We start from the raw sequence: 144,179 nt of genomic DNA, 5'->3' as shown, positions 1-144,179 counted from the left end.
GGACATCATTCTATTAGCTACGAGTGGTATCAAATATCTGCTCTGGAATTACACCCGGAACAACACCTAATCGCTTAATTCAAGATAATTTTAGCCATCATATTTCCAAAAGATTTACTGTGCATATTTTTGGAAATTGATCCTCTCCATTTTTTTTCTCTCCATTTCCTCTCACAATCTCTTTAAATATTAATATCCCCTTTCATTCTCATTTTCCTTTATTTTTATGCGTAAATTTAGCACCGTTAGATATTGTCAAAATGCGATCCGAACCATTGATAGAAACTTGCCTCTCCATTTCTTTTTAGGAAATGGAGAAAAATTGGGCTCCATATTTTTTAGGCTGATGTGCAACTGCACAATAATACATGATTATGCATTTTAACAATTCAACAGAAAATACCAAAACAAATGGCAATTGAAAATTGAAAATTCTCCCTTCTTAAGAGGGACGTCTTAAAGTAAATGGACGTCCGGTGCACCATAAAAAAATGAGGCCCAAAATATTATGAATGTATAAGTGTACTACACGTCTAGATTTGTATTGAATTTTATCAGTAAAACTTATAAATTCAATGGCCAAAACTGAAGGTCCGGTTCTGCCACCCGTAGTCGCCCGAAATATTAGACGCCCCTGCACCTTGCCATACAAAGAAACCCACAAAATAACACATACTCTACGTTAAATATAAAAAAATCCCTTCATTGTTATTCTCAAAGGGCTAATAGCAAAGATCAGACTTTTATATAGATTATACTGTTTTGGAAATTTAAAAAAAAAAAATGCAAGTAGTTATGGAAAATTTAGAAGGACATTGTTACGGGGTGAGGAGTTAATCATTAATTCATTATGGGAAATTGGTGTAGCAATAACTAGAAGAGAGTTAGTATACCAAAGGAGGGATACAATTACGGAGTACTCGTATTAATTATGGTGTAGCAAAACATTAATTTACTCTAATTTTTTCTGGGAATGGTTTAGCATTTGCTACACCATTGGTATACATGGGCCCGCCCCTGCTGGTAGTCTGTATGGTCGTAATAATAGGTGTTGATGGTGGTAATGGGTCTTGATGTGGTGGTAGGTCCACTGCGACGGTGAGTGCCATTATCCGTCACTTGCTCCGACCCGTCTTCAGCAAGACTAATTGTTAGATAATTGGGCTAATATTACTAATTGGACCCGCCGTATGCTATAGAACGGTCCCAAGAATAGCTGATTTTCTATTTATTTATTTTTAAAAAGGGAAATAGCTGAATTCAATACGGTAATTCTTTTGATTTCAAGTAGGAAACAAAGTAAAGAAATCTTATAAAAAGAGAAACAAGGGAACAGCGAACACAAGGAACAAGAGTCTGAGTTTTTCTATCTGTTGTCTCTTCTCTCTGCTGTACACACCATGGTTCATCTCCATAGTACTCCGTATGTTTTTATGTTCTCTTTTTATCTTTTCCTTTTCGCCTTCTTCAATAATTATTTTGATTTCATGTTGGAAATAATTAATTCAATAAATTAATGTTAGATTTGATTATACTCTCTACCTATCTTACTTGTTTGTAAGTTAATTGTTGTATCTTACTTGTTTGTAAGTTAATTGTTGTTTGATAATCACTGCATATGTTTATTTACAAATCCATATTAGATTGATTGTTATAAATTAGTAATCATCTCACGAGTTGTAATAGATTGATTGTTATCTTATAATTACGGAGTAATTAATTTGGCAAGATGCCTTTGTGAAGGTTTAGTAACATCTATTCTGGCTTGTGACACCCTCTCTTGTGAATATTTTTAGGAAAAATTACAAATAACCACTACGTATTTGCATATTTTTACAAATTACCACCATGTATTTTCGTTTTTACAAATAACCCCCAAATTTCAACGTATATTCCCCAATTACCATCGTATTTTTACCCCGAACATCGTTTTTCTTATTTCTCGTCTCGTTAAGTGATGACTTAGGTGAAATACCCAAATTACCCTTCAATACTCATTACAACCACACTAATTACCCCATATACATTTCATTTTTTCCCAATAAAAACCCTAAACCCCCAAATTCCTCCTTTAACCACCAATCCGCAATCCATCAAATGAATGCAATCCTCTCCATATCGATGTTGAAGATAATTATGAAGATGAAAGCTTTGCCATTCCACTACTTTTGCTGGAAAATATTGAAACTTTCAGTCCTTCTGATTTTCCACCACCATTGCAAAAACACCATGATTCACTCAATACCCTCATTTTATTTTGTTCTAAAAGTTTCAAACTTTCACCAAAGTTTGTTAAATTGAGGTTTGGATACTTAGATCCAAGAATTTGTGAACATTTTTAATAAATGGGTTGTTCTTCAAAACATAAATTGTGAAATGGGTTTGAATTAGTTATAAAGGTGAGATTTTTGAATAAAATTTGAAGGTAGGACATACAAAACTATGAAATAGGTTTGAATTAATTATAAAAGGTGAGATTTTTAAATGAAATTGAGAGGGAGAATATCAGAAAATTTTGAAAAGGGGGAATAAATTAAGGAAAAATTAGAATAATAATTGATAATTGATGAGTTTGAAATAAGACATGTTAGTGTTATGGTTCCTTCGTTGAGAAAAGTAGTTTTCTTTGTTGAGAAGGTTTCCTTCACTCAAAGAAAGGACATGGAGAATCTTCAAAGAAAAGGTTTGGAGTGTGAAAGACTGGAAGTGAGTGCGACATCAACAACGTGAGGAGATAATGATGATGACCCAGAAAGAAAATGGGGATTTATGATATGAATTGGGGGATTTAGGGTTATTGAATTGGGGAAAATGAAAATGTATATGGGGTAATTATTTTTTTTGGTGTTGACCAGGAGTATCCCCTACCGACAGCTGGGGCAATCTCCTTCGGGGTACTGAAGGCAATTTAATGGGTTGACCCCTCCCAAGTTTGGCTTTTTCATTCGCAAGAGTCAGGAATCGAACCCCTGACCACTTGTTTAAGAGATGAGACCCCTTACCACTCACACCAGCCAACTTTGGTTATATGGGGTAATTATTGTGGTGGTAAATTGTAATGAGTTTTGGAGGGTAATTTGGGTATTTCACCTAAGTCATCACTTAACGAGACGGAAAATTAGAAAAATGATGCTCGGGGCAAAAATACGGTGGTGATTGAGGAATATACATTGAAGTTTGGGGGTTATTTGTAAAAACGTAAATACGTGGTGGTAATTTGTAAAAATACGCAAATACATGGTGGTTATTTGTAATTTTTCCATATTTTTATTATTATTTGCCTATTGCAAGACATCTGATTATCTCTAGTCTCTATTGTAGGCCAGCGGACATGAATGTTTTAGCGGTAACAAATGATAATAATCTTGTACGATATAGCAGCTTATCTCCTTCTTTTGGAGGTGATATCATCGCAAAAAACGTAGAATCTACCCTCTACACTTCTTGTTCGGTTTCCCAGGTCGTGAAAAATCGTTACGTATTTATGGTGGGTGGGGCAACTCACGGTCTTCCAAGCCGAGATGTCTTTTTTTATGATCTCCATCAAGTTGGGCATGGGGGTTGTAAGCGCACACCCGGTCCTCTACTCCATGTCCCTAAATCTCATCCCACCCTCATCGTAATGGGCTCTAAACTCTTTGCCTTTTCCTATATCCTCGGTGACTCAAACCCTGATCATATTTGGCAATCCCGACCTCCTTATGAGGTATTGGACACTGTTTCTGACTGTTGGCAATGGTGCACACCACAACCTTTCCCCGAGTTTCCCCCTCCATTCGATGATAATGCCTATAATGTTGTTTCGTATGTCGCGGATGAATCTATTGATACTCTTTACCTAAGTTTAGGCAATTTCACTAGACCTAATACCCAAGGGACTCTTTGCATCACTTACAATACTTACCTTGACAAGTGGGATACCGATACCCATCTACCACTCCCCTTTTACGGTGAGGGTAAGGTTTTCGATAATCTTTTTTATGGCTTCCCTTGTGGCATGAGTGCTAGCGATTTCTTTTGTCTAGGCGTATATAAGTTATATACTGATTCCACCAACCACAACTCTTTTTCTTCGTGTTGGGTTGAGCTACGTAGATACTCACTTGATTCCGGTGTCTCTGGACCATTCCATTCATATTTGGAGTCTCTCTATGTCCTAAGAAAGGATGTTGTCGCTATTATTCGAGCTAGAGCCACGGGTTTATTGGAAAAGTTCAAACCACATTTGCTCGAATTTGATGTGGTTAAACTTGTGGACACAGAAAGTGACGTTCAAGCCTCGTTTGGGTCTATCATCATTGATCACCACTCCTCTTACAGGCATAATCAAGGCTTTGATGGTAATTTTCGACAGCGTTTATTTCTTTTGCTGCTTTGAGACTTCTTTTAGGTTTGCAGTTTACATTGATGTTATGTGGCACTTGTTCTTCGTGGACAAAATTTTGCTTGCTATATAAATTTATTTCCAAACCCATGTTTCCAGTTTCTTCCTTTTAAAACTCGAATTTATTAAAAAAATCTACTTTTTTTGTACTTAGTTTCACATTGTCTTTGATAGGCCTCTGTGTTGTATACTATTGTTCTTGTATGTTTCATGTGATTAACATGGATAAACAATTGCAACTAAAAACTCGTGTTTCAATTTTTTTCAGCTATTGTTGGTGTTTGTTGGGGAGCAAGTGAGCAACAAAGGTTATAAAAGAGAGTGGTGGGATTCGAACATGGTAGTTGTTGTCCACAATGCCTAAGTAGATCATTTTGAAAGGCCCATCAAAGATCAAGGAACATCTATGAAGTAAACATTTCTTTTTTGTGTGAAGGGAGCCACAAGGACTTTACCAAGTACCATATCTCATGACTTTATCAAACTAAGGTAGTTGACATTGATGTGCCATAAACAAGTCGAGCGTGGGATCCAGATACCCAAGTGTGCAGAGCTGCAAAGTGTTTCATGGTGATGTGTGAACTTGAATTTGGATAGGTCATCCTGTATAAATTGAGATGTGAATCGGTTGTTGGGAATATATTAATGTTATGAGGTTTTAGAGCGAGACGGTATTTATAATCTATTTCCTGTGTTAGAGGAAGTATGTCCATTCATATTCATCTTTTTGGGTTCAAACTATGTGTGTGCGAAAGTTTTACTTACAGCGGGTCTTAAGCACATTTTTTTTTTGACAACGGAAGGAGAATAACTTACAGTGATCTACGAATTACAATGTAAGCACATTGGGTGTTAGTACTGTATATATTTTATGAGACAGAAAAGCACAAGAAAAAAGAAACAGAAAAGCACAAGAAAAATAAAAAACTGTAAAGCTAATCAAAGCAAAAAAAAAAAAAAAAAAAAAAAAAAAAGAATGTAGCGAGTTGGTTATTAGTGTGGTTAGTTTCTTTAACCATGTATGGCCGTCTCGGATTCGATCCCTGCTTCTTTGCCAGTCATTTAATGGGGCGATGAGATTACCTTATTTTCCTAGTTCTTAGTGTTGTGGAAAATGCACAGAACATAAAATACATGAAAATCGCAAAAGGAAATATATATACTCCGTATTTTTTATATTTTCATAAACGACTTGTAATATGAAACGATAGGACTTGGTGGTTCTCCAAAATGTCTACTTCAACTTTCTTGCTAGTCTTGCTAGTTGCTAGTGCTTAGACATGGCAAATGGGACATTCGGATTGGGTCGAGCCAGGTCATTTTCCTATCAACAGTTTATCGGGTTACTTTTTGACCGGGTCACTTTGGATCAGACTATTTTGAGTCGGGTCGTTCTGGGTCTTGATTTTGCATTAATTTCGTCGTTTAGGGGCATTTTGGAATAATCAGGTCATTTTGGGTCACCCAAGTCGGGTCACTTTTCGGGTTGTAAATTTCGGATTTCAGGTCAACCTTATCTGGTCGGATCAGTTTTACCAACTTACATGCAAAAAGCATTGGATTAGATGCTGGCCAGACTACACGAATGGGCCAATCGGCCGATTATCATAGACTTTGACCCAATACCAACTCAAGGCCTAAATAGGCTTCTTAAAAGTCTGCTTGACACATAAGGTGATACGGAGTACTACGTAGTTAATTTTTGTTTTATCTAATTATTGTATGAGACGATTTTACGATCTTATACTCCATATAACACTAATCAGTAAAAATGATTTTTTTCGATAATTGATAATGGTAAAGAACTAAAAATCAACTCAATCGAAATAAACTTGTTCGGGTCTACGCCCAAATGGAAAACAAAGAGTCCACTTCATAAGTTTAAAAATGTTCTAAATTTCCAATCTAAAACCAATTGACAATAGAAAGGGTATCATGTTAACTTATAACACAAATTCTCTCCTCTTTTATCCTCGTGGACTGTATATAGGGCTGTAAAAAACCGATCTGAGCTCGAGCTCGGCTCAAAATTTTTAGCTCGAGCTTGGGCTAGGCTCGAAGCTCGTCAAACCTAAAAAACGAGCTTGGCTTGAATTCGAATCGAGCTCGTTTTATCATTATATTGTTTTTACTTTCCCACCTTCTAAATCTATCTAAATATAATTACTTTTAAATAACAAATAAAATTATACTCCCTCCTATTCGGAATAACTGTCCCATTTGGACAATGGCACGGAAATTAAGGAATGAAGTTAAATAATGAAAACTATTGTATATGGGTAAGAATATAAGAGAGTTAAATAATGAAAAGTTTACTAATAGGATGGGTTAGGGGTGGTTGGGGTCGTAAATAAAGAAAAGAGCCAAGCGTAGGAAAGTCATTAAATCTGTCCAAATATGGCAAATGGGACAGTTATGTGAATAGACGGAAATGGCAAATGGGACAGTTATTCCGAATAGGAGGGAGTAAAATACTATAAATATTATATTGTAATATACTTATAAATGACTAAATGACATATAATTTGAAATAAAATTAATATTACAGTATAAAAAGTATACAAAGCAAAATATATAGGAGCCCAAAATGAGCTTCCGAGCCGAGCTTTTAGCTCGTATCTGGCCAAGCTCGCTTTCACCGAATCGATTTCAAGGGCTCAAAGAATTAGCTCAGATTATTTACAGCCCAACACGTATAGAAATTCTTATATGGGTTTCCTTACAAAACTATAATGTGAATGTGGATGCCCCTTACCCTGAAATTGTCAATCAATACCTCATGGGTAGGCTTTAGTTAACATTGATGTTATTCTTTGCTTAACAATTTTAAAGTTATAAAAGCAATAATTAGCTTTAAGCTAATTAGGAAAGCATATCACTACCACTAATGTCTACCTATATTCTGGATCACTAATTCTCATTTCAAAATTCAAACGAATTATTCCGTTTTAATTCTTCAGAAAGCTTTGCGTGATCATTTTTACGGTAAAATATGACTATTTAAATTGGGTCACATTTTTATGATAATATATTACCATTTAAATTAAATCACATTTAATTATAAATGGATCACATATAACTCGTCTGCGACCTTCAGACGAAAATGACGTCCGAAGGGAGACCTTCTGATTCTGGATCTGTGGTTGCATTTCACTGACGAATAAAGGCAATAGACAATAGTGAAAATGATATTAGATGGGCCCCAGTCCAGTGGGCCCAAGAAGGCCAGAACCAAAAGACTTGTAGGCCCAAAATTAATAGAAGAAAATTAATGGAAGATAAACATTGGGTTAGGCGCTTAAGTTAGGAGTTCGGTATTAAAGGGTTAAGAATTTGACAACCAACGGTGGCGGAACGAGGAGATGTACATGGATGGTCGATTGATCGCCTACCACATACGAGTAATTAGTTTATATCCCGTGTAATACATGTCCAATATAAAAAGAGCATCTTTAATTAGATAAGCTAAATTAAAGATTTTATTGTATTTAACTTCGAATTTTGGTCCATTACTAAGACAACAAGTGTCTTTAGACTTTAATGTAATATAAATGGACGAGCTAAATTGAATATTTACAATCAGGATGGGTTTGTATTGATCACGAAATTCATGATGCATGAATTATGCACTAATACATACGGAGTATATAATTATGATATTGTTAGATTATGACATGAATCTATCAATTTTGACTACAAGTTTCGGGAGGAGGTATGTGATTGAGGTTCTCCTAATTAGGTATGGTGAGTTTTAGTTAAGCTTTCTAATTAGGTCTTCTAGTATTGGTGTTAGAGAAGGTATGTGATTGAGGTTTTTCTAATTATGTGTGGGTGAGTTTTTGTTTAGGCTTTGTTAGGTCTTCTTGTATCGGTTTTAGAAAGGGTATGGGATTGAGATTTTCCTAATTATGTGTGGTGAGTTTTTGTTTAATTAGGCTTTCTTAATTAGATCCTCTTGTGTTGGTTTTAGAGAGGTATGTGATTTAGGTTTTCCTAATTATGTGTGGGTGAGTTTTTGTTTAGGCTTTTTGAATATAAATTCTGGAATATGTAATTTTACGAAATTAATAAAGCTCCTCCATTTGTACATGTAAATGTAGCTAACACATCTTACACGTAAAATATACTCTCGTATGTATTATTTTACACAAATTCTTGTATTAGACGTAACATTTTCGTCTTTCCAAAAAAGACGGGATTTTGTGACCATTTTATGGTCAAGTGTAACCACAATGGTTCAGATAGTATTACAACTTATGACAACTTATTTTCCAAAAGTGATTACATTTAGCTGTAAAATGGTTTTAAAATCTCGTCTTTTTGTTTCAGAATCAAAATAACTCGTTTGAAGTAGACCAACTGATCATTTTATTAACGGTTCTTTAATGGGTTTTTTGTTAAAAACTACCTTATATTATTTTTTTTTGTTTTCAACTACCTTTGTTTTCTTTATTTTTGGTCAATAACTACCTATGCTAAGAGTGTAGACATATTTGGTCTGTTTTCCGGCTTTAACTTATCTCACATGACTCTTTTATGTTTTAATCTTACTAAGGCCGATTTTGGGAAGTCATGAAGTACTTACGCTTAACTTTAGTAGATGTTGTAGTTATTATTGAAATGTGAAATTCATTAATTTTGCTTATCTGAAGTTAAATTGTGGTTTGGACGCAGTTGATTATTGTTGTTTGATGTTAAGAAAGTCATGTAAGATAGGTTAATGTCACTAAATCGACCAAATCTCGCCATATTTTCAGCGTAGGTAGTTTTTGACCAAAAAAAGAGAAAACAAATGTAGTCTAAAACAAGAAAAATAATATAAGGTAGTTGTTTTACAAATACCCCTAAATATAAGTTAGTTTTTAACAAAAAAAAAAAACCCTTCTTTTATTGATGAATATTTGATGTCCCACCTAGTCCAATAAAGTGGGGTGCAGTATCAATCATGTGGCAAATGTATGCACTACGGAATACTCCGTATCGAACAACTGGAGGTTTTTTCTTGAATGACTGGCTTAGTGGCTTACTACGTATATTTGGAAATTACAAGAGGGGGGTAAATTCAGAGAATCAGAGCACACAGCATGAGAAAAGGATAGATCATGCGCATCCACCCAAAATATACAGGTACTAGTATCAAACATTGTTACACAATTGTGCACATTAATACGTTCTAATTGATGACTTGCTTGCAACATTTAAATTAGTATTCAAGTTATGAATGCATTTGTCCAAGTTCCCAAGAAAGGCACACCCTTGGATGAGCTATTCAATTTGTGCTTTATTAGTCGAGGGTATGATTATTGATAAAACTTATTAAAATTTTAAACTCGACCATATCAGATTTTCACTTAATTTTTATTATTTCTTTATTATTCAGACTCATCTAAGACATTATTTTTCATATTTTTTTGGGTTTTTTGTCAGAAATTACCTTTTATTTAGGGTCATTTCACTCATTTGTGAACAACTACCTTTCATTTTATTTCTGGCTTTCAACTACCTTTCATTTCTTCATTTTGCGAAAGACTACCAAAAATCCACTTCCGGCAAAAAAGTCAACTTTGGCATTGACTTACCATTTCATGTTGAATCTAACTCTTTACTTCATAACCCTAATAATCGATGATAAAGATTCATTAAACCCAATATTAATCACCTCAATTTGTCTATCTCTTACCCGAAGCAAAGTCCTAATCACTGAAACAAAATCATCATTGATATTAATCTTAACATGGTAAATAATTCTTCAACAATAATGATCTATTATGACCTTTGCTTGTTGGCAAAATTAACTCCTAGTGTTAACTATTCGGAAAAAAAAACATGGATTCTTTCTTAGGATCACTTGTGTGCTACTATCTCATTAGTTTTCTTATACCCATCATCTTACCATAAAGAGAGAAAGAAGGTACTTTAATATGACTTAGATGGACAGTAGATTGATGAATCATGAGTAGTCTATAAGGTTGTTGAAATGTAAGGGTGAATGTGAAAGTGGTAGTAAAGGTGACGACGGAGATGGAGATGGAGATGGAGATGGTTGATGCGTTGGTATTGCTTTGAACAAACTTTTGATAAGGTGTTGAGCATGGAGAGGAGCTTTTTCAGATTTTGTTGGGTGAACAAAGGGAGAAATATAGGTTATATGTGTGAAAAAAGGAGAAAAGAGCAAGTCAACGCCGGAAAGTTGACTTTTATTTGCCGGAAGTGGATTTTTGGTAGTCTTTCGCAAAATAAAGAAATGAAAGGTAGTTGAAAGCCAAAAATAAAATGAAAGGTAGTTGTTCACAAATGACCCTAAATAAAAGGTAGTTTCTGACAAAATACCTTATTTTTTTTACAAACTTAAAAAAAGGAACAAAAAGAAATGATACATGTGATTCATTCATTAGATAATTTTGTTTGAAAGTGAGGTCAAGCCTCACTCAAAGTCTTAAGTTGAGTTTTGGATTTCCAAGACTCAACTTTAAGACTTTGGTAGATTATTGCGGTAGTCTTTAGTAAGTCTTGTCTTAAAACTTATCAAAATCTTGTCTCAAGACTCCCAGTAATCTTTCCATCTTTCCATAGAGTATTTCAAAACTTTTTCTTTTTAATATATAAGACTCATTATTAATAATTACGGTCTTACGGAGTACAATTAATGTGATATTTTTTAAAGTATAAACCGATCTTGGTTGAAATGTTTTCTTGACATGGTATTAAAGCCGATGTGATCAAAAGATCACGTCGACGAATCTTACCCCCTCAATTTTAAAGTGGATATAGCACCAGATATGGGGAGGTTTGCAGTTGCATCCACACTCCATGCCCAAAGGAAATTCGTGTAAGAAGGCGTATTAGACTGTTAGAGTATGGAACCGATCTTGGGACTTCAACCACCATCTTAAGCTTTTGCTTGAGAAAGTTTCTTGACATGATTTAAAAAAAAATTGAACATAAAAAGTTTCAAGACATCGGCTTTATTATTAATTATATTTTACATATATGTAGAGTTTTAAAATATTTACTAAGTTTCTCAAAAAAAAAAATATTTACTAAGTACTAACTAATTGGGGAAACCTAACTATTAACAACAGGTAGCAAACTTCCAAAAAAGTAGTTAAGATTATCGATTTTTTACTACCCAGAAATTCTTAACTACGAGACCTTATCATAAGTATAAGCCCCTGCGCCCTTAAACTATTAAAACGAAAAAAAAAGTGTAGGTAACACGATTTGTTTACGTGTTTGTTGTCATATGAAAAAGTGTGAACATAACGCCCACTTTATACGATTTCAACCTAATTTGTAAATCGTCTTTCCCGTACACTTACGGAAAACCGGTCGTAAATGAACTCAGGGCCGCATGTTGTCGTGTGATACACAAGTATAACCTATCTAACGGGAATACTGTTGCAAAATAAGGTATGTAACGGTGACAAGATCCGAACATATAGCTTCATGTGACTGACATTCAACATTTCAACGTAATATTTGATCCTCTTATTATAGACCATGCACCATGACAGTTGACAAACATTAATGGCTTAATGCCTAACGTTTACTGGTAATTTAAGTCACATTGTTGAGTCAATTTGACCATAAACATGATTGATTCCTCAATTAATAAGTCACTTGTTTGTAACAAGCAACCTCCGATGCTAATTGTAGGTAAAACATTATTAGTTACTTTAGCTGATAAAATCATTATAGAGTATTCAGCAGGAGTGATGGATTTATAGGGGGTTAGTAGAAGCGTTCACCCTTATTGACGGTAGAAAATTTCAAAGTTTATAGTTAATTTTTTTTAGCTTTTTCGAATTTTCCTTAAACCATTACCCGTTCGCCCTTACTGAGATTTTTTCTCCGCTGAAGTCAATTCCTGGCTCAGCCCCTAATAATAGAGGGACAATATTTAGGGTAAAATGAAACCGTAAGGTAAACAAGTGTTTTTGTATCGGTAACATTTAGAGTTATTTTTGTTCAGTTAATCTCTTTGAAGATGAAGATATCCGAAGCTTAAACGGATGAAGTATTACAGTTTGCATATAAAATGGATACGTTTAAGCTATAAAACGGGATATGTTCGTTTTAAGATAGACTAAGTCGTTTTGTTGCAGGTAGGAATTTGCATTATTGCCTAAGAAGCGATATATCACATAACTTTAGGCAGGCATTGCCACTTACCTAGAGGACTGGGTTAGCAACTTCCTCTATCACGCAGGAATTGAAATTCAGGGGAAGTGAGGGGAAATGCCGATTCATGTGATTTGGGTAACCAAACAACTAGATAGCACCAAAACGGACACGGAAACAAAATGGACACATGACATGACATCCCATAAAATTGTGGACAAGTGACACGTTATTTATATTTAATAAATATATATTTTATAGTTATAAACGTATGATTTTATTTTTTGTAAAATTATTAGGTATTAGATTTAAATAAGTGAAGGTAAAACATCATCTTGACTATAACTCCTTCTCATGTCCCCACGCAAACCAGTCTTCTAATCAATCTCTTTCGATATCTTATTGCTCGTCTAAAGAACATCATGCACTGTAAATTCAACTCATTTCCGCACCATTAAACAATGCACATTATTCAACTTAAATTCAACTTAATTCCGTTTGAAATTGTGTCTAAAATGTGTCCAAATACCGTGGACACATGTCCGAAACGTCTCCAAATACCATAGACACGGGTTGGACACGTGCATAAATCTCTATAGTATAAAAGATGAGTTCTTTTGAGAGTTTCTATTGGTCCCTTGATTTATGGGAATAAAATGCAATTTTTTGAAGGTGGCCCCCACCACTTACTTAGGGTTGATTTATTTAACCTTAATACAATTCTTTCTATTGAACATATAATAATAATAATAATAATAATAATAATAATTTTAGAAAAATATATATACGAAATATATACATAGAATGTATATAATAAATATGAACATTATATTTCACCAAAAAAAAATATGAACATTATAATTTCAAAAAAAAAAAAAATAGAAATGAAAAAATAAAACTAAAATTTGTATTGCTAAGATAAAATAATAGCGTATACGGATGCTCCGGGTCTTATAACTGATTTAAGCAAATTATACAATCAATCAGTAGCATCTCTAATAGAACGATGCTCTATTTTACTTTCATCATTAAACAAACGGTTTATGATTTCCATCACTTAAAAAATCGAAAAAACGAACATATTTTTAAGAAAAATAAATAATGTAGCCCATAAACATGGGAAAAAAAATAGTGCAAGTAATATTAAAAAAAGAGCCCACAAAATGCATAAAAATTGTATGAATATAGTTTCATCAAACCTCAAAATTGAATGACGTACTTAAATTTTATCTTATAATCAGAACATGAAAATTGTACCAGTAAGGATAAATTGAAATCAATAATTTTTTGGAATTGACCTTACCACAAACTTACAGTAAGTGGATTATACATCCGATGTACTACCACAAGTTTTATACTTTCTGAGCATTATAATAAAGTTTGTGAGCTTTGTTTTAAAAATTATGAGTTTTACTATAAAAATTTTGAGTTCATTCACTAAAATATTAAGCTCAAAAAAATTACAATAAAACTCAAAAACATTACATACAAACTTACTTAAATTTGAGTTTTGACGGAAAAAAATTAAAATCTAACTTATAAACTTTAATAAACTCAGAAAAAAATACACATATGCTCAAAAACAAATAAAGTTTGAGGTAATAAGCTCAGAAAAAAATACAAAAATGCTCAAAAACAAGTAAAATTTGAGGTAATACATCCAATGTATGTTCCTTACATTTATTTAACATCGTTTAATTCAATTATTATTTCAGCATATTACGTATTGTTAGCATACTAATTAAAAGTCAATCCGTGCATTTTTTTGCACGGGATTAAAACTAGTAAAGAAATAAAGTTAAACACGGTTTTATAGGCGTTTGACATGTTTAGGCCCGTGTCCGACGAGTATTAGTGTTGGACACATGACAGCTAGTTAAAAGTCCGTGCTACGTCGCTAAACAATATAACCACTTCGCAATTCACATAAATTCAAATTTCGACGGTTAAGTGAACAAAAGTAAGTTTAATTTTACCGTTACAAAAACACTTTGAAGCATACAATAATAACGGATGACCCATGCTCTCTAGCTAATTGATTCTCTAACAAAATTGACCTCAGCAAACATGATCATTAATTCATTTAATTTAATATCATTACTCACAATTTGTGTAAGAAATTGCTGACATCAATCAATCATCATTATCAACTTACTCTAATTATTATTATTATTATAATAATCACTCTGTAATCTAATCTAATCATCTACAGTAATTATAATTATTCCTGTAATCAAAAACCCACATACGTAAAATGGATTTACATACTCTACACCTAGTATAACTTACTAATAAGCCACAGGACGATTTACATTTCACACATTGTGGCGGAATTAGGGGAGCTAGCAGTAGCGTAGCCCACCTCCTTGGACTAGAAAACCTCAAATCTTGATTCTGCCACTTCTTATAATTGAGACGGAGGGAATAATTAATTAAAGTAATCATCCTCGAAATGATGGTCATCAAGATCAGAGCAAAAATCACGAAGACGAGAAGACAAAAGCCGACGATTAAACTCGGTAACCTTTTCATCCCGTAAAAACGGGGTCCGACAAAGAGGACACGTGTGATGATCAAGGTCCATCCAACGGTCCAAACAATCCTTATGAAATACATGCTTACAATTATCCAACAACCTGATGACGTCATCCTTACGCACATCGGACAAGCACACGGAACATTCACAGCACTCTTCTCTCTCCTCCACGTCGGACAGTTTGACCAGGGTCAACAGCTCCCGGGTTAGGACCGCGGATACGGGAGGTCGGGCCGGGTCGTTTCCGAAGGGGTGGAGCGTGATGAAGGTGGGTGGGGTGGAGGATGGGCTTGGGTTCGGGTTCGGGTCGAGGAAAGCGGGGAGGCCTAAGGTGGAGAAGAGGGTGAAGAGGAGGTTGCGGAAAAGGGTGAAGAAGGTTAGTGTGTGGAGGAAGAGTGGTGGGATGAAGAGATCTGTGTATCCTACTGGAAATCCCATTTTTGTTTAATTAATTTGGATTTGGATTTGGATTTGGATTTTGGAAGGTTAATTATGGGGTTGATGTGGGGTTGTTGTGGTGTATGAATTGTGAAGAATTTGAAGATAGTGGAAAACATGGAGGATGAGTAGGGTGTTATATAGTGTCATAAAGGGAGTATGTGTGGGTCAACTCTCATTAGGAGTTTGGTCTTGGCCTAATGTCGTTATGTGTAACTAGAGATGTCCGGGTCGGGTCGGGCCGGGCTAAGGGGCGGGCCAATTAGAGTCTCAGCAGCCCAAGCACGATACTTAATGAGAACCGGGCTGGTTCGGGGTAGTGCTAGGCCAGTTTTATCTAGCAGTAGCCTGGTCCACTGAAAGCACGATACTTAATGAGAACCGGGCTGGTTCGGGGCAGTGCTAGGCCAGTTTTATCTAGCAGTAGCCTGGTCCACTGAGTGGCGGACCAATGCCGGACCGGACTTAGCCTTTTTATATTTTCTTATTTGTGTTTGGACTGAGCCTGGCCGGGGAAGTCGTGGCACTAGCCCGACACAAGGAGATGATCGGGCCGGGCCATGTGCTGACCAGGTCACCATTTTTCAACCCACGGACGCAGGCTGGGACGTGCTAGCTTGCCACGTTTCACACCTCTATGTGTAGCAGACTAGCAGTGTAGGGGTGTTCATTATTCGGTACAGATCGGAAAACTTCTAGTCTAATCTACGGTCCCATCTTTTTGTTGATTTCGGTTTTCGGTCTATTTTGGTATGGTCTCGGTTATTCCTGGTTCGGACCGGATCCAGAATTGGATTTTGCATTTTAATTTATTTTTTTGCTTGGATTAGTTTTTATAAGATTCTTTATAAATGTTTAAATATGCATAGTTTATCGTTATAGACCTCATTAATAAAAATTAAGGTACGTAGGCGAATACCGATAAATTTCGGTCCACGACAGTTTTATCTGGTTTTGTTCCAATTCAGTTACGTTTCGGTACACAATCCTACTCATAGGTGTTATTATTTATATTCAAGCCAACTTTATACGTTTGTTCAACGTAAGAAAATAACTTGAATAAAGGAAATACTATTTGGTAATAAATGGCCAATTGGGTTGGTGTGATTAGAATCAGTTAATTGATTTGTGCATTTAAAATCGTTGCATTGCATGATACAATTGGGTTGCTGCGGAGTAAAATGTTTTTAAATGAGATATATTTTTTTTATTTTTTTGTAGTAGGCAAAAAATAACTTACAATATTCCAGACGTTACAGAGTAAGTTATTCGACTTAGGCCCTGTTCTTTTGGAATGAAATTGTCTGAACTGAACTGGACTTAATGGAGCTGAACTGAACTGAACTGAACTTAATGGAGCTGAACTGAACTGAACTGAACTGAAATAATAATAAAAAGATTATATTATTATTATTATTAATAATAATAATAATAATAATAATAATAAATATTATAATAAAGATAATACCAATAATATTAACAATAAATATTATTATAATATTATTCATTAATAATAATAATATATTAATATAATCTAATAATAATAATAATCTAATAAGATATATAAAAAATAAAATAGTAATATAATAATAAATATAGTAATAATAATAATAATATATTAGTAATATAAATCATAACATTAATAATAATAATAATAATAATATAATATATTAATAATAATAACTAAAAAATAAATAATAATATAATGATAATAATAGGTCTAATATAATAACTTATTAATATAATAATATTAAATATAATAATATTAAATATAATAATAATAATAATAATAATAATAATAATAAATATGTGATTAATAATGTTAATAATAATGAGTATATTAGTTAAATAATAAATATAAAATAATAACTTATTAATATAATAATATTAAATATAATAATAATAATAATAATAAATATGTTATGAATAATATTAATAATAATGAATATATTAATAAAATAATAAATATAATATAATAATAATAATGACGATAATAATAGTAATAATAAATATATTAAATATAAATATAATAATATAAACAATACGAATTAATTATTAATAAATATAATAGTAATATAATAAATATAATAATAATATAATAATAATAATAATAATATTATTATTAAATACGTTAATATAAAAATAATAATAATGATATCAATAAGAATAATAATAGTAATGTTGAAATGAAATGAAATGAACTGAACTGAACTGAACTGAACTGATCTGAACTGAACTGAAATGAACTGAATGGAGCTGAACTGAACTGAATTGAATTGAACTGAACTGAACTTATTAGAACTGAAATTAAGTCCAAAAGAACAGGGCCTTAGTAACATAGAGAATACATATGAATTGCGGTCATTCTACATTCTACATGAGATATATGTTGTCGGAATTGCGGTCATTCTACATTCTTGAACAACTTATTTAAGTTTCTTTTGTGATTCATTTATATTATAGTTCAACCATTATACTTTAAACTGTTTCCTATTCGTTTTCTATTTGTAGTCATGATACATTGCTACTTGAAATTTTTTCTCACAAATTAGTGGTCATTATATAATTGAGGCCGGAGGATATTTTAAGGTTGTGACTTGCGACTAACCTATTAATTTCTATTAATTTTAATAGTGATATATCATGTAATATAAAATATTGTAAGATCCTCTATAGATAATTCCTAATCACGAGTAAAGAGATGTCGTGATCAATAACAATCGACATGCACATGCCACAATCACTTCAATTATAAATTATATAGTGTCACATACCCCGTAAGTAGATTGATTTTAATTGCTCATTTGCTCTTACTGACCCCAATAACGATGGAGATGTCACACTAATCACAATGAAATTTAGCAGATGTTAATTAACTTTAATCTTTATTAGTAAAGTTATAGGCGGTAATACTCATATCCTTAGTTTATTGCCATTGTAACTCCCTTCACAGCAGAAAAAACAAAACACAATGAAATCTATATAATCAAGAGATGGTAGATTAGTAGAATGCTTAATCATCTTAACTTGTTCGTTAAGTTTCCGGGCAATTGTTATCATTTGCCTTTTGGGAATTATTCATAAGAAAATATAATTTTAAAATAATTTTCAATACATAACATAAAATACAGTCATGATGGATCGTGTATGATTTGTCTTAATGAGTACATTAAGAATATCAAAATTTTACAATTTTAGACTTACGTAAGTAAAGCTATTTACGAAATAAATAAATCCTCGACAAATGTGCTAAAGGCAAATAAATGATAACATTTGGCTGGAACAGAGTGATTATCAAAAAAAATGACAATTACAAAGCTTTAATCTTAATATGTTCTAGGGTCAGCTAACATAAATCATATTATCCTAGTTTATTCGTTAAGTTGTCATAGATCAAAAGTCAAAATTTTAATCACGCTTTCTTTTGGTCATGGTGGATTAGTAGAATGCTTAATCATCGTAGTTTGTTTGTTAAGTTGTCATATATCAACAAAACCAAAAATTATAGAGCTTTAATCCCGACATAATTTGAGATCGGCTGACATAAATCATTATCTTAATTTGTTCGTTAAGTTATCATAAATCAAAAGTCAAAATTAATAATGGTTTCTTTTGGTCCGATTGTTTAATTATAATGCATTGGAATTAATACTCGTATAATTTTAAAGAATGATGATTAATTGAAGGATTAGTTATAATATGAAGATGAGATTAATTGAAGGCTGATCAGATTCTTGGGGACCCTTTGTAGGTGTGTCTCTACGCCATCCACTCACCCACACGTGCTTTTGTTATATGGACTATTGGAGGATTACTCTCATGATTAATTGATTATGACGAAATAGTAAAACGTTTTAATAATTTTAATTTCACACAAATTTGCTAAAAAAACTCAATTTCGTAAATAAGGATGATAAAGGTGAAAAATTTATTAGTAAATATTATTATTGTAAATATCAGTTTGTTAGTATGTTCCATAGTTAGGATATTAATTCCAATGCATCTGTTTACACGATTTCGCTCCAGTCTAAGCGTTCGTTCTCCTCCCGTTTCGACTGCGGGGGTGTATTAGTAAATATTATTATTGTAAATATCAGTTTGTTAGTATGTTCCATAGTTAGTAATAGGAATATTAATAATAGTTGGGCCTCAACCATCACCTTAAGGTTTCTCGTAATATTATTTCCATCTCCAAACTTTGTCGAGACAATAACATCTTCTGTGAATTCACTTCTAATTTTTGTTTTATAAAGGACAAAACTTCGGGCCGCACTCTTCTCCACGGACAGCTTAAGGATGGAGTCTATGAATGCATTCTTGCTGTCCCTCGTCTTCACGCCTGTCAAGCATCTTCAACCCCGGATTGGCATCACAAATTCGGCCATCCGTCTATCCAAATTTTGAAGTTTTTACGTACTCATTTTAATTTACCCATTCCGTCTTCATTCACAAATAATTGTAATTCTTGTGATATACACAAGAGTCATAAGTTAGCTTTTCATCAAAATACAATTCGTTCCAATGCTCCTTTGGATTTAATTTTTTCGGATGTTTGGTCGTCTCCTATTATGCCATATGACGGGTTTAAGTATTACATTATCTTTGTTGATCACTTTACGAAATTTATTTGGCTATATCCCATGAAACTCAAATCTGATTCCACACAAATTTTCAATCGCTTCCGCACTCTCGTTGAAAAACAATTTAATCGACCCATCCTACAACTCTACTCCGACAATGGCGGTGAGTATATAAAATTGTCCCACATTGATAAAAGAGGAGAGGAGTTACCACTTTATAAGGCAAGGGGCTACTCCCTCTATTGCCAATTGGTTTTAGGATGGAACCTCCTTGACCTTATGAAGCGGACTCTCTCTCCTCCATTTGGTGCGGCCCAGGCCCAGGTCCGTTGCATGATCTATCATGGTATCAGAGCCAGTGTGACCGAAGGTCACGGGTTCAAATCCTGGCAACCTCAAAACTCCTCAAAAACTCGAAGTGGAATTCAAAGACACACGGTGACGGGGAGGTGCAGACAACCAACCACTCTTCAAGCCCAATGGGCATTTGAGTGAGGGAGCGTAATAGGAATATTAATAATAGTTGGGCCTCAACCATCACCTTAAGGTTTTGGTTGAGATGGTTCATCTATCAGTTAGGATATTATTTCCTTGTTATTAGGGTATACTGTTGTACATTGTATCTATATAATAGCTAATGAGAACAACTCCCAAATCAGGGAATTATAATATTTACAAAATTAATGATTTGTTAATTTAATTAAAATCTACCAGTAACACAATGAAAAAAAAGTAAAATTCTATATATATCGTGCATGCAATGCACGAGGATGCTGATAAAGTAGAATGGAAAGAAAATCAAAAGTTTACAGCTAAAAATTTCAAATTATTTTAATGTCAAGTAGGCAATCGTCTTCTTCAATCCCCTTGGTCGTCCCCGCGAACCGCCATTGTACCAAACACGTCATGTTAACAGAAATACCATATGAACGGATTGTGTAGGTGTTTATACAAATATAGTTTGATACTTTCACTTTAATGGATATGTAGTAGGGCATATATACTGTATTTTACTAAGACATCCATGTGGCAAATTGAACATTATCGTCCTAACTAAAGATGATTTTTAGCCAAAATTTTGATGCCAACGCGAGATTTGGAGGCATGCACTTGTTATGTGTTAGGGGTGGAGCCAAGAATCGAAAGCACTTAGGGTTCAATTGACAAAGTCGATGATGTTGGTTAGTCGTACGTGATCGTCATTACTGGCATGAGATCACTCTTTTTATTTTTCGGTGTAGGGAGAAAATCATAATATTGTCGTTATTGCCCTAACTAAAGAAGATTACATGAAATATTATACGGAATTACAGAGTACATGCTTTAAACACTCTTTGACCAATTGTTTATGTCAACACAAGATGTGGAGGCATGCACTTGTTATGTGTTCAGGGCGGAGCCAAGAATCAAAAGCACCTAGACAACTAGGGTTAGATTGACAAAGTCGATGATGTTGGTTAGTCGTACGTGACCATTATTACTGGCATGAGATTACTTTTTTCTTTTTCGGTATGGGGTGAAAATTGTAATATTGTTATTATCGTCCAAACTAAAGAAGATTACATGAAATATCATACCAAATTACAAAGTACATGCAATTCAAATACTCTTTAGGCAAATTGTTGATGCCAACACGAGATGTGGAGGCATGCACTTGTATTGTTATGTGTTGAAAGGTCGTGTCAAACAAAACATCTCACATGAAGAACAATCCGTAGGCAACTATTTCAACGCACATATACATCAAAGTAATAAAGCCTAGGTTTATGAAATTTAATTTGCTTTCATTTAAGGTACTATATTTTGAACGTGTGATGGTACTGATTGATGTTATGTACTCCGTGCAATTTTATATGTTGTGATCGGAATTCAATTTGTGTGATTTAAAACGATTTAAAGTACGTTGTAGTACTCCGTATGTAATATGAGTACATTTTGTGAACGGTGGATGTTTTATAACCTCAAAAGGCTAAAATATCAGTTTTAACCTTTTAAGTTTGAGTTTAATTGATAATGTAAGAATTAAGAAGATAAAACTATACTCAAGATACTCTAATATTTAAAGAAAAAAACCGTAACTTAGCGATGTTTGCATTACCTTCTGTATGCAAATGAAATATCAAACTCCCTATATATGTCCGTATGTTAGCACAATTCAAGCGCTCCTATATAACCCAATGATTCGATTTAGCTCAATCTGAAACCGAACTAAATAATCTATTTTCCAGTTTATGTGAAATCATGAGATGCTTGCGATAATCTTAATTTTTCACTTTTCATCACTTTTTATTTTATTTTTTATTTTATAATGAATGTATCTATCTTAAACCAAGTAGGGTCCTAAATTAAGTTTGAAAACATTCCAATATCAAATGTTTAGTAGATGGAAGACCTTATGACTTAAGTATGAGTTATGAATAGTGGATGCTCAATATATAATCAATAGAGCTTCCTTGATATATATCCGTCTTAAGAATAAAACGAGTTAAACAACACCCTGCTTGCATAGATGAAACATGCCTTTTACTAATTAATCTCAATGTTTCTTGTTTTCGTCTCATATGTAATACTTGACCCGTCTTAAGGTTAAAACGGTCCGTCTTAAACGAGAATTTGTAATAATAGTTACAAATAAAGAGTAGTTATTAAGGACAAGATATGGAATGATGCGGAAACTAAGTAAGGAGGTCCATACATATCTAACACCTAATTTATCTTTTATTCGAGGGGCATCATGCGGACAATGAAAGCTTAATAAGGAGACAAGACATGCTAATATCATTGTCAAGTGAAATAAAGTTGAAAATGGCTTCTATTGGGTTAATTCATGCATGTACATTTTTGCATAAACATAGGTTAATAGTAATGTTTTTTTTTAATGGGAAATGATAAATACAGCCATTTAAGGAGCCATAAAAGGAAATAAATCCTTAATATTTGAATTAATTGCATTGAGTAATGTGTAATCTAATTCTTAATTCCTAAGTTAATACCTTCTATAATACAACCCTTAGCGCTGTATTTAACATTACCCTTTTTTAATTGATTACAAAGTAACGTCAACCATTTAATTTCCAAGTCTAGCATCTCGTAAAATAAGTCTCATTTTACTTTTCTCGTAAAATAGGTTTTATTGAACTTTTCTCGTAAAATAGGTCTCATTTTACTTTCCACCAGCCATCACTTTTTCATGAAGAGGGAACAACATCTTTGTATATGACTTTACAATAACTTATTAGAAAATCGCTTTACACGATACTTACACTATATTATATCACAATTTTTTTCTTTCTGAAACTTCTAATATGGTGATGCGGAGATGCACGAGAATAAGAGTAGCAGAGTAGTACGATTGTAGATATCAATTAATTTAGTTGTTAAAGTCATGAGCAATAATATTCATAACCTGAGTTCAAATCCCGTCAGTAAAATCGTCACTGTAAATCCTTTTTAAAAAGAAAAAAAAAAAGTGGCGGGGTAGGCTAACGAAACATATGATAAAATGGTGGGGGATGAGCTTTAAAGAGCCATCTTCCAAGTGTCTGAGAGATACAAGACAATTATGGGCCTATTGCCTTATGTTTCCTCGTTTTAACATGTGGCTCCATCTCTATGGGCTTGTATTTAAGTTGGCTATCACCTCTTTTCACCTTGTCTTTGTCTAATACCATGTAAATACAATTTTGTACGTACTATACTGTCTACATTATTAGTAGACTACAAGTTTGTTGGTATTGAACAAAACAAAGGATTGTATAGGAAGTTTTTATGAAAGAACAATTAATATAAATTAGTGGGGTCTTATATAGTAAAATGGTTAAATTTCATACTCAAAATCGTATTTTATATCGCAAAATTTCAAAAGCTATGAGGTCTTATCCACTTTTATACATATCTCTATCATCTGTCAGTCTGCCACAGTCTATTATGAAAGCAATTTATTAAGTGGGTGACATGCCCACGAGTAGACCTGTCAAACGGGTCGGGTGGGTCGGGTCAGATACGTGTCGGGTTAGGGTCAGAATACGGATCCAGAAATAATTTCTAACGCATTTTTTTACGATTTCTTTTAAGCAAAAAAATATTTCCTACTATTCTAAATAACCTTCTCTATTTCCTTTTTTTGTCTATTTACAATACCTTCCATGTTTTTTTTGGATAAGGTGTTATGCTAATTTTAATCACCTCACCGCACAACAATACCCCACAATACCCATACTTTATACTTCCTCCATTCAACTCCAAACTACCATAGTACACTTTTCACGTTTGCCAACGCATGTTTTGCGCGGTAAATATCATTAGCTACGTATATGCAAAAATTATAAAAGTTAAATATTTTTAATGTACTCGTAAAGACGAATCAAATAAGATCCCACAAGAATATATTTTCACTTATATATTGAGAGAAAATTGCAATTGAAGATTCATTTGTGAATAGTATGCAAAAACCAATATGGTAGTTTGGAGTTGAATGGAGGAAGTACTTATTTTAATCACCTCATCCTACAACAATACACCATAATACATTCTCTCTTTCCAATTACCTCACCCTACAACAAATGCTTATTTAAATCAAACTCTTAAATCTTGTGCCACCCATTAATATTGAAGGTTATTTTTTTTTTTTTTTGACAGCAAATATTGAAGGTTATTAAGACCAGTAGGATGTATTTTTTAAAAATTTAAAACATATTTAAAATTAATATTTTGATCATATTAAATGTTTACGTTAATTATATTGACATAATTATTAAAATAATTTTTTTTAATAATTATTTTATTATTAAATATTTGTTGGTATTGAACAAAACAAAGGATTGTATTGGGAGGTTTTATGAAAGAACAATCAATATAAATTAGTGGGGTCTTATATAGTAAAATGGTCTTATGAAAGAACAATCAATATAAATTTCATACATAAAATCGCATTTCATATCGCAAAATTCCAAAAGCTATGAGGTCTTATCGCACTTATATATACCTTTGTCATTTGGCACAGTTTATTATGAAAGCAATTTATTAAGTGGGCGACATGCCCACGAGTCATCGACTCATCGGCACCCCTTTTCCGGTCCCACCGCTTACCCTCTTGACCCCAACTTGTCCTCATGTGAAGCTTCTTTGAAAATTGGAAAAAGATTCTATCTAAAATATTAGTAATATCCACTAGGACTACCACTAACAAATAACCTAATCCCTCTCGCTCCAACACTAATATTAGTCACGTGTTGAAAATGAACACCGTTTGTTTTCGAATGATCTAATAAAGACAGCCCGTTGTTTTCCTATAATCTATGATCCTATCAAAAAGTGATTATGTTACAATTCACCTAACGTATATATACAATGGTTTGAGTTGTTTGTAAGAATCTTGAGGTAAATAGATTCTTCAATTAACATCTGCACTAAATAATCACCAGGTGAAACTGAGAGATTCAAAATGTAGATTCTCTGCCAAACCGGATCCACATATAGCAGCTACTTCATGCCTCAACGCTGGTGGCCCACAAACTAGTACCCCAACACTAGATTCCCTTTGACCAAACAACATAACTGCAATAATAATATAAATATTACTTTAGCGGAACGTCTCCCTTCATAAGCTCATTTTCGTCAGAAGGTTTCAGACGGGTCATTTATTTACAAAAAATCATTTCATTTTACAAGGTTAATTGTTATTAGACCTATAAAAAAAGGTATTTTTGAGACCGGGTTATTTCGGGTATATAATTATTTGTCTTCGACTCTTTGAGGAATTTTTTTCAAAAATAAGGCTTAAAATTAAAGAAATTAACAAAAAAGGGTTTTGTTGAAAGTTATTACCTGAAATGGGTCCACGTCATACCCGAAGCTAGAGTTGTATTCAAATCGCTTTCCCACTATATCTTGGTTGGCATGAAATTACAATTGTTTTTAAGGACCCTTGATCCTAGCCCAAGTCGGGCCAGCGACTTGAGCCCAAATCGCTTAGGGGCCCGGCGACTTGAGCCCAAATCGCTTAGGGGCCAGCGACTTGAGCCCAAATCGCTTAGGGGCCCGGCGACTTCTCCCTTATTAAAACACTTTTGTAATAAAAAATAAATAAATAATGTTGCTAGCGTGAGTCGAACACCAGACTTCTTCCCCATACTATTCATGAATTAACCACCAGGCAAAGGCAATTATTGTCATATATTTAGGCATGTAAGTTAAATATTTAATGGAAATAACGCAGGGACAAATAATTATGGTAGTTATGTATTTAAGTGCTATAATTTAGCATTGCAATATGCGTGTATCATTGGTAGATTGGTACGGAGTAGTATACATAACATCCCTTACTTGAGCGAAACGTCTGAGGTTCGATTCCAGCTATCCCCATTTTTGATTTTTTTTTGGCGTTCGCTAGGGTCGCTCGGTGGCTGAGCGAGTTAACGTAAAATCGCTCACCGACGAAGCGACTTGAATTCTTAACCTAGCTTCGCCAAATCCGATCCTACGTGGACCCATTTTCGGAAAATACTTTGAAAAACAACCCATTTCGCTAATTTGTTTGTTAGAAAACCCCATTTTGGAAAAAAATTCCTCTTTGAGTGTGTTATTAACGGGTCATTTAAGGAGATGAGAACGTTATTTGGTCGGCTAAACAAAAAATTCCTTAGCATAGTCTTGAGTTCGAATCCTCCTACCTCATATATTATAATGACTCTGTGGCTCATTTAAAACTTGGTCGATTCAAGACGTGTCTATTAAAGTTATTCTTATTTGCTATGCAAATAAATTGGGCCGAGTTTTGATTGAGTTATATTGAGGTTGATTAGTTTTCGATTAAGTCGATTAGGCCGTTGTTAAATGCATTTTGGTTATTTGGATTTGTCGATTTTGCTCAGCTTAACTATTAATCATACTACCTCTGATTCTTTGGAATTGCCCCACTTTTTAAGATTTTTGAGGAGTATTTCAATCAAATGGGAAAATTCCTAAGAATCGGAAGGAATAATGCATAAGAATCAACTCAAACTGAGGATGTAGATTGCTTACGCTTTAGGTCCGGCCGTTCACCATAATGAACATCAGTAAAATCAATAATGGATTGATACGGAAGGCTTTCGAGTTCTCTATCAGCATTATAATACCCTGATTCCGGCGTTACTTGAGGCGTAACTCCTTCCGTGCTAATGATCTGCCTTGTTTCGATGGAATAATTCCTCTTCTTGTTTCCGATCACAACAATACTTGATGTTATGACTATACAAACACATAGTATCAAGAGGTACAAAATTGTCCTTTCCCAAGTCGCGAAGATTTCATTCGTGTTATGATCAATTGGGTAAATGTAGTATCTTGTAAGGATACCAATGATAATAAGAAAACCAATGAAAGACGACGAAATTATAGCACCAAGCCATAAATAACCGTTCTTTCCTAGGCTCGGAAAGATGGGTGTGTCGCTAGCATTGGGTTTGAACCATATGGTTCGAGGTTGGGTTTGGTTCTCTTCTATTTCGGTTTTTTCTCTAGTGACATAGGCCTTGATTTGTAAGTCTAATCTTGAAAGATCATAAGTTGTGCTCGAAAGTGGGAGGAGGAGGTTCAACATGGATAAATCTGAGGAGTTCTTGAATGAGCAAATGAGAAGAATTTTCGGTATTTGTGAGTTTGGAGTCGTGCTAGCGGAGAGAAGCTCTCGAATGATCGAGAAATAGGGTGTTATGCCACTGCCTCCGCTTATCATCACCAATAAGTCATACCTGTAAACAAGTAGAAACACCCTAATTAATTCATACTCTGTATTTGATAGATATGTTACTTCGATACTTCATTTTAGATTAAAAATTCGAAAATTTTGCACAAAATAGTCGTATCAGACACTTGACACGTGTCAGACACAAACACGTAACTCGTGTCAGTCTTAATTTGTGAATACAAATTAATTAAGGTGTCAGAGAGGAGTTTTTTTGGGATATTCTCTCGTGTACCCCTGAACTTTTTCGTTTTCTAAGATGTACTGCTCGTTTTTCACAAAAAACTTTGACCGACAATAATTCTCTGTAAAACGGTAAATTTTTTTTCAAACCAATTATCTCGTCAAGGCCTTGAATTTGAAAAACTTTTTTAACGAATAAACTTTGACCGAACATAATTTTTGACTACGAGTTGAGACGTCGGTGAATTCTTTTTCAAACTGAAAACATCATAAAGACGGTCAATTTGAAAAAAAAAATCATCATATTCTGAACTTGTAGCCAAGAGTTATTGACGGTCATAGTTTTTTTTTTTTTGTAAGAAAAGAGGAACACATCTTAGAAAATGAAAAAGTTAAGGAGTACCCGAGAAAATATTCCTTTTTAACACAACTTTTAATCAAATTTTAAGGTTTCATACTTTCATACCTTAGGAGATGGTTGGAGACAGGTCCATAGGGTCCTTCAACAGAGGCTTCAAGGCGATCAATAGAGGAACTCGAAACCATATCGAAAGCCTTCCTAGTCCAATCGCCATCAACCGAGATAATAACACTTAACCTATCATTCTCAAGGACACTACTTGAGCTAATACTAAAAGGGTGCCATTGAAGCTTAGAAATCTTCGGAATGTTAACGAAGATTATGCTAGTAGGGTTGTAGCTCAAACCAGGGCTCTTACTGAAATTGAGCTCTACAACTTCACAAGTCAAAACTCGAGCAGAAAGCAATCGAACACCTTGTTTTGATTGTAGGAACCTCACGTAACGATCAATCATGAATAGAAGGAAGCCAGGAAGAACGTAGAAAGCATAGGATATGCCCACATGAAAGAAGAAGAATAACATAAAGAGGATGTAGAGGTAATGTGTGTATAAGAAGACCTCAAATATCTTTCGTCGAATGCGAGGAATTGTTGCTACCCATAATATTAATCCAATTAGTAAAGATATTTCACCAGCTATGTTAGAAATACCGGCTTTCTTCCACTTCAGTGCCTGCAGATTGAAAAACATTGTCAAGTTCAATACTCGAGACAAATACATAGTGCTGGCCCCCAGGCGGATGAAATTTTCGAAGTTTTTAGTTAAATTTCTCAAAAAAAATTCAAGTGTACCAGTTCAAATCATGGCTCCGCCACTGCAAATACAGTTTCCATTATGAAACACAAATGTGAAACCGAGGTAGAAAAGATTACCAGGGATAAGTGACCAGAGACGGCCCAATATAAGAGATAGCCAAGGCCGTGAGCGGTGAATAAGGTCATGAGGGTGTGACCGAGCCAAATGTGGTACTTGACACTTGCTTCCGAGGTTAACCCGAACAATGGCAGAATTGTTGATGCTCTTGTTATCGGGTAAAATAAAAATGACAAGCATATGTTGCCTGTCGGTCCGAGCCTAAATACTGTCACTTCCCACTTTGCCATCCATCTGCAATTAAGAAGTATATATATAACATTCCCTCCGTTTCAGTCAATTGTATACATATCTACTTTCTTTTTTGAAGAGAGTTCCACACAAATGTAAATAAATGTTTGAGTTGTTTCTGTAATAAAGATTTCAATACGAAAAGGAAGTAAAAGCGAAGCTTATATGCATACCGTTTCTCTCCGTGTTTGAGAGTGATGTGACCATAACCGACATGTAAGTAGACGGAGAAAGACCAGATGAGAAGAGCTAGAAACATAAGGATAAATGAGAGCTCTATCCATGAAACTACCCCCAAGGGGCCTGTAATTAGCACCGGTCTTCTCCATCTTGCTAACCATTTTACTTTCTCGTCTTTTCTGTATGTTCATTGTTATAACGGATGTAAGAAAGATAATAAATGAACGTAAATAAACACATTAACGATGTAGGAGTAATATAAGTTTTTATCTTCAACTCCGTACCTTATTACGCCAAAACTATGTGATTGTTTTTCGAAATAGGCGTAAATGGATCCCAAAAGAGCGATGAGGATGATGGGTGTTGTGAAAATCAAAATGTTTGGACCTGCAAAATGGAATTAATATGTAAATAAATGAATGAAACGGAAGGGAATAGTATACTAGTTACGCGAATACGGAGTGTAACGCAACTCCCTCAGACTAACACCAAACTTATTAGGCCTTGTTTTTTCCGGCTTAATTTTAGCTCGTTTTATTTATGCTCACCAGTCACCACTATTCAGTTCAGTTCAAAGGAAATTGTATCAATTTTATATGGATGTGGAACACTAAAATAATACGTAAACTATAAAGGTTAAAATATAACGAAAATATTTATATATTAGGTAACCTTATATATTTTAGTTAATAAAACATCTAAATTGAAGTTTCGTGTTACGGCCCATTAGCCCATGGGCCGCCCGACTTTTGACTAAAGAGCAGGCAAGGGCAAGGATAATTGGCCCATAATTAAGGCCCTCCCCGCCCACTAATGTCTTAAAGGGCAACTTTTTTTTTCACAGCCCGACCCATGTCCGGCCCAAGCCCGCATTTAAACAGCGCTACTCTAAACTGCCCAATGAAAACTCGATTAATTTTTGATTCAACCATTGGGTTTATTGGTGGACCGGTTGGTCTAGTACTCTAGTGTGGAAGTTGTCCTAAACTTATACTTCCTCCGTTTTCATATGATCTACCCATTTTATTAAAATACTACATTCATATATTCAACAAATGGGTAGATCATATAAAAACGGAGAAAGTACATGGTATCCAAAGTAGAAGTAATTGAATAAGCTATTTGTTGTAATAATATGTCGAGATATCGACATATTATAATTTAGGAATATGACGTATATTAAATATTAATATGTCGTATAAAATAAAGAGTAATTTAGATTTTACTCTCTTTTAAAATTGAGGGTAAATGATCGAATTGTTCATAAAATGCAATTCTAAAATAAAAAGGATAATAATTGAGTGAAACCCCAAGAAATAAAATAGGACAACAAATGACCGAGACGGAGGGGTATAACACAAAAAGTTACTCCAATGAGAAAAAAGAAGCAAGTAACAAACCTTGAGTGCCAAAAAAGGTGGAGTTCAACTTGGCTTTCAATTTGGGCTTCCAAGTACGTTTATAAAGACTAGTTGGCAAAAGAATCCACATCATCAAATAACCCAACGACACTATTAACACCGTTGCCAAGATTGTTAACCTAGTTACACCACTGCCTCCACCACCGCGGCCTCCGCCTCCTCGTCCATGACCGGTTGCATCCATTGTTCACGTTCTTTTAGTATCCCTTTAATTCGTTGTATCTACGCATTGTACGATCCAATTTTATAGGGAAAATATGAATGAGCACACTTTTGGTAGTGATCAATAATATGAAAATATAATCAAAATTCAAAGTTCATGATTTATAAATTGCCCGAAAATTATTAATTCAATGTACATTTCGTTTGTGATTTAGAATAATTCAATTTAATTAGAATTTGGATTAAAAAAAAAAGTAGGGCAGGAAGTATGAATGAAGGTCACTTTCAAGGGTAGTGAAAAAGAAGATCACTATCACTATATATACATAGAAATATAGTGTATGAAATCTGTTTGATGGTATTTAAGTTTGACTTAACTATCAATTTCAATTAATTCCACAAAAAATGGATTCATGTGTCAATTTTGTTACTCTCGTGTTGAGCTTGTGTTATTCTCAATATTATGCGTGGCGGATCAAATGCATGGTAGCATACATTGTGTTTCCTTCTAAAACAGGATTTTACGTCAATTTTGTTACTCGCGTATGGACGTTGCGAGTTATGATAAATCCTTTTTAAATGAAATCCGAAATTTAATTTATATTGATAAGGTTTTGGTCTAGCGGTGGAGATCATTAGGTAGACTATACATCTGATGTATTATAACGGATAGTTTTGAGGTTTATAATAAAATTTTCAAGTTTTATTTTAAATATTATGAATTTATTATAAAATTTCTAAGTTTATTCGTTTAAACATTAATCTCAAAAACTTACAACATAACTCATAACATTATATACTCCCTCTCAGTCACTATATTGTTCCCATTTGATATGGGCACAATACTTAAGGAAAAATATTAAAATAGGAGTAAAATAGTTGTGTGGGGTTGGTGATAGGAGAGAGGGATGAATTATTAGTATTTAAATAAAGAATTGTGGGGTCAAAACATAAAGGAAAGTAATAAAATAGAGGAAAAGAGTTGTGTGAGGTTTAGTGATAGGAGAGATAAATGAATAAAATAAGAGTAAAAATATCTAAAAATAAAAAAGGGAACATTAGTTGAATAATCCATTTCTTGAAAGAGGGAACATTATAGTGACTGGGAGGGAGTATAAGCTTAGATTAATAATTTGAGTTTTGACCTCCAAAACTAAAATATAACTTATAAACTTCATAAAACTCAGAAAAAATACACATATGTAGTACATACATCTGATATATGTTCAAAACTAACTAAAGACCTTGGCACGACAAGTAGCCCATGGCCTGTCGTACGGTCCTAGAGCATGTCAATCCTGTGTCATGACAAAATAGGTCAGGTGTCATGTAGGGCGTGCCAATCTAATCCGACCTATTGTCACCATCCCCAAGCAGAAGGTCGAGTTAATCGGGTCACCAATATTTTTCCTCATCATCACATCTTAATTATCTTGACCCAATTTCATCCTCTCAAACAGAAGGTCGCGACCTAAGTCACCAACCCAATTATTTTTCACTTTCTAGCCAATGAGAGAGTGCCACCTACCGGGTCACCATACTCAACCAAAGGTCACCTTTCCTTTATTTTGATGGTTGTCCTTTTTTTTTCCGGCCAATGGAAGAGTGCCACCTAGCGGGTCACCAACTTAACTCAAGGTCACCAATTGACCCTGAGTAGTTGAAGGTCACCAAAATTAACCCCTTAATTCTAATTTAAGATGTCATTAAGGTGACCCAACAAGGTCACGACCCAGTCGGTGACCTTGCTTGGGGATGGTCTTAGTATGCTCGATTCATCTCGTCATTGTATAAAGTATAAACTAAACATCACCTTACTCCAACAAAAATAAAGTCCCATAACAAATGTATGGAAATTGAGATGGACTATTATAATTGTATCATATGTACAACTTTGAAATCTTCCCTTGACTCTCTAACAATGTTTATGTTGGTATAAAAAGAGGGGAAAATGTAAATATTTTACATTTTAAAAATAAACATTAAAAAATCCAACTTGTATAAACCAACTCCTGTTGTAATATCTATTAAAATGGTTCCATGACTTCGTCTTCTCCGCATTTCCCTACTTCAATTGCCATTGTATGTTCATTATTTGTGTCTTGTACCCTGCAACAATCTCTTCTCGGAGCCTGTCTCATTCAATAATTATCGATCAGTTTAAATTTTTCAATAACTTGCTTATAATAATAAACAAATAAACTTTGGACGATAAAAACCGTGATTAAATTCTAGTTATTCTCTTCAAGAATTACTAAGGTCATATTGCTACAATAATTTTTCTAAAATGTATTCTTAGGACACACCTCAATCGAGAGCCTAATTATTGGAGAAAGATTCACGAGAATATATATTACACCCAAATTGCTAAATAGGACGTATATTTTGTTTCCCCGTGATAAATTGGGAAACTATAGACCATTATCATAATATCACACGTTAAAAACACCGTAATTTTAGAGTTCAGTTGGATTCAGCTCGATAACACAACACTTAAAACACAAATTAAATAACTACCAAATTTGAAAAAAAAATAAAAAAAATGTAAAAATAGACGAAATTAAATTACCTCATCCCACTTGTGAGGATCAATCGTCTTATAAACCTCAACTCGATGAATCTTCTCAGGACTTTCATCCTCCCACCAACAATAAGAATGAGGAATTCGATGATTTAAATAGTCACTCCTTGTCACGTTCGTGTCGGAACTAATAATTTGAGCATTATTTACGTAATATACATACGGCTTTTGACAAGGGTGGTGACTAAACGGCCTTGTATTAAACGAAAATCCAGAAGGGTCATCTTGTTTGTACCAATTGAAAAATGTCCTAGCCGGACGTTGCATTTCTCGAGGCGTGATTGAGCCTCGGATTATTTGGACCGCGTAACCCCAAGAAACCGAGATAGTCCAATTTCGGACTGTGTCATAGCAAATTGATTGTTGCATTAGCGAGGCTGAGTCGAGTTTTGAGGGAGTCGTTAGGCGAGTTAGGGCTTGAGCCGGAGTCATGTAGGGAAAGATTGGGTCTAGTATGTCTAGGTGGTGTAAGGAGACTAATGGTGCTATTGGGTGTGCTGCTAGTAGTCCAAATAGATTGCCATGAACATCACACTGCAATTAAATAAACATTATTGTTAGAATTTAAAGAGCGATTATTATGATGGGTTTGAACCCAGGTCACGAGTATTACCATTTATTATGACTTTATCAGCTAGGTTAGCTGACATATGCAGATAATAATCTTAACTTAGGTTAGGTCGACTTAAGGTCCTCACCCTAATTAAACTAGGGCTGAGCATCGGTACAAGACCGGACCGAACCGAACCAAATCGGACTGAACTGAAGACCGAAAATAAAAATTTAGTTGACCGAAGACCGGACCTAAAACTTTCGGTCTTGGACCGGACCAAACCCGAAATATTTGGTGCGGTCCGGTCTTGGACCGAAATGGACCTAAACTAGTTTTTTCGTATACGATAATTACATTTTAATTCCACTAAATAAAATGTATTTAAATCATCAGACGACTCCTTTTATGAAAATTATTGACAATGCTAATTTACAATGTTTTGAAGATAAAATGTTAATTTAAGTCATAATATCGCAACATAGCTTCCGCCCACTCCCTCACCCGCTCAAACCCAACCTCCTTCATCACGTCCAACCCCAACCCATCCCATACACCCCCCCACCCAATTGCAACCCCATACAACATGGAGACAAGTCTCCATATTGCATAAACAAAACGGACAGGTATTATCAACTCCTCCTAGCCTACGCGCAACTTTGTCTCTTGTAGCGATCGCGTCATGACATAGCTGCCAAAAGAAAGTTTTGATGCGAGGTAGAACAGGAAGCTTCCAAAGTTTCTTCCATAGCCATTGTTCATTCGAGTAGTCCGACTGTTCTTCTTGATCCCTTCCCTCCATCGCTAACGCCCCATACGCCGTCTTGACTGAGTAATTCCCGTCTTTAGTCAGCTCCCAATTCCACTCATCCCTCGGCTGATTTGAGCTTAGCCTTATATTCAGAACACGGTCTGCTTCAAAGGGTAGAAATAGGGCATTCACCAGCTCTTTGTTCCACCGGGCATTATCAGGTAGGATTAGCTCTTCGACTCGCATATTAATATCGGAATCCCCTCGTGGGCTCAACACATAGCGTGATGTAGTTAACCCGGGTACCCAAGGATCCGTCCATACTCGCGTTTCCCTGCCATCTCCTATTCTCCTTCTCGCCCCCATCCTGACCGTAGCCTTAGCCTCCCAAATACCCCTCCAAGTATAGCTAGGTACCGCTCCCAACTCCGCTTCCATAAACTCTCTGTCTGGGAAATACTTGGCTTTCAAAACCCGCACCATCAAAGTCTCTTGCTCCGTCATAAGACGCCACGCTTGTTTCCCCAACAATGCACTGTTAAACTTGTTAAAGTCTCGAAACCCAAGACCCCCTCTCGATTTAGGTAGACAAAGTCGATCCCACGCAAGCCACGCCATCTTCCTCTTCCCCCCATATGCCCCCCACCAAAATCTAGACACAAGAGATCGTAGTTCATCACAGAAATTAGCCGGCAGTTTGAAAATGCTCATAGCATACGTCGGAATAGATTGGGCAACTGCCTTTATCATAATCTCCCGTCCCGCTTTACTGAGCAACATACCGCGCCATCCCTGCAACTTCTTACTGAGTTTGTCTCTTACTATTGTCGAGATTACCTGCTTCGAATGGCCCACTATAGTGGGCAACCCGAGATAGCGGTCTTGAGCCTCCACAACTCGAACACCAAGAGCAGCCGCTACCTTGTCTTTCCTATCTCTCCTCGTCCCCTTACTAAACGATACCGTGGTCTTATCAAAATTAATTACCTGTCCCGAAGCCCTCTCATAATCGTTAAGAATCGACTTAACCTTTAATGCCTCCGTCTCAGCTGCTTTGACAAAAAAGATGCTATCATCGGCAAAAAGGAGATGTGAAATTACCGGAGCTGTTGGAGCAATCCGTATGCCATGTAAAGTACCCGCTTCCACTGCTCTTCGAACTAGGCTCGATAGCACCTCCGCGCATAGAATAAACAGATATGGAGACATAGGGTCGCCTTGTCTTAGCCCCCTTTCGGGATAAATATGGTCCGATAAATCACCATTAACCACCACTTCATAGGAGACCGATCGCACACACTCCATCACCCTTCCCACCCAACTCGAATCAAAACCCATACATATAAGTACGCTCTCCAGGAAAGGCCATTCCACCCGGTCATAAGCTTTTGACATGTCGAGCTTTAGTGCCATATGACCCCCTCCACTCCTAGCATTCTTCATATGATGAAACATCTCAAAGGCAATGAGGATATTGTCCGTAATTAACCTACCTGGAGTGAAAGCACTCTGGTTTTCAGACACGATATCGCCTAAGAACCGCTTTAGTCTGTTAGCCAGGACCTTCGAGACAATTTTGTAAGTGACATTGCACAAGCTTATCGGTCTGAAATCCACCATTTTGTCCGGAGCTTTCTTCTTTGGGATCAGTACAATATGGGTTCTATTAAAATTGCTAGGAAAGGCTGCCCCATTCAATATGCGTAAAGATTGGCGGATGATCGAGGGTCCAACAATGTGCCAATAAGTTTGAAAAAAGAGAGCATTCATACCGTCTGGTCCCGGGGCTTTGAGTGGATGCATCTGATTCAAGGCCTCGACAATCTCCTCGCCTGTATACTCAGCTCGTAAAATCTCGTTCATTTGTCCTGTAACCCGTCCTTCGACTCCTGCCAGCAGCTCCTCGAAGTGTAATGGGTGTGTAGATTTGAACAGGGTCGAAAAATAGGTCAAGATGACTTGATTAATAGCAGGTTTTGTGACATGGCTCGTTCCATTCTCATCCACTAATTTATGAATGTGATTTCGCTGTTTTCTTTGAGTAGCTTTGCGATGAAAAAATTTTGTGTTTTTATCTCCATCTCGCAACCAAATAGCCCTCGATCGTTGTCTCCAAAACTGCTCTTCCTGCTTAATTAATTTAGCAATGTCCCGTACCAACAAATTCCTTTCACGCACCTCCCTCCTCGTCCTCTGACCTTCATTTAACACCCGTAACCTCTTCCTTTTGGTATTGATATCGCGCACAATCTTGCCCAAGTTCAGCCCCTTCCACTTGTGCAACTCCCGAGCACAGCGTTCAATAGTGTCTAGCACGTCCACATCCTCTTCCTCCCATGCCCCACGAATAACATCCTCGCACCCATCCTCACCAATCCAGATTTGCTCAAATCGAAATCGCCTCTGCTTTCTACTCGCTTCACTAATCCTTTTATCAAAAATCACTTTCAGTGGTGCGTGGTCCGACCATTCGCGGTCGAGATGGATCAATTTCGCATAAGGGAATAGGTCGAACCATGCCTCCGTGCCCATCGCTCTATCAATTCGATATTGCCTATTATCATCCCCAATTTGTCCGTTGTCAAAGGTGAATTCATAGCCCTCGTAAGGGAGGTCCCTTAGCCCGCACTCATCAACCGCATTCCTAAAATTGTTCATTTGCCATTGAGCCCTATTTCCTCCCTTCATTTCATTAGAATATAGGACTTCATTATAATCCCCCACACAGAGCCATGGTTCATCAGACTGACCTGCCAGTAATCGAAGTTGTTGCCAAGAAAGGTGTCGATCTTGAACTGCTGGCCATCCGTAAAACCCCGTCACCCGGCAGCGATTCCCATTACACTCAACATCAAAATCCATGTAGTGTACTGAAGCAGACCGAAGAGAACACACGACATTGGAACGCCAGAGAAAAGCTAAACCCCCCGACCTTCCCACACTATCCACGGCCACCCCATCGAAACCATCAAGAGACTTGCACACTTTCAACATCTCATTACTTCCTAACTTAGTTTCACACAAAAAAAACAATATTTACATCTTCTCTACGGAGCAAATTCCTTAAGCCGCCTACTGCATCAGAGTTGCCCAGCCCCCTGCAGTTAAGGCTCAAAAGATTCATAATGCCCGGCGGGGTTGAGAGACCTCAACCTCCGCCTCAGGTGAACGTACACTCATGAAAGAATTAGATTTTTTTGGTTTACTTCCTCCTTCAACTTCAGCACCTTCCCTCACTCGTTTAACCCCACAAACATTCCCCTGTCCAACCCCAGTGTGCCCCAACTTAGCACGTTGTGTATCCTCATCCACCAGTCGCCGCCACTTCCCACCTTTCTTGCCCTCCCCCTGCTGTCCCTCCTGATTTTGACTCGAACCTCCCCCCTCCAACACCTGACCATTCCCATCATCCACTCCTTTCACCTGCACCCGTGCATTATCTATCTCCTGTCCCTGCCCACCACTCTCACCATTAAGTTCCCCATCGACCACCATCAGCAATTCATCCTCCAAAGCTCCCTCTTTCTGCTGCATTGTCCCCTCACTACCCTGCCTTAAGACATCCTTTATTGCATCTGATCTGTTCGTCTTTGTCGTAACCGACACTCTTTGTAGTCTCGCAATCATGGTATCAATGGCTTCTTGTTCTCTCGCCTCTGCTTCTTTGTCAAACTGACTATTCAAATCCCGAGCTGCCTTTCCTATTGAGTCCACTACCGTTTTAGATACCTTCCATGGCGATGCCCTCATCCATTCTCCAAACCTCAATTCCCCTTCTTCATATGGGCCCTCGTCGCAATTTTTTTCCCCATGTCCAAACACCCCGCACCCATAACAGAAGGTAGCCTGCAGTCGCTCGTATTTCACCTCAAACCGTGCTGAGGTTCCAGTAGGCATACGTACCCCGACAGTAGATTTTAAGGGTTTACGCACATCATGCAAAATACGAATTCTAACCGCCCTTTCAATCTCAGGATTTGGCACAGAATCCATACAAATAAATGTACCTAGCTGCTCTCCCAATCGTCTCAGGTTCGCTTCATTTGACCGTCCGCGCACTGGCAAATTATAAATCCGTGCCCATATAGGTACAAGAAAAAGCGGGGTATCGGTCAATCTCCCTGTATCACAGGGTTCATCCAGGCACCAAACGAATTTATCGAAGTGCCAAGGTTGTCCTTCGATAACTCGTAGCTTATCCTTCTCATTAGTAAATCGAAAAACAAATATTTTATTTTTAGCGTCAATAATATTACCTATTATCGACCCCTTAGGGTTCCAAAGCTTGGTCATCACATCAATGGCAGCCCTAACATTTGTTGATTTTGATGCCCATAGCTTCCCAACAAGCAGTAGTCCAGATCGTTCCTTCTCCCCTTCGTCATCACCAACATCCCAAACGAAATTATCCTCCTCGTCGTCAGCCTGTTCTCCCATGATTTGTTTACCTTCCCTACGCCGAAATGAACTCGAATCTGCCATTAGGGCAAAGGAATATCACAGGAATGGAATCTCGTCACAGATAAGAATAATAGAGCCCTAACCCTACGAAAGAGATTGTAGGAGGCGGCCTCGAATCGAAGAAAACCGAAGACACGCCAAGACGGAATCTCCACAGGGAAACCCTAGGAGCACTTTGATCCTCTCGGAAAAATTAACTTTAATTATACTACTTGACAAAGATTAAAAAGTTCTTTTTTATAAGTAAGGCCAAACATGCTCTTATATCGATAAGGTTTTGGTTTAGCGGTGGAGACTAGTAAGTGACTATATATATATTGATGTAATATAATTGACGGTGTACTTTCTAAACTTTATAATAAAGTTTTTGAATTTTATTTTAAAGATTATGAGTTTTATTATAAAGTTTTTGAGTTCATTCTCATTTAAACATTAAGCTCAAAAAATTCCAACATAGCTCATCAATATTACATACAAGCTTAGATAAATTTGAGTTTTGACGTCCAAAACAAAAATATAACTTATAAACTTCATAAAACATTAAAACTCATAAAAAATACACATAAACTCAGTTATATATTAGGTCTAATCTGATGTAGTACATACATCCGATATATGTTCAAAACTAACTAAAGACCTTGGCACGACAAGTAGCCCATGGCGTGTCGTATCGTCCTAGAGCGTGTCAATCCCGTGTCGTGACAAAATAGGTCATGTGTCATGTTTAGCGTGCCAATCTAACCCGACCTATTACCATCCTCGGTACGCTCGATTCATCTCATCATTGTATAAACTAAACATCACCTTACTGACTTACTCCAACAAAAATAAAGTCCCATAACAAATGTATGGAAATTGAGATGGACTATTATAATTGGTATCATATGTACAACTTTGAAATCTTCCCTAACTCAATGTTTATGTTGTTGGTATAAAAAGAGGGGAAAATGTAAATATTTAACATTAAAAAAAAAAATTAAAAAATCCAACTTGTATAAACCAGCCAACTCCTATTGTAATGTCTATTGAAATGGTTCCATGACTTCGTCTTCTCCGCATTTCCCTACCTCAATTGCCATTGTATGTTCATTATTTGTGCCTTGTACCCTGCAACAATCTCTTCTCGGAGCCTGTCTCATTCAATAATTATCGCTCAGTTTAAATTATTCAATAACTTGCTTATAATAATACTACTCAACATTCATACAGACTCATCAAAAAGAGAAAAAAAAACAAATAAACTTTGGACGATATAAACCGTGATCAAATTCTAGTTATTCTCTTCAAGAATTACTAAGGTCATATTGCTACAATAATTTTTCTAAAATGTATTCTTAGGACACACCTCAATCGAGAGCCTAATTATTGGAGAAAGATTCACGAGAATATATATTACACCCAATTTGCTAAATAGGACGTATATTTTGTTTCCCCGTGATAAATTGGGAAACTATAGACCATTAGTCCATTATCATACAGTCACACGTTAAAAACACCGTAATTTTAGAGTTCAGTTGGATTCAGCTCGATAACACAACACTTAAAACACAAATTAAATAACTACCAAAATTGAAATAAAATAAAAAATGTAAAAATAGACGAAATAAAATTACCTCATCCCACTTGTGAGGATCAATCGTCTTATAAACCTCAACTCGATGAATCTTCTCAGGACTTTCATCCTCCCACCAACAATAAGAATGAGGAATTCGATGATTCAAATAGTCACTCCTTGTCACGTTCGTGTCGGGACTAATAATTTGAGCATTATTAACGTAATATACATACGGCTTTTGACAAGGGTGGTGACTAAACGGCCTTGTATTAAAAGAAAATCCCGACGGGTCATCTTGCTTGTACCAATTGAAAAATGTCCTAGCCGGTCGTTGCATTTCTCGAGGCGTGATTGAGCCTCGGATTATTTGGACCGCGTAACCCCAAGAGACCGAGATAGTCCAATTTCGGACTTTGTCATAGCAAATTGATTGTTGCATTAGTGAGGCTGAGTCGAGTTTTGAGGGAGTCTTTAGGCGAGTTAGGGCTTGAGCCGGAGTCATGTAGGGAAAGATTGGGTCTAGTATGTCTAGGTGATGTAAGGAGACTAATGGTGCTACTGGGTGTGCTGCTAGTAGTCCAAATAGATTGCCATGAACATCACACTGCAATTAAATAAACATTATTGTTAGAATTTAAGAGCGATTATGATGCTGACTGGATTTAAACTCAGGTCATAAGTATCAACATTCATTACTTTACCAGCTATATTAGCTGATATATGCAGATAATAATCTTAACTTAGGTTAGCTTAGGCCGACTTAAAGTCCTCACCCTAAACAACCCTATACGCATGACCATTAAGTTATAACGAGTTTCAGTAATACCATACTCATACGAGTATAAATTATTATTGGTTGTTATCATTCGATGGTACTGAAACACATATTATCGGGTGACACAATCCTCATCTTATATACTCCGTACTATAATAATTAAGGGATATTCTCTCGTGTACTCCTCAACTTTTTCATTTTCTAAAATGTACCTCTCTTTCTTGCAAAAAAAAAAACTTTGACTGTCAACAACTCTTGGCTACAAGTTCAAGATACGATAATTAACCGTCTTTAAGAGGTCTCCAGTTTGAAAAAGAATTCACCACGCCCAACTCGTAGTCAGAAATTATGGTCGGTCAAAGTTTATTCGTTAAAAAAGTTTTGACCAATCAAAAAGTGGTGATTTTTTTTTCAAATTCAAAGCCTTACGAGATAATTGGTTTGAAAAAAAAAAAAATTAACGTTTTCTAAAATTGTAACGGAGAATTATTGTCGGTAGTTTTTTTTTTTTTTTTTTTGAAAAACGAGGGGCAAAGTTCAACGGTAACGAGATAATATCCCAATAATTAAACAAGACACGAACCTGATGAAAACCCGGCTCTTTGGTAAGGGGAACACCGAGTTCAGCTAAACAAGCATGGATCCGATCATCCGAACCATACAACGGAGCATACCTTCGGATACAACGATCCTGCATTTTTTCAATAGCCTTAGCTAAGGGATAACTAATAGCAAACCCTCCACCACCAAAAGCCATATCATACGCAAAATTAATATTTTGCATATGCGTCTCCGAGTTACTCCCTACGTAGTACTTCTTAGTATGATCATACTTCCTTAAAACCCTAATCAAATTATCCGTAAAAAATACGGTATCATCGTCCCCCATTACGAACCACCTCACATCGTCCGACTCACCAACCATCCGAACCATCTCAGATACTATCCTAGTTATCCTTAAGGCCGACCTAGACCCTCTCCTATACGAGTAAGGGAACTGGCCCGTATTACCCGACACCTTAAGGGTCGGGTAGTCGGACGGGTTATCGGGCTGGGTCGGGTACACGGGCCGGTCCAAGAAAACATACCCACGGGTCACATTACCCCCGGGCCACCAATACTTTACGTACTCTTTCCGGCGGGCCCAGTGCTTGGCGGCCGCCCCAATGCCGAAGATGAGATGTCCTAATTCGGTGGGCTCCGGCTCGGGATTAGGCAAGGCCGGGCCCGGTCCGGACCTTGGTCCAACGAAGGATGTTCTGATACTAGGGTCGTGATTACGCGATGAGGAGGGGAAGAGGTAGAGAGATTTTAGAGAGTAAAAAGTGAGAATGATAGATAGTGAAATAAGGAGATATAAAGCTAATGTAGGAAGAGATTTTGTGTGGTTTTTAATGAAGGATTTTGAGTGTTTTTGGTGATCTTTCATGGCTTCCTTGCTTGTATAGTATTACATGTGTAGCTTACAGAAGATGATAATATTAATATTTCAGGGTTTTACGTTAGGAGAAGACTTTTTTATATTAGGGAGTAGTAAGATGATCATAGATAGAATTCTAACGTGGATAAAATTCTAAGTTGTTCTTCATCGATTCGATTTAGCCTTTAGGTTTCCTATAGTAATGTGTTTCGATTTCGATTTTGATTTTTATTTTTATTTTGATTGTCCGGGATAATTATTAAAATTAATTAAAAGAAATAATTAAGGTAAATTGGGATGTCTAATAGCACACTTAAATATAGACCAACATTTTTTTATAAAAAAAAAAATCATATCTTGAATTGAGTAACATTTTTTTTAACAAACTCGTTCATACAACCATACAGAAAAAACGAATTCTTTTTAATGGAGATTTCTCAACATTAGTACGTCAATCTACTTCTTTTGATCATATCAGGGGATTCTCTTAGCACGCAACGAGCTTAAAAGAAAGATAAGCGACTTCTTTAATCTCCATTCAAAGAGCTTACTAAAGATAATCGGAGATTTTAACTAAAAATTCGCTGCTAGTCGGGTAACTTAATTAGCTAAGGGCATAAGGGGTAACTAATTAGCCTAATTGCTCTTCCTTGTACGCATTTTACTCAATCATGTACAATATTCTCAATTTTACCCCTCCTATTTACAAAATTGTTCTCTTGTCACTCCCTTTTCCTTTCAACAATAGAAAAATAAAAATTTGTAAGCCACAATTTGGTAACTGAAATAGAAGTGTCAACTAATGGTATGGTGTAAACAAATAAAAAAAAAAGTGTCTGAGCCCGGGTTCGAACCGGGGACCTCTAGTGTGTGAGACTAGCGTGATAACCGACTACACCACCCAGACATGTTGATATAAGAAAGTGCTATTGTAAATATATAGTGTAAAATTGATTAGGAAAGACACTTCCAAATTTCCAATGGACCAATCAGAAAAGAAACGTGTGTTTTTACGATGAACCCTAGTCCCTATAGGATTAGGACCATATTGTGCATCATGTGTACACCTATTTTATAAAAGACTCTATCACGTTTACACTTGAACATTACGTAGCTACTTAGCTAGATCAATTTTTTACCCGTCTTAATTAAATGGTCGATTTAATGATATTCTGTTCGTCATAAATAATCGTTTATCTTTGTTTAAACTACTCGTTATAGAAAAAATAAAACAATTGATTGAAATAAAGAGAATATAGTTAATGAAATATGTTTAACTAATTACAGATTATTTTAGTGATAATGCATCATTGTTTATGACTTTGTGGATTTGCAAATCACGATTGCCGTATGATCAAGGCATGCTAAGTTGATAGTTATTATCTTTCCTGAATAAGGCATATGGCTAATATGCTAGTAGTGCTTAGCAATGATAGTTGTGCGACAATTGTGAACCACATTTCGTTTCACCTAATAAAAAGTCAATAGTCTCCCTTACTAACTCTAAACTAGGCCCGCCTTACACAATGGTGGAGCGAGGGGAGTCTAGCAAGGGCGCTCCCCCTCGCTGAAAATGAAAAAATTCAAAATATTAAGTGAAATTTTTAAAGTTTTTCGAATTTACATTATATAATTATTCGTTTATCCTTATTGAAAATTTTCAACCCCTCCTGGCTCCGCCACAAGCCATACAAGATCTTATTCATGGTTGGTGACGAATTTTCTAAATGAGAGGGCCTTGTTTGTACAACACATCTTAGAGATTATTCTCATTGATGTGTAATGGTGGAGCTAGAAATGTATTAGTATGAGCATGTTAAATTCAACAACGGGCCTGGGCCGCACCCAAACGGAGGAGAAAGAGTCCACAACGTAGGCCCAAGAGGGTTCCACTCTAAAACCAATTGGCGATAGAGGGAGTAGCCCCTTGCCTTATAAAGTGGTAATTCTTCTCCTCTTTTATCAATGTGGGACAACCCTCACATGTGGGAACTTTGGGTTTCTTCACAGAGCACAAGTTTTTCCATTGATTCAGATTATGTAGATTTAGGTCTTGTTCTTTTCGACCAAAAGAAGTTTAACTGAATTAAATTGAAATGAATAAAGTTAGCTGAATTAAATATAATTAAATGAAACTGAGTTGGACTGAAATAAATTGAGGTTAAAATGTATCTACAAACATTCGTATTTTAAGACTATTAGACATAACAGGTGACGTAAGGCACCTCAACGGCTCAACCAATGGTTGTGCTACAATATAGGAGTAACTCAATCATAGCTTCTTCTGATGAAAGGTGTAACCTCGTTACCTCGAGCGAGGATATATGTCAAGTTCAATTATCCATAGATGAGCTCATTTGAAAGCTAAAATACTCCACCCTTGTCTCGACTATACTCGTTTGCATCGATTGTGCATATAAGGAAATTTCAAAGACAATTTTACTATAACTAGATTTAAAACCCTTATCCGATAACTTTACCAATTGACATTTACTCGTAATTAGATCTATAACCCTTTTTCAATAACTTTACCAGCGGACATCTACACCCGTCACTTAACGGTATTAACAAATTTATCATATCCTCAAACCCACTAATCCACCATGCCATACTAACTTAGAAATAAAGGGGATAAACAAAATGTTCCGAGTGGAAGGGCACTATCGATTTCAACTTTAAACCCGTGAAATGGGTCGGAGGAAGTGCGGTGAAAAGGACTTGTCAGTTTTCACAAGACGGAATATAATTCCAATAGAGGCCAATAATAACAACAAAAACATAATAACTGAAATCCACTAATGTCCAACTTATACATACATAGAAACACTAGTCATTCTACACATCATTGTTCACATGTGAAAGGTTTGATACTAAATTGATTCCACTCTATACAAGCCAAGAATTTGATCATGGGATCGGTAATACGTCCCCTCACACGAATATAATATTTGAGGTTGAAGTGTGAATGCAATGCAGATCTTCCTATATATGGTACTAATATTTCATTTCAGAGAGGAGCTGAGCGTCGTGAAGATTTGAACCTATGACCTCTAGATCACAGTGGCTCTAATACCATACGAGAAAATCATCTTAACTGAAATCTTAAGATGATGATTGATATTCGATCAATAATCGAGCATCAATCATCATATACTCGAACACTTTTTGTATGATTAATACATGGATGATGGAGTGTATACCTGTTCCTTTTATCCCGTTATTTACAGTAATTCTTTTAAACACTAAGATAATCTTGTTATTGTTGTAGCTTGTAGGTGAAAGATAGAACACTTTCTAGTAACGCTACCTAACTTTTCTTGTAAGCAATAATAGGAGTGAATTTATATTAAAACATCGCCTAAGAGAGGAAGTATTGCCACACAAAGAAAATGAGTGCAAAAATCAATTCTTATCCCATATGATTACAATTCCAAATTATACTATTCAATTCAACTATTAGACAATTTCAAGCAATAATTAATGACATTGCACTTAATTTCTTTTGTAATGTAATGACCACTATGATCCCACCTATTCTAAACTAAAACTACACTCTATAAATTGGACACTATAAATAGAGTTGCTTAACCAAAACCACATTATCATTTGCTCATTTCAAGCAACAATACCACAAGTAAAACTCTCATCATTCTTTGTTATAATATAAAACCGATCATGGAACTCCAACCATCGATCAGCTTAAGTTATTGGTTGAGATGGTTTCTTGACATGGTATCAAAGCATCTGAAACAAAAACTTAAGCTGATGGTTGGAGTCCAATATTCGGTTTATATTCTAACATTCTTACCACTTTTTCGATTCATTTTCTTCCTATTGAGTCGAAATTAACGTGTTTTTCGTGATTTTGTAGCAGAATTCCGCGACTATTATGATGGGAATGTTCAAGTTTATATTGATAACAATTCTGGTAAGCATAGGAAGTGGTGAATGTAGGAAAGAAAAGAAGGTACAAGAGTATGGTTCTACTGATATAGAGTACAATGCAATAAGCTGCAGAACTCACAGTGCAGTCCTGACTGATTTCGGAGCCGTCGGAGATGGGAAAACCCTCAACACCAAGGCCTTTCAGGATGCTATCAACCACTTAAGCCAGTTTTGTGAAGATGGAGGTGCTCAGCTTATTGTTCCTGCAGGAAAATGGCTTACAGGAAGCTTCAATCTTACTAGTCATTTCACCCTTTTTCTTCAGAAGGATGCTGTTCTTCTTGCTTCTCAGGTTAATAACTCACTGAACTGTTTACGCTTAACTGTATCGGTTTCACTCAACTACCCCTGCCCTCCCCTCCCTTTCCCTCCTGTTTTGGTATCCAAACAAGGCCTAAAGCCGCGCTTTTGTTCAAGAATAGATAATGTCATTAAAATTGTGCTGTGTACCAAAGTTGGCTGGTGTGAGTGGTAAAAGCTCTCATCTCTTAAACAAGTGGTCAAGGGTTCGATTCCTGACTCTTGCGAATGAAAAGGCCAAACTTGGGAGGGGTCAACCCATTAAATTCCCTTCAGTACCCCGAAGGAGATTGCCCTAGTTGTCGGTAGGGGATATTCCTGATCAACACCAAAAAAAAAATTAAAATTGTGATGTGTGGTGTTACTAGGATATTAGCAGCTGGCCAGTGATTGACCCTTTGCCATCATATGGTAGAGGAAGGGACACTAAGGGAGGGAGATTTATCAGTCTCATTTTCGGAACAAATCTGACGGATGTCGTCATAACAGGTAATCATCATTATTACCCCAGTGCCTTCTATGAGGCCCTATATGACCCCCAAATCCGAAATATGTAATTCATGTTTCTGTGTCGACACAGGTGAAAATGCGACAATTGATGGTCAAGGAGAACTGTGGTGGCAACAGTTTCACAAAGGGAAGCTTAAAAACACCAGACCTTACCTGATAGAAATAATGTATTCAAACAGTATTCAGATTTCTAACCTTACTCTGGTCAATTCACCTACATGGAATGTGCATCCAGTTTACAGCAGGTAACAGGAATTTTATGAAGTTGACAGTATACAAATTAGGTTGTCATGAATTCGGCACAATCAGAGCTAACTGAATTTTTGCATCGCGTTGCAGTGACATCGTCATACAAGGACTCACAATTATAGCTCCAATAACATCGCCGAATACTGATGGCATCAACCCAGGTAACATTAATCTGAAATTTGCTTACGCATTTTCATTTCAGCAGATGTCAACTAGATCAACTGTTGTCATCGGGAAAATAATTTTAGGGATATTCTACGTGGTAACCCTATGTTTTTTTCGTTTTCTACATGGTAACCCCATTTTTACCAAATACGCCTTTGACTGGCCATAACTCACAAGAGTCACAACCACGAGTTCCGAAAGCGACGATTTTTTTTTCAAATCAAAGATATCATAAAAGCGCTTAATTTGAAAAAAAAAATGTCGCATTCGGAACTCGCGAGGTACGGTCAGTCAAAGTTTAAAGTTTGACTGACCGTAATTCTTGCCACGAGTTCAAAAACTGACAATTTTTTTTTTCGAGATCAAAGATCTCGTAAAGCCGGTCAATTTGAAAAAGAAATCGCCGTTTTCAGAACTCGTGGTTGTGAGTTATGGCCAGTCAAAGGTATTTTTGGTGAAAATGAGGTTACCATGTGGAAAACGAAAAAACATAGGGTTACCACGCAGTGGTGGAGCTAGGGGGAGGGGGGCTACCAGAGGCGGTCGCCCCCCTGGCGGATGAAAATTTCGAAGTTTTTAATTAAATTTTCGATTTTTTTTCGAATGTACCTTATGAAATTAGTCGTTCGCCCCCCCTAAAAATTTTCGCCCCCCCTAAGTTCAAATTCTGGCTCCGCCTACCACGTAGAATATCCCATAATTTTATGACCATAGTAGAATAGTAGGTCATTTTTCTGTGTTTCGATATATAGGATAAGGTTGTGTATATCTGACATGCGCGAAAAAACTAAATACTCATGTCTGTACTTTGATGCACAAATTCAGACTCCTGCAGTAACACCAGGATTGAAGACTGCTACATAATCTCTGGGGATGACTGTATTGCAGTTAAAAGTGGTTGGGATGAGTATGGCATTGCATTCGGCATGCCAACAGAACACTTGACTATCAGACGGCTAACGTGCATCTCACCCTTCAGTGCAACAATTGCCCTTGGAAGTGAGATGTCTGGTGGCATCAGAGATGTCCGGGCCGAGGATATTACAGCCATAAACACAGAATCAGGGGTCAGGATTAAGACAGGTGTAGGACGAGGAGGCTATGTGAAGGATATATATGTAAGAAGGATGACCCTGCAAACAATGAAGTGGGTGTTCTGGATGACTGGCAACTACGGATCCCACCCTGACGACAAATACGACCCAAATGCTCTGCCTGAGATCCGAAATATCAACTATAAAGATGTGGTAGCAGACAATGTAAGGATGGCTGGGAGAATGGAGGGAATCCAAGGCGACCCGTTTACTGGAATATGTTTATCAAATATGACGATTTCAATAGGTGTTAAGGGAAGGAAAAAGATGCCTTGGACATGCACAGATGTGAAGGGAATTAGTACGGGAGTGACGCCTACACCCTGCGAGGCACTAAATGGTCAAGCATATGGGAATGATATCGGTGAATGTGACTTTCCAGAAGATAAACTGCCAATCGACGATGTTGAGCTAAAACAATGCTCATACAGGGTGAACTGATATCTGATCAAATCAAAAGCTCTCAAAATTACAGAAAACAATGTTTCAGTAAAACTGCTTAATCAGATAGTTTGCGGAATGCACGAGCATCGGTTTTAATGTATTCAGAATTTTAGTGGCAACCTATAAAAATCATTCTGTCATTTTCTGAACAAAAATGTCATTCATGGTTGATGTGAACACATTCTATAGGCTATAACTACATAAAGTACACGTTTCCGGCTTATAACCATTACTGAATAAGGTGGTCAGGGTTGCACCTCACAGACTCCCGCCAAATGAGCTCCTTGATGTTTTCCTCAGTAAATGATGGCTGTTCAAAATCAAAACTGAATGGCTGGAGACAAATAGGTTCTTCATTTATGCCGTGAAGGGGGGCTAAATATGGGTGACAGAGCGCCTCGTTAACTGTACAAAACAAGAAAAACCAGTATTATGTCGAAAACAGGTTATACTTTCGCATTAATATTGACTGCTCATGTTAAGACCTACCTGTTATACGCTCATTAGGATCAAAGACGAGCATTCTCTCAAGTAAATCAACAGCCATAGGAGATGCATTAGGAAATCTTATGGAGAACTGTTGCCTTGGATACTGTGGAAGCTGCTTGACATATTTACGAGCATTGTCATTCCGTAAAAAGCCTAAGCTGGATTCGTCAGGTGCGCCAATGAGCTTCATAAGAATAAAATCGGTACAAATACAAAATGTCAGACCCTTTCCATACTTGTTACTGTATAAACCAGTCTTTATTGATGCACATCTTAGGCAGCTCCAAACATAAACATATGAATCTTTTAGCAGCTATCTAACATCAAAGATAAACCAGTGTAGAATACTTTGCATGAAGCAAGTTTAACTATTTGGAGACGTCACAATGACCATAAGTGCAGCGAAATGTCTGTTAAGCAGCGGCCTTCCGAAAAAAAAAAAAAATAAATAAATAAAGATAATTAACTTACCTCGGTTATTAGTTTCAGCTGGTGAACATAGTCTTTGCCAGGGAAAAGTGGTTCTCTGGTCAAGATTTCTCCGAGTATGCATCCAACAGACCAGATATCAATTGCAGCTGTGTACTCTGAACAGTTTAAAAGCAATTCAGGTGCTCGATACCAGCGAGTGACGACATACTCAGTCATGAAATCTGTTTCTGAAGTTGCCCTTGCAAGCCCAAAATCTCCTATCTTAAGGTCACAATTCGCGTTCAAGAATAAATTGCTCGGTTTCAGATCACGGTGCAGCACATTGGCAGAGTGGACGTATTTCAAGCCTCTTAGTATTTGATAAAGGAAATACTGCAAAATGTATAAGCATCATTGTCAGTAAGAAAAACCTATAAACAACGGGAAGGCATAATGCCACTCCAAAATTACTAATGCCACTCATGTTCATGAGACGGTGAATGATTGTGCTGTGCTGTCAAGGGAGATGTTTCTTACACACAAAATTGGTCAATTCTAAGATCATTTTCATTTGAAGTTTTATAACAAGATCCAAACTTTTTTCCAAATCTCTTACCCGACAATGATCATCTGTAAGTGACTGGTTGGATCGTATTATTTGGTGAAGATCGGTATCCATCAACTCATAGACAATGTACACATCATTGAAGTTCTCTTTCTGTGGAGGTGGTATTATGTCTCTGAGGGCAATAACCTGTTCCGCAAAAGAAAGTAGAGATAAGAATGGTAAGTCGCAAGTGTAACTTCAGAACTATATGCAATAATAATATTCCTCAGAACATCAGAACTACATACTTACATTGTCATGATTCATGTGGCGTAAAAGCTTGATTTCACGAAGAGTTCGTTTAGCATCTACACGGTTATCAAATGCATTGCCGACTTTCTTGATTGCAACTTCTTCTCCTGTCTGCGAATTAATGGTCGCACTGACAAGAGCAAAAGAACACCAATCATATTATTACTGGTTCACTACTCTCTCCGCTCAATTGGATTCACTACATCTCCGTTTCTGAGACGTACAAATCAACTCACTACATTTCCACCCTAATTAAGAAATACGGAGTAATCCACAAAAACACTTAATATGGTCAAAATTCTTTACGCTTTTCATTTTCACAACTTTGCACTAAATGCAAATGATGTGAAATGAGTGAATAAAGTGAACAAGGGTATTAAGTTTTAATGAAAACGACCACACGGGGCTTATTCATATATTCCGAGATTTCATCCTAAAACCAATTAGCAATCGAGACTTATTAGGGTTTATTTCTTAACAATCAAGACTTCAAGAGTCAAAACTAAGACTGATCATCACCAAATATAATTCTAATTCTTTAGAATCTTTTTAATATGTAAGTTATGTTTTTAATATCTAAACTGATCAACCACTTGCAAAAACAAAAAAACAAAATTCATGTCAACAGTAAAGGTAAACAAATGACGGAAACACAACAATACACGAATGAATAAAGATGAAGCAGTGGAGACTAACCAGACAATTCCATAAGCGCCACGGCCAACAGGACGAATAGGAGGAACATATTTCGACGAAACCTCGAACAGATTACCGTAAAGATTATACTGTATATACCGACCTCCATGCGTCAACGATCCTCTAAAGTTGTTATTCTGCTCCCTACTCATTTCTCTCAATATTTCTCTTAACTCTTCTAATGTTGGTCAATAATGGTGTTATAAGAAAACTTGTAAGTTATGTTTCAATGGCGAAGATTATATGTATATATAACTATATATTGATTGATCGAAGAAGAAGAAGAGTCAGAGAGTGGAAACGAGCGTTGACGTTGACGTATCTGTAGGAGAGAATAATTTAAGGTTGGTGAAGGACGTAAATGAGTAGGTATTTATTATATATTTATATATCATCACCTTTGACGACAGACGCGTTTACATCATCATTACTGGGCGTGTAGTGTATATGCACATTTTTTTTTCTCTGCACGACTTTGATATTGACTTTGTATAGGTATTTTCCTTGTCTTCTTCACTTGTTTCAATTTTTCCACATTCTTACACAAAATCTCATTTATGACGGCATGTATCCGTTATTTTGGAGTGACGGATACCATTTTTCCTCATAAATGACCTAAATAGAGGAGAGAGGGAAGCACATGGGGGTGCCCCCACCTTGTCCCCCTATCCATTTTGTGAGTGGCATTATCCGTCACTTCCTTCGACCCGTCTTCAGCAAGACTAATTGACATTCTTATACAGGCGAATCGAAGAAATAAGTTTTTTTACAATATCAGAGGCTCAGACGCCTCAAAGCGTTAATTGCAAACTAGTGTAGTTCCCGTGCTATAGCACGGTACTTTTTAAATTTATTTTATAAAGAGATATTATCAATTAAATTATTTGCATAAATAAAGTTTACTTTTAATTTAATGTTATAATCTACTAAATATACTATAAATAAGAGGTTGAAAAAAAGTTTACTACTATAAGAAGATATTTTAAATTAAGTTATTTTTTAACTATTAAAAATAACACAATAATTTTATACCGTTACATGCAACTAATTTATGACATTAATAGTACAATTATTAAGTTAGTTGTATAATAACTTTATTAAAACGCGTATTGACCTTAAAATAAAAAGCAGTAAAAACTATTCCTCGCGTCGAAAAAGACGATTTACGAATTATTAAAATAATGTTTTCACTTTTTTATTTCTAATAGAAAATACATAAGTGTTTTTACATCCTTCAAGAAATAGTCCATATTACAAAGACAAAAAATTTACATAATAAATAACTGGTGATTTCTTACAAAAGAGGTAACATATAAATATAATATAAATTTAAATTTATAAGAAATCAAGTTGACTTTGATAACTTTTAATAGGACATGTATAGTCCAAAATTATGGGCTATTAATAACTTTTACTTTGATAGATGAGATAGAAAAAATGGTATAAGGTCCACAATTTACAATCCATCAAATCTTGTTGTGTTAGTAGTATCCAGAGAAATAGGCCCAATTAAGAAGAAGTCTCTTTAGGCGGGAAAACTAAGAGAATTTGTATTCTCTTAGTAGTAGGGGGATGATTTGGGATCTACTGACATAAATTATTACTCGTATTTGTAGCCGTCATGAAAGGGTTGCACAGCTCAAACAGGAAGGAGAGTAAAAAAAAAAAAAAGCAAAACGTAAATATATTCTGAAAAATCATACAAGTAAACAAAGAAGAAGATGACAAATGTTTGAAAAATCAAAAAGTAAATAATACGGAGTAATATTTAAAATAAATATGGAGTAAATAATTTAAATACTAAAAAATACGACTATTCAACGTCGTATTATTGAATTTGTGGAAGCTGATTTGAATGAAAGTTTGTAATCCTGCTTTTGGGGTTTTCTTAAAAAAAATAACAATAATTTGAGGTTGGCTAGACATTAATCTTACACCATTTCTTGTTTAAAACCATTAAAACTTAAAAGAAAGATCTCACACAGTCACACCCGACTAAAATAAAGGTGAAAATAAAAGGAGATTGCGAGAGCTTTCAAATTAAGACTGTCTCAAGCAAAACCAACATTAATCTTAGCGGTAGGCGACTAGGCGGGGAGGATGGTCAGTATGGCGAGTTTCATGTCAACCATTATGGTCATACTAGAACCTTCAAAGGTTGGTTCATGTCAATCATTACAGGACCTACAGCCTATGAGTTGTGCGCAGAAACAACTCAAACAAGGACACAGCCATTGACAACACGAGGGAAGAAAGTAAGCATGTTTTCCTAGCCATGTTCACTGCTTCAGACGATGTATAATAGCAACACGAAGTGGGGCCGAGTCCTGTCTCAGTAATAATAGTAGGGGCCTGATTTATATCGACGAAATTTTAGTAAATATCAATGACGTTTTTCAAAAAAAAGACGATAACTGCCCTTCCACTCATCCAACACTCTCTCTAAAAAATTTTCTCTCAAATTCCACTAAAAATCAACTAAATAAAAAAAAAACCCAACAACAACAATTAACAACATGACGGATCCCGAATCACCGGTACTTAAACAACTTAATCGCTTCATTATTTGGTTAATTTTTAGTTTTTTTTTTTGCGCACCGTTAAATCTATTCGATAATTGATTTACGTCACGTATTGACTTAGTAATAGCAAACATTGCGATTTTTCTGCGTAAATCTGAAATTTGTACCCCTAAGGTTGAACCATGGACCAAACGTGGGATTCCAACGTTTGGACCATGGCCAACGTTGGTTTCCCAAGTTTGGACCATGGCGAACGTTGGTTTTCAACGTTTGGTCCATGGCTGAACGTCAGATCTCAAAGTTATCTATTGTGTTTCCGGCTTAAAATTAATAATCTTGAACCTGCGCGGATGGAGGACAAGCCAGGTCAACCCGCTGAACTAGCCAGGTCAAACTCAGAATAATATCAAGAATTGAAATAACACAGGTAACAAAAGCAGATTCATGCTGAAGACCGTCTCGCCCAAGTTTTAGTACGTAATCACAAGTCGTAAGAACGTGGAATAGGTTATGGGATGAAACAAACAAGTTAGATGCATGGAAATTTGAAACTCCCTGAAGTCAACACGAACATCACATTAGATACTTGTTGAACATACCTCACTACTTCTGTGTCGCGCATCTCGAAGCCCAGAACAGCCACTCTTACCGACTGTCACGCAAAAACACAGCACTGTGCAAAACATCGTCTCAAAAGTTGTACATGTATATGAATTATGAAGGCTTCTTCATATTTAACTCATGCTATTGCAAAAGACCAAGCAATTAACAGCTTGACATATAGAGAGCAACTAGTAGTAAAGAACGGTAACAGAAAACAAATGTAAGGGAATCCTCGATGCATATAGTAAGAACTGCATAAGATGATGCAGAGGAAGTACACAAGAAAGAGAAGTTCTTCCATTCGCAGGATTCGACATGTAAGAGAAAATGAGAGAAGGCAAAAAACTGTAGACAATAATACATCTTGAAGATAGAAATATAACAGCACAAACAGTAGAAGCTCACGTATTTTTTTATCACTTGGCCAAAGATGCGACTTTCTGATCACTTGGCCACTGCAGCCCCCGAAGGGGGTGGCTTACATGGTCCATGTGATGGTGCGGGAATGCATGGCCCCGGGGGGACTCAACCCCTCGTCATCAAAAAAAAAAAAAAAACACGTATTGCACGCAGAAAATACCTTTCATATATCATTAGCATACTATTGTAGTACACGGATACAAAGCTCAATCGTTCAATGGAGGCAAACATGTTACAAGTTACAAGATATGCATAAGGGCAAGACTGAGAATATCTATTGCACTCCGACAAAAGACTATAAAAACCATACCTAAACCCCTTTATACACATGATCTCCCCATGTCCAACAATCATCTCGCGAGTTGCTCCTCCTCCCTCTTGTACTTTTTTGGAGAATCGAAGACACCGCTAGACACTCGAAGGTTACAAAGTAAAGCATCACGTCCGCTTAACACTATTTGAAAAAACCCGTCAACTTCTTTTGTCAAAAGATCTAGTCCAGACGAGAGATTGTCCGCTGTCTTACCCAAATCTGTAAATGACTTCTGCAAGGCATCAAAGTTCACAGGCTCCTTTGATTCTTGAAGGATGGGATACACCTCTTTGAGGCTAATATCGACTGCCTCCAACTCCTTCAAAAGGACATTTCTACCACTTGATAATGAATTTCTAATCTCACCGTAAACACAGGCCCGGAGATTGATGAAGGCTTCCCCCCACAAGGGTGTTCCAGACACTTGCAAATCTATCAACTTTTTGTCAGAACCTGAAAATGCAGATACAAAGATGCTGCAGACGAACAAAGTTACCATCTTAACCCCATACATAGCCCGCCTCAAAACCTTTCCTTTCGATGAATTCTTAATCTTTGGCAACTCCAGAGATTCCATTAGCTTATCTATAATGGGAATGCAATTCTCAATTTTTCCGTTCCCGGAAGCAATATGCTGTCTCCAGCTGTCGATTGAAGATTTAGCCTTCAAAAGCTCGGTTGAGCTCTTTCCTTCCAAATTACGCAAAACGAGATGGAGTAATAGTTGCCCTTGACTCATTCTTGAAAGCTCAGAACTAAGACCAATACAAATATCCAGCAACTTAACACTGTTGTCCAGATAGACATCGATCCATTTGTCATCCCAGTCGTATACTGGCAGCTCAAGGTCAGTTATCAGAGATTTTATATCACTATGAGTCTCTGATAGGAGTTGCATAGCTAATACCATCCATGAAAAGCTGAAAACATCGTCCTTGTGCGTTGGCTTAAGTTTCTTTAGCCTTTCGTCCAAGGTTGCCTCGAATTTTTTCAGTAGTGCCATAAGTTTGGGAGATAGAGAAGAGCCCTTTGGAAGAATCATCCGGAAAGGATTTCCAAATGGGAAGGATGCCTTGTGTGGATCCTGAGTGCGACTCATTTCTTCTAGTTAACTGCAAATATGGATAAACAAATTGATTAGCTACCAGCAAATCACAGCCACCACTACTAACATCATCTCAAATCCATGGCATCTTATAGGGTCACAACAACAACAACAACAACAACAACAACAACAACATCAGAGCCTTAATCACAAAATGATAGGGTCACATTTAAAAGGAAAAAATAAAGAAGAGAAATATAGAAGAAAACCCAAATAGTAAGAAAAACTAGAACAAGTACGACAAGTACGACGACAATTACAACATCATAGCCTTGACATTTGTTTGGATACAAAAAATCGAGGGAAAGGGAGGAAAGGGAAGGAAAATGGAGGGAGGGAGTTCTCCCAAAATCTTTGCTTTGTTGGTTGGGAAATAATTTACTTTATCGGTGAAAATAGAGAGATTCATTTTCCCTCCCTTCCAAATCCCTCCACCGATTTTGCTACCCAAACAATGAAATGGTCGGCCTCCAAATCCCGCCCATCCCTTTCCTTCCAATTTCCCCTATTCAAACAAAGCCTTAGGGTGTGTTTGGATAGCAAAAGTGGAGGGAAAGGGAGGGGAGGGAGAAGGAGGGAAGAGAAAGGGATGGAAGGGAAGGGGAGGGAAAATGGAGGAGGTCATTTTCCCTCCAAATCTTGTCTTTGTTGGAGAGGAAATAATTTGGCTTGGAGGGGGGAAGTGGAGGGATTCATTTTCCCTCCCCTCAAAATCCCTCCACCTCCATTTTGCTAACCAAACAAAGGATTTATCATCCCTTCCTTTCCCACCCCTCTCTTTCCCTCCAAACCCTCCTATCCAAACAGACCCTTAATCTCATAGAAATTTGAGGTTGGCAGATATGAATCAAACTTTGAAACCGTCAATGATAGTTTGCTCGAATCAGAGGCTACGAGACATCAGACATATACATGAAACTAGTAGAACCATCACCAAGGCCGATATAACAGCAACATACATCAAACAATCTACTCCATATAGTGCCTTAATAAAAACGGAAATCTAATTCATTTATCCTCAATTTTCCTAGGTATTACTTATGCAAGATCCAATCTTTAAGATAAATTAGCAAGTTACCTAACAAAGATCCTAATTAATCTACCAACAATCTTCATTTCTACCCAATTGTACAAATTACCTTAGTAATTACACCTAAAAAAACCAATATGGCAATATTTCACCTAACAATTTCCAATTAAAAATCTTTTTTTTTTTTTTCATTTTATTTCCTCACCTACCACACCTATCTATCAGAAAACAAAACAGATCTACAACAATTCAACAAAATCCCAAATCAATTAACAACACAAACCCTAAAATTTAATAGAAATTTCACCTTCAAATTGGAAACCCTAACTTTAAAACAACAATCAATTAATCCCACAAAAATCAATAAATAAAACAAACAATTAAATTAATAAATAAATAAACAAACAAACAAGAATTAGAAGAAATTAGGATAAAAATTACCCTGAAGAAGGAATCAAAGAAAGAAGTGAGAGGATAAATTAAAAAAAAAAAATGTGTGGAGAAAATGAAAGAGGAAAGTATAAGATGTGAATGAACTGAAAAAAAGGGTTGTGTGTTGTTTGAGAGACGTTGACGAAAGTGACCAAATTACTAAATCAATGGCTGCTGTTAATTTAATATTTATACGATGCGAATACACTGTATATACGTGTGAATCGTGTGATTTTGGTATAAGTTGGAGTCGTTCATACGGAGTACGGAGTATTTTTACTGTGTGCTGCTCTTGTGCTGTGTGCTTCTGCGTTGTGCTTTCCATCCTTTGGTGTAACCGACTAACCGTATAACCACACAAATTCTTGTTTCAACGCACTTTTGGTCTTATTTGTCAGACTGATAAAATGTTGCCATTTTTTAAGAAAATATAACCAATTAATTCACAAAATGTTATGACTAGAGGTGTCACAGAATGTTATGACATATTACCCGTCTTATTTCAGACTAAAAGCAATGGTCTTAAGAAAAACGGACTGGTATAACCAAAGAAAAAGAGTGGAAATTTCCGTGGGTCGTGGGTCGTGACCTGTCCGTGGTACTGGTTAAACATAGACTTTGGTAAATAGAACTGGTAAACGGGTCGTTAATTGAGTTGGGTACGGATCGGGTCAATTTCGATATTATATATTTTGGGTTGGGTTGGGTCATTTTCTGTCGGCTATTATCAAGTTATTTGTGGATAATAATCAGTTTGCAACAATAAATATTCGAGTCGGGTCAAGTTGGGTTTCGGTCAACCTCGGATCTTGAGTTTGGGTGTCGGGTCGGGTCAATTTTGTCAGGTCTACTGGCAAACGGGTTAATCAGATTGGGTTCAAGTCGAGTTTGTTTTGGGTTTGCAAGAACCTGGGTCAGGTTAGGTTAGGTCAGGTCATTTCGGATTCGCGTCATTTTCAAGTCGATTATTATTAAGTTATTTATGGATAAAAATCAATGTGCAATAATAAACATTTGGGTATGGTTACTTCAGGTTAGTATCAAGCTCGGGCCTTGAAATCAGGTATTGGGTCGGGTCATTCGAGCCAGGTCAATTTTATCAGGTTTAGTTAAACATGTCGAAATTTAATCCAATTCGTTCGATTTGATAACTCGAATATAAAAGATTGTTTAGTTCTCATGACGAAATTAAAACCCCATTAATTTTAAACACGCATTAATTGGACATTTTATGTGAATTGCTTAAAAGTCGCTTCGTTGGCATACAACTATACAAGAGTTAAATAGATGATGAATTTCCAATTTACTCGGGCTTTAGGGGCTAGGTAATCAAATTTATCCATAACTAGTTTTAAACCCGTGAAATTCACAGGCTGTTTTATACTCCGTGGTTACTGGCCAATGTTCGTGATTGCAGTCCTAGCTGCAATTATAGCAAGCCAGGCCATGATTTCGGGAACATTTTCAATCATACATCAATCTCTAGCTCTAGGATGTTTCCCTCGTGTCAAAGTTGTTCATACTTCAGCCAAGTCTATATACCTGAACTAAATTATCTCTTGATGTTCGCTTGTGTATGCGTGCGTCACTCTTGGTTTTGGAACAAGTACACACATTGGTAATGCTTATGGTAAGTTACATATCGGCCATTATACGACACTGTGCATTTCTCCGAATTCTGTGAAATGCTTAGAGTATTTTCTATCTCAACTAAAACTCGTTACCTTACCTTAATAATGCAGGCATTGCCGTTGTGTTCGCGGAGACATTTACATCCTTCTTCATGGTTCTAGTGATGTTACTAATATGGAAGACGCATATACTTCTAGTCCTCTTGTACATATGTTGCATTATATATGTCAGTCGAGAATTAATCTACTTGAGCGCGGTGTTGTACAAATTTCCAAGTGCTTTTGCATGTGTTCTGATGGCGATTATGTTCACATGGAACTACGCGTATAGGAAAACTTACTACTACGAACTCGTGATAAGGTATGTGAAATAGTTGATCAATCTAACTTGTGTCGCATCCCGGGTATGGCTATCTTCTATTCGGAGCTAGTCCATGGGATCCCACCCATATTTGAGTATTATGTGGGTAATATCCGTGCATTGCACTCGGTGCTAGTCTTTACATCTATCAAGTCATGGCCGATTAATAAGGTCCCTGCTGAGGAACGGTTTTTGTTCCCAAGGGTGCACCCGAAAGAGCTTGTGTTTAGATGTGTGGTTCGGTATGGTTACACTAATGTTCCTGACAGGCAGGATGGGTTTGAAGCGGTCTTGATTGAGGAGTTGAAACAGTTTGTACTTGGTAGGTAATAGGAGGGAAAAGGTTGAGCCCGTTGAGGAGTCGAACGATGGAATATGTGAGGATGATGACGACAACATTGGAAATCGAGAAGCCGATATAATATGCGAAGCAACGAAATTTTACCCAGACAAGGAGTCAAATAACTTCACCAGTGAGCTACTTGCCATCTGCAATACTGAACAATTACACCAGACTCTTACCACCAAATACAATCAGCAGACACAGTAGGAAAAATTGACTGTTGAAATTGAAAGAGAACGGATTCAAGATGTATTTAACAAAAAATGAAATATATAGGAACGTACAAAATTCCAGACAAAGTACATACCAAGTAATACACTTGTATGATTGTATCGTAACTTGTAACTTTGCAAGTACTAACCAATAATTCTCGTTACAAATGTCAGCATACTGGCTAGCTAATAATCGTTGAGTAATGGTACTCATGACCTAAACTACTCTTAGGGGTTGTGGCTCCCTTTTTAAAAATAAGAAGTAAAACGGACATTTCCTGTGAGTAGTGCACCAAGTAGATGAGTATTTTCCCTGCAAATTCTTCTATTAATCTGGATTCCTTGTATCAAAAGAAATCAGGCAAAATCTATCTATTTTGACCCAACAGTCAGCAACTCTTGCCAAGAAGCCAACTTCTCCCTGGGTTTATGTTTAAGGCTTCCTTGCCTCTTTTCTTCAGAGTCGATTTTTTCCCAGGCATTGAATGGTAGCACTCTGACATTACGACCGTCTAACAATTGGAGAAGCCCCTCCCTTCCGGCTTTTGGTGAGCTTGAAACTGATGCAAGTGGCCCACTTTCAAGGTCTTCTGTTATGCTACCAACCTGTCTCTCAAAAAACAGAAGATGAAAAACATGCAGCAACAAAAATAACAAAGCTTTTGTACCACATTAGGAGTTTAAAACATCTACTCTCTATACATGAATAAACTTCCTTGTTTCCTTTTGGGTATCTGACTAAACTTCTCATTTGAAATATTTCTTTTTCTGTAAATTGTTTGCAGTCATTATGGTCTGAAAACCCACATCTTTACTTTAACATGCAATCTCATCCTCATCTTATACGGTCCTTAATTATAGTGAAAAGAAAATGAAAAGTCTATTCATGGACAAATGAAGCACTTGCCGAGAAAATCTAGCATAAACGTTAAGCAGAACCAATGACTCACAGTTTCCTCAGCACAGTAGAGATTTGTTGCTACAATCCCTGTTGGTCCTCTTTTCAACCACCCACAGACATACAAACCCTCTTCCGGCAACAAACAATCACCCGATGTATTCTTCAAAACCCGCCCTCTTATGTTTGGAACAATACCTGGAAACAAGAAATAATGAGAAAATTGAAGAGGTGTAGTTTTGTTCCATACAACAACATTACCCTAGTGCTCTTCAAGAACTCCCACAAATTGCGGGATAGGAGCGGTCGGATATACTCAGTCTTACCCTTGTGCTAACACAGAGGTTTTTCCAGAGACCCAAAGTGAACGGTTTGGTCTTGACAATAGGCATGTAGCTACAATATAAGGTTAGTATAGCACTTGTGAGTTGTGAGTCGCTAGTGAACATTATAACCAATCAAAAATTATTTAACATGGGTGAATATCTTAAATGAAAGAAACTGAAAGGCCTTCAAAGGAGATAGCTTAGCAAGACGTTTACTCTTGAATGGTTGTTCAATTCTACAACCCACAAAGGTCAACCAAATGGCATTTAAGAGCAAGTTCAGCATCTTTTAAAAAAACGAACAAGATTAGAAACAAGTGCATTTACAAATTATATCTACATCTTTGGTCATACTAAATGCCCTCTGCTTACCTCTGTGTTGGTCGAAAGCTAATCCATCAACTGGCACGGATTTATAGCCAATACTCTTTAGCACCAAGCTGAACAAAAGGCAAAACAATCAATAATTACAAGTATGCCAGAAGTACAATCAAATAAACTCATAATTATTCTTCTTAAACTCTATTTTTTTTGTAGGGTCTTTTGTGGGGAAGTACCTAACATTTAGGGTCATTTGCAGTTTTGCACCAAGGTACCTAACATTTTTTTTTTGCCCAAAAGTAATATTTATGTTTTGGTTGTTAACGAGTATCAACTGAATTTTTTTGTCAAAAAAGATCAATATTCCGCCTTGACTTGACGGAAAATCATACTCCCTCATATTCGCTATAATGTTCCCTCTTTCCCGAAACAGATTATTCAAGTAATGTTCCCCTATCCTTTTTTGGTAACTTTTACTCTTATTTTAGGGTTAATTAACATGAATAATCCGAACTATTGCCGATCTTCTAGTAATAATCCGAACCACCTTTTAACTGACAATAAACCCAACTACCCCACCCTTCTTTGAACAAACTTGTCTCTTTAATTACCTGTTGTTTCCGGTTTTTTCCATTTTTTTACATCATCTTCTTTCTTTATTATACAATAATTAATAATTATGATGAGAGAAAATTAATTACTCCAACAATGTCATCTCTCTCCTACTATGCGCCTAACATTTGTGAGATTTTATCTTGTAATCAGCAAATACAAAAACCTGTCAATAGTCATATGTTGTTTCTTCTGTTAATAAACATCACACTTTTTGGCATAAATGATGGATTGGGGGTAATTATTGTACTTCAAACTGTGGATTATTTAGAATGATCATGGTGAGGCCAACCATTCATCCTCGATTGTTTCCACATGAACGCAAAGCAGTTAAACCATGAAATTTACAGTATATGCATTTGATTTGATTATAACAAGTCACAAGTGGTTGGATCTTGGATGTTCACAAGTGGTGGTTCTTGTAGCGAGCACAGAGCAGGTGGTACTTCTATTGGGGAGCTTGCCTTGGCTGGACTAGTGGCGGTGAGCCGGTGATGAAGGTGCTACAGATCAGAGCAGCGGACGAGCTATCAATGGCGAGTTCAGTGGTGATGCAAACGGTTTATGGAGATGACAAGCAGCTACAATGGATTGTTCCTCGGCGATAAAGGTGGCTTGGACTGGTCGCTCATTTGAAGTAGATGAGGTGGGTCTTAGCTTTAGCGGCCATGATCGATTTAGGAGCGGTGGCTCGGACTCTGGCGGGCGGTGGTGGTGATATGGTGATAGAGAAAGCCAGAAGGGTAGGCTAGTGCGTTTGTGAGAGCCTGAGAGAGTGAGAGGTGACTCAATGGGAAGTCATTTAACTTCTTTAGTAGGTAGCCGGTCATTATAGCTTATTATGAGAAGAACCGTCGATAGCAAGGTTTATTGTGGGTTAAAATGAAGTTCGGATTAATATGAGAAGTTGCTCAATAGTTTGGATTATTCTTGTTAATTAATCCCTTATTTTATTCATCCATCTCTCCTATCACCAAACCCAAAACAACTCTTTTACTCCTATTTTATTACTTTCCTTAATGTTTTGGACCCACAACTCCTTATTTAACTCCTAATTCATCCCTCTCTCCTATCACCAACCCCACCAATGTCTTTTATACATTTTTAATAGTATTCCTTAAGTATCGTGCCAAAGACAAAGGGGAACATTACAGCGAATAGAGTATGATGTAACCCCAAGTATTCTAATTTCCCTCTTTAATACTAACTTATTTCAAACTAAATACTCATTAAACATGATCTCCTCTTCTCCAACTCCACCTCCAATCCAACATCCATATCTCCTCTTACTCAACATAACCCACTTTTTTTCTTCACTTTCACCTCCAACAACTTCTTACCCTCCGAATAACATCCACCCCCCTAGTTTGAAGAGGGCCGAGGCGCACCGAGGCGATAAGGGGCTGAAGCGATGAGGCGCAAGGCGAAGGCGCGCGCCTTTTAGACGCGAGGCGCCTTATTTTTTTAGCTTTATTTTATTTCCGAAATAAAATTTTGGGCAACAATACTCTTTTTAGGAGTTTTCAAGTTGACTAACATTTAAAGGAGTAAAGTTCAAGAATAATGGTGAAAAGAAAAGGCATATCTAAAGATATAGACGTGCTAATGAACCTCGCTTAGTGAGCCTTGTCCAAAAGGCGCACCTAAAGTGCACCGAGGCGTTTCGGATAGAGCCTAATCCAAGGCGCGCCTTTTCAAACTAAGCACCCCCCATAACCACATTACCTCCTAATCAACACCGCTCCTCCAACTTCATCTTCACCTCCATAGTCAACCATCATCTCCTCCTAATCAACCTAAGTCATGATAAATTGATTGTGGACGGAGGTGGTAAATGATGATTGATTGGTTTTGGGAAGAGGGGGCTACTAATTGGAAATTAATGACATTGGCTATGGAGAATGGAGATAGGGAGGTTGAAAGTGAGTGGATAAGAGAAGAGCTGAAGTAAATCGGTTTTTTGAGGGAAATGTAGAAAAGAGGGGGAAAAAGGAGGAATGTAACAATTAATTAAAAAGCTCCATTAGTCAAGTGACGGAGTTTGACTTTTTTAACGTCAAAGTGCCTTTGGTACCATGCGACAATCAAAACAATATTAGGTAGGTACTCCCTGACAAAAAAAAAACCTATTTTATATGATTCAATTGCAGAAACAAAGTATTCTGGTTCAGTGAAGGAGGAGTGAAGGAGGAGTGAAGGAGGAGAGTACAGAAGAAAACAAAAAAACTAGCATTAACTAGATAAATATTGAAGAGAACAAAATCAGTTTGCACGAACAATGAGACAGGAAATTGCTAGAACATCCAATAAACTAAGATACTAACCTATTATAATACTCCCTCCAAGTCTCTCATTTGTTCCCTTTTCTTTTGTACACAATAATTAAGGAAATGAATATGGACCACACAAAATACACTACCTCACATGCAATTCAATTTAAACCGGACAGCCACATCCAAAAAAGGAAAGACAGAACAAAAGGTGACTCGAATGGAAAAGGAAAGAGGGAACAAATGAGAGACTTGGAGGGAGTATGAAGATACAGACCAAGACGGTTGAATGACCACATTGCTTTGTGTTTGTAAACCACAATAATGGACGAAATACAACAAATAATCAAAAGCAGCAATGCACATCTATTTATCCTTCAAGACTCAAATTTGCTTGATTATTAAAAGTGCAGCATGCCACGAAAAATTGTGCTTCAGTACTCAGCACCAGCTAGTGGAATTTTACTGTCAGCAGGATCTCAAAGAGTTATTAAACAGTGTTAGTCTCTGAGAGTCAAAAGTAGGCCTTTGAAAGGAGCAAGAACATCCAATCTTGCTAAATGAAGTAAAAACTAAAAGTGCAGTTAGCTCAAGAAAAGACGTGCAAAACTGAGAAGCAACTACGAAAGCTACAAAAGCATAGGTAGAATAACAAACCCAGATTAAAGGTTCACAAAGTTCATACCCGCATTCAAGATCCTCAAATTGTCCAGTGCCGACCGCAACTTGTTTATCCAAGTCAACTGCAAAATTTAAATTGAAAGACATAATCAGAAAAAATAAACTAGATTCATATAGAGCTTAAAAATAAAATACTTGGGGTAAAATCAAGGTTCGCTTCTTTTAAAAGAAAAAAAAAAAATCACATCTCACTTCCCTCAAAGAAAAAAAAATAGACATGATTCACATTACAACATTTGACAGCCAACTAACATCACCATATGCAGATTGCACAAAGTCTAGTAATGAAAGTCAGCACTCAGCAAGAAGACCTCAAGTTAGTTATATTACTTTTAACAAATAGGGTGATCATAAACAGGAACCGACCTCAAGTTAGTCATATTACTTTTAACAAATAGGGAACCACCTTTAAGGGCTGTCTTCTCAAAGCGAGCAGCTCTAACATGACCCTGCCTCTCGTCTGAATCCAAAAATCTGTCAGGTCGCCTGAAAAAAGTAAAGTGGAGCTCACGTTGACCAGGACTGGGACATGCAGGCCTTGAACCCGCTGCCTTGCGTAGCAACTCATATACCCTTTTCTGAATTCGGCTGTTCTTCATTTCTTCCTTTTCAGAGATGAGAAAACAACATAAGCTGTCTGGTCAGAAACAAGTAATAACTAACAAGAGAGTTACTACAGTCAGCATGAAAGCAATATTTGAAAGAATCAGTATGGCATCAAGGGGTAGTACCTCGTCTATTGGTGTTTTCTTAAGATCAGATTCTTGAATGTTAATGTACACATCCTTAAGCCCTGGACACAGAAATTATTTCATGTAAGCCAAGATAACGTGATATAGGAGAGGGAACGAAGAGAAAAGAGGGTGCCTTTCTTAGATAGCAAGACTTCAAACTTCAAGGAAAAGTATATGATGATGCTATGTCGTTTGGTCATAAAGAATTGCGTGGATACACTAGGGAAACTCTTTTTTCTTTCATATGGTGAGGAAGTAAATAGTACCAGAAGCAGGCTACGGCCATAACCTTCTACTTGCAAGCAGAAAGTTTCCACCATCCAATAACTGCCAATGAACATCAATATTCAACAAAAAAACTAACAAAAGACGCCAAGTTACCTAATATTTCGCGCAATTCTTTTGCAGTACAAGCTGCTTGTACTGGTCCACGCCTTCCAACCAAATAGACTTTTCTGAGAATATACTGAGACAAGTGAGCAAGAAAGCAAATTGGCAATCCTTTATGGCAACGGGTAATTCACTAACACACCTTATTGAGCTCCTTTGCAAAGCAGCAAATGCATGAGCAGCAATATCAGTGCTTGCCAGTTCTTCTATAGGCCTTAAAAGTATTCTAGCGACATCAAGTGCTACATTGCCCTGAAAATAATAAAATAATTGCTAAAATGAAACTAGTTCAAGCACCCCGGGTAGACAAGACACCCTGTTCCAAAACAATAAGTTGAATACCATAACTTACTTTAGAAATATATATATCTAAACTCAACAGAAAATGGGGACTTAGATTGTACACTTGCACTCCTTGTGTCTCATCATAATCTTTCTCCTTTCCATCATAATTTCGCCTTTCCATTTTGGGGCGATCCACAACAATTTCCTCTTTCCCTTTAGGCAAAATAACCCGTGCCAAAATGAGAAGATTATACTTATCGGTCCTAGTAATTACAACCGACTGCCACTATTATGTTCTTTAAGCGGGCCTTAAATAATCCTAATTCTATTTAACTAAACGTAACTCTAGCCAAAATACAATAATCAACATATTGTGTGCAACAATACCATTGTTTGGAATCTAAAGAGAGCTTACATGTAAAGGAGTAGAAGCTAGGAAAATGTGGCAATGAAAGATAATATTAAATGGAAGTATAAGAAAAGAACATATATAGAAATTACATAGTAGTGCGCCTAACAAGTTGCACCTTATCTAGAGGATGCACCGAGGTGTTTGCTCGTGCCTCACAGAGCCTTGGGCCTAAGGGCGCTAAGAGCATCCGCTAAAAGGTGGGGAGGTACCTCCCCATATGTCCTCTCTCTCATCAAATGGGGAGCCTCATTATTGCACACACTTCCCCTTAATTAGAGGCTCCACTATTTGTAGAGGAGGTCCCCCAAAAAAAAAATAAGGATAATTTGTGTTCTTTTGGGGAGGTTCCCATATATTTTGGTGTTCGGGAACCTCATTGTTGCATAGATGTAGATATGAATTGGACAGGGTAAATGGAAAAGTTAGTGGAAAATGAGGTGGACGAATAAGAAAATGAAAGAGAAAATATGGGGAGCCTCACCTTTGCGGATGCTCTAAGCATGCTTTTGTAAATCTAAGGTTAGATTGTAAGACAAACCTTACCAGACTTATGTCTGAAGCTAGACCGGGAAGAATCTGAATGTATAAGCCATGTAGAGTAGATTGGCTAAGGATGACACATTTCAATAGTAAAACAAAGATACTACAAAAGTTGCAGATGAAGGTGGAATTAAAAAGCAAGTACTAGCTAAACCGGTATTATAGAGCATATTTATGAGAGCCAATGTAATCTGGCATTGTAAAAGCAACATGGACCGATGTTCATAGTAAAAGAACTGTCGAAGGAACGGCTAAACCATTTAAGTATTAGCTTAGAACAAACAGTAGTCCATGCCTTCATGGGAGGACGGTTTTTGACAACCTCACACACGGTTAAGATAATTGAATTTCCGCTTTCACAAACAAGTTATAGTAATTATTCCCAATTCATACGAGCAATAGTCGTCAATAACTAGACAATTAAAACCGATCCTTGCCTCAGCCTCAAAGATAGAAAACAAACAGAAAAAAATAAAAAGACACAGGTGATTAAAACTCCTGGTCACATATCTTTTACCACTTATAAGAGGGAAGGAAATGAATACCAAGTCACTTGAAAATAAGCAGCATCAAGTGTACTAGGCATTAATTCGCCATAATAGATGATTGCAAAACCATAGCAAGAGACCCTTGCAAGCAATAAAGTTAAAAGTACACTTCTTTACGCATGTAATGGTGTATATGATTGAATGTTTACTCGGAAAATGAGTCTTGAATTTAAATCCAAAAACTTTCAACAAACGCAGATTGACTAGAAGCTTTCTTCATTATAATATAAACAGATGGCTAAGCTCAATCTACTTACCTGCCCAAGCACAACAGCTGTATCTGTACTGTGCAAGTCAGGAGCCAGGTTCCTGCAATCTGGATGTCCATTATACCACCATACAAACTCCCTAGCTGAATATATCCCTTCCAAATCCTACTGTAAACAACCCACAAAGCGAAAACAGAGTATATTTAAAGATCTCATACTGAAGCAAGAACACTGATAGACATGCAGAAAAACAGTCATTTCAAACTTACCTCTCCAGGAATACCAAGAACTCGGTCACTTTCAGCACCATATGCAAGCACTACCTATCAAAAGAAAACATCCAATTTAACCTTATGAAAAAAATTATAAGAAGTGCACTCAGCATTGTCGGACTGCACAATGTAGCTAAAAGCTCACCACATGATACAATTCTCGAAGCTCCTTTAGCGACACAGATGAACCGAGATTCACGTTTCCAAGGAACATACACCGCTCATTTTGTGCAACCCTAGTAAACTGATTCACCACAATCTGTTGCAAGCTTTCCGGTAAATAAGCAATTCAGAAAACTCAACCACTTAGACAAATATGCTTCCATTTATAAAATGCAAATATCTACAAACTGAAAATAGCCGAAAACGTTAAAAATTCACTTGGCTCAAACACCAGCTCAAGTAAACGAAACGAATTGAACAACCGAATTGCTAAAATTACCATTCAAATCCACTGTCCAAAATACTCCCTTCGTTTCAATTTTATTGTCCCTCTTCGTATTTTGGAACAATAAAAAGTGATGAATTACTTAGTCTATGCCTTGAATTAGAGAGAGTTGAGACACCATTATTACGGTAGAGATCGTGGTATTCATTATCTAGGGGAGTTATTAGATGCCCGTCTTTTTTCCTTACTAAATTAAGCAACGCAACAATATTTAGGGATAACTTTTTAAAGGGGGAAAGGGGACAAATAAAAATGGGATGGAAGGAGTAAGAAAAAAGGGATTGACGAAAACCTTAGTTTCAGGATGATCAGGAGCGACACCAGATCGAACTAAACCAAAAGGCGTGGGCAATCGATCCAAAATGTCAACTTGAGCTGTTTGATGAGCTTTGAGCATCTAAAACATTCCATCAAAAGTCAATGTCAAAACAAAATCAATTCCACATTTTATGGAATTCCAAATTTCCAATAGAAAATATATCAATAAATAGAAATGGAATGAACCTTATCAGCGGTATAAAATCCGGCAGGACCAGTACCGACGATACAGACACGCAAAGGATTGGAGGAGAGTGAAGAGAAAGTTCTGCAAATCCATGCTCTTGATCGAAATATCGCCATTTGTTGTTGTTAAAGTGACTATTGACACAGGCACGGGCGGATCCAGGATTTGAGTAAAGGAGTGGCATTAAGGAAACATATTTCATAAATCACTACAAGAAACACGTGATTTTAAGCTTTAAAAGCAGCCGCAAATGTGTTTTTGGGACCCCTTTTCAACTTTTTAGACCGCCTATGGTCGATCCCAAAGTGGTCACAAATTGCACTCTTTGAAACTGATTTATAGCGGTCGCAAATTTGAGACCACCTTAAGTCGGTCACAAAATGGGAAGTCGAACCCAAATTTGACGGCAGTCTCAAAATGGGTTATGGGCTCCCAAAATCTGGATTTTTGAAGCGTTAGTTCTACTATTTTTTACCTTCCCATTTATTTAAACTAACCGGGAATGGATTTTTGAAGCATTAGTCTCAAAATGGGTTAATACTTAATACCATATTATTAACCAAATAACCTGGAGGCCACCAAATGCAACCACCGGAAAGAGAGAAAGCCTCCACACATAATCGGATTTTCAAATAAGTGTCCTAAGAAACCGAAATTAATTGCTAAGTAAGCGACTGATTTAGGGTTTGAGAAAAAATGAGATAATTAAGCAAATTATTCAATCTAAAGTACCACAAATCTACAATTGCACAAATAGATTAAAAAACTAACAATAACAAATTAACAAGTCTTATAGCATAAATAATCGAATTTTATTGAAGTAAAAATAAAGCTTGAAATTTGGGGAAGAATTAACAAGTTACCTTGGAGAATGGAAAGTGGTCGGCAGATGGCAGGTAGGGCGGACGCCGGCGAGGATAAATATCGGCTAAGGCACGCCGGCGGCGAGGAGGCTGACGGTAGGGTGGCAAGTGGAGTGGTGGTTGCAATTGGGGAAAACTACAAAGAGTTAATATAGTATTAGCAAAGTACAAATATACGATATACGAAATGTATAGCTTAATACTTAAATACTGAAAATAATAAAGGTATTATTAATAAATTAGAGTTAAATAAAAAATTAGTTAAAAAGTAATATTAATTAATTAATGAAGGATCTTAGTAATTAATGACTCAAATCAGATTCTTCAAGTTTAACAAGTAATATGAATTCACAAGATAAATTGCCAATTGACCATATAGACATGCCAAATAACAACAAAGCGACCAAACAAGGACATAATAACCCCGCAAGTAAATGTTGAGTAGCTAGCCTACCTTTAGCAAATTCCGAGCTCAGCAAATAGTACTAAAATGGTTCCTCGACAAAGCCGTTACCTAAATAAAATAAATAACATTCAATTACTAACTAGTTAAATAAATTTAGTACAGAAGGTAACTAATCATGAAAAAGCTAAAAGCCTAGACGATCGACCGATCCCCGTAGTCGACCGACCAGTAGACTCTAAGTTCAGTCGATCACACATTCCAAACATCGCTCATAAATTGGAAATTCGAGGACACATGAGTGGAAGTGTGAGATGATAAAGTAAGATGATGATGCCGCACTAGCTAGTCAAGTTCCACTCTCCATTGTTGCGTAAGTTAACAGACCAAAAGGCTAATCATCCAAACCCAGAAATTGAATTATTTGGATTATCTAAAAACAGTGGCCTCATCAATTACATGAAGTCACAACTACAACGTACCAAACTACCAAACTGATTGATTATTCTTTTCAATTAATCAAGCTTAGTGGAAAAATAATGTCGAGGAATTCCTCCATTAACACACATAGCAGCCTATATACACATCTAACAAGCACCCTACAAACCCACACCACCATGTATAAGTAAGACGGTCTCAAACGAGCTATAAGATGGTATAATACTTGGGCACTACCAATCCTAACACACGGTCCCAACAATGAATGATTCCAGGTCAATTATCCACCATCCATGGTCAGTCAAGTCGTATAAAACCGTCTCAACGAGCTATAACCAAAACCCCCAAATTAATATTCTAGGGTTACATCATTCGAACTGTATACTACCGTAATTAAGCTAGTAATCGAATTAAAGGATAGGATAAACTTACTTACGATTTTGAATGAAAATAAGCTAGAAATCGTCTCCAAAAATCCAGTCGAAATCCCCTTCCCTTCGTTGCACTCGTCGCCTCTCGCTGCTCTCTGATTTCCTTTCTCTTTTTTTTTTTTTTTTTTGTTTGATATAAGGTAATATGGTGTATAGTCTGATGGTGTATAGTCTGATGGTGTGATTCAGCAACTCTCTTAATTCCGAGCTCAGCAAATATACTATAGGACTGGCCCAAAAGAAAAGTAGCCCAAAAATAATACTTAATTTAATTTATATTTAATTTTATTTTGACAACACGACATTTTATGATAAAAACTAACATATTTAAATATACAATTTATTAATACAAAACTCTAGGTTATCAAAATAAAATAATTTTTTTATAAGTTTATTAACTAATTTTATTGGGCTTTTGGTTATTTGATTAAAAAGGTGAGTTATAAGTTAATTGTTTGGGCTTTTGGATTATGGGCTGGTGTTATGTTATAAGACAGTCCTATAGAACAATTTGTGGGTGTGATTTTGTGTGTTTATGAGTTGGATATTGGGCCCTAAATCCCTCGTCCCAACCGACGGCAACAACTACGTTTTTTTTTTTCAAGACCGTAACAAATAACCCGTCTCAGCTTATAAATCCCGATTCATAATTAACTTATAAAATATAGGGATATTCTACATGGTACCCCTCAATTTTTCGACTTTCTACATGATACCCCTACACTTTTTAAAACATACATGGTACCCCTAATTGTTGTCATTATCACTAAGGGTACCCCTAAACTTTATTTTCCGTCAATTAAACTTATTTTTAGGCGTTAAGTGATTACGTAAACACGTAACCAAGCTTGTCATTTATCATTCAATGGCATAAGGACTTTATTAGGCTCAATATCCATCTTTGGACGTGATAATTTGGCAGGGAATCAATAAATTTTCCGTCAAATATTTTTTAGCCCATATATATCAATAACTATTATGATCGAGATGAATATTGAGCCTAATAGAGTCCTTATGTCATGGGATAATAAATGACATGCTTGGTTGCGCATCCAAGTCATCACTTAACGCCTAAAATTGAGTTTAATTGACGAACAATAAAGTTTAGGGGTACACTTAGTGATAATGACAACAATTAGGGGTACCATGTATGTTTTAAAAAATATAGGGGTACCATGTAGAAAGTCAAACAATTAGGGGTACAATGGCACGAAAATTAAGGAATATAGTTAAAATAATGAAAATTATTGTATAAGGGTAAGAATATATGAGTTAAATAATGAAAAGTATTGAATATGATGGGTCATGGGTGGTTGGGGTGGTAAATAAAGGAAAGAGCTAAGGGTAGGAAAGTAAAAGACCATGTCCAAATATGGCAAATGGGACAGTTATGTGAATAGACGGAAATAGCAAATGGGACAGTTATTTAGAATAGGAGGGAGTATAATATAAAATGGTGATTAAACTTTATAAAAATTTACGGGTATTACAATAATACAGTAATACAATAATTCAATAACAATCAATTTGAAGAAATTGATAAAGATGCTACTTGTATAATTTTATTGAAGAACTATAATTGGAATTATATAGAGGAAAAATAAAGTACTTGTTGTTGTGGATAAAGAAGATGAAGACAGAGTCGGGCACGGTGTAGCCAGAAACAACCAATACTATAGCAATAGATTTCCGAAATCCGTAATTGAAGGTGACTGTGGAAGGAGTTCGAAAAGTCGGATTAAGGCAAAGGCGGGTACAGTAAGGACGGCGGCTTGGTGGTCGACGGAGATTAATGATTAATGGTTAATGGTTAAGGCTTTGGCGATTTCGTGCAGGCGGGGAAGATGAAGTGGGTTATGGGAAAATTGCGTTGTGGTGGGGGGTGGTGTTTGATGTTTGGGTGGGGGCATCAGGTGTGGGCGTTTGGTGTTGTTGTGTAAGTAATAGATGAGGATGTGTGACTGTTTGGTCAGACGACGAGAAGGGTATTTTGGTGAACCTGCATATTTTACCTACTTTTCTTAATATTGGTCTCAAGCTCATATGTTACGATCTTATAGAATGGAGTCAAATAAATATCGAGCAAACCAAATCAAGAAAACAGTTGCTAATATTTAATCTCTTAATCCTAATACTTGTACTCCAGGCTGTTTTTTGAACAGTAAGCAACTTTCTCAATTGATGATTTGTAATGTGATCTTATAGAATCGGAGGGAGTACTATTTAAACATGCTTCAGAAACATTTTAACATTGATAAGTAGATAGCATTCATGTAGATACAAAATTACAAATGCCATTTTGGTAACCTAATTTTTACCGAAGACACGAGTTATCAAGACAGAATTCCCAACATTTATATCAAACTCACCCACCCTTTTTCAGTGAAGTCTTTACTTGATGCCTAAGCATTGAAAAATACTTCACTAGCTCACCCTCCAGGCCTCCATGCCAAAACAGAGGAGAGACTGGCTTGAAGGAATAACAAATACAATCTAAAATCTATATAATTGCTCACCTTTAGTAGTTATAGCATCAAAAAGCTCCTTGCGCATGCTGATAATTCGATCTGCCATTTCCTTCAATTCAGCAGTCCATTCATCATATAGCTCCCTTAACACATAGTGAAAGTCCAAAATGAGAAAAGAGAGCACAAAATCTTCAAAAGAAATATGCCAACATTATTCCATGTGGGTGTACACAAATAGGGAAATAGTCTGTCCCAAAGACAGGAAACTAATAGGTTGGAAAGTCACATAACTCCAAATCTCAAATTGCCTTTCAAGCCTTTTGTATTTGTGTAGATATTTTTGCCTACTCAATTTTACATTTAACGATGTCCACAAAATCCAAAAAAGATGGGTAAAGGATGTACTTGTCTTTAAGTATGCTGGCAACAATAGATGCTCCGTGAATAGGTGGACTAGAATACATTGGTCTGATGACAAGCTTCACCTGACTTTCCACCTTACTTGTTATTTTTGTTGTCTTGCAGACCTACCAAATTATAATCATAATTATGCTGTACAAGAGTAAAATGAAAATCAAAATGGCTGCTTAGTTCTACAAAAGCAATATAAGAAAAAAGACAAACTGAACGTTAATATTGATATTCCCCCATATTAATTTTTCCGCCAGGACAGAAAACAGGAAAATAAAAAAGACAGGAAAAAAAATGAAAAATTGTAATACCCCGTATTTTATATAATCAATTAAACGGATATTAATATATAATAATTATTATACATTTTATATTACTAATTATATCGGGTTAATTGTTGAGTCGATAATTACGTTAAGCTATCGTAAGTTAATTGAGACGGGTTTATAAGGAATTCGAAATGTGAGCTAACCCATTTGAGTTGGCCCAATAACTGTTCAGCCCATTTAACCCTAAACCCTAATAGTACCCTAACCCTAATAGGACACTACCCAACCCGCCTCCCTCCTCTCTTACTCCCTCAACCCGCCTCCCTTCTTCATCAACATCAAACACCAACCTTCACGCATAGAGAGAGAGAGGGTGAGCCTGGGTGTTGACGGCGCAGCAAGGAAGGCCTTAGGCTGATTGTCGACAACCGTGGGTGGCCCTGGTGGCGGCAGAGAAAGGTAAGAGCAACCCATCTCCTCTGTTTTCGCATTGATGTCGGGTTTTTGGATGTTGTTTCGTGTCTTAGGGAGGGGATGCTGGTGGTTGTTGGCAGAGTAAGGGAGTAGGGTGGTAAGTGACGAATGTAGTGGTGGTGGTTATGGTGGTTTTAGGCAGTGGTAGTGGCGAGAGAGAGGCGGCGGCGACGGGGGGTGGCAAACGGGTTATAATGCGGGTTTTCAGACGGGTTTAGACGGGTAGGTTTGGGGTGGCGCCACCGTGGACTTGGGGGAGGTCGAAACGGTGGTGCCACTGTGTCTGGGTGCGTGGTTTGGCGGCGAGCATGACGGTGGTGGTTTGGCAGGGGATAGGTGAGAGTTGCGGTGGTTGTAGGTTGAGAAAATGGGGCGCTTGGTGAGGCACGGTGGGAACCAGGCCAAATGGCAGCCCTGGTTCGACTCGCTCGGGCGATCGACCAGTGGTGGTGGTTGTTGGTGGTGGGGTCGAAGTGGGGTCTTGGCCTGGTGGTTGTCGGGGTGGTTCAGGCGGCGCGTGAGGAGTGTGGGCGAGAGTGAAGGCGTGGTTGGTAAGAGTCGGGTTATTCGAATTGTTTTGAAACGGGTTTTCATAGTTTAATCGTTATAATTCGTTAATTGGTCGTATTCTTAATTAATTAATTTAATTCCGAGTTATTAAATAATTAAAAGACGGGTTAAGTCGGGTTGTTCAGTTGTTCAAATGTTTCATTCGGGTTTTCTTAATCGTATAATTCGTTTAATCTTTTAATTATCATATTGGTTATTCAATTTAATTCCCGAGTCAGTTAAATAATTCAAGTCGGGTTGGTTAAATAGAAAAGTTACTATAACGGGAAAGTTTCCATTTTTAGGAAGTTCTATCTTTAATAACTCTCTATTTTGGGAACGGGAATAGTTAAGTAATCGTTATCATTTAATTATCTTTCAGAGGGCGAATTGTTGTGGAATATTACTGGACACCCGACTATTTGACTGCAGTACTGAGGTAGGGAAATACACTTGAATCATTATCGTTGTTGTTGAATTGTGTTGACTTGATTCATGGTTGTTGATTTACGTTATGATTCATATACGGGAAGGTGATTGACTGAATTGATCGTATTGAGTATGATATCACAACATCGGGTAACCGGCATGATTTTATGATTTATCAGTTCAGTGATTTATATATATTGTGTTGCATTAATTTCTTTTGAGCATTCATATGCATTAGAGATGGAGGATGTTGTGGTGATGTGGTGTAATGATGACGATGTTGTGATAAGGCCCAGGCGGGTTCTGCAGGACTTGCCCTGGTGTCCTCGTGCGAACGGTGGCAGATCGGCTACGGTCGATATATATAGTCTACCGGGGATCGGTATGGCTGGGCGTTCCGGGTTATGTGTATGAGATATGAGTTATGAGATATGAGTTGAGATGGAGATGGAGGTGACGAAGGAGCATGCATATCATATTTTGTTGTTTCATTGTTTTCCCTACTCAACCTCGTGGTTGACCCTGTGTATTCGTGAACACCTGTGATGACCCAAATATTGGCGAAGCGGACTTGACAGGTTTAAGAGATAGAACAGGAGCTTGGTGGGCGTGAGACACTGGATCAGAAGACTTAGTAGCTAGATCATCATCTAGAAGACTTTCAATTTTATTTATGTTAGTTCTTTGTAATTTGACGTAAAAGAGGTTTTGTAATAATTAAGTTAAAAATAATTATATAAATTGCCTTGGAGTTTAATTTGTTATTCACTACCTCGGGAAACCGAGATGGTAACAGTCTGGTTTATTAGGGAATGTCTTGACGAAGGCTCCTTCATAAACCGGGGTGTTACAAAAATTAAACAAGTACTCTATATCACATAGAAAACTAGTTTTGAAACCCGTGAAAAATCATGGGTCCTATACAAATTTCCTTTTTTTATTAATACTACTTGTGTAAAATATATTTTGATTTGAAAACATTACAAAAGATAAAATAGGATGTAAATTATGAGATTGAACATAATAACACGGTAATATAAACAATAATAATAATATGAGATTAGTGGGGGAGGCATTGTATTTGTCGTTAAAATGTGGGTCTTTGTAAAAGATACAAAAAAAATCTAATCATGAGTAACTCTTCTTCTTCTCTATTAACAACCTAGTAAATTAATGGAATTTACGCATTTAATAGAGAGTTTTTTTTTGAATGTATATGTTGAACGGATGACGTTGCTCATTGCTCTGATGATTCTTGATTTATGCTAACTCGTAAATTCAGTAATGATTTGCATTCTCAATTCATCATACTCAAATTAAATAGTCTAATTATATGTATATAGACATAAGTTGTTTATATAGAAATCAATGATTAATACTTATACATGGGTTATGTATTATGTAACTTCAAGATATTGGTGCTCCGGAGATTGAGGAGTTTCTTAACGGCCAATTTACCAAAGGCGGTCAAGTTTTTCTCTTTCAATAGGTAAAGAAAAATAGCCTAACAAAGTGAATGAAGTAAGACTAATATAGTAATTGAATACATTGAATATGTGTCTCTCCATTTTAAATTTAATTATCATTCGATGGTTTTTTTTTCTCTTGTAAGAATTATCCGTCAATATTGTGTCGATACTATCACTACAACTAAAAGGCCAAGAATAACTAATAGGCTAAAACCTTAGCATAATTATTGGAACAACAATAGATAGGCTAATATCAATTAAAATGATCAACGACATAAAAATACATCCTCGTAATGGTGATTACTCCATTCAAGACCTTCAGATTTGATCATCCATATGAACACATCCTTCAACATCAACTATCGTGTTAACTGATATTGAACTAATATCTGAAATAAAAAAATTGATAATTCTTAAATTGTGTTCTGTACTCACCGATTGTCATGTATTAATAATTAAAATAGGAAAATCTCCAAAAAAAAAATCCAAGAAAAAAAATGAGAAACATCATGCTACCTCTTAAAAAATCCACATATTTTGTTGGGGCTGGTGTCCTCCACAGTTAGTGCAATGACATATAAATCTCTAAAAGGATTAAAGGGTATACTTTTGTATTATTATCAGTTGGTCCACGTTTATCAATAACGGTTGGCTTGCTAGATAAGTTTGACGTTATTGTCATACAGATGGCGGTGATCAACTGGTCCCTAAAAGTCACACCTATAGGATACGTTTGAGAGATGTGACGGTATGAAAATACAGTCATGTTGATGCCTAATATGACTAAGCGGTTAGTCGGAGTTATTGACTAATAATTAGTCAAACGCGATGTTGAGATATTTATTTAATACGGATTAAATAACACTGGCTAAGGTGAATTAAGCGGTTAATTCGTAAATTGAATATAAACGGTTATATTTAATTAATGTATATTGAATTAATTAATTATATAATATTGTTATTGTCGGACAAGTATTAATATGTCGACTGATGCTTGTTACTAGTCGATATTTTAATATCCGATAACGGATAATGATTTATAATTAAAACCCGTCATATACATTTAGCAAAACGAGTCGGACCACGAGTTAAATAAGGAGAAAGTGGAAAGCCCACTCCCTCCCTTAGCTCACGGCTTGGCCGAGTGAAACAAAAGGAGAGACCTTCTCTCCTTTTGACCTAATTATTTTCATTTGCAACAAAATTAGGATTTTGGAGTAATTTTCTCTGAAATTCTAGATCTCACATCAAAACCTCACAAAAGCTCTCTCAATATTGCAAGGCAATCAGAGAGCAATTTCTAGCACAAGGGGCATAGTCTCAGACGATCTTGGGTGCAACAATTAGGAGGAAATCTATATTGATTTCTGTTCTTAGGCCGAAATTCACAGGACCCGAGGTTGATTCTTGTTCTTTTATCGTTTCTCTTGTTTTTCGTTTATGACAATTAATCACATGATAAAATTGCGTTATAGTCCTTAATTTTTAAGGGGTTTTATACGGATATTACCCTACATATTTGTCGATTGTCATTTGCACGTATTGATCTCCAAGTATGTCATGCTCCCGAAATTCAATCAATTATACAAATTAGTATTATGCCAAAATCAATTGTACACGAAATACAAAATTGCATAAGATATACCGAGTATATGAAAAATATTATCAAATGAGTTTTGTATTAATAATTAAAATAGGAAAATCTCCCCCAAAAAAATCCAAGGAAAAAAAATGAGAAACATCACCCTCTTAAAAAATCCACGTACTTGTCGATTGTCATTTGCATGTTTTTATCTCCAAGTATGTCATGGTCCTGAAAATTCAATCAATTGTACAAATTAGTATTATGCCAAAATCAATTGTACATGAGATACAAAATTGCATAAGATATATTATCAAATGAGTTTGACCAATATAGTAAAATCTTATAATGGAAAAGAGAACATGATAAAAACGAATGAGTTGTAGGTTGATAAAAAACTATAATAAAAATGCATGTCTATTGTTGTGCTCATGGAATAAACATTATCATCTCAAGAAAAAAAAGTAGTAATTAAGAAGTCATAATATCATCAAAAGTTTTAAGATAAACCAAAAATATGAATCATTATAAAGAAACTTGAGAAATGAGTTATGGAGAAAGAAGATGAAAAGTATGGTTAAATGCTTGTGGTGAATTGAATAAAGTATTGAAGTGGAACAAAATAAAAAGTTTATTGTCTTCTTTAATTTTTTCTACACAAATTATTCTATAAGACCTATATTTAGGTAAGACTAACCCAATAGTATAAGGCCCAACAAAATTACTTAATAAAAATATGAAATCTTATCTATATTAATACAAAAGACAATACTCAATCCTCAGCGCGCCACGTCATTAATGCAGTTTTTTTTTTTTTTTGGAAATTCATGTTATGATAGGACCCGTTAGTGTGCAATGTATTTATTTCTTCAGATTTCCGTCTTTTCAAACATGCGGTAAATTCCGTCTTGCAACAAATTCTATGAAATAATATTATGAAGAAATTCTATGAATTAATATTATGAAATAATTTTATCCATTCCGTGTAAATAAAATTAATAACATATACGCAGAATGAATTACGAATGGGAGTAAATGAAATTGAATTACATCATTTTTAAAACAAAATTACATAATTACGAGAATGAATTACATTTATATACGGGATAGAACATAAAACGCAAATAAATTACATAAATAATTTTTTAAAACTACATGGTACAATAATTTTTGTTTAAAAAATAAATCTTGACGGAGTATTTACTTGGAGTATAAAATTTTCATGTATTTTGGTTCATATTATTGTACCATGCAGCAACAACATCACAACATAATTTTTTTAAAACTACATGGTACAAAAAATTTTGTTTAAAAAATTAATCATGACGGGGTATTTACTTGGAATATAAAACTCGGCAACTTAACTATCAACCTCGCACACCGAAAATGGTAGGTGACAATGATAGGCAATCGAGTTAATTTAGTCTTCAACTAACATTTAAAGCAAATTTTAATCTTATCTTTATTAATTCAAAAGACAATACTCAAAACAGGGCGTGCCACGTCATTAATTCAGCTTTTTTTTTTCTTTTTAATTTTGGAAATACATGGTATGGTGGAACCCGTTAGTGTGCAATGTATTTATTTCTTCAGAATTTCGGGTATACAAACATGCGACAAATTCAGTCTTCGAAGAAATACTATGAAATAATATTATGAAATAATTTTATACATTCCGAATAAATGAATTAATGACATTTAAGCGGAATGAATTACAAATCGGAATAAATGAAACTAATTACAAATAAATGAATTGCATAATTTAAAAATAAAAAATAAAAAAATTACATAATACTGTACATAATTATGAGAAGGAATTACATTTAATTACGGAATTGAATTACATATAATGCGAATAAATTACATGTATAATTTTTAAAAACTAGATAATACGATATATATTTTTTTTAAGAATTGCCTTTGTTATTTCCTCTTAAACCATTGCACGTGAACAAGTATTTGTAACAAGTTTAAACATTAATTATGTAGATCGTTGATTTAGACCAACTAGATAAGTACAATAGAAATGCAAAAAAAAAAAAATACAATAAAAAAACATTAATACCGGCCCAAATACATACCCGTGCAATTTTGCACGGGTTTAAAACTAGTAATACTTTTATTTTAATAACCTAATATTTTAAATTAATAACTTACATATCTAAATAGGTTAGTTTTCATTATAAAGTATAAAGTTATCAAAATAAAATCAAAAACTTAGTATCTCAATGTTTTTGCTTGGGCTTTTTTTCTATTGAGCCAGTCCTATGCTATAAGACGGTCTTATAGGAGAGTTGCTGTTTTTTCTAATATTGTAAATGTAAGAATAAATATTAGGGGACATAAAAGAAAATAATTATGATGATGAGACTTGTAATATGACTTCTTGAAATCATGTGGTTATATCACATGTCATTTAAAAATGTACTCAATGTTAGCCTTTTTATACTATTTATTATATAGATTTTAAAGAAATAAATAAATGTATACTTTAAATTTATGAGTTGTGTTAATATGAAAAAATTTAACCGATTCACTATCACATATGTTCTCTTCCAAAAATTTCAATTAAAATGTGAAATATAATTGTAAATTATGAAACTTTTATGTCAATTTTGGTAAGTTACATCTTTTTTTTGGTTTTTTTAGCTCATCAAATCTTTAATATATACATTTAATTTAAGAATATTAATGAAGTCTTTTGATTTTCTTTATTTGTATGTTACACAATATGTAATGACATTTTTGTAAGGACTTTTAGTAATCATTTTTTTATAAGAATTATATCAAATAACCAATAATCTGATAATAATTAATAATTAATTAAATAATCAATAAAAATTAATAAAATTAATGGGGTATAAAATATTAAATGCTAATGCCATGTGAAATTAAGATAAATGCTTTAATCTAAACTTTTAACTATATTGTATAGATTTACTTAAGTATTTACAGAATTTGTTTGTAAATTACTTAAATTAAATAAATATTTTCTTTTCTATATATTTTATATTTTCCAAAACCTTATCCTTTACGTAAAATAATTTCATGAACTAAATACACGGTATTACTACCCTTTTAAAATTCTATTATTACTGTTTAATTTCACTTAAGTATTTACAGAATTTGTTTGTAAATTACTTAAATTAAATAAATATTTTCTTTTTCATATATTTTATATTTTCCTAAAAAAAAATTTATATGATATTTAATACTCATTTGTCAATTAAGTAGTTCTGTAAAACATCTTCTATATACAACAAAGTTATAGTAGCAACAATAGTGAATTAATGCTTTTAAAAAAAGTAGTGAATTAGTGACAATACAATTTTTTTTGTTTTTGTTTTCAACTTCATTTATTCATCGTCGTTCTTAATTTCTTATGTATTCAATTTTTTTATTTTTATTTCGAATACATATAATACTACTCCATATGAAATATCTTGAAATTATTAACTTATAATTAATGCGTATTTTCTTATTGTAGTTTTTTTAGTTAATTAAATTTAAAGCTAATGGAATATGGATGGATTTTTAAAGGGAATAAGTATTTTAAATTAATGCAATATAATAATAAATTGGATAATCCATGTCATATTAGTTTGCCAAGTCACATCATTATTGTGTACGTGGCTTTTTTCCATCTCATGTGGCATTGTCTACGTGACATTTTAAAGCTAGCCTTTTAATAATATTTATAGATATACTCAACAAGGCAACAACATACGAATTGAAAATGCAAAACTATGAATATATGTGTCATGATTCTCATAAACATGGTACTAAGTATACCGGCGGCACCACATTATTATAGCAATGGCCACGATCAAGCAGCGAAGACCAATAATTCAAAGATCAAGTTTGATACTGGATTTAATACCATGGTCATGAGACCCTCATGAATGAGAAAGTAAAACAAAACCCCGTGAAATTGACGATTTGCATGCTTTGGTAAGAAACTCAGTCCAAGTAGTTACTATTGCAAAATTTAGAAGTCCTTTCTTCAAAAATAAAAGTCTTACAATGCTTAAGGCGCCAACACGTTCTCCATAAAGACCCGTATTTTTGGCATAACTTTGAGCAATGAAACATTCTCCTCCATCTGCAACAAACATACGAACAGATTGTGCATCTGCATCGAGGTTGCCACTTGCAAAGCCCTAAGATACAAAAGGACATCATGAAAAAAATAATTCTAAACACCCAAACTATTTATTTGATAAACCCGTCATCTCCAGAAAATTAACTGATGCTATTACCTGATATGCACTATCAAAAAAAGGTAATAGACCATTTGACCTAACTAGTTGCCTTGTTTGTTCCCATTATTCCAGGGTGGGATCTACACCAGTAGGATTATGAGCGCATGCATGAAAAAGAACTACGGCTCTAGCATCAACAGCATCCAGATCTTCCAACAGACCTGGTTTATTAAAGAAGATGAATAATTTTCCCGATCGAAAATAACATTAAGAAGATATAAAACAAATTAACGTGAACACTACTTAGTAAGACAAGATCAAAATATTGCATAGTACTCCGTAATTAACAGTTGAACAAATTTTTTTATTTATTTTTTCAAACAAACCATTTAACAACATTTAGATAAACCACACAACGTAAGAAGCCCTCTGACCTTGGAAGTCTAATCCACGTGTTGCTGGATCATAGTAACGGTAACTCTTAACATTCAGCCCTCGTCGATATTATATAAATGCAAAACATAGCAGATTAGAGTTGGTTATTTGAACAATTCGTATTCATATTATTTTAACTAAATAATAAGTTATGAGTTTAAGACATGACCTGTCAAATTTTGACCCGACCCGACCTCATATATTTTTTCCAGGGTTAAAATCTGAAAATCTCGAGCAGTAATCCGTTCCATCTGGAACCCAAAATGACTCGTTAATTTAAGTGAAACCGACCCGAATACGTCGACCCGTTGAGTCAAAGATAAATTAAAATAATTCTTATATTAATTTTTATTATATAATATAGTTGAAAAAATAGTTAAAAAACTAAACATTGAATAAGATTAAAATATTAATGATACGGTCGTTATGTACCAAAAATAAATACCTAAATATAACTAACAGAAGCTAGTGATAAGTAGGGTCGATCTCCACAGGGAGGCAAGGTATCTATCTGTAAGTCCATCTATCTAAGTCACAATTGGGGGGTTTGTATTTTGTTTTTTAAACTACTAAAGATTAAGGGCAAGAGAAATAAAGTAAGAGCGATAAAGCGAGGAATTAAGAGATAAATGATCAGATAAAAGAGAGTATATCAGGATTTCGGTTCACCATGTCAGTTCATCGACTCAGTTATAAATAGCCTAGACAATCTACTGTGAGAAGGGCAAGGGAAAGGTCCTTCCAGTCCGATATCCACCCTAGATTTCCACTAACTTAACTTCCGTCCTCATTAGGGTAGTCTACTGTTCATAGCAGGTTTGTTTATTCCAATCTTCCGATCCAGGAACAAAGTTAACCGAATTAATGTTATTTAGAAGCGTGCACTCAACTAAATATGTTACAGTTATATTGCTATGGTGACAGATTCTCACAAGTAAATTACCTAGTCTATTTACTACATCGTCTCAACACTACCATGGATCCCCTAATCCTAACATAAGGAGATTAGCTACTCATGCTTTTGAGATTAACAATAATAACAATAATCATGACGATGCTAATGGAAGACATAGTAAAGAAATTGAGATTAAGCATAAACACACAAAACAAAGATAATAATAAGAGAACGAAAGAACAAACAAAGTATTAGATTAAGAGGGGAGAAAGATTACAATCCAAAGAATCTGGCGTAAAGAACAATCCATCGTAATTAAGAGCAAAGGTACTGATTAAGAGAAGTTCAGAAGTGATTAAGGGTATGAAAAGATTAAGAGATATTTTAGACCTAATTACGACTCCTTTATATAGGGGAGTGAAAATTAACTAAAATAAACCTAACACGGATTTAGATAACCCGTGTAATCTAGCTAATCACTCGATCGAGTACTTTCAGACCACTCGATCGAGGACTTCTCCAGCAAAACTATTTTCTCTTTACTTCTGTCATCACAAATCAAAATCTTTGTTGTTCATTCAATGATATTCATGAAACCCTCAATTTAGTTCTACAATCTAAATTTAGTTCTACAATCTCAATGATTCATGAATGGACAACAAAAGATTTTTCGTGTTAGCATAATATCGGTATTATTATCAAGAGAACAAGGCACGTTCCATACCAAATTATATGTTTAGTTCATTCATAATTTTCATAAAATAATGCTAGCTCAAATTGCACTAATTAATTGCAAAGCATTCCCAACACGGGATTACATGTCGTTTTGCATGAGTTGGGGAATGTTCTAGAGATCTTCGAATGTCGATGCATGAACTAACACCTTAAAAATTCAATTAGGAGGCCCTCACATTATCGAGATTTTGGCCAAGAAATAAAATATTCAAGTTTAACTACTTGGTATTTTTTTTTCTTCGCCGCATACAATATTGTCTCTCAATAAATTAATGATAGTCCAAGTATTTGTGGCGTCCGTCAACCTAACCCAACCCAGCATGAACATTGGTTCAAGCACGCTACAAATAATTGGGTCCATGAATGGTTTAATTTACGTACTCGGCATTGGGCTTCTTAACATGAATGGAAGCCTTATGCTCCAAAAGAAAATGACGCATTGACGCTTGTGTACTATACTTCAAGATTTGAATTGAATTCAATACATATACTTTGTACCTTGTAAATTGAAGTCGAGCTCTTGTTTGGATTGAATGAACAACAAAGATCTTGATTTGTGATGAGAGAAGTAAATAAAAAATATTAATTTCCAAATTTTTGTTCATAATACATCTTATAATTTGCTCCTTTTTTTTAATTTGATTATTAGGGCATTATTGCATTAGTAATAGATAAGCTACTTTTGAGTTTCATCTCATGCCAAATCATCATCATACAAACCTTTCTAACAATATACTTAAAAATTTGGATTGAATTCAATACTATACTTCAATTATGCACTTATGGCCGAACACAACCTTAACCGCCTCTAGTACTCCGTAGAGTAGTCCGTACTATTTAAAAAGGAAGAAACAAAAGTTATGGCAAGTCAAAAACCATGCATAATTGAAAATGTACAACTTCTCTTCCTTTTTCCCGTATTCCTTATATAATGAGTTAACGTACATCCAAGGCTTACTTGGCTATAAGATGCAGCATCCTTAACGTTTCGTATATGGCCAATATGCATGGGGCATTTGTTATGAGAACCATTATGGGTAATGCATGCGTGATGCCGTTATCATTTATTCGTGCCAACAAATAAAGAATTACATTTGGATCTCATATATTGATTCCACGACTCCTGTTTTTTTTAAAAACTGCGTACTTTTTTCAGTTGTGGTTTTGAAATATCTTACGTCTATTGATTCGTACTTCAAACTAAAAGTTGTACTGTATATGAGTTTTGAGAGAAATTATTGTACTTTTGGGGAGTTTCTTGAGTATTTCGAACAAGTTTGTTTTGCGCTGATGATAAATCGAGTAATGCAGAGAAAAAGAAAATAAAATAAAATAGAGAAATTCTAATGAATAGGTCAAAAATTGATTTATATTCAATTAGTTACATTGTCGCGATTAGTAATTTGCCTTTTTAATTTTTAAAAACACCGATTCATTTTAAGTCGGTTAGTTTAACATTGCTTCACTTATTAATTTGTCGTTTTTCATTCTGGAAAAAAACGATTTGTTTTATGTCTATTAGTTTAACACTTATTGATTCATGGATCAAATCTAAATTCTTCAATTGTTTGTTATTCGATATTAGTTGTTAATTTCTATTCGTCAAATAAATTGTTTGATTCAAATGTTTGTAGTTAATGTATTATACAACTGGTTTTTTATATACAACCTATTTAACGTAGTTGAGCTTTATTATAAAGTTATCGAGTTTTATTAACAAAATTATAGAGCTATGGTACAAAGTTATTGGGCTTAACAAAATAATTATTAAACTCAATAATTTAGTAAAATAGCTCAATAACTTGTAAAATAGCTCAACTAGGTAGCACGATCACTTCTCCTAATCAGCCGTCCCGTGTCCGATACCATGTCCGACACCGACACTCCTCGGACACACGCCGAAACGTGTCGGACACCTATAAAGCAGTGTCTAACTTTCTACATTTATTAGGGCACGTATCCGACGCGTGTCCATGGTATTTGGGCCGTGTCCGACGCGTGTCCATGACATTTGGAGATCATTTGAGGTGAATGATGTTCTTTAAACGAGAAATGAGCTGTCGAAAGAGATTAATTAGAAGATGCGTTTGAATGATAAATGAAAACGAGTTATAATCAATAACAAATTTTACCTTCACTTATTTAATTTTAATATCAAATAATTTTATAAAACTAAAATTGAACATTTATAATTATAAAATATATATTTTATTAAATTTAAATAACGTGTCCCGTGTCCTAAATTTTATGGGATGCCGTGTCATGTGTCCGTGTCGTGTCCGTGTCCGTTTTGGTGCTACCTAGTAGCTCAACAACTTTGTGTAAGAGTTAAACAAATTTGAGGCGGTTGTATAATGCTACTATACAACTGGTTGTAGGATAGTATTTGTTGACCAGCCCAACCGTGTCGACGACGAATAGCAATTGGGCGAAAAAATGTCAGTATGTCACACTTTGGGCTTTGGGCCCATAAAGATGAGAGAAACGGACTCGTACATAAGAGACAAGTCAGACAATACTCTCGATAACCTAGAATTGAAAGATCCGATAAACTATGTTGTTGGCCCATATTTAATTTGGCACAAATCACGGAAACATGCAATTCAAGCTGAGACTATACTGTTGCCATTATTGGTCAACCTTCATTTTTAACCTGAATCACCAGACGTGCAATTTGGGACGCTATCTAGCTTTAAACAGAGGATCCGAGTTCGAAATCATTAGATAAAACTCATGACGAAGTGCATACTGTCCTTACGGTTAAACCAAACTCGATTTTAGACTATCATGTATTTACAGGAAAAAAAACATGAATCATAACTTAACCAAAATGATCAAGTACATACCCAAAAGGCTGAAATAAGACATTAATTCATTCATACTTCTACCAATGTTACTCTGACTCGGTGAGAAATGCAAACGTGGGTGCGCATATAGGATAAACCGGGGCTTTTATGTTGTGAAACAATCTTTGATTGTAACAACATACAATGAAACATCTATTTACCCGACCATGTCTAAAAAAGAGTACTCCCTCCGTTCCAAACTTCCAATCATTTCTTTACCTTTGATAATAATACCCGTCACAAATAATATAAAAGGTAAACAAATGATGGAACAGAGGGCGTATCATGTACGAGTACAACACCCTTCTTGAGTGATTTGTCTATACAACCGACTCATTTTCTTCTAAACATTAGCGTAGTAGAACACCCAAACATGCTATCAAATGCATTTTACAGCAAATCAAGCCATGATCTCAAATTCATAGATACAAAAATAGCTCCAAATATTACAGACATAACATTAAAAGCATTCACATGACATCTAACTTCCCAGTAGTACCCCTAGTTGCACAACTTAGGTTGGTTGCACAAGCATTTATACATTAACAAAGGGAGGTAGGGTAGAGTGAGTTATATCTTCTTCAAATGCAAGTATTCATAAGTCGGTTTTTTTGGTGCGACAAGACTGGGATTTAAGGTTTTAGGTGACTTTTATTCCTGGTATTCCAAGGCGTGTTCAATTTCCGACATTGGAAATTCACAAGACATTTATATCTGTCTGAGACGGTCTACCTATAGCTAAATGTGGAATGGTGAGACCGTCTCATGCAAGAGGTTGCGTACTACCATTCACCAAGTCTCCAACAGTCCAACACACTGTATTACATTAAATTAGCTTGAAACCATCTCATAATTGAACATAAAAGGGTTGCTAAAAAGTTCTACATGGTCACCGAAGAATAAAGTATAAAATGGTTGAAAAAGAAATCACGATCAGATAGTCAGTCGCTAAACATTTTGAAAATGACTACTACCTTAAAGGGACATCATAGGCATTAAAAGAGATCCTCTAAAACTATAGTACAAGGGAATTTTAATTTTTGAAAGACTCGCTAATACAGGACTTTGTGCCCGCCATTCGACCATCTTCCAAGTTTTTGCCATATCTATCGAAATCAACTATGTCACCAATCCTCATTCTCAAGCAACTTACAAGAACGATCAGATTTATCAATAGATTTTAACACATGGAGAGTTTCATATTGCCAAAAGGGAAAGTGACTAAAGTTTCCTAGTTAGCAAACAGCCAACTTGGGTTATCTACAAGAATCGTATAGTAGTAGAAGTCGAAAAGTCATATGGTGACGGACAAACATTAATCACATCAAAGAAAAAGGACAAGCTTGGTCCAAAAATAAGGCATTGCCAGCTTACCTCTGATAGGAAGGTCTATGCAATAATCGTCTGCCCCACATACCCTGCTTGATCTGGCATTGACGGCGAAGTTCAGAAGCAAGGCTACATACCAGTCCCTATAATATAAGGTACAGCCAGAACAAAGGAGTGCCCACCATGTAGGAAACAATTGCAAATTTGCATTATCTGTTTATATGGTCCACAGAGAAAACAAGCAAGTGATGTAGATGCATATAATTGATAAACAAGACGATGTATCGGCTTACACGGTTGGTAAAGTTAAGAACAGACCGATCCAAGCTCGAGATGAGAATGACGTCATTTTCATGTAGTAGCAAATGGGTTTAGGTAAGACGGTCCTGCGATAAGACATCGAGAGCTTTGGGGTTTTGTGGCAAGCTTTCAACTTGACACGTCAAAGTCACACCACAATATGTGAAAATATCATCGTGTCCTATATGTGACTCGTCTTACCCATATGGTCTATCTGCCAATTGATACTATTCTTCTTGATGAATAACAAAAGTTTCAATTTACATATGCGCTGTAAGACAGAGGGAAAATTGATGGAATAATGAGGAATAACCTTAAACTAATAAAGAATGTTTATTAATTTATACTGTAGAAGATAAGATTACAGGGTGGAGGGGACGAGGGGGGAATGAGAGAATATAATTAAGCAGAAAAAAGCTGCTAAAGTTCAGTGTAAAAATCGAAGTAAATGGTACCCATTTACAACACTATCTCCATCTGTTTGGCTGCTGTTGGTCTTTACTACTTTCGGATTCACTCATGTCTGTACTGGCTTCCTGCAAATGCCTAACATTGGCTTTAACGGAAACCACTGCAGGCTTATCTTGCAGATTGTCACGGCTAGAAGTGGAAGAATCTCTTCCAACACGGCGCTCCTGCATGAAGTAGTTCAAAGATGTAAGACCACTATTTGCTCAAATATACCTCTAAGCCTCCCAGTGTTCACTAACAGAAAAAAACACAGATTCTCATATAAGACAGTCTCATACACTCATGTTAAGATTATCATGCGACTGACATTTTATGGATAAACATTTCTTAATTTCTGTTTTTAGTTAAATCTGATTAGTTTCATGTTTTACTAATATGGCACGTCTCTCAGGAGATATTGAGATAAAACGATAGCAAATTGTTTTAAAAAATAGCACATAAGATGAAGTTTGACATACATCACGGACTAACAAATCATCTGCCTCGAGCATGTGGATGACATGGCCCATTTTCGGTCTTTTTTGTGCATCTGGATCAACACATCTAAGAGCGACTAAGAGAATACGTTTCAGTGCTTTAGAAGGTGGCATTTCAGGTAACTTAGGATCCACCACCTCTTCAGATCTTCTATTCCCTACCATAGTTTTTAGCCAGTCTACCAAATTCACCTGCATTAAATATATATCTCCCAGTTAATCAAGGGCGACAAAATGTGGAACAAAAAAAGTGTCTAAATCTTGAACAGTCATATTTTGCAAATCTACCTCTCCGGGTGGCCGGCTATAATCAACAGGGGTTCTCCCAGCAATTAACTCCATGATAAGTATTCCAAAACTATAAACATCACTCTTCTCAGTCAACATTCCGGTGCAAGCATATTCGGGAGCTACATATCTGTCAAATGAAGAATGCTTAGATAGTTAAATGAAATAGAAACGTTATTTTCATCAATGCTAAACAGCAGCAAATTTCACTGACCCAAAAGTTCCCATGACACGAGTCGTCACATAGCTCATTTCGGAATTAAGCAATTTAGCTAGGCCAAAATCAGAAACCTTGGGATTCCAATGCCGATCAAGAAGTATGTTGCTGGACTTTATGTCTCTGTGCACAACTTTGGGTTCAAGACCCTCATGAAGATAGGCCAACCTGCAATCCAATAGTCTAACTTATCCATCTCGAACCACGTGTTGTCCTAAAATAAATAAAGATAATGCATTTAATTTCATTTTACCCTTTTGCTGTTCCCAAAATAATGTTCATTCGGATATCCCATGTGAGGGGGCTGACTTCACCAACATCACCATGAAGCCATTGGTCTAAATTGCCATTATCAACATACTCATACACAAGCATCCTAGACAACAAGAAGCAAAGTGGGTTGAGACGTTCGTATAATTAAAACGCCAAATTTTCAAGTTCACAACCCAAAGAAGTCCATACCTATAAGCCCCTTCAACACAGTATCCAAGCAACCTAACAAGATTCTTATGTCTAACACGTCCGATTGCTTCAACCTCCACTTTGAATTCCTTCTCAGCCTGACCTCTGAAAAAAGGTCATTAAGATCAGCAAATTTGCGAATATTACAACGATACTGAGAAATGCCATTCATGTTACTGTAACACTAATACAAAAAAAAAAAAAAAAAATCAATAGTAATAATATCCACAGATCATTGTAAAATCCATCAAGCATAAAAACGCTCCTCCTAGTGGGCAGCTCATCATTATCATTCAATAAGTTCTGTATTATTCACAAGTGCAGAATCTCCAGATCTACCAATTGCTCAGAAATAATTTAAGTGGAGAATGTACATATTAAAGAATTGAATTCTAAGTTGATCTCCATCACAATAATTAAAAATCCACTAGCATATCAGGACACTTTACAGCACAAGTTATGATCAGGACAAGACAGGAATAACAGTATAGCCAGAAAAGATTCAATATGCATTAGAATACAAAAATTTACTTGTACAAAAAGTAAGGTAAGATGGTGATTGTTACTCACTTACTCCTATTCGTTAACTATACGGTTTCAAAGATTCATGCTTGTTTATACAGGAAAGTAAGACAGGAATTTGCAGAGAAAGTGCCACTGCTACATAGATAAACATAATTTCCGTCTCGTCTAATACCTTACCAGCTAAACTAGCTAACACATGAAAACATTCCGATTTCCCATTTCAATGAATTCAAAATCAAAATGTTTGAAACATAAATAATCACAATTCATTACCACGGCTTCCACATCACCTAGACTTTACCAGTTAAACTAGCCAACATCTGAAAATATTCGGAATTCATTTCCGCGAATTCAAAATCAAAATGTTCGAAAACTCAGCTTGATTAAAACATAAATAATCATAATTCACTACCTCCACACAAAATTAAAGCAACATCTCAATTCTTAATCAAGGAATGGTAATTAGCTTAATCCACCACACCCACATGTCATAATCAACACAAAATTTACCTAATCACACAAACCAAGATCAAAATCTTTTACAGTTTTACCACCCTAACCCATGATTCCTTACTCCACAAAAATCACCAAAAATACAAATTAACTTCAAAAATCAACAAAAACCCAATACAATTCCAACAAAATCCCCCAAAACCCATGATTCATTCATTTAATCAATCACCAAAATCACCTCAATTCATCAAAACAAATCCAAATAAATCAAATTAAAATCATAACTACCTGTTATTCAATAGATTCTTGACCGCAACACGAGTATTATCAACCAAAATCCCACTATAAACAATCCCATACCCACCTTCACCAATCACATTCTCATCCGCCAAACTATTAGTAGCCAATTCCAGCTCTCTAAGCGTATACCACCTCCCCCAACCCAAATGCGACACTTCCGGTCCACACGACACCGTATTCCCACCTCCACCTCCATTCCCACCATCATTACCACTATAATTACTATAATGACTTCCACTATGATCACTAGCATTTACATTATTGTTATTATGATTACTAGACCGTAAGCTCTCTCCGCTTGAGGGAGCTTTATCGGAGAACACAACACGGTGTTCAGATTTCCCAATATCAATCTTAATATCTGGTACAGGGCCGGGGGCGGGCCGGCGAGAGGGGAGGATGATTTCGGAGATTTCTTTAGAGATCGGCGGCGTAACGGAAGTAGAAGGGTGAGGGTGTTTGGAGTGGCGGCGGCGAGAGGTGAAGCAAAGGGAGATGAGGAAGAGGAGGAGGACGATGACGGAACCGACGAAGATTCCGATAACTACCCATAGACGGAGACCGAAGATGGAGGTTGGTTTTGATAGTTGGGAGTTTAGGAATGCGCCGTCGTAGATTGACATTTTTGGTGGTGGAGCATTGATGGCGGTGGTGATGGTGAAGAGGAAGAAGGAAGGAGGAAGGGAGAGTGGAGTGATGAGTTGTAGTGAGAGGAGTAAGAGAGGGAAAAGGGATTTTGGAGATTTTGTTTATTTTTGTTGCTAACAAAGTCCACTAACTTAGCATAATTTATTGGTTAAGATTAGACCTAGTAAACGGGTCAACTGAGTCGAATTTCTGGTTATAATATGGGTTTTATTGAATTTGGGTTTGTCAAATTTCTGGTTATAATATGGGTTGGATTGAATTTGGGTTTGTCAAATACATGTCTGGTTTAACGGGACAAGGGTCAAGATATAGTTAAAATACGGGTCAAAATTAGTTTTTAAAACCTTTTTTTTTTACTGGTAGCTCAAGGTCAGTATTTGGGGCTGTAATCGAATAGGTTAACTCTTTAAATAGGTAAAACTCTTGAAATAACGTCGGATACGTGGTAGAAAAACCGGGAGAAAAAGAAACGTGGTCCGGTACGACCTCCCAAAGGGCTCAAATTAAAGTGTATAATACACGGTTTTCGAGATTCCACGGTTCCGAAACAAAATTCTACGGAAATCACACAGAAAGTTTCTCGGGTCAGATAAAGTGGGAACACAAAGTTTGAGGAGCAGCGGAGGACATTTGGGGTGCCGGTATAGACAAACTAGCATTCGTTGAACCAGGGTTAATCATGAAAAATGGATTAATACTCGTTATTTGGGGCTGAAATCGAATAGGTTAACTCCTTAAATGACCTCGGACACGTGGTAAAAAAACCAAGAGAAAAAGAAACATGATGCAGTACGACCTCCCGAACGGCTCAAATTAAAGTGTATAATACACGATTTTCGAGATTCCTGGTTCCCGGAACAAAATTCTCCGGAAATCACACAGAAGGTTCCTCGGGCTAGATAAAGCGGCTACGCAATATTTGAGGAGCAAAGGAGGACATTCGGGGATGTAGGTATGCGATTAACCAGTATTCCTCGAACTCGGATAATCGTGAAAAATGGATTAATAATCGTTATTTAGGGCTGAAATCGAATAAGTTAACTCCTGAAATGAACCCAAACTCGTGGTAGAAAAACCGAGAGAAAAAGAAACATGGTCCGGTACGACCTCCCGAACGGCTCAAATTGAAATGTATAATAGACAATTTTCGAGATTCCTGGGTCCCGTAACAAAATTACCCGGAAATCACACAGAAGGTTCCTTGGATCAGGTAAAAAGGCCACACAAATTTTGAGGAGAAACAAGGACATTTGGGGGTCCTGGTGTGTAATAAACCAGCATTCGTCGAACCTCATTGGAAAAAAATGCATTAATACTCGTTATTTGGGGCTGAAATCGAATATGTTAACTCCTGAAATGACTTCGGACACGTCGTAGAAAAACCGGGAGAAAGAGAAACGTAGTCCGGTACGAACGGCTCAAATTTAAGTGTGTAATATACGGTTTTCAAGATTTCAGGGTCCCAGAACAAAAATTTTCGGAAATCACACATAAGGTTCATCGGATCATGTAAACTAGCCACATAAATTTTGAAGAGCAACGAAGAACATTTAGGTGTGCAGGTGTGCGATAAGCCATCATTCGTCGAACTTGGATATTCGTGAAAAATGGATTAACACTCTTTGCTTGGGGCTGTAATCGAATATGCTAACTTCCGAAATGACGTCGGACACGTGGTGGAAAAACCGGGAGAAAAAGAAACGCTGTCCGGTATGACCTCTTGAACGACTGAAATAGAAATTTATAATACAAGGTTTGAGATTCCAGGGTTCCGGAACAAAATTCTCCGAAAATTACACAGAAGGTTCCTCGGGTCAAATAAAACGGCAACACAAATTTTGAGGACCAAAGAAGGACATTTAGGGGTGCCAGTACGGATAAACTAGCATTCGTCGAACCTCGGTTAATCATGAAAAACGGGTTAATACTCGTTATTTGGTGCTGAAATCGAATAGGTTAACTCCTGAAATGACCTCGGATACGTGATAGAAAAACTAGGAGAAAAAGAAACGTGGTCCGGTACGGCCTCTCGAACGACTCAAATTGAAGCGTATAATACACGGTTTTCGAGATTGCAGGGTCCTGAAACAAAATTATTCAGAAATCACACGAAAGATTTCTCGAGTCAGATAAAGCGGCTACAAAAAATTCGAGGAGCAACGGAGGATATTTGGGTGTGCAGTGTGCCATAAACCAATATTCCTCGAATCTCGGATAATCGTGAAAATTGGATAAATAATCGTTATTTGGGGCTGATATCGAATAGGTTAACTCTTGAAACGACCTCGGTTAAGTTAGAAAAAACTCAGAGAAAAAGAAACATGGTCCGGTATGACCTCCCGAACGGCTCAAATTGAAGTGTATAATACACGGTTTTCGAGATTCCTGGTTTCCGGAACAAAGCTTTCCGGAAATCACACACAAGGTTTCTCGGGTTAGATAAAGCGGCCACACAAAATTTGAGAAGCAAAGAAGGATATTCGGGGGTGTTGGTATGCGATTACCCATTCCTGAAACTCGGATAATCGTGAAAAATGGAGTAATAATCCTTATTTAGGGCTGAAATCGAATAGGTTAACTTCTGAAATAACCTCAGACTCGTGGTAGAAAAATTGGGAGAAAAAGAAACATGGTCCGGTACGATCTCCCGAACGGCTCAAATTGAAGTATATAATACACGGTTTTTGAGATTCGTGGGTCCCGGAAAAAAATTCCCCGAAAATCACACTGAAAGTTCCTCGGATCAGGTAAAAAAGCCACACAAAATTTGAGGAGAAACGTGGACATTTGGGGGTCCCTTTGTGTAATAAACCAGCATTCGTCGAACTTCTTTGGAAAAAATGTATTAATACTCGTTATTTTGGGCTGAAATCGAATATGTTAACTCTGAAATGACCCTGGACACGTGGTAGAAACACCGGGAGAAAAAGAAACGTGGTCCGGTAGGAACTACCGAACAGCTCAAATTGAAGTGTACAATATATGGTTTTCAAGATTCCAGGGTGCCGGAAAAAAAATTCTCCGGAAATCACACAAAAGGTTCCTCAGATCAGGTAAAGCGGCCATATAATTTTTGAAGAGCAACGAAGGACATTTAGGTGTGCAGGTGTGCAATACACCAACATTCGTCGAACTCGGACAATCGTGAAAAATGGATTAATACTCGTTATTTGGGGCTGTAATCGAATAGGTTAACTTTTGAAATGACGTCGGACACGTAATAGAAAAAAAACGGGAGAAAAAGAAACGTGGTCCGGTACGACCTCCCAAAGGACATTTGGGAGTGCCGGTATGGACAGCATTTATTGAACCTCGGTTAATCATGAAAAATGGAGTAATACTCGTTATTTGGGGCTTAAATCAAATAAGTTAACTCCTGAAATGACCTCGGACACGTGGTAGAAAAACCGAGAGAAAAAGAAACGTGGTCCGATACAAACTCTCAAACGGCTCAAATTGTAGTGTATAATATACGGTTTCCGAGATTTCAGAGTTCCGGAACAAAATTCCCGGGAAATCACACAGAAGGTTTCTTGGATCAAGTAAAAAGGCCACACAAGATTTGGGGAGAAAAGAGGACATTTGGGGTCGCGGTTTGTAATAAACAAGCATTCGTCGAACCTCATTAGGAAAACAATGCATTAATACTCGTTATTTGAAGCTGAAATCGAATAGGTTAACTCCTGAAATGACCTCGGACAAGTGATGGAAAACCGGAAGAAAAAGAAACAGTGTTCTATACGATTTCCTGAACGGCTAAAATTGAAATTTATAATACAAGGTTTTCGAGATTCTAGGGTTCCGGAACAAAATTTTCCAGAAATGACACAGAAGGTCCTCGGGTTAGATAAAACGGGCACACAAATTTTGAGTAGCAAATAAGGACATTTAGGGGTGCCGGTATGGATAAACTAGCATTCGTCTAATCTCGGTTAATCGTGAAAAACGGGTAAATACTCGTTATTTAGGGTTGAAATCGAACAGGTTAACTCCTGAAATGACCTCGGACACGTGATAGAATAACTAGGAGAAAAAGAAACGTGGTCCGGTAAGGCCTCCCGAACAACTCAAATTGAAGTGTAATACACGTTTTTCGAGATTTCAGGGTTCAAAACAAAATTCTTCAGAAATCACACAGAAGGTTTCTCGGGTTAGATAAAACGGCTACAAAAAATTCAAGGAGCAACGACGGCTATTTGGGTGTGTAGTGTGCGATAAACCAATTTTCCTCGAACCTCGGATAATCGTGAAAAATAGATAAATAGTCATTATTTAGGTTAACTCCTGAGACGACCTCGGTCAAGTGTTAGAAAAAATTGGGAGAAAAAGAAACATGGTCCGGGATGACCTCCCGAACAGTAAAATTGAAGTGTATAATACACGGTTTCCAACATTACTGGTTTCCGGAACAAAACTTTCAAGAAATCACACAGAAGGTTTCTTGGGTTAGATAAAACGGCCACACAAAATTTGAGAAGCAAAGGAAGACATTCGGGGGGTGTAGGTATGCGATTACCCAACATTCCTCGATTTCGGATAATCGTGAAAAATGGATTAATAATCATTATTTGGGGTTGAAGTCGAATAGGTTAACTTCTGAAATGACCCCGAACTCGTGGTAAAAAAACTAGGAGAAAAAGAAATATGATCCAGTACGACCTCTCGAACGTCTCAAATTGAAGTGCAAAATACACGGTTTTCGAGATTCATGGGTCCCGGAACAAAATTCCCCGAAAATCACACAGAAAGTTCCTCGGATCAGGTAAAAGGGCCAAACAAAATTTGAGGAGAAACGAGGACATTGGGGGGTCCCAGTGTGTAATAAACCAGAATTCGTCGAACCTCATTGGAAAAAAAATGCATTAATACTCGTTATTTGGGGCTGAAATCGAATATGTTAACTCCTGAAATGACCCCAGACATGTAGTTGAAAAACCGGGAGAAAAAGAAACGTGGTCCCGTAGGAACTCCCGAACGGCTCAAATTGAAGTGTATAATATATGGTTTTCAAGATTCCAGGGTGCCGAAACAAAATTCTCCGGAAATTACACAAAAGGTTTCTCAGATCAGGTAAAGCGGCCACATAATTATTGAAGAGCAACGTAGGACATTTAGGAGTTAACCTATTCGATTCAGCCTCAAATAACGAGCATTAAACGAGCATTAATCTATTTTTCACGATTATCCGAGGTTCGACGAATGCTGGTTATGGCATACCGGCACCCCAAATATCTTTTATTGCTACTCAAATCTTGCGTGGCCGCTTTATCTGAACCGAGGAACTTTCTATGTGATTTCTGGAAAATTTTGAGGAGGAACAGAGGACATTTAGTTGTCCAGGTGTGCGATAAACCAGCATTCGACGAACTCGGTAATCGTGAAAAATGGATTAATACTCGCTATTTGGGGCTGTAATCCAATAGGTTAACTCTTGAAATGACGTCGGGCACGTAATAGAAAAAACTGGAGAAAAAGAAATGTGGTCCGGTACGACTTCCTGAACGGCTCAAATTGAAGTGTATAATACATGGTTTTCGAGATTCCAGGGTTCTGGATCAAAATTCTCTAGAAATCACACAAAAGGTTTCTTAGGTTAGATAAAGCGACCACACAAAATTTGAGGAGCAATGAAGGACATTTGGGGGTGCCGGTATGAACAAACTAGCATTCGTCGAACCTCGGTAAATCGTGAAATATGGATTAATACTCGTTATTTGGGGCTGAAATTGAATAGGTTAACTCCTGAAATAACCTCGGACACGTGGTAGAAAAATCGAGTGAAAAAAAAACGTGGTCCGGTACTAACTCTCAAACGGCTCAAATTGTAGTGTATAATATATGGTTTTCGAGATTTCAGAGTCCCGGAACAAAATTCCCCGAATATCACACAGAACGTTTCTCGGATCAGGTAAAAAGGCCACACAAAATTGAAATCACAAAGAAGGTTCCTCGGATCAGGTAAAAAGGCCACATTGAGGAGAAACTAGGACATTTAGGGTTCCGATGTGTAATAAACCAGGATTCGTCGAACCTCATTGGGAAAAAATGCATTAATACTCGTTATTTGAGGCTGAAACGAATAGGTTATTAAATCTAGAAATTATTTTGAACACGTGGTATAAAATCGGGAGAATAAGAAATGTGGTCCAGTACGAACTCCCGAACGGCTCAAATTGAAGTGTATAATATACGGTTTTCGAGATTACAAGGTCCCGGAATAAAATTCTTCGGAAATTACGCAGAAGGTTCCTCAGATCAGGTAAAGCGGCCACATAAACTATTAGGAGAAACGGAGGACATTTAGGTGTGTAGTTGTGCGATAAATCAGCATTCTTTGAACCTTGGATAATCGTGAAAAATGGATTAATAATCGTTATTTGGGGCTCATATCGAATAGTTTAAATGCAGAAATGACCTCGATCATGTGGTAGAAAACCGGAAGAAAAAGAAACAGGGTCCTGTACGACCTCCCGAACAGCTTAAATTGAAGTGTATAATACACGGTTTCCGAAACAAATTTTTTCGAAACTCACACATAAGGTTACTATGGTCAGATATAGCGGTAATTTTTTTTTTGAGGAGCAACGGAGGACATTCCGGTGTGCAGGTGTGCGATAAACCAACATTCATTGAATCTCGGATTATCGTGAAAAATGGATTAATAATCGTTATTTGGGGATGAAATCGAATAGGTTAATTTCTGAAATGATCTCTGACACGTAGTAGAATAACGAGGAGAAAAATAATTGTGATCCGGTACGATCTCGCGAACGGCTCAAATTGAAGTGTATTATAATACACGATTTTCGAGCTTCTAGGATTTCGGAGAATTTTTTTCCTGAAATCACACTGAAGGTTCCTCGAGTCAGATAAAGCAACCACACAAATTTTGTTTCGGGACCCTGGATTCTCGAAAACCGTGTATAATACACTTCAATTTGAGTCGTTCGGGAGGTCGTACCGGACCACGTTTCTTTTTCTCCCTGTTTTCTATCACATGTCCGAAGTCGTTTCAGGAGTTAACCTATTCGATTTTAGCCCCAAATAACGAGTATTAATCCGTTTTCACGATTACCCGAGGTTCGACGAATGCTAGTTTATCCATATCGGCTCCCTAAATGTCCTCATTTGCTCCTAAAATTTTATGTGGCCGTTTTATATCACTCGAGGAACCTCCTTTGTGGTTTCCGGAGAATTTTGTTCCAGAAAACTGGAATCTTGAAAACCTTGTATTATATATTTCAATTTGAGACGTTAAGGAGGTCGTACAAGACAATGTTTCTTTTTCTCCTGGTTTTTCTACCACGTGTCCGATGTCATTTCCTGAGTTAACATATTCTATTACATGCCCAAAAAAACGAGCGTAAATCCATTTTTCACAATTATCCGGGGTTCGACGAATGCTCGTTTATCGCACACCTGCACACCTGATCCGAAGAATCTTCTATGTGATTTCGGAAGAATTTTGTTGCGGGACCCAGGAGTTTCGAAAACCGTATGTTATACACTCCAATTTGAGCCGTTTAGGAGTTCGTACCGGACAACGTTTCCTTTTTCATGATTAAACGAGGTTCTACGAATGCTAGTTTGTCCATACCGCCACCCCCAAATGTCCTCCATTGCTCCTCAAATTTTGTTTGGCTGCTTTATCTGACCTCGAAAACCTTATGTGTGATTTACGGAGAATTTTGTTTCGGAACCCTGGAATCTCGAAAACTGTATATTATACACCATAATTTGAACCGTTCGTGAGTTCGTACCAGACCACGTTTCTTTTTCTCTCAGTTTTTCTACCACGCCTCCGAGATCATTTCAGTAGTTAACCTATTCGATTTCAGCCCCAAATAACGGATATTAATCCATTTTTCACGATTCTCCAAGGATCGACGAATGCTGGTTTATCGCACACCTGCACACCTAAATCTCCTCCGTTGCTCCTCAACATTTATCTGGCCGCTTTACCTTATCCGAGAAACCTTCTATTATATGTGATTTTCGAAGAATTTTGTTCCGGGACTCTGGAATCTCGAAAAACGTATATTATATACTTCAATTTGAACCGTTTGGGAGTTCGTACAAGACTGCATTTCTTTTTCCCACGGTTTTTGTACCACGTGTTCGAGGTCATTTCAAGAGTTAACCTATTCGATTACAACCACAAATAACGAGTATTAATCCATTTTTCACGATTATCCGAGGTTCGACGAATGCTAGTTTATCGCACACCTGCATAACTAAATGTCCTCTGTTGCTCCTCAAAATTTCTATAGCCGCTTTACGTGATCCGAGGAACTTTCTTTGTGATTTCCAGTGAATTTTGCTCCGGGGCCCTGGAATCTTGAAAATTGTGTATTATATACTTCAGTATGAGCCACTTGGGAGTTCGTATCATACTACGTTTATTTTTTTCCCGGATTTTCTAACACGAGTTTGGAGTCATTTCAGAAGTTAAGCTATTCAATTTCAGCCCAAAATAAAGATTACTAATACATTTTTCACGATAAACCGAGGTTCGAGGAATGCTGGTTTATTGCATACCTACACCCCCAAATGTCCTCCTTTGCTCCGCAAATTCTTCGGAAATCACACACAAGGTTTCTCAGGTCAGATAAAGCAGCCACAAAAAAATTGAGGAGCAACGAAGGACATTTGGGTGTGTAGGTGTGCGATAACCAACATTCGTCGAACCTCGGATGATCGTGAAAAATGGATTAATACTCGTTATTTCGGGCTGTAATCGAATAGGTTAACTCTTGAAATGATGTCGGACACGTGATAGAAAAACCGGCAGAAAAGAAACGTGATCCGGTACGACCTCCCGAACGGCTCAAATTGAAGTGTATAATATACGTTTTTCGAGATTTCAGGATACCGAAACAAAATTCTCCGGAAATCACACAGAAGATTTATCGGATAAGGTAAAGCGGCCACATAAATTTGGAGGAGAAACGGAGGAGATTTAGGTGTGCGTGTAAGATAAACCATCTTTCGTCGAACCTCGGATAAACATGAAAAATGGATTAATACTCGTTATTTGGGGCTGAAATCGTATAGATTAACTCCTGAAATGATCTCGGACACGTGGTAGAAAAACTTAGAGATAAAGAAACGTGGTGGCGTGGTGCGGTACGAACTCTCGAACTCCTCAAATTGTGGTGTATAATATACGGTTTTCGAGATTCCAGGTTCCGGAAAAAATTCTCCGTAAATAACTCATAAGGTTTCTGAGGTCAGATAAAACGGTCAAACAAAATTTGAGGAGCAACAGAGGACGTTTGGGGGTGCCGGTATGGACAAACTAGCATTCGTAAAACCTCTGTTAATCATGAAAAATGGATTAATACTCGTTATTTCGGTCTGAAATCGAATAAGTTAACTCCTGAAATGACCTCGGACACGTGATAGAAAAACCGGGAAAAAAAGAAACGTGGTCTGGTACGAACTCCCGAACGGCTCAAATTGAAGTGTATAACATACGGTTTTCGAAATTCCTGGGTCACGGAGCAAAGTTCTTCGGAAATCACACAGAAGATTATTCGGATCAGGTAAAGCTAAAATATAAATTTTAAAGAGCAACGATGGACATTTAGGTGTGCAGGTGTGCGATAAACCAGCATTCGTCGAACCTCGGATAACCGTGAAAAATGGATTTACACTTGTTTTTTGGGGCTGTAATAGAATATGTTAACTCGTGAAATGACGTCGGACACGTGGTAGAAAAACCGGGAGGAAAAAAACGATGTCTAGTACGACCTTCTGAACGGCTCAAATTGAAATGTATAATATAAGGTTTTCGAAATTCCAGGGTTCCGGAACAAAATTCTCTGGAAATAACAGAGGAGGTTTCTAGGATCAGATAAAACGGCCACACAAAATTTGAGGAGCAAATGAGGACATTTACGAGTGTTGGTACGGATAAACTAGCATTCGTCGTATCTCAGTTAATCGTGAAAGACGGATTAATACTTGTTATTTGGACTGAAATCGAATAGGTTAACTCCTGAAATGACCTCGAACACGTGATAGAAAAATTGAGAAAAAAAGAAACGTGGTCCGGTACGACCTCCCGAACGAGTCAAGATGAAGTGTATAATACACGGTTTTCGACATTCCAGTGTCCCGAAACAAAATTATTTGAAAATCAAAGAGAAGGTTCCTCAGGTCGGATAAAGCGGCCACAAAAATTTCGAGGAGCAACAGAGGACATTTGGATGTGCAGGTGAGCGATAGACCAACATTCGTCGAACCTCGGATAATCGCGAAAAATGGATTAATACTCGTTATTTGGGGCTGTAATAGAAGAGGTTAACTCTTGAAATGACGTCGGACATGTGGTATAAAACCGGGAGAAAAATAAACGTGATCCGGTACGACCTCCCGAACGGCTGAATTTGAAGTGTAAAATACACGATTTTTGAGATTCCAGGGTTCCGGAACAAAACTGTTCGGAGTTCACACAGGAGGTTTCTCGGGTCAGATAAACGGCCACATAAAATTTGAGGAACAACAGTGGACATTTGGGGGTGCCGGTATTGACAAAGTAGCATTCGTCGAACCTCGGTTAATAATTAAAAATGGATTATTACTTGTTATTTGGGCCTGAAATCGAATAAGTTAACTCCTGAAATGACCTCGGACACATGGTAAAAAAACCGAGAGAAAAAGACACGTGGTCCGGTACGAACTCTCGAACGGCTCAAATTGTAGTGTCGATAAAGCGGCGACGCAAAATTTTAGTAGCAACGGAAGACATTTGGGGGTGCCGGTATGCCATAAACCAGCATTCGTCGAACCTCAGATAATCATGAAAAATGGATTAATGCTCATTTAATGCTCGTTATTTGAGGCTAAATCGACTAGGTTAACTCCTGAAATGACCTCGGACGCGTGATTGAAAAACAGGGTGAAAAAGAAACAGGGCCCAGTACGACCTTCCGAACGGTCAAATTGAAGTGTATAATACACGGTTTTTCAGGATTCCAGGGTCCCGAAACAAAATTATCCGGAAAGCCCATAGAAAGTTACTCGGGTTTGATAAAGCGGCCACGCAAAATTTGAGTAGCAACAGAAGATATTTGGGGGTGCCGGTATGCCATAACCAGCATTCGTCGAACCTCGGATAATCGTGAAAAATGGATTAATGTTCGTTTAATGCTCGTTATTTGGGCTGAATCGAATAGGATAACTCCTGAAATGACCTCGGACGAGTGATTGAAAAACCGGGAGAAAAAGAAATTGGGTCCGGTACGACCTCCCGAACGGCTCAAATTGAAGTGTATAAATACACGGTTTTTCGAGATTCCAGGGTCTCGGAACAAAATTCTCGGGAAATCATATAGAAAGTTCCTCGGTTCAGATAAAGCGGCTACGAAGAATTTGAGAAGCAACGGAAGACATTTGGAGGGTGCCGGTATGCCATATACCAGCATTCGTCAAACCTCGGACAATCGTGAAAAATGGATTAATGCTCGTTTAATGCTTGTTATTTGAGGCTGAATCGAATAGGTTAACTCCTGAAATGACCTCTGACGCGTGATTGAAACCAGGAGAAAAAGAAACTGGGTGCGGTACGACCTCTTGAACGGCTCAAATTGAAGTGTATAATGCACGGTTTTTCGGGATTCCAGGTTCCCGGAACAAAATTCTCGGGAAATCATATAGAAAGTTCCTCAGTTCAGATAAAGCGGCCACATAATATTTGAGTAGCAACGGAAGACATTTTGGGGTGCCGGTATGCCAAACCAACATTCGTCGAACCTCGGATAATCGTGAAAAATGGATTAATGCTTGTTTAATGCTTGTTATTTGAGGCTGAATCGAATAGGTTAACTCCTGAAATGACCTCTGACGCGTGATTGAAAACCAGGAGAAAAAGAAAATGGGTGCGGTAGGACCTCTCGAACGGCCAAAATTGAAGTGTATAATACACGGTTTTTCGGGATTCCAGATTCCCGGAACAAAATTCTCGAGAAATCATATAGAAAGTTCCTCAGTTCAGATAAAGCGGCCACACAATATTTGAGTAGCAACGGAAGACATTTTGGGGTGCCGGTATGCCAAACCAGCATTCGTCGAACCTCGGATAATCGTGAAAAATGGATTAATGCTCGTTTAATGCTCGTTATTTGAGGCTAGATCAAATAGGTTAACTCCTGAAATGTCCTCGGACGCGTGATTGAAAAACAGGGAGAAAAGGGAGTTGGGTCCGGTACGACCTCCAAAACGGCTCAAATTGAAGTGTATAATACACGGTTTTTCAGGATTCCAGGATCCCGGAATAAAATTCTCCGGAAATCACATAGAAAGTTTCTCAGTTCAAATAAAGCGGCCACGCAAAATTTGAGTAACAACGAAAGACATTCGGGGGTACCGGTATGCAATAAACCAGCATACGTCGAAACTCGGATAATCTTGAAAAATGGATTAATGCTCGTTTAATGCTCGTTATTTGAGGCTGAATCGAACAGGTTATCTCCTGAAATGACCTCGGACGCGTGATTGAAAAACCCGGAGAAAAAGAAACTGGGTGCGGTACGACCTCCCGAACGGCTTAAATTGAAGTGTATAATACACGGTTTTTTGGGACTCCAGGGTCCCGGAACAAAATTTTCCGGAAATCACATAGAAAGTTCCTCGGTTCAGATAAAGCGGCCACGCAAAATTTGAGTAGCAACGAAAGACATTTGGGGGTGCCGGTATGCCATGAACCAGCATTCGTCAAACCGCGGATAATCGTGATAAATGGATTAATCCTCGTTATTTGAGGCTGAATCGAATAGGTTAACTCCTGAAATGACCTCGGAGGCGTGATTGAAAAACCAGGAGAAAAATAAACAGGGTCCAACCGACCTCCCGAACGGCTCAAATTGAAGTGTATAATGCACGGTTTTTCGGGATTCCAGGTCCCGGAACAAAATTCTCCGGAAATCACATAGAAGTTCCTCGGGTCAGATAAAGCGGCCACGCAAAATTTGAGTAGCAACGACAGACATTTGAGTGTGCCGTTATGCCATTAACCAGGATTCGTCAAATCTCGGATAATCTTGAAAAATAGATTAATGCCCGTTTAATGCTCGTTATTTGAGGATGAATCGAATAGGTTAACTCCTGAAATGACCTCGGACGCTAATTGAAAAACAGGGAGAAAAAAAAACAGGGTCCGGTACGACCTTTCGAACGGTAAAATTGAAGTGTATAATACACGGTTTTTCAGGATTCCAGGGTTCCGGAACAAAATTCTCCGGAATTCACATAGAAAGTTCCTTAGTTCAGATAAAGCGGCCACGTAAAATTTGAGTAGCAACGGAAGACATTTGGGGTGCCGGTATGCCATAAACCAGCATTCGTTGAAACTCGGATAATCGTGAAAATGGATTAATGCTCGTTTAATGCTCGTTATTTGAGGCTGAATCGAGTAGGTTAACTCCTAAAATGACCTCGGACGCGTGATTGAAAAATCGGGAGAAAAAGAAACTGGGTCCGGTATGACCTCCCGAACGGCTCAAATTGAAGTGTATAATACACGGTTTTCAAGGATTTCAGGGTCCCGGAACAAAATTCTCCAGAAATCACATAGAAAGTTACTCGGGTCAGATAAGCGGCCACGCAAAATTTGAATAGCAACGGAAGACATTTGGAGGTGTCAGCATTCGTCGAACCTCGGATAATCGTGAAAAATGTATTAATGCTCGTTTAATGCTTGTTATTTGAGGCTGAATCAAATAGGTTAACTCCAAAAATGACCTCGGACGCGTGATTGAAAAAACGGGAGAAAAAGAAACTGGGTCCGGTACGACCTTCCGAACAGCTCAAATTGAACTGTATAATGCACGGTTTTCCGGGATACCAAGGTCCCGGAACAAAATCCTCCGGAAATCACATAGAAAGTTCCTCGGGTCAGATAAAGCGGCCACACAATATTTGAGTAGTAACGGAAGACATTTGGGGGTGCCGGTATGCCATAAAACAGCATTTGTCGAATCTCGGATAATCGTGAAAAATGTATTAATGCTTGTTATTTGAGGCTGAATCGAATAGGTTAACTCCAAAAATGACCTTGGACGCGTGATTAAAAAACCGGGAGAAAAAGAAACTGGGTCCGGTACGACCTTCCGAACAGCTCAAATTGAACTGTATAATACACGGTTTTCCGGGATACCAGGGTCCCGGAACAAAATCCTCCGGAAATCACATATAAAGTTCCTCGGTTCAGATAAAGCGGCGACTCAAAACTTGAGGAGCAACGGAAGAAATTTAGGGGTGCCGGTATGCCATAAACCATCATTCGCCGAACCTCGGATAATCATGAAAAATGTATTAATGCTTGTTATTTGAGGCTGAATCGAATAGGTTAACTCCAAAAATGACCTCGGACGCGTGATTGAAAAACCGGGTGAAAAAAGAAACTGGGTCCGGTACGACCTTCCTGAACAGCTCAAATTGAACTGTATAATATACGGTTTTCCGGGATACCAGGGTTCCGGAACAAAATCCTCCGGAAATCACATAGAAAGTTCCTCGAGTCAGATAAAGCGGCCACACAAAATTTGAGTAGTAACGGAAGACATTTGGGGGTGCCGGTATGCCATAAAACAACATTCGTCGAACCTCGGATAATCGTGTAAAATTAATTAATACTCGTTATTTGAGGCTGAATCGAATAGGTTAACTCCTGAAATGCCCTTGGACACGTGATTGAAAAACCGGGTGAAAAAGAAACTCGGTTCGGTACGACCTCTCGAACGACTTAAATTGAAGTGTATAATACACGGTTTTTCAGGATTCCACAGGGTCTCAGAAAAAAATTCTCCAGAAATCACATAGAAAGTTCATCGGTTCAGATAAAGCGGCCACGCAAAATTTGAGTAGCAACGGAAGACATTTGGCGGTGCCGGTATGCCATAAACCAGCATTCGTCGAACCTCGGATAATCGTGAAAAATGTATTAATGCTCGTTTAATGCTTGTTATTTGAGGATGAATCGAATAGGTTAACTTCTGAAATGACCTCGGACGCGTGATTGAAAAAACGGGAGAAAAAGAAACTGGGTCCTGTACGACCTTCCGAACAGCTCAAATTGAACTGTATAATACACGGTTTTCCGGAATACTAGGGTCCCGGAACAAAATCCTCCGGAAATCACATAGAAAGTTCCTCGGGTCAGATAAAGCGGCCACACAAAATTTGAGTAGTAACAGAAGACATTTGGGGGTGCCGGTATGCCATAAAACAGAATTTGTCGAACCTCGGATAATCGTGAAAAATATATTAATGCTTGTTATTTGAGGCTGAATCGAATAGGTTAACTCCAAAAATGACCTAGGACGCGTGATTGAAAAACCGGGTGAAAAAAAAAAGCGGGTCAGCACGACCTTCCCGAATGAACACTCAAATTGAACTGTATAATATACGGTTTTCCGGGATACCAGGGTTCCGGAACAAAATCCTCCGGAAATCACATATAAAGTTCCTCGGTTCAGATAAAGCGGCGACGCAAAATTTGAGGAGCAACGGAAGAAATTTAGGGGTGCCGGTATGCCATAAACCATCATTTGTCGAACCTCGGATAATCATGAAAAATGTATTAATGCTTGTTATTTGAGGCTGAATCGAATAGGTTAACTCCAAAAATAACCTCGGACGCGTGATTGAAAAACCGGGAGAAAAAAGAAACTGGGCCCGGTACGACCTCCCGCACAACTCAAATTGAATTGTACAATACACGGTTTTCCGGGATACCAGGGTCCCGAAACAAAATCCTCCGGAAATCACATAGAAAGTTCCTCGGGTCAGATAAAGCGGCCACACAAAATTTGAGTAGTAACGGAAGACATTTGGGGGTGCCGGTATGCCATAAAACAGCATTCGTCGAACCTCGGATAACCGTGAAAAATGGATTAATGCTCGTTATTTGAGGCTGAATCGAATAGGTTAACTCCTAAAATGACCTCGGACACGTGATTGAAAAACTGGGAAAAAAAATGGGTCCGGTACGACCTCCAGAACGGCTCAAATTGAAGTGTTTAATACACGGGGTTTCGGAATTCTAGGGTCTCGGAACAAAATTTTCCGGAAATCACATACAAAGTTCCTCGGTTCAGATAAAGCGGCCCCGCAAAATTTGAGCAGCAACGGAAGACATTTTCGGGTGCCGGTATGCCATAAACCAGCATTCGTCGAACCTCGGATAATCGTGAAAAATGTATTAATGCTCGTTTAATGCTTGTTATTTGAGGCTGAATCGAATAAGTTAACTCCAAAAATGACTTCGGACGCGTGATTGAAAAAACGGGAGAAAAAGAAACTGGGTCCTGTACGACCTTCCGAACAGCTCAAATTGAACTGTATAATACACGGTTTTCTGGGATAGCAGGGTCCCGGAACAAAATCCTCCGGAAATCACATACAAAGTTCCTCGGGTCAGATAAAGCGGCCACACAAAATTTGAGTAGTAACGGAAGACATTTGGGGGTGCCGGTATGCCATAAAACAGCATTTGTCGAACCTTGGATAATCGTGAAAAATATATTCATGCTTGTAACTCCAAAAATGACCTTGGACGCGTGATTGAAAAACCGGGAGAAAAAGAAACTGGTACCGGTACGACCTTCCGAACAGCTCAAATTGAACTGTATAATACACGGTTTTCCGGAATACCAAGGTCCCGGAACAAAATCCTCTAGAAATCACATATAAAGTTCCTCGGTTCAGATAAAGCGGCGACGCAAAATTTGAGGAGCAACGGAAGAAATTTAGTGGTGTCGGTATGCCATAAACCCTCATTCGTCGAACCTCGGATAATCATGAAAAATGTATTAATGCTTGTTATTTGAGGCTGAATCGAATAGGTTAACTCCAAAAAAGACCTCGGACGCGTGATTGAAAAACCGGGAGAAAAAGAAACTGGGTCCGGTACGACCTCCCGCACATCACAAATTGAACTATACAATACACGGTTTTCCGGGATACCAGGGTCCCGGAACAAAATCCTCCGGAAATCACATAGAAAGTTCCTCGGGTCAGATAAGGCGGCCACATAAAATTTGAGTAGTAACGGAAGACATTTGAAGGTGCCGGTATGCCATAAAACAGCATTTGTCGAACCTCGGATAATCTTGAAAAATTAATTAATATTCGTGATTTTAGGTTGAATCGATTATGTTAACTCTTGAAATGCCCTTGGACGCGTGATTGAAAAACCGGGAGAAAAAGAAACTCTGTCCGGTATGACGTCCCGAACGACTCAAATTGAAGTGTATAATACACGGTTTTTCAGGATTCCACAGGGTCCCAGAAAAAAATTCTCCGGAAGTCACATAGAAAGTTAATCGGTTCAGATAAAGCGGCCGCGCAAAATTTGAGTAGCAACGGAAGACATTTGGCGTTGCCGGTATGCCATAAACCAACATTCGTCGAACCTCGGATAATCGTGAAAAATGGATTAATGCTCATTATTTGAGGCTGAATCGAATAGGTTAACTCCTAAAATGACCTCGGACACATGATTGAAAAACTGGGAAAAAAAAGGGTCCGGTATACGACCTCCCGAACGACTCAAATTGAAGTGTATAATACACGGGGTTTCGGAATTCCAGGGTCTCGGAACAAAATTCTCCGGAAATCACATACAAAATTCCTCGGTTCAGATAAAGCGGCCCCGCAAAATTTGAGCAGCAACGGAAGACATTTTGGAGTGCCGGTATGCCATAAACCAGCATTCGTCGAACCTCGGATATTCGTGAAAAATGTATTAATGCTCGTTTAATGCTTGTTATTTGAGGCTGAATCGAATAAGTTAACTCCAAAAATGACTTCGACGCGTGATTGAAAAAACGGGAGAAAAATAAACTGGGTCCTGTACGACCTTCCAAACAGCTCAAATTGAACTGTATAATACACGGTTTTCTGGGATACCAGTGTCCCGGAACAAAATCCTCCGGAAATCACATAGAAAGTTCCTCGGGTCAGATAAAGCGGCCACACAAAATTTGAGTAGTAACGGAAGACATTTGGGGGTGCCGGTATGCAATAAAACAACATTTGTCGAACCTCGGATAATCGTGAAAAATATATTCATGCATGTAACTCCAAAAATGACCTTGGACGCGTGATTGAAAAACCGGGAGAAAAAGAAACTGGTTCCGGTACGACCTTCCGAAGAGCTCAAATTGAACTGTATAATATACAGTTTTCCGGAATACCAAGGTCCCGGAACAAAATCCTCTGGAAATCACATATAAAGTTCCCCGGTTCAGATAAAGCGGCGACGCAAAATTTGAGGAGCAACGGAAGAAATTTAGGGGTGCCGGTATGCCATAAACCCTCATTCGTCGAACCTCGGATAATCATGAAAAATGTATTAATGCTTGTTATTTGAGGCTGAATCGAATAGGTTAACTCCAAAAAAGACCTCGGACAAGTGATTGAAAAACCGGGAAAAAAAATAACTGGGTCCGATACGACCTCCCGCACATCTCAAATTGAACTGTACAATACACGGTTTTCCGGGATACCAGGGTCCCGGAACAAAATCCTCCGGAAATCACATAGAAAGTTCCTCGGGTCAGATAAAACGGCCACACAAAATATGAGTAGTAACGGATGACATTTGGGGGTGCCGGTATGCCATAAAACAGCATCCGTCAAACCTCGGATAATCGTGAAAAATGGATTAATACTCGTTATTTGAGGCTGAATCTAATATGTTAACTCCTGAAATGCCCTCGGACGTGTGATTGAAAAACCGGGAGAAAAAGAAACTCGGTCCGGTACGACCTCCCGAACGGCTCAAATTGAAATGTGTAATAATACGCGGTTTTTCAGGATTCCACAGGGTCCCAGAAAAAAATTCTTCGGAAATCACATAGAAAATTCACCGGTTCAGATAAAGCGGCCACGCAAAATTTGAGTAGCAACGGAAGACATTTGGGGGTGCCGATATGCCATAAATCAGCATTCGTCGAATTTCGGATAATCGCGAAAAATGGATTAATGCTCGTTATTTGAGGCTGAGTCGAATAGGTTAACTCCTGAAATGCCTCGGACGTGTGATTGAAAAACTGGGAGAAAAAGAAAATGGGTCTGGTACGACCTCCCGAACGGCTCAAATTTTAGTGTATAATACACGGTTTTTCGGTATTCCAGGGTCCCGGAACAAAATTCTCCGTAAATTACATACAAAGTTCCTCGGTTCAGATAAAGCGGCCACGCAAAATTTGAGCAGCAACGGAAGACATTTGGGGGTGCCGGTATGCCATAAACCAGTATTCGTCAAACCTTGGATAATCGTGAAAAATGTATTAATGCTCGTTTAATGCTTATTATTTGAGGCTGAATCGAATAAGTTAACTCCAAAAATGACCTCGGACGCGTGATTGAAAAAAGGGGAGAAAAAGAAATTGGGTCTGGTATGACCTTCCGAACAGCTCAAATTGAACTGTATAATACACGGTTTTCCGGGATACCAGGGTCCCGAAACAAAATCCTTTGTAAATCGCATAGGAAGTTCCTCGGGTCAGATAAAGTAGCCACACAAAATTTGAGTAGTAACGGAAGACATTTGGGGGTGCCGGTATGCCATAAAACAGCATTCGTTGAACCTCAGATAATCGTGAAATTTGGATTTATACTCGTTATTTGAGGCTGAATCGAATATGTTAACTCCTGAAATGCCCTCGGACGCGTGATTGAAAAACCGGGAGAAAAAGAAACTCGGTCCGGTACGACCTCCCGAACGGCTCAAATTGAAGTGTATAATAATACACAGTTTTTCGGGAGTCCATGGTCCCAGAAAAAAATTCTTCGGAAATCACATAGAAAGTTCACCGGTTCGGATAAAGCGGCCACGCAAAATTTGAGTAGCAACGGAAGACATTTGGGGGTGCCGGTATGCCATAAACCAGCATTCGTCGAACCTCGGATAATCGCGAAAAATGGATTAATGCTCGTTATTTGAGGCTGAATCGAATAGGTTAACTCCTGAAATGCCTCGGACGCGTGATTGAAAAACTGGGAGAAAAAGAAAAAGAGTCTGGTACGACCTCCCGAACGGCTCAAATTGAAGTGTATAATACACGGTTTTTCGGGATTCCCGGAACAAAATTCTCCGTAAATTACATACAAAGTTCCTCAGTTCAGATAAAGCGGTCACGCAAAATTTGAGCAGCAACGGAAGACATTTGGGGGAGCCGGTATGCCATAAACCAATATTCGTCGAACCTTGGATAATCGTGAAAAATGTATTAATGCTCGTTTAATGCTTATTATTTGAGGCTGAATCGAATAAGTTAACTCCAAAAATGACCTCGGACGCGTGATTGAAAAAACGGGAGAAAAAGAAACTGGGTCCGGTACGACCTTCCGAACAGCTCAAATTGAAATGTATAATACACGGTTTTCCGGGATACCAGGGTCCCGGAACAAAATCCTTCGGAAATCACATAGAAAGTTCCTCGGGTCAGATAAAGCTGCCACACAAAATTTGAGTAGTAACGGAAGACATTTGGGGTTGCCGGTATGCCATAAAACAGCATTCGTCGAATCTCGGATAATCGTGAAAAATGGATAAATACTCGTTATTTGAGGCATGTTAACTCCTGAAATGCCCTCGGATGCGTGATTAGAAAACCGGGAGAAAAAGTAACTCGGTCCGGTACGACTTCCCGAACGGCTCAAATTGAAGTGTATAATAATACAAGGTTTTTCGGGATTCCAGGGTCCCAGAAAAAAATTCTTCGGAAATCATATAGAAAGTTCATCGGTTCAGATAAAGCGGCACGCAAAATTTGAGTAGCAACGGAAGACATTTGGGGGTGCCAGTATGCCATAAACCAGTATTCGTCGACCCTCGGATAATCGTGAAAAATGGATTAATGCTCGTTGTTTGAGGCTGAATCGAATAGGTTAACTCCTGAAATGATCTCAGACGCGTGATTGAAAAACTGGGTGAAAAATAAAATGGGTCTGGTACGACCTCCCGAACGGCTTAAATTGAAGTGTATAATACACGGTTTTTAGGGATTCCAGGGTCCTGGAACAAAATTCTCCGGAAATCACATACAAAGTTCCTCGGTTCTGATAAAGCGGCCACGCAAAATTTAAGTAGCAACGGAAGACATTTGGGGGTGCCGGTATGCCATAAACCAGCATTCGTCGAACCTCGGATAATCGTGAAAAATATATTAATACTTGTTATTTGAGGCTGAATCGAATAGCTTAACTCCAAAAATGACCTCGGACGCGTGATTGAAAAACCGGGAGAAAAAGAAACTGGGTCCGGTACGACCTTTGGAACACCTCAAATTGAACTGTATAATACTCGGTTTTCCGGGATACCAGGGTCCCGGAACAAAATCCTCCGGAAATCACATAGAAAGTTCCTTGGGTCAGATAATGCGGCCACACAAAATTTGAGTAGTAACGGAAGACATTTGGGGGTGCCGGTATGCCATAAAACAGCATTTGTCGAACCTCAGATAATCGTGAAAAATGGATTAATACTCGTTATTTGAGGCTGAATCGAATAGGTTAACTCCTGAAATGCCCTCGGACGCGTGATTGAAAAACCGGGAGAAAAAGAAACTTGGTCCGGTACGACCTCCGGAACGGCTCAAATTGAAGTGTATAATACACGATTTTTCGGGATTCCCGGAACAAAATTCTCCGTAAATTATATACAAAGTTCCCAGTTCAGATAAAGCGGCCACGCAAAATTTGAGTAGCAACGGAAGACATTTGGGGGTGCCGGTATGCAATAAACCATCATTCGTCGAACCTCGGATAATCGTGACAAATGGATTAATGCTCGTTTAATGCTCTTTATTTGAGACTGAATCGAATAGGTTAACTCCTAAAATGACCTCGGACGCGTGATTGAAAAACCGGGAGAAAAAGAAACTGGGTCCGGTACGGCCTCCCGAACGGCTCAAATTGAAGTGTATAATACACGGTTTTTCGGGATTCCTGGGTCCCGTAACAAAATTCTCCGGAAATCACATAGAAAGTTCCTTAGTTCAGAAAAAGCGGCCACGCAAAATTTGAGTAGCAACGGAAGACATTTGGGGCCGCCGGTATGCCATAAACCAGCATTCGTTGAAACTCGGATAATCGAGAAAATGGATTAATGCTCGTTTAATGCTCGTTATTTTTGGCTGAATCGAATAGGTTAACTCCTAAAATAACCTCGGACGCGTGATTGAAAACCAGGAGAAAAAGAAACTGGGTCCGGTATGACCTCCCGAACGGCCCAAATTGAAGTGTATAATACACGGTTTTTAGAGATTTCAGGGTCCCGGTACAAAATTCTCCAGAAATCACATAGAAAGTTCCTTGGGTCAGATAAGCGGCCACGCAAAATTTGAGGAGTAACGGAAGAAATTTAGGGGTGCCGGTATGCCATAAACCAACATTTGTCGAATCTAGGATAGTCGTGAAAAATGGATTAATGCTCGTTATTTGAGGCTGAATCGAATAGGCTACCTCAAGAAATGACCTCGCACGCGTGATTGAAAAACAGGGAGATAAAGAAGCAGGGTCCGATACGACCATCCGAACAGTCAAATTGAAGTGTATAATACACGGTTTTCCGTGATACCAAGGTCCTGGAACAAAATTCTCCGGAAATCACATAGAAACTTCCTCGGGTCAGATAAAGCGGCGATGCAAAATTTGAGGAGCAACGGAAGAAATTTAGGGGTGCCGGTATGCCATAAACCATCATTCGTCGAACCTCGAATAATCGTGAAAATGGATTAATACTCGTTATTTGAGGCTGAATCGAATAGGTTAACTTCTGAAATGACCTCGGATGCGTGATTGAAAAACAGGGAGAAAAAGAAGCATGGTCCGATACGACCTTCCGAAGAGTCAAATTGAAGTGTATAATACACGGTTTTCCGTGATACCAAGGTCCCGGAACAAAATACTCCGGAAATCACATCGAAAGTTCCTCGGGTCAGATAAAGCGGCGACGCAAAATTTGAGGAGCAATGGAAGAAATTTAGGGGTGCCGGTATGCCATAAACCAGCATTCGTCGAACCTCGGATAATCGTGAAAAAGGGATTAATGCTCGTTTAATGCTCGTTATTTGAGGCTGAATCGAATCGGTTAACTTCTGAAATGACCTCAGATGCGTGATTGAAAAACAGGGAGAAAAAGAAGCATGGTCCGATACGACCTTCCGAACAGTCAAATTGAAGTGTATAATACACGGTTTTCCGTGATACCAAGGTCCCGGAACAAAATACTCCAAAATCACATCGAAAGTTCCTCGGGTCAGATAAAGCGGCGACGCAAAATTTGAGGCGCAACGAAAGAAATTTTGGGGTGCCGGTATGGCATAAGCCAACATTCATCGAATCTCGGATAATCGTGAAAAATGGATTAATGCTTGTTTAATGCTCGTTATTTGAGGCTGAATCGAATAGGTTAACTCCTGAAATGACCTCGGACGCGTGATTGAAAAACTGGGAGAAAAAGAAGCAGGGTCCGATATGACCTCCCGAACGGCTCAAATTAAAGTGTATAATACACGATTTTTCGGCATTCCAGGGTCCCGGAACAAAATTCTCCGGAACTCACATAGAATGTTCCTCAGTTCAGATAAAGCGGCCACGCAAAATTTGAGTAGCAACGAAAGAAATTTGGGAGTGCCGGTATGCCATAAACCAGCATTCATTGAAACTCGGATAATCGTGAAAAGGGATGAATGATCGTTTAATGCTCGTTATTTGAGGCTGAATCGAATAGGTTAACTCCTAAAATGTCCTCGGACGCGTGATTGGAAAACCGGGAGGAAAAGAAACTGGGTCCGGTATGACCTCCCGAACGGCTCAAATTGAAGTATATAATACACGGTTTTTCGGGATTCCAGGGTCCCGGAACAAAATTTTCCGGAACTCACATAGAAAACTCCTCAGTTCAGATAAAGCGGCCACGCAAAATTTGAGTAGCAACGGAAGACATTTGGGGGTGCCGGTATGCCATAAACAATCATTCGTTGAAACTCGAATAATCGTGAAAATGGATTAATGCTCGTTTAATGCTCGTTATTTGAGGCTAAATCGAATAGGTTAACTCCTAAAATGACCTCGGACGCGTGATTGAAAAAACCGGGAGAAAAAGAAACTGGGTCCGATATTACTTCCCGAACGGCTCAAATTGAAGTGTATAATACACGATTTTTCGGGATTTCAGGGTCCCGGAACAAAATTCTCCGGAAATCACACAGAAAGTTACTCGGGTCAGATAAGCGGCCACGCAAAATTTGAATTGCAACGGAAGACATTTGGAGGTGCCGGCATGCAATAAACCAGCATTCGTCGAACCTCGGATAATGGTGAAAAATGGATTCATGCTCGTTTAATGCTCGTTATTTGACTCTGAATCGAATAAGTTAACTTCTGAAATGACCTCGAACGCGTGATTGAAAAATCGGGAGAAAAAGTAACTGGGTCCGGTACAATCTGCCGAACGGCTCAAGTTGAACTGTATAATACAGGGTTTTCCGGTATACCAGGGTTCCGGAAAAAAATTCTCCGGAAATCACATAGAAAGCTCCTCGGTTCAAATAAAGCGGCCACGCAAAATTTGAGTAGCAACGGAAGACATTTGGGGTGCCGGTATGCCATAAACCAGCATTTGTCGAACGTCGGATAATCGCGAAAAATGGATTAATGCTCGTTTAATGCTCGTTATTTGAGACTGAATCGTATAGGTTAACTCCTAAAATGACCTTGGACGCGTGATTGAAAAACCGGGAGATAAAAACTGGGTCCGGTACGACCTCCCGAACGGCTCAAATTGAAGTGTGTAATACTCGGTTTTTCGGGATTCCAGGGTCCTGGAAAAAAATTATCCGGAAATCTCATAGATAGTTCCTCGGTTCAGATAAATCGGACACGCAAAATTTAAGTAGCAACGGAAGACATTTAGGGGTACCGATATGCAATAAACCAGCATTCGTCGAGCCTTGGATAATCGTGAAAAATGGATTAATGCTCATTTAATACTCGTTATTTGAGACTGAATCGAATAGGTTAACCCCTAAAATGACGTCGGACGCGTGATTGAAAACCGGGAGAAAAAGAAACTGGGTCCGGTACGACCTCCCGAACGGCTCAAATTGAACTGTATAAATACACGGTTTTCCGGGATACCAAGGTCCCAGAACAAAATTCTCCGGAAATCACATGGAAAGCTCCTTGGTTCAGATAAAACGGTCACGCAAAATTTAGTAGCAACGGAAGACATTTGGGGGTGCCGGTATGCCATAAACCAGCATTCGTCGAACCTCAGATAATCTTGAAATATGGATTAATGCTCGCTTAATGCTCGTTATTTGAGACTGAATCGTATAGGTTAACTCCTAAAATGAACTTGGACTCGTGATTGAAAAACCGGGAGAAAAAGAAACTGGGTCCGGTATGACCTCCCGAACGGCTCAAATTGAACTGTATAATACAGGGTTTTCCGGGATACCAGGGTCCCAGAAAAAAATTCTCCGGATATCACATAGAAAGCTCCTCAGATCAGATAAAGCGGCCACGCAAAATTTGAGTTGCAACAGAAGACATTTGGGGTGCCAGTTTGCCATAAACCAGCATTCGTCGAACCTCGGATAATCGTGAAAAATGGATTAATGCTCGTTATTTGACTCTGAATCGAATAGGTTAACTCTTGATATGAACACGAACGAGTGATTGAAAAACCGGGAGAAAAAGTATCTGGGTCCGGTACGACCTCCCGAACGGCTCAAATTGAACTGTATAATACATAGTTTTCCGGGATACCAGGGTCCCAGAAAAAAATTCTCCGGATATCACATAAAAAGCTCCTCGGATCATATAAAGCGGCCACGCAAAATTTGAGTAGCAACGGAAGACATTTGGGGTGCCAGTTTGCCATAAACCAGCATTCGTCGAACCTCGGATAATCGTGAAAAATGGATTAATGCTTCTTTAATGATTGTTATTTGAGACTGAATCGAATAGATTAACTCCTAAAATGACCTCGGACGCGTGATTGAAAAACCGGGAGAAAAAAAAAACTGGGTCCGGTACGACTCTCGAACGGCTCAAATTGAAGTGTATAATACACGGTTTTACGGGATTCCAGGGTCCCGGAACAAAATTTTATGGAAATCACATAGAAAGTTTCTCGGTTCAGATAAAGCGGCCACACAAAATTTAAGTACTAACGGAAGACATTTGGGGGTGCCGGTATGCCATAAACCAGCATTCGTCGAACCTCGGATAATCGTGAAAAATGTATTAATGCTTGTTTAATGCTTGTTATTTGAGGCTGAATCGAATAGGTTAACTCCAAAAATGACCTCGGACGCGTGATTGAAAAACCGGGAGAAAAAGAAACTGGGTCTGGTACGACCTCCCGAACTGCTCAAATTGAAGTGTATAATACACGGTTTTTCGGGATTCCAGTGTCTCAGAACAAAATTCACCGGAACTCACATAGAAAGTTCCTCAGTTCAGATAAAGCGGCCACGCAAAATTTGAGTAGCAACGGAAGACATTTGGGGTGCCGGTATGCCATAAACCAACATTCGTTGAAAATCGGATAATCGTGAAAATTGATTGCTCGTTATTTGAGGCTGAATCGAATAGGTTAACTCCTAAAATGACCTCGGGCACGTGAGGGAAAAACCGGGAGAAAAAGAAACTGGGTCCGATATGACCTCTCGAACGACTCAAATTGAAGTGTATAATACACGGTTTTCCGGGATACCAGGGTTCCAGAAAAAATTCTCCGGATAACACATAGAAAGCTCCTCGGATCAGATAAAGCGGCCACGCAAAATTTGAGTTGCAAAGGAAGACATTTGGAGGTGCCGGCATGCAATAAACCAGCATTCATCGAACCTTGGATAATCGTGAAAAATGGATTAATGCTCGTTTAATGCTCGTTATTTGACTCTGAATCGAATAGGTTAACTCCAGAAATGACCTCGGACGCGTGATTGAAAAACCGGAGAAAAAGTAATTGGGTCAGGTACGACCTCCCGAACGGCTCACATTGAAGTGTATGATACACGGTTTTTCGGGATTCCAGGGTCCCGGAAAAAAATACTCCGTAAATCACATAGAAAGTTCATCGGTTCAGATAAAGCGGCCACGCAAAATTTGAGTAGCAACGAATGACATTTGGGGGTGCCGGTATGCAATAAACCAGCATTCGTTGGAACTCAGATAATCGTGAAATTGGATTAATGCTCGTTTAATGCTCGTTATTTGAGGATGAATCGAATAGGTTAACTTCTAAAATGACCCCCGGGCACGTGATTGAAAAACCGGGAGAAAAAGAAACTGGGTCCGATATGACCTCCAGAACGACTCAAATTGAAGTGTATAATACACGGTTTTTCGGGATTTCAGGGTCCCGGAACAAAATTCTCCGGAAATCACAAGAAAGTTCCTCGGGTCAAATAAGCGGCCACGCAAAATTTGAGTTGCAACGGAAGACATTTGGAGGTGCCGGCCTGCAATAAACCAGCATTCGTCGAACCTCGGATAATTGTGAAAAATGGATTAATGCTCGTTTAATGCTCAATATTTGACTCTGAATCGAATAGGTTAACTCCTGAAATGACCTCGGACGCGTGATTGAAAAATCGGAGAAAAAGTAATTGGGTCAGGTACGACCTCCCGAACGGCTCAAATTGAACTGTATAATACACGGTTTTTCGGGATACCAGGGTCCCGGAACAAAATTCTCCGGAAAACACTTAGAAAGTTCCTCGGGTCAGATAAAGCGGCCATGCAAAATTTGAGTAGCAACGGAAGACATTGGGGTGCCGGTATGCCATAAACCAGCATTCGTCGAACCTCGAATAATCGTGAAAAATGGATTAATATTCGTTTAATGCTCGTTATTTGAGAATGTATCGGATAGGTTAACTCCTAAAATGACCTCAGACGCGTGATTGAAAAACCGGGAGAAAAAGAAATTGGGTCTGCTACGACCTCCCGAACGGCTCAAATTGAAGTGTATGATACACGATTTTTCGGGATTCCAGGGTCCCGGAAAAAAATACTCCGGAAATCACATAGAAAGTTCATCGGTTCAGATAAAGCGGCCACGCAAAATTTGAGTAGCAACGGAAGACATTTGGGAGTGCCGGTATGCCATAAAACAACATTCGACGAACCTCGAATAATCGTGAAAAATAGATTAATGCTCGTTTAATACTCGTTATTTGAGACTGAATTGAATAGGTTAACTCCTAAAATGACCTTGGACGCGTGATTGAAAAACCGGGAGAAAAAGGAAACTGGGTCCGGTACGACCTCCCGAACGGCTCAAATCGAATTGTATAATACACGGTTTTCCGGGATACCAGGGTCCCGGAACAAAATTCTCCTGAAATCACATAGAAAGCTCCTCGGTTCAGATAAAGCGGTCACGCAAAATTTGAGTAGCAACGGAAGACATTGGGGTGCCGGTAAGCCATAAACCAACATTCGTCGAACCTTGCATAATCGTGAAAAATGGATTAATGCTCGTTTAATGCTCGTTATTTGAGATTGAATCGAATAGATTAACTCCTAAAATGACTTCAGACGCGTGATTGAAAAACCGGGAGAAAAAGAAACTGGGTCCGGTACGACCTCCCGAACGGCTCAAATTGAAGTGTATGATACACGGTTTTTCGGGATTCCAGGGTCCCGGAAAAAAATACTCCGGAAATCACATAGAAAGTTCATCGGTTCAGATAAAGCGGCCACGCAAAATTTGAGTTGCAACGGAAGACATTTGGAGGTGCCGGCATGCAATAAACCAGCATTCATCGACCTTGGATAATCGTGAAAAATGGATTAATGCTCGTTATTTGACTCTGAATCGAATAGGTTAACTCCTGAAATGACCTCGGACGCGTGATTGAAAAACCGGGAGAAAAAGTAACTGGGTCCGGTACGACCTTCCGAACGGCTCAAATTAAACTGTATAATACATGGTTTTCCGGGATACCAGGGTCCCGGAACAAAATTCTCCGGAACTCACATAGAAAGTTCCTCAGTTCAGATAAAGCGGCCACGCAAAATTTGAGTAGCAACGAAAGACATTTGGGGGTGCCGGTATGCCATAAACCAGCATTCGTTGGAACTCAGATAATCGTGAAATTGGATTAATGCTCGTTTAATGCTCGTTATTTGAGGATGAATCGAATAGGTTAACTTCTAAAATGACCCCCGGGCACGTGATTGAAAAACCGGGAGAAAAAGAAACTGGGTCCGATATGACCTCCAGAACGACTCAAATTGAAGTGTATAATACACGGTTTTTCGGGATTTCAGGGTCCCGAAACAAAATTCTCCGAAAATCACAAGAAAGTTCCTCGGGTCAGATAAGCGGCCACGCAAAATTTGAGTTGCAACGGAAGACATTTGGAGGTGCCGGCCTGCAATAAACCAGCATTCGTCGAACCTCGGATAATAGTTAAAAATGGATTAATGCTCGTTTAATGCTCGTTATTTGACTCTGAATCGAATAGGTTAATTCCTGAAATGACCTCGGACGCGTGATTGAGAAATCGGAGAAAAAGTAATTGGGTCAGGTACGACCTCCCGAACGGCTCAAATTGAACTGTATAATACACGGTTTTCCGGGATACCAGGGTCCCGGAACAAAATTCTCCGGAAAATACATAGAAAGTTCCACGGGTCAGATAAAGCGGCCACGCAAAATTTGAGTAGCAACGGAAGACATTGGGGTGTCGGTATGCCATAAACCAGCATTCGTCGAACCTCGAATAATCGTGTAAAATGGATTATTGCTCGTTTAATGCTCGTTATTTGAGACTGAATCGGATAGTTTAACTCCTAAAATGACCTCAGACGCGTGATTGAAAAACCGGGAGAAAAAGAAATTGGGTCTGCTACGACCTCCCGAACAGCTCAACTTGAAGTGTATGATACACGGTTTTTCGGGATTCCAGGGTCCCGGAAAAAAATAATCCGGAAATCATATAGAAAAATCTGCGCTTCAGATAAAGCGGCCACGCAAAATTTGAGTAGCAACGGAAGACATTTGGGGGTGCCGGTATGCCATAAAACAGCATTCGACGAACCTCGAATAATCGTGAAAAATAGATTAATGCTTGTTTAATGCTCGTTATTTGAGACTGAATCGAATAGATTAACTCCTAAAATGACTTCAGACGCGTGATTGAAAAACCGGGAGAAAAAGAAACTGGGTCCGGTACGACCTCCCGAACGGCTCAAATTGAAGTGTATGATACACGGTTTTTCGGGATTCCAAGGTCCCGGAAAAAAATACTCCGGAAATCACATAGAAAGTTCCTCAGTTCAGATAATGCGGCCACGCAAAATTTGAGTAGCAACGAAAGACATTTGGGGGTGCCGGTTTGCCATAAACTAGCATTCGTTGGAACTCAGATAATCGTGAAATTGGATTAATGCTCGTTATTTGAGGATGAATCGAATAGGTTAACTTCTAAAATGACCCCCGGGCACGTGATTGAAAAACCGGGAGAAAAAGAAACTGGGACCGATATGACCTCCAGAACGACTCAAATTGAAGTGTATAATACACGGTTTTTCGGGATTTCAGGGTCCCGGAATAAAATTCTCCGGAAATTACAAGAAAGTTCCTCGGGTCAGATAAGCGGCCACGCAAAATTTGAGTTGCAACGAAAGACATTTGGAGGTGCCGGCTTGCAAAAAACCAGCATTCGTCGAACCTCGAATAATTGTGAAAAATGGATTAATGCTCGTTTAATGCTCGTTATTTGACTCTGAATCGAATAGGTTAATTCCTGAAATGACCTCGGACGCGTGATTGAGAAATCGGAGAAAAAGTAATTGGGTCAGGTACGACCTCCCGAACGGCTCAAATTGAACTGTATAATACACGGTTTTCCGGGATACCAGGGTCCCGGAACAAAATTCTCCGGAAAATACATAGAAAGTTCCACGGGTCAGATAAAGCGGCCACGCAAAATTTGAGTAGCAACGGAAGACATTGGGGTGTCGGTATGCCATAAACCAGCATTCGTCGAACCTCGAATAATCGTGTAAAATGGATTATTGCTCGTTTAATGCTCGTTATTTGAGACTGAATCGGATAGTTTAACTCCTAAAATGACCTCAGACGCGTGATTGAAAAACCGGGAGAAAAAGAAATTGGGTCTTCTACGACCTCCCAAACGGCTCAAATTGAAGTGTATGATACACGGTTTTTCGGGATTCCAGGGTCCCGGAAATAAATACTCCGGAAATCACATAGAAAGTTCATCGGTTCAGATAAAGCGGCCACGCAAAATTTGAGTAGCAACGGAAGACATTTGGGGGTGCCGGTATGCCATAAAACAGCATTCGACGAACCTCGAATAATCGTGAAAAATAGATTAATGCTTGTTTAATGCTCGTTATTTGAGACTGAATCGAATAGATTAACTCCTAAAATGACTTCAGACGCGTGATTGAAAAACCGGGAGAAAAAGAAACTGGGTCCGGTACGACCTCCCGAACGGCTCAAATTGAAGTGTATGATACACGGTTTTTCGGGATTCCAAGGTCCCGGAAAAAAATACTCCGGAAATCACATAGAAAGTTCCTCAGTTCAGATAATGCGGCCACGCAAAATTTGAGTAGCAACGAAAGACATTTGGGGGTGCCGGTTTGCCATAAACTAGCATTCGTTGGAACTCAGATAATCGTGAAATTGGATTAATGCTCGTTATTTGAGGATGAATCGAATAGGTTAACTTCTAAAATGACCCCCGGGCACGTGATTGAAAAACCGGGAGAAAAAGAAACTGGGACCGATATGACCTCCAGAACGACTCAAATTGAAGTGTATAATACACGGTTTTTCGGGATTTCAGGGTCCCGGAATAAAATTCTCCGGAAATTACAAGAAAGTTCCTCGGGTCAGATAAGCGGCCACGCAAAATTTGAGTTGCAACGAAAGACATTTGGAGGTGCCGGCTTGCAAAAAACCAGCATTCGTCGAACCTCGAATAATTGTGAAAAATGGATTAATGCTCGTTTAATGCTCGTTATTTGACTCTGAATCGAATAGGTTAACTCCTGAAATCACCTCGGACGCGTGATTGAAAAATCGGAGAAAAAGTAATTGGGTCAGGTACGACCTCCCGAACGGCTCAAATTGAACTGTATAATACACGGTTTTCCGGGATACCAGGGTCCCGGAACAAAATTTTCGGGAAAGCACATAGAAAGTTCCGCGGGTCAGATAAAGCGGCCACGCAAAATTTGAGTAGCAACGGAAGACATTGGGGTGCCGGTATGCCATAAACCAGCATTCGTCGAACCTCGAATAATCGTGAAAAATAGATTAATGCTCGTTTAATGCTCGTTATTTGAGACTGAATCGGATAGGTTAACTCCTAAAATGACCTCAGACGCGTGATTGAAAAACCGGGAGAAAAAGAAATTGGGTCTTCTACGACCTCCCAAACGGCTCAAATTGAAGTGTATGATACACGGTTTTTCGGGATTCCAGGGTCCCGGAAATAAATACTCCGGAAATCACATAGAAAGTTCATCGGTTCAGATAAAGCGGCCACGCAAAATTTGAGTAGCAACGGAAGACATTTGGGGGTGCCGGTATGCCATAAAACAGCATTCGACGAACCTCGAATAATCGTGAAAAATAGATTAATGCTCGTTTAATGCTCGTTATTTGAGACAGAATTGAATAGGTTAACTCCTAAAATGACCTCGGATGCGTGATTGAAAAACAGGGAGAAAAAGAAACTGGGTCCGGTACGACCTCCCGAACGGCTAAAATTGAAGTGTATAATACACGATTTTTCGGGATTCCAGGGTCCCGGAATAAAATTCTCCGGAAATCACATAGAAAGTTTCTCGGTTTAGATAAAGCGGCCACGCAAAATTTAAGTATCAACGGAATACATTTGGGGGTGTCGGTATGCCATAAACCAGCATTTGTCGAACCTCGGATAATCGTGAAAAATGTATTAATGCTCGTTTAATGCTTGTTTTTTGAGGCTGAATCGAATAGGTTAACTCCAATAATGACCTCGGACGCGTGATTGAAAAACTGGGAGAAAAAGAAACTGGGTCTGGTACGACCTCCCGAACGGCTAAAATTGAAGTGTATAATACATGGTTTTTCGGGATTCCAGGGTCTCGGAACAAAATTTTTCAGAAATCACAAAAAAAGTTTCTCGGTTCAGATAAAGCGGCCACGCAAAATTTGAGTAGCAACGGAAGAAATTTGGTGGTGCCGGTATGCCATAAACCAGCATTCGTCGAACCTCGGATAATCGTGAAAAATGGATTAATGCTCGTTATTTGAGACTGAATCGACTAGGTTAACTCCTAAAATGACCTCGGACGCGTGATTGAAAAACGGGAGAAAAAGAAACTTACGACCATCCGAACGGCTCACATTGAAGCATATAATACACGGTTTTTCGGGATTCCAGGGTCCCGGAACAAAATTCTCCGGAAATCACATAGAAAGTTCCTCGGTTCAGACAAAGCGGCGACACAAAATTTTAGGAGCAACGGAAGAAATTTAGGGGTGCCAGTATGCTATAAACCAGCATTCGTCGAACCTCAGATCATCGTGAAAAATGGATTAATGCTCGTTATTTGAGAGTGAATCGAATAGGTTAACTCCTAAAATTACCTCGGACGCGTGATTGAAAAAACGGGAGAAAAAGAAACTGGGTCCGGTACGACCTCCCGAACGGCTAAAATTGAAGTGTATAATACATGGTTTTTCGGGATTCCAGGGTCCCGGAACAAGTTCTCCGGAAATCACATAGAAAGTTTCTCGGGTCAAATAAGCGGGCACGCAAAATTTGAGTTGCAACGGAAGACATTTGGAGGTGCCGGCATGCAATAAACTAGCATTCGTCGAACCTCGGATAATCGTGAAAATGGATTAATGCTCGTTTAATGCTCGTTATTTGAGACTGAATCGAATAGGTTAACTCCTAAAATGACCTCGGACGCGTGATTGAAAAACCGGGAGAAAAAGAAACTTACGATCTCCCGAAAGTCTCAAATGGAACTGTATAATACACGTTTTTTTCGTAATTCCAAGGTCCCAAAACAAAATTCTTCGGAAATCAAGCTCCTCGGTTCAGATAAAGCGGCCACGCAAAATTAGAGTAGCAACGGAAGACATTTGGGGGTGTCGGTATGCAATAAAACACCATTCGTCGAACCTCGGATAATCGTGAAAATGGATTAATGCTCGTTATTTGAGACTGAATCGAATAGGTTGACTCCTAAAATGACCTCGAACGCGTGATTGAAAAACCGGGAAAAAAAGAAACTGGGTCCGGTACGACCTCCCGAACGGCTCAATTTTAATTGTATAATACACGGTTTTTCGGAATTCCAGGGTCCCGGAACAAAATTCTCCGGAAATCACATAGAAAGTTCCTCGATTCAGATAAAGCGGCCACGCAATATTTAAGTAGCAACGGAAGACATTTGGGGATGCCCGTATGCCATAAACCAGCATTCGCCGAACCTCGAATAATCGTGAAAAATGGATTAATGCTCGTTTAATGTGACTGAATCGAATAGGTTAACTTCTAAAATGACCTCGGACGCGTGATTGAAAAACCGGGAGAAAAAGAAACTGGGTCCGGTACGACCTCCCGAACGGCTCAAATTGAAGTGTAAAATACACGGTTTTTCGGGATTCCAGGGTCCCGGAACAAAATTCTCCGGAAATCACATAGAAAGCTCCTCAATTTAGATAAAGCGGTCACGCAAAATTTGAGTAGCAACGGAAGACATTTGGGGGTGTCGGTATGCCATAAACCAGCATTTCGCCGAACCTCAAATAATCGTGAAAAATGGATTAATGCCCGTTTAATGCTCGTTATTTGAGACTGTATCGAATAGGTTAACTCCTAAAATGACCTCGGACGCGTGATTGAAAAACCGGGAGAAAAAGAAACTTACGACCTCCCGAAAGTCTTAAATGGACTTTATAATACACGGTTTTTCGTAATTCCAAGGTCCCAGAACAAAATTCTCCAGAAATCAAGCTTCTCGGTTCAGATAAAGCGGCCACGCAAAATTAGAGTAGCAACGGAAGACATTTGGGGGTGCCGGTATGCAATAAAACACCATTCGTCGAACCTCGGATAATCGTGAAAATGGATTAATGCTCGTTTAATGCTCGTTATTTGAGACTGAATCAAATAGGTTAACTCCTAAAATGACCTCCGACGCGTGATTGAAAAACCGGGAGAAAAAGAAATTGGGTCCGGTATGACCTCCCGAACGGCTCAAATTGAAGTGTATAATACATAATTTTTCGGAATTCCAGGGTCCCTGAACAAAATTCTCCGGAAATCACATAGAAAGTTCCTCGGTTCAGATAAAGCGGCCACGCAAAATTTAAGTATCAACGGAAGACATTTGGAGGTGCTGGTATGGCATAAACCAGCATTCGTCGAACCTCGGATAATCGTGAAAAATGTATTAATGCTCGTTTAATGCTTGTTTTTTTGAGGCTGAATCGAATAGGTTAACTCCAATAATGACCTCGGACGCGTGGTTGAAAAACCGGGAGAAAAAGACACTGGGTCTGGTACGACCTCCCGAACGGCTCAAATAGAAGTGTATAATTCACGGTTTTTCGGGATTCCAGGGTCCCGGAACAAAATTCTCCGGAAATCACAAAGAAAGTTCCTCGATTCAGATAAAGCGGCCACGCAAAATTTGAGTAGCAACGGAAGACATTTGGGGGTACCCGTATGTCATAAACCAGCATTCCTCGAACCTCGGATAATCGTGAAAAATGGATTAATGCTCGTTATTTGTGACTGAATCGAATAGGTTAACTCCTAAAATGACCTCGGACGCGTGATTGAAAAACCGGGAGAAAAAGAAACTGGGTCCGGTACGACCTCCCGAACGGCTCAAATTGAAGTTTATAATACACGGTTTTTGGGGATTCCAGGGTCCCGGAACAAAATTCTCCGGAAATCACATAGAAAGCTCCTCGTTTCAGATAAAGCGGCCACGCAAAATTAGAGTAGCAACGGAAGACATTTGGGGGTGCCGGTATGCCATAAAACACCATTCGTCGAACCTCGGATAATCGTGAAAATGGATTAATGCTCGTTTAATGCTCGTTATTTGAGACTGAATCGAATAGGTTAACTCCTAAAATGACCTCGGACGCGTGATTGAAAAACCGGGAGAAAAAGAAACTTACAATCTCCCGAAAGTCTCAAATGGAACTGTATAATACACGTTTTTTCGTAATTCCAAGGTCCCAAAACAAAATTCTTCGGAAATCAAGCTCCTCGGTTCAGATAAAGCGGCTACGCAAAATTGGAGTAGCAACGGAAGACATTTGGGGGTGCCGGTATGCAATAAAACACCATTCGTCGAACCTCGGATAATCGTGAAAATGGATTAATGCTCGTTATTTGAGACTGAATCGAATAGGTTAACTCCTAAAATGACCTCGAACGCGTGATTGAAAAACCGGGAAAAAAAGAAACTGGGTCCAGTACGACCTCCTGAACGGCTCAATTTGAATTGTATAATACACGGTTTTTCGGAATTCCAGGGTCCCGGAACAAAATTCTCCGGAAATCACATAGAAAGTTCCTCGATTCAGATAAAGCGGCCACGCAATATTTAAGTAGCAACGGAAGACATTTGGGGATGCCCGTATGCCATAAACCAGCATTCGCCGAACCTCGGATAATCGTGAAAAATGGATTAATGCTCGTTTAATGTGACTGAATCGAATAGGTTAACTTCTAAAATGACCTCGGACGCGTGATTGAAAAACCGGGAGAAAAAGAAACTGGGTCCGGTACGACCTCCCGAACGGCTCAAATTGAAGTGTAAAATACACGGTTTTTCGGGATTCCAGGGTCCCGGAACAAAATTCTCCGGAAATCACATAGAAAGCTCCTCAATTTAGATAAAGCGGTCACGCAAAATTTGAGTAGCAACGGAAGACATTTGGGGGTGCCGGTATGCAATAAAACACCATTCGTCGAACCTCGGATAATCGTGAAAATGGATTAATGCTCGTTTAATGCTCGTTATTTGAGACTGAATCAAATAGGTTAACTTCTAAAATGACCTCGGACGCGTGATTGAAAAACCGGGAGAAAAAGAAACTGGGTCCGGTACGACCTCCCGAACGGCTCAAATTGAAGTGTAAAATACACGGTTTTTCGGGATTCCAGGGTCCCGGAACAAAATTCTCCGGAAATCACATAGAAAGCTCCTCAATTTAGATAAAGCGGTCACGCAAAATTTGAGTAGCAACGGAAGACATTTGGAGGTGCCGGTATGCCATAAACCAGCATTTCGTCGAACCTCAAATAATCGTGAAAAATGGATTAATGCCCCTTTAATGCTCGTTATTTGAGACTGAATCGAATAGGTTAACTCCTAAAATGACCTCGGACGCGTGATTGAAAAACCGGGAGAAAAAGAAACTTACGACCTCCCGAAAGTCTCAAATGGACTTTATAATACACGGTTTTTCGTAATTCCAAGGTCCCAGAACAAAATTCTCCAGAAATCAAGCTTCTCGGTTCAGATAAAGCGGCCACGCAAAATTAGAGTAGCAACGGAAGACATTTGGGGGTGCCGGTATGCAATAAAACACCATTCGTCGAACCTCGGATAATCGTGAAAATGGATTAATGCTCGTTTAATGCTCGTTATTTGAGACTGAATCAAATAGGTTAACTCCTAAAATGACCTCGGACGCGTGATTGAAAAACCGGGAGAAAAAGACACTGGGTCTGGTACGACCTCCCGAACGGCTCAAATAGAAGTGTATAATTCACGGTTTTTCGGGATTCGAGGGTCCCGGAACAAAATTCTCCGGAAATCACAAAGAAAGTTCCTCGATTCAGATAAAGCGGTCACGCAAAATTTGAGTAGCAACGGAAGACATTTGGGGGTACCCGTATGTCATAAACCAGCATTCCTCGAACCTCGGATAATCGTGAAAAATGGATTAATGCTCGTTATTTGTGACTGAATCGAATAGGTTAACTCCTAAAATGACCTCGGACGCGTGATTGAAAAACCGGGAGAAAAAGAAACTGGGTCCGGTACGACCTCCCGAACGGCTCAAATTGAAGTGTATAATACACGGTTTTTGGGGATTCCAGGGTCCCGGAACAAAATTCTCCGGAAATCACATAGAAAGCTCCTCGTTTCAGATAAAGCGGCCACGCAAAATTTAAGTAGCAACGGAAGACATTTGGGGGTGCCGGTATGCCATAAACCAGTATTTCGTCGAACCTCAAATAATCGTGAAAAATGGATTAATGCCCGTTTAATGCTCGTTATTTACGACTGGATCGAATAGGTTAACTCTTAAAATGACCTCGGACGCGTGATTGAAAAACCGGGAGAAAAAGAAATTGGGTCCGGTATGACCTCCCGAACGGCTCAAATTGAAGTGTATAATACACAATTTTTCGGAATTCCAGGGTCCCTGAACAAAAATACTCCTGAAATCACATAGAAAGTTCATCAGTTCAGATAAAGCGGCCACACAAAACTTGAGTAGCAACGGAAGACATTTGGGGGTGCCGGTATGCCATAAACCAGCATTTCGTCGAACCTCAAATAATCGTGAAAAATGGATTAATGCCCGTTTAATGCTCGTTATTTACGACTGGATCGAATAGGTTAACTCCTAAAATGACCTCGGACGCGTGATTGAAAAACCGGGAGAAAAAGAAGTACGACCTCTCGAACGGCTCAAATTGAAGTGTATAATACACGGTTTTTCGGAATTCCAGGGTCCCGGATCAAAATTCTCCGGAAATCACATAGAAAGCTCCTCGTTTCAGATAAAGCGGCCACACAAAACTTGAGTATTAACGGAAGACATTTGGGGGTGCCGGTATGCCATAAACCAGCATTTCGTCGAACCTCAAATAATCGTGAAAAATGGATTAATGCCCGTTTAATGCTCGTTATTTGAGACTGGATCGAATAGGTTAACTCCTAAAATGACCTCGGATGCGTGATTGAAAAACCGGGAGAAAAAGAAGTACGACCTCCCGAACGGCTCAAATTGAAGTGTATAATACACGGTTTTTCAGAATTCCAGGGTCCCGGAACAAAATTCTCCGGAAATCACAAAGAAAGTTCCTCGATTCAGATAAAGCGGACACGCAAAATTTAAGTATCAACGGAAGACATTTGGAGGTGCCGGTTGGCATAAACCATAATTCGTCGAACCTCGGATAATCGTTAAAAATGTATTAATGCTCGTTTAATGCTTGTTTTTTGAGGATGAATCGAATATGTCAACTCCAATAATGACCTCGTACGCGTAATTGAAAAACCGGGAGAAAAAGAAACTGGGTCTGGTACGACCTCCCGAACGGCTCAAATAGAAGTGTATAATTCACGGTTTTTCGGGATTCCAGGGTCCCGGAATAAAATTCTCCGGAAATCACAAAGAAAGTTCCTCGATTCAGATAAAGCGGCCACGCAAAATTTGAGTAGCAACGGAAGACATTTGGGGGTGCCCGTATGCCATAAACCGGCATTCGTCGAACCTCGGATAATCGTGAAAAATGGATTAATGCTCGTTTAATGCTCGTTATTTGTGGCTGAATCGAATAGCTTAACTTCTAAAATGACCTCGGACGCGTGATTGAAAAACCGGGAGAAAAAGAAACTGGGTCCGGTACGACCTCCCGAACGGCTCAAATTGAAGTGTAAAATACACGGTTTTTCGGGATTCCAGTGTCCCGGAACAAAATTCTCCGAAAATCACATAGAAAGCTCCTCGTTTCAGATAAAGCGGCCACACAAAATTTGTGTAGCAACGGAAGACATTTGTGGGTGCCGGTATGTAATAAACCAGCATTCGTTGAAACTCGGATAATCGTGAAAATGGATTAATGCTCGTTATTTGAGGCTAAATCGAATAGGTTAACTCCTAAAATGACCTCGGACTCGTGATTGAAAACCCGGGAAAAAAAGAAACTGGGTCCTGTATGACCTCCCGAACGGTTCAAATTGAAGTGTATAATACACGGTTTTTCGGAATTTCAGGGTCCCGCAAAAAAATTCTCCGGAAATCACAGAAAGCTCCTCGGATCAGATAAGCGGCCACGCAAAATTTGAGTGGCAACAGAAAACATTTGGAGGTGCCGGTATGTAATAAACCAGCATTCGTCGAAACTCGGATAATCGTGAAAAAGGGATTAATGTTCGTTTAATGCTCGTTATTTGATTCTGAATCGAATAGATTAACTTCTGAAATGACCTTGGACGCGTGATTGAAAAACCGGGAGAAAAAGAAATTGGGTCCGGTACGACCTCCCGAACGGTTCAAATTGAACTGTATAATACACGGTTTTTAGGGATTTCAGGGTCCCAGAACAAAATTCACAGGAAATCACATAGAAAGTTCCTCGGTTCAGATAAAGCGGCCACGCAAAATTTAAGTATCAACGGAAGACATTTGGAGGTGCCGGTATGGCATAAACCAGCATTCGTCGAACCTCGGATAATCGTGAAAAATGTATTAATGCTCGTTTAATGCTTGTTTTTTGAGGCTGAATCGAATAGGTTAACTCCAATAATGACCTCGGACGCGTGGTTGAAAAACCGGGAGAAAAAGAAACGTACGACCTCCCGAACGTCTCAAATTGAACTGTATAATACATGGTTTTTCGGAATTCCAAGGTCCCAGAACAAAATTCTCCGGAAATCAAGCTCCTCGGTTCAGATAAAGCGGCCACGCAAAATTAGAGTAGCAACAGAAGACATTTGCGGATGCCGGTATGTAATAAAACACCATTCGTCGAACCTCGGATAATCGTGAAAATGGATTAATGCTCGTTATTTGAGACTGAAACGAATAGGTTAACTCCTAAAATGACCTGGGACGCGTGATTGAAAAACCAGGAGAAAAAGAAATTGGGTCCGGTACGACCTCCCGAACGGCTCAAATTGAAGTGTATAATACACGGTTTTTCGGGATTCCAGGGTCCCGGAAAAAAATTCTCCGGAAATCACATAGAAAGTTCATCGGTTCAGATAAAGTGGCCACGCAAAGTTTGAGTGGCAACGGAAGACATTTGGGGGTGCCGGTATGCCATAAACCAGCATTCGTCGAACCTCGAATAATCGTGAAAAATGGATTAATGCTCGTTTAATGCTTGTTATTTGAGACTGAATCGAATAGGTTAACTCCTAAAATGACCTCGGACGCGTGATTGAAAAACCGGGAGAAAAATAAATTGGGTCCGGTATGACCTTCCGAACGGCTCAAATTGAAGTGTATAATACACGATTTTTCGGAATTCCAGGGTCCCGGAACAAAATTCTCCGGAAATCACATAGAAAGTTCCTCGGTTCAGATATAGCGGCCACGCAAAATTTAAGTATCAACGGAAGACATTTGGAGGTGCCGGTATGGCATAAACCAGCAATCGTCGAACCTCGGATAATCGTGAAAAATGTGTTAATGCTCGTTTAATGCTTGTTTTTTGAGGCTGAATCGAATAGGTTAACTCCAATAATGAACTCGGACGCGTGGTTGAAAAACCGGGAGAAAAAGAAACTGGGTCTGGTACGACCTCCCGAACGGCGCAAATAAAAGTGTATAATTCACGGTTTTTCGGGATTCCAGGGTCCCGGAACAAAATTCTCCGGAAATCACAAAGAAAGGTCCTCGATTCAGATAAAGCGGCCACGCAAAATTTGAGTAGCAACGGAAGACATTTGGGGGTGCCCGTATGCCATAAACCAGCATTCGTCGAACCTCGGATAATCGTGAAAAATGGATTAATGCTCGTTTAATGCTCGTTATTTGTGACTGAATCGAATAGGTTAACTCCTAAAATGACCTCAGACGCGTGATTGAAAAACCGGGAGAAAAAGAAAATGGGTCCGGTACGACCTCCCGAACGGCTCAAATTGAAGTGTATAATACACGGTTTTTCGGGATTCCAGGGTCCCGGAACAAAATTCTCCGGAAATCACATAGAAAGCTCCTCAATTTAGATAAAGCGGTCACGCAAAATTTGAGTAGCAACGGTAGACATTTGGGGGTGCCGGTATGCCATAAACCAGCATTTCGTCGAACCTCAAATAATCGTGAAAAATGGATTAATGCCCGTTTAATGCTCGTTATTTGAGACTGGATCGAATAGGTTAACTCCTAAAATGACCTCGGACGCGTGATTGAAAAACCGGGAGAAAAAGAAGTACGACCTTCGGAACGGTCAAATTGAAGTGTATAATACACGGTTTTTCGAATTCTAGGGTAATCTTGTAAAAGGGATTAATGTTCTTTTAATGCTCGTTATTTGACTCTGAATCGAATAGATTAACTCCTTAAATGACCTCGGACGCGTGATTGAAAAACCGGGAGAAAAAGAAACTGGGTTCGGTACGACCTCCCGAACGGTTCAAATTGAACTATATAATACACGGTTTTTCGGGATTCCAGGGTCCCAGAACAAAATTCTCCGAAAATCACATAGAAAGCTCCTCGGTTCAGATAAAGCGGCCGCGCAAAATTTTAGTAGCAACGGAAGACATTTGGGGGTGCCGGTATGCCATAAAACATCATTCGTCAAACCTCGGATAATCGTGAAAAATGGATTAATGCTCGTTTAACGCTCGTTATTTGACTCTGAATCGAATAGATTAACTCCTGAAATTACCTCGGACGCGTGATTGAAAAACCGGGAGAAAAAGAAACTGGGTCCGGTACGACCTCCCGAACGGTTCAAATTGAACTGTATAATACACGGTTTTTCGGGATTCCAGGGTCCCAGAACAAAATTCTCCGGAAATCACATAGAAAGCTCCTCGGTTCAGATAAAGCGGCCACGCAAAATTACAGTATCAACGGAAGACATTTGGAGGTGCCGGTATGGCATAAACCAGCATTCGTCGAACCTTGGATAATCGTGAAAAATGTATTAATGCTCATTTAATGCTTGTTTTTTGAGGCTGAATCGAATAGGTTAACTCCAATAATGACCTCGGACGCGTGGTTGAAAAACCGGGAGAAAAAGAAACGTACGACCTCCCGAACGTCTCAAATTGAACTGTATAATACATGGTTTTTCGGAATTCCAAGGTCCCAGAACAAAATTCTCCGGAAATCAAGCTCATTGGTTCAGATAAAGCGGCCACGCAAAATTAGAGTAGCAACATAAGACATTTGCGGATGCCGGTATGTAATAAAACACCATTCGTCGAACCTCGGATAATCGTGAAAATGGATTAATGCTCGTTATTTGAGACTGAAACGAATAGGTTAACTCCTAAAATGACCTGGGACGCGTGATTGAAAAACCGGGAGAAAAAGAAATTGGGTCCGGTACGACCTCCCGAACGGCTCAAATTGAAGTGTATAATACACGGTTTTTCGGGATTCCAGGGTCCCGGAAAAAAATTCTCCGGAAATCACATAGAAAGTTCATCGGTTTAGATAAAGTGGCCACGCAATGTTTGAGTGGCAACGGAAGACATTTGGGGGTGCCGGTATGCCATAAACCAGCATTCGACGAACCTCGAATAATCGTGAAAAATGGATTAATGCTCGTTTAATGCTTGTTATTTGAGACTGAATCGAATAGGTTAACTCCTAAAATGATCTCGGACGCGTGATTGAAAAACCGGGAGAAAAATAAATTGGGTCCGGTATGACCTCCCGAACGGCTCAAATTGAAGTGTATAATACACGATTTTTCGGAATTCCAGGGTCCCGGAACAAAATTCTCCGGAAATCACATAGAAAGTTCCTCGGTTCAGATATAGCGGCCACGCAAAATTTAAGTATCAACGGAAGACATTTGGAGGTGCCGGTATGGCATAAACCAGCATTCGTCGAACCTCGGATAATCGTGAAAAATGTGTTAATGCTCGTTTAATGCTTGTTTTTTGAGGCTGAATCGAATAGGTTTACTCCAATAATGAACTCGGACGCGTGGTTGAAAAACCGGGAGAAAAAGAAACTGGGTCTGGTACGACCTCCCGAACGGCTCAAATAAAAGTGTATAATTCACGGTTTTTCGGGATTCCAGGGTCCCGGAACAAAATTCTCCGGAAATCACAAAGAAAGGTCCTCGATTCAGATAAAGCGGCCACGCAAAATTTGAGTAGCAACGGAAGAAATTTGGGGGTGCCCGTATGCCATAAACCAGCATTCGTCGAACCTCGGATAATCGTGAAAAATGGATTAATGCCCGTTTAATGCTCGTTATTTGAGACTGGATAGAATAGGTTAACTCCTAAAATGACCTCGGACGCGTGATTGAAAAACCGGAAGAAAAAGAAGTACGACCTTCCGAACGGTCAAATTGAAGTGTATAATACACGGTTTTTCGGAATTCTAGGGTAATCGTGTAAAAGGGATTAATGTTCGTTTAATGCTCGTTATTTGACTCTGAATCGAATAGATTAACTCCTGAAATGACCTCGGACGCGTGATTGAAAAACCGGGAGAAAAAGAAACTGGGTCCGGTACGACCTCCCGAACGGTTCAAATTGAACTATATAATACACGGTTTTTCGGGATTCCAGGGTCCCAGAACAAAATTCTCCGAAAATCACATAGAAAGCTCCTCGGTTCAGATAAAGCGGCCACGCAAAATTTTAGTAGCAACGGAAGACATTTGGGGGTGCCGGTATGCCATAAAACATCATTCGTCAAACCTCGGATAATCGTGAAAAATGGATTAATGCTCGTTTAACGCTCGTTATTTGACTCTGAATCGAATAGATTAACTCCTGAAATTACCTCGGACGCGTGATTGAAAAACAGGGAGAAAAAGAAACTGGATCCGGTACGACCTCCCGAACGGTTCAAATTGAACTGTATAATACACGGTTTTTCGGGATTCCAGGGTCCCAGAACAAAATTCTCCGGAAATCACATAGAAAGCTCCTCGGTTCAGATAAAGCGGCCACGCAAAATTTGAGTAGCAACGGATGACATTTGGGGGTGCCGGTATGCCATAAAACACCATTCGTCGAACCTCGGATAATCGTGAAAAATGGATTAATGCTCGTTTAATGCTCGTTATTTGAGACTGAATCGAATAGGTTAACTCCTAAAATGACCTCGGGCGCGTGATTGAAAAACTGGGAGAAAAAGAAACTTAAGACCTCCCGAACGGCTCAAATTGAAGTGTATAATACACGGTTTTTCGGGATTCCAGGGTCCTAGAACAAAATTCTCCGGAAATCACATAGAAAGCTCCTCGGTTCAGATAAAGCGGCCACGCAAAATTTGAGTAGCAACGGCAGACATTTGGGGGTGCCGGTATGCCATAAAACACCATTCGTCGAACCTCGGATAATCGTGAAAAATGGATTAATGCTCGTTATTTGAGACTGAATCGAATAGGTTAACTCCTAAAATGACCTCGGGCGCGTGATTGAAAAACCGGGGGAAAAAGAAACTTACGACCTCCCGAACGGCTCAAATTGAAGTGTATAATACACGGTTTTTCGGGATTCCAGGGTCCCAGAACAAAATTCTCCGGAAATCACATAGAAAGCTCCTCGGTTCAGATAAAGCGGCCACACATAATTTGAGTAGCAACGGAAGACATTTGGGGCTGCCGGTATGCCATAAACCAGCATTCGTTGAAACTCGGATAATCGTGAAAATGGATTAATGCTTGTTATTTGAGGCTGAATCGAATAGGTTAACTCTAAAAATGACCACGGATGTGTGATTGAAAAACCGGGAGAAAAAGAAACTGGGTCCGGTACGACCTCCCGAACAGCTCAAATTGAACTTTATAATACACGGTTTACCGGAATATCAGGGTCCCGGAACAAAATCCTCCGGAAATCACATAGAAAGTTTCTCGCGTCAGATAAAGCGGCCAGACAAAATTTCAGTAGTAACGGATGACATTTGGGGGTGCCGGTATGCCATAAAAAAGCATTCGTCGAACCTCGGATAATCGTGAAAAATGGATTAATGCTCGTTATTTGACGCTGAATCGAATAGGTTAACTCCTGAAATAACCTCGGACGCGTGATTGAAAAGCCGGGAGAAAAAGAAACTGGGTCCGGTACGACCTCCCGAACGGCTCAAATTAAAGTGTATAATACACGGTTTTTCGGGATTTCAGGGTCACAGAACAAAATTCTCCATAAATCACATAGAAAGTTCATCGGGTCAGGTAAAGCGGCCACGTAAAATTTGAGGATCAACTGAAGACATTTGTGGTGTCGGTATGCCATAAACCAGCATTCGTCAAACCTCGGATAATCGTGAAAAATGGATTAATGCTCGTTTAATGCTCGTTATTTGAGGCTGAATCGAATAGCTTAACTCCTAAAATGACCTCGGACGCGTGATTGAAAAACTGGGGGAAAAAGAAACTGGGTCAGGTACGACCTCCCGAACGACTCAAATTGAAGTGCATAATACACGGTTTTTCGGGTTTTCAGGGTCCAGGAAAAAAATTCTCCGGAAATCAGATCGAAAGTTCTTCGGGTCAGATAAAGCGGCCACGCAAAATTTGAGTAGCAACGGAAGACATTTGGGGGTGCCGGTATGCCATAAACCAGAATTCGTCGAACCTCGGATAATCGTGAAAAATGGATTAATGCGCGTTTAATGCTCGGTATTTGAGGCTGAATCAAATAGGTTAACTCGTGAAATGAGCTCGGACGCGTGATGGAAAAACGGGGAGAAAAAGAAACTGAGTCTGTTACGACCTCCCGAATGGCTCAAATTAAATTGTATAGTCTACGGTTTTCGTGATTCGAGGGCCCCGGAAAAAAATTCCTCGGAAATCACACAGAAGGTTCCTCGGATTAGGTAAAAAGGCCACACAAAATTTGAGGAGAAACGAGGACATTTGGGGGTCCCGGTGTGTAATAAACCAGCATTCGTCGAACCTCACTGGGAAAAAAATGCATTAATACTAGTTATTTTGTACTGAAATCGAATAGGTTAATCCTCAATTGACCCCGGACTCGTGGTATAAAAGGCCGGGAGAAAAAGAAAGATGGTCCGATATGAACTCCCGAACGGCTCAAACTCAAGTATATAATACACGATTTTTGAGATTCCGGAGTCCCGGAACAAAATTCTCCGGAAATCACACAGAAGGTTCCTCGGATTAGGTAAAAGGCCACACAAAATTTGAGGAGAAACGAGGACATTTGGGGGTCCCGGTGTGTAATAAACCAGCATTCGTCGAACCTCACTGGGAAAAAATGCATTAATACTAGTTATTTGGTACTGAAATCGAATAAGTTAATCCTCAATTGACCCCGGACTCGTGGTATAAAAACCGGGAGAAAAAGAAAGATGGTCCGATACGAACTCCCGAACGGCTCAAACTCAATATTTAATACACGATTTTCGAGATTCCAGAGTCCCGGAACAAAATTCTCCGGAAATCACACAGAAGGTTCCTCATATCAGGTAAAGCGGCCATAGAAATTTTGAGGAGCAACGGAGGCAATTTAGGTGTGCTGGGTGTGCGATAAATCAGCATTCGCCGAACCTCGGATAATCGTGAAAAATGAATTAATACTCGTTATTTGGGGCTGTAATCGAATATGTAAACTCCAAAAATGACGTTGGATACGTGGTAGTAAAACCGAGAAGGTGAGGAAACATGGTGCAGTAAGACATCCTGAATGGCTCAAATCAAAGTTATAATACACAGTATTCGAGATTCTGGCTCTTGGAACCAAATTCTCCTGAAATCACACATAAGATTTCTCGGATCAGGTAAAGCGACCAACCACAATTTGAGAAAAATGGATTAATAATCGTTATTTGGGGTTGAAATCGAATAGGTTAACTCCTGAAAAGTCCTCGAACACGTGGAAGAAAAACCGGAAGAAAAAGAAATGTGGTCCGGTACGACCTCCCGAACGGCTCAAATTGAAGTGTTTAATATACGATTTTCTGGATTCTTGGGTCCAGAAGAAAATTCTCCGAAAACCACATAGAAGGTTCCTCGGGTCAGATAAAACGGCCACACAAAATTTGAGGAGAAACGGTGGACATTCGGGTGTATAGGTATGTGCGATAAACCAGTATTTGTCGAACCTCGGATAATCGTGAAAAATGTATTAATACTCGTTACTTGGGTCTAAAATCGAATTGGTTAACTACTGAAATGACGTCGAACACATGGTTGAAAAATCTGGAGAAAAAGAAATGTGGTTTTGTATGACCTCTGAACGGCTCAAACTGAAGTATATATAATGCATAGTTTTCGGGATTTCTGGGTCCCGGAACAGAAATCAAACATAAGGTTCTTTGGGTCAGATAAAACGGTCATACAAAATTTGAGGAGTAACAGAGAACATTTGGGGTGTCGTTATGCGATGAACCCGCATCCATCGAGCATTAAATAATTGTGAAAAATGGATTAATTCTCGTTATTTGGCTCTTAAATCGAATTGGTTAACACCTCAAATGACGTAGGGAACATGGTTGAAAAACCGGGAGAAAAGAAACGTGGTCCGGTACGACATCCCGAACGGATCAAATTAAAGTGTATAATACACATTTTACGAGATTCACGAGCCCCGGAACAAAATTTTCCGGAAATCACACATAAGGTTTCTCGAAGCGGCCACACAAAATTTGAGGAGCAACGGAGGACATTTGGGAGTGCCGGTATGAATAAACCGGCATTCATCGAACCTCATCGTGAAAAATAGATTAATACTCGTTATTTAGGGGTGAAATCGAATAGGTTAACTCTTGAAATGACCTTGAACACGTGGTAGAAAAACTGGGAGAAACAAAAGCGTGGTCCTATACGATCTCCCGAACGGCTAAAATTGAAATGTATAAATACATGGTTTTCAAGATTCCAGGGTACCGGAACAAATTTCTCCGGAAATCACACAGAAAGTTCCTTGTGTTATATAAAGCGGCAACACAAAATTTGAAGAGCAACGGAGGACATCCG

At 38.0% G+C, this 144,179-nt stretch overlaps 9 protein-coding genes, 1 non-coding gene and 1 pseudogene across 17 annotated transcripts; 2 read left to right on the top strand and 9 right to left on the bottom strand.

Moving 5' to 3' along the window:
- The first annotated feature begins 1,254 nt into the window (after positions 1 to 1,254).
- On the top strand, positions 1,255 to 5,105 carry LOC141605089 (uncharacterized). Its single transcript, XM_074423723.1, has 3 exons — positions 1,255 to 1,423; positions 3,322 to 4,340; positions 4,653 to 5,105. Exons 1-3 carry the CDS (start codon positions 1,401 to 1,403, stop codon positions 4,697 to 4,699), a joined length of 1,089 nt encoding a protein of 362 aa, XP_074279824.1. The 5' UTR covers positions 1,255 to 1,400; the 3' UTR covers positions 4,700 to 5,105.
- A 9,452-nt stretch (positions 5,106 to 14,557) lies between these two features.
- On the bottom strand, positions 14,558 to 15,593 carry LOC141605094 (brassinosteroid-responsive RING protein 1-like). The gene has a single exon (XM_074423732.1). The coding sequence runs from the start codon at positions 15,477 to 15,479 to the stop codon at positions 14,934 to 14,936; it is 546 nt and encodes a 181-aa protein (XP_074279833.1). The 5' UTR covers positions 15,480 to 15,593; the 3' UTR covers positions 14,558 to 14,933.
- A 9,658-nt stretch (positions 15,594 to 25,251) lies between these two features.
- On the bottom strand, positions 25,252 to 31,544 carry LOC141607077 (ferric reduction oxidase 2-like). The gene is made up of 7 exons (XM_074426439.1): positions 31,016 to 31,544; positions 29,900 to 30,002; positions 29,609 to 29,794; positions 29,204 to 29,438; positions 28,435 to 29,003; positions 27,083 to 27,792; positions 25,252 to 25,615 (listed from the first exon to the last, which is right to left on the bottom strand). The coding sequence occupies exons 1-7, from the start codon at positions 31,218 to 31,220 to the stop codon at positions 25,476 to 25,478; spliced, it is 2,148 nt and encodes a 715-aa protein (XP_074282540.1). The 5' UTR covers positions 31,221 to 31,544; the 3' UTR covers positions 25,252 to 25,475.
- Positions 31,545 to 40,474: 8,930 nt separating this feature from the next.
- Positions 40,475 to 43,370, bottom strand: LOC141605091 (uncharacterized). The gene is made up of 3 exons (XM_074423728.1): positions 42,455 to 43,370; positions 41,155 to 41,700; positions 40,475 to 40,671 (listed from the first exon to the last, which is right to left on the bottom strand). Exons 1-3 carry the CDS (start codon positions 43,298 to 43,300, stop codon positions 40,564 to 40,566), a joined length of 1,500 nt encoding a protein of 499 aa, XP_074279829.1. The 5' UTR covers positions 43,301 to 43,370; the 3' UTR covers positions 40,475 to 40,563.
- A 754-nt stretch (positions 43,371 to 44,124) lies between these two features.
- Positions 44,125 to 44,198, bottom strand: TRNAV-CAC (transfer RNA valine (anticodon CAC)). Its single transcript has one exon. It is a non-coding gene; the product is annotated as a tRNA-Val (tRNA).
- Positions 44,199 to 46,656: 2,458 nt separating this feature from the next.
- On the top strand, positions 46,657 to 50,153 carry LOC141605090 (putative polygalacturonase). 4 transcript variants are annotated; one of them, XM_074423726.1, is made up of 6 exons: positions 46,657 to 46,925; positions 47,166 to 47,528; positions 47,905 to 48,025; positions 48,117 to 48,291; positions 48,386 to 48,456; positions 49,286 to 50,153. In XM_074423726.1, the coding sequence occupies exons 2-6, from the start codon at positions 47,181 to 47,183 to the stop codon at positions 49,993 to 49,995; spliced, it is 1,425 nt and encodes a 474-aa protein (XP_074279827.1). In that variant the 5' UTR covers positions 46,657 to 46,925; positions 47,166 to 47,180; the 3' UTR covers positions 49,996 to 50,153. The 4 variants fall into 4 exon arrangements, with proteins under 4 accessions (XP_074279827.1, XP_074279828.1, XP_074279826.1 ...); XM_074423727.1 differs by having other exon boundaries at positions 46,835 to 46,925; positions 47,163 to 47,528; XM_074423725.1 differs by lacking the exon at positions 46,657 to 46,925 and adding an exon at positions 46,932 to 47,077.
- LOC141605092 (mitogen-activated protein kinase homolog MMK2-like) lies at positions 49,967 to 52,871 on the bottom strand. The gene is made up of 6 exons (XM_074423729.1): positions 52,454 to 52,871; positions 51,758 to 51,887; positions 51,515 to 51,652; positions 50,959 to 51,291; positions 50,488 to 50,671; positions 49,967 to 50,403 (listed from the first exon to the last, which is right to left on the bottom strand). Exons 1-6 carry the CDS (start codon positions 52,603 to 52,605, stop codon positions 50,228 to 50,230), a joined length of 1,113 nt encoding a protein of 370 aa, XP_074279830.1. The 5' UTR covers positions 52,606 to 52,871; the 3' UTR covers positions 49,967 to 50,227.
- Positions 52,872 to 56,141: 3,270 nt separating this feature from the next.
- Positions 56,142 to 59,172, bottom strand: LOC141605093 (protein BPS1, chloroplastic). The gene is made up of 2 exons (XM_074423730.1): positions 58,888 to 59,172; positions 56,142 to 57,423 (listed from the first exon to the last, which is right to left on the bottom strand). The coding sequence occupies exon 2, from the start codon at positions 57,408 to 57,410 to the stop codon at positions 56,349 to 56,351; it is 1,062 nt and encodes a 353-aa protein (XP_074279831.1). The 5' UTR covers positions 57,411 to 57,423; positions 58,888 to 59,172; the 3' UTR covers positions 56,142 to 56,348.
- A 2,293-nt stretch (positions 59,173 to 61,465) lies between these two features.
- Positions 61,466 to 73,197, bottom strand: LOC141605088 (NADPH:adrenodoxin oxidoreductase, mitochondrial-like). Of its 5 annotated transcripts, none has more exons than XM_074423717.1 (16): positions 73,013 to 73,197; positions 72,194 to 72,253; positions 71,740 to 71,875; positions 70,876 to 71,010; positions 70,664 to 70,768; positions 70,069 to 70,182; positions 69,921 to 69,974; positions 69,700 to 69,816; positions 67,800 to 67,909; positions 67,649 to 67,722; positions 67,265 to 67,326; positions 66,940 to 67,138; positions 66,538 to 66,595; positions 63,022 to 63,089; positions 62,376 to 62,521; positions 61,466 to 62,031 (listed from the first exon to the last, which is right to left on the bottom strand). In XM_074423717.1, exons 4-16 carry the CDS (start codon positions 70,990 to 70,992, stop codon positions 61,798 to 61,800), a joined length of 1,458 nt encoding a protein of 485 aa, XP_074279818.1. In that variant the 5' UTR covers positions 70,993 to 71,010; positions 71,740 to 71,875; positions 72,194 to 72,253; positions 73,013 to 73,197; the 3' UTR covers positions 61,466 to 61,797. The 5 variants fall into 5 exon arrangements, with proteins under 5 accessions (XP_074279818.1, XP_074279822.1, XP_074279819.1 ...); XM_074423721.1 differs by having other exon boundaries at positions 70,069 to 70,192; positions 73,017 to 73,161; XM_074423718.1 differs by having other exon boundaries at positions 73,017 to 73,161.
- Positions 73,198 to 75,262: 2,065 nt separating this feature from the next.
- On the bottom strand, positions 75,263 to 91,453 carry LOC141607090 (aspartate aminotransferase, cytoplasmic-like; annotated as a pseudogene).
- Positions 91,454 to 91,713: 260 nt separating this feature from the next.
- LOC141605087 (putative serine/threonine-protein kinase At1g01540) lies at positions 91,714 to 95,372 on the bottom strand. Its single transcript, XM_074423716.1, has 7 exons — positions 94,585 to 95,372; positions 93,319 to 93,423; positions 93,110 to 93,232; positions 92,854 to 93,024; positions 92,640 to 92,769; positions 92,334 to 92,543; positions 91,714 to 92,039 (listed from the first exon to the last, which is right to left on the bottom strand). Exons 1-7 carry the CDS (start codon positions 95,217 to 95,219, stop codon positions 91,872 to 91,874), a joined length of 1,542 nt encoding a protein of 513 aa, XP_074279817.1. The 5' UTR covers positions 95,220 to 95,372; the 3' UTR covers positions 91,714 to 91,871.
- Between the last annotated feature and the right edge of the window lie 48,807 nt (positions 95,373 to 144,179).

The sequence above is a fragment of the Silene latifolia genome, chromosome 10 (assembly GCF_048544455.1).
Source record: "Silene latifolia isolate original U9 population chromosome 10, ASM4854445v1, whole genome shotgun sequence".
Lineage (NCBI taxonomy): Eukaryota > Viridiplantae > Streptophyta > Magnoliopsida > Caryophyllales > Caryophyllaceae > Silene > Silene latifolia.
This window is presented reverse-complemented; position numbering and strand designations above follow the sequence as displayed.

What these genes read in the sequence shown, in the direction of transcription:
- LOC141605088 (XM_074423717.1), bottom strand. Translation starts at nt 70,992, where the DNA reads ATGGCGATATTTCGATCAAGAGCATGGATTTGCAGAACTTTCTCTTCA. An exon ending in TTGCAAAGGAGCTCAATAAG is followed by an intron (nt 67,723 to 67,799) that starts GTGTGTTAGTGA and finishes GTATATTCTCAG; the next exon opens with AAAAGTCTATTTGGTTGGAA. An exon ending in AGAATTGCGCGAAATATTAG is followed by an intron (nt 67,327 to 67,648) that starts GTAACTTGGCGT and finishes TTCTGTGTCCAG; the next exon opens with GGCTTAAGGATGTGTACATT.
- LOC141605089 (XM_074423723.1), top strand. Translation starts at nt 1,401, where the DNA reads ATGGTTCATCTCCATAGTACTCC. An exon ending in GTTCATCTCCATAGTACTCC is followed by an intron (nt 1,424 to 3,321) that starts GTATGTTTTTAT and finishes TCTCTATTGTAG; the next exon opens with GCCAGCGGACATGAATGTTT. An exon ending in GCATAATCAAGGCTTTGATG is followed by an intron (nt 4,341 to 4,652) that starts GTAATTTTCGAC and finishes AATTTTTTTCAG; the next exon opens with CTATTGTTGGTGTTTGTTGG.
- LOC141605092 (XM_074423729.1), bottom strand. Translation starts at nt 52,605, where the DNA reads ATGAGTAGGGAGCAGAATAACAACTTTAGAGGATCGTTGACGCATGGA. An exon ending in TTACAGATGATCATTGTCGG is followed by an intron (nt 51,292 to 51,514) that starts GTAAGAGATTTG and finishes TACATTTTGCAG; the next exon opens with TATTTCCTTTATCAAATACT. An exon ending in TCCTAATGAGCGTATAACAG is followed by an intron (nt 50,404 to 50,487) that starts GTAGGTCTTAAC and finishes TGTTTTGTACAG; the next exon opens with TTAACGAGGCGCTCTGTCAC.
- LOC141605093 (XM_074423730.1), bottom strand. Translation starts at nt 57,410, where the DNA reads ATGAGTCGCACTCAGGATCCACACAAGGCATCCTTCCCATTTGGAAAT.
- LOC141605087 (XM_074423716.1), bottom strand. Translation starts at nt 95,219, where the DNA reads ATGTCAATCTACGACGGCGCATTCCTAAACTCCCAACTATCAAAACCA. An exon ending in AAGAATCTATTGAATAACAG is followed by an intron (nt 93,424 to 94,584) that starts GTAGTTATGATT and finishes ACCTTTTTTCAG; the next exon opens with AGGTCAGGCTGAGAAGGAAT. An exon ending in ATAGCCGGCCACCCGGAGAG is followed by an intron (nt 92,544 to 92,639) that starts GTAGATTTGCAA and finishes TATTTAATGCAG; the next exon opens with GTGAATTTGGTAGACTGGCT.
- LOC141607077 (XM_074426439.1), bottom strand. Translation starts at nt 31,220, where the DNA reads ATGGATGCAACCGGTCATGGACGAGGAGGCGGAGGCCGCGGTGGTGGA. An exon ending in CTCAAACACGGAGAGAAACG is followed by an intron (nt 29,439 to 29,608) that starts GTATGCATATAA and finishes TCTTAATTGCAG; the next exon opens with ATGGATGGCAAAGTGGGAAG. An exon ending in TGAACGGCCGGACCTAAAGC is followed by an intron (nt 25,616 to 27,082) that starts GTAAGCAATCTA and finishes TTATTATTGCAG; the next exon opens with TTATGTTGTTTGGTCAAAGG.
- LOC141605090 (XM_074423724.1), top strand. Translation starts at nt 46,967, where the DNA reads ATGGAACTCCAACCATCGATCAGCTTAAGTTATTGGTTGAGATGGTTT. An exon ending in TGGTTGGAGTCCAATATTCG is followed by an intron (nt 47,078 to 47,162) that starts GTTTATATTCTA and finishes GTGATTTTGTAG; the next exon opens with CAGAATTCCGCGACTATTAT. An exon ending in GTGCATCCAGTTTACAGCAG is followed by an intron (nt 48,292 to 48,385) that starts GTAACAGGAATT and finishes ATCGCGTTGCAG; the next exon opens with TGACATCGTCATACAAGGAC.
- LOC141605094 (XM_074423732.1), bottom strand. Translation starts at nt 15,479, where the DNA reads ATGGGATTTCCAGTAGGATACACAGATCTCTTCATCCCACCACTCTTC.
- LOC141605091 (XM_074423728.1), bottom strand. Translation starts at nt 43,300, where the DNA reads ATGAAAGATCACCAAAAACACTCAAAATCCTTCATTAAAAACCACACA. An exon ending in AAGAGCCGGGTTTTCATCAG is followed by an intron (nt 41,701 to 42,454) that starts GTTCGTGTCTTG and finishes ATTTAATTGCAG; the next exon opens with TGTGATGTTCATGGCAATCT. An exon ending in ATCCTCACAAGTGGGATGAG is followed by an intron (nt 40,672 to 41,154) that starts GTAATTTTATTT and finishes TGAATGAGACAG; the next exon opens with GCTCCGAGAAGAGATTGTTG.